This window comes from Armigeres subalbatus, chromosome 3 (genome assembly GCF_024139115.2).
Source record: "Armigeres subalbatus isolate Guangzhou_Male chromosome 3, GZ_Asu_2, whole genome shotgun sequence".
Classification (NCBI taxonomy): domain Eukaryota; kingdom Metazoa; phylum Arthropoda; class Insecta; order Diptera; family Culicidae; genus Armigeres; species Armigeres subalbatus.
The window spans coordinates 393,582,585-393,687,867 of record NC_085141.1 but is presented as its reverse complement, the minus strand read 5'-3'; the positions used below and the strand labels follow the sequence as shown (position 1 = coordinate 393,687,867).

At 38.2% G+C, this 105,283-nt stretch overlaps 2 protein-coding genes across 8 annotated transcripts; both read left to right on the top strand.

The window, feature by feature from the left end:
- The first annotated feature begins 10,463 nt into the window (after window positions 1-10,463).
- LOC134226810 (1-acylglycerol-3-phosphate O-acyltransferase Pnpla3-like) lies at window positions 10,464-72,648 on the top strand. 6 transcript variants are annotated; one of them, XM_062707813.1, is made up of 9 exons: window positions 10,464-10,877; window positions 24,661-25,198; window positions 59,213-59,445; window positions 60,029-60,678; window positions 60,939-61,205; window positions 61,545-61,650; window positions 61,720-62,067; window positions 62,164-62,284; window positions 71,338-72,648. In XM_062707813.1, exons 2-9 carry the CDS (start codon window positions 25,027-25,029, stop codon window positions 71,673-71,675), a joined length of 2,235 nt encoding a protein of 744 aa, XP_062563797.1. In that variant the 5' UTR covers window positions 10,464-10,877; window positions 24,661-25,026; the 3' UTR covers window positions 71,676-72,648. The 6 variants fall into 6 exon arrangements, with proteins under 6 accessions (XP_062563797.1, XP_062563795.1, XP_062563792.1 ...); XM_062707811.1 differs by lacking the exon at window positions 60,939-61,205 and having other exon boundaries at window positions 10,466-10,877; XM_062707808.1 differs by lacking the exon at window positions 60,939-61,205 and having other exon boundaries at window positions 10,466-10,877; window positions 61,545-62,067.
- Window positions 72,649-89,501: 16,853 nt separating this feature from the next.
- On the top strand, window positions 89,502-91,639 carry LOC134223944 (two pore potassium channel protein sup-9). 2 transcript variants are annotated; one of them, XM_062703169.1, is made up of 5 exons: window positions 89,502-89,924; window positions 89,993-90,186; window positions 90,356-90,638; window positions 90,697-91,075; window positions 91,141-91,639. In XM_062703169.1, exons 2-5 carry the CDS (start codon window positions 90,060-90,062, stop codon window positions 91,471-91,473), a joined length of 1,122 nt encoding a protein of 373 aa, XP_062559153.1. In that variant the 5' UTR covers window positions 89,502-89,924; window positions 89,993-90,059; the 3' UTR covers window positions 91,474-91,639. The 2 variants fall into 2 exon arrangements, with proteins under 2 accessions (XP_062559153.1, XP_062559154.1); XM_062703170.1 differs by lacking the exon at window positions 89,502-89,924 and adding an exon at window positions 90,270-90,292 and having other exon boundaries at window positions 90,052-90,186.
- Window positions 91,640-105,283: the final 13,644 nt, after the last annotated feature.

Below are 105,283 nucleotides of genomic sequence, written 5' to 3'. Positions count from 1 at the left end.
GGTTAAAAGTTCGAATGGATTTTCTTTGCATACTAGAATGATTTTCCCCAGGAATGTTCATTTAAAATTTGAAAGAATTTCCGCTTAAAATTAGACCAAATATTCGTTGGAGCTTCGAATCAACTTTCGTTGGAAGTTCAAATGAGTTTCCGTTTGAATTTCGAATGAATTTCCGTTGGAAATGGAATTAGAATGAATTGCCATCGGAAAAATCGAATGAATTTTCGTCGGAAATTTGAGTGAATTTCAATTGAATAAAAATAAATTTACGCTACTAAATGGGGCCCTTCTTAGCCGTGCGGTATGACGCGCAGCTACAAAGCAAGACCATGCTGAGGGTGGCTGGGTTCGATTCCCGGTGCCAGTCTAGGCAATTTTCGGATTGGAAATTGTCTCGACTTCCCTGGGCATAAAAGTATCATCGTGTTAGCCTCATGATATACGAATGCAAAAATGGTAACCTGGCTTAGAAACCTCGCAGTTAATAACTGTGGAAGTGCTTAATGAACACTAAGCTGCGAGGCGGCTCTGTCCCAGTGTTGGGATGTAATGCCAATAAGAAGAAGAAGAAGCCGCTACTAAATCGAATAAATTTTCTTTGTAAGGAAATTCGAAAGCAATTTCCGTTAAAATTTCAAATGATTTTCCGTTTGAATTTCGAATAAATTTACGTTTGAGATTTGAATCAATTTCCGTTTGATTTCATATAAATTTCTGTTCGAAGCTCGAATCGTTTTTTGTAGGAACTTTGAATGGTTTTCCCGAATGAATTTCTGTTTGAAATTCGAATAAATTTTCGGTTGGAAATTCGAATGAATTTTGACATTTGGAATCATATGAATATCCGTTAGAAACACGAATCAACGAAAGTTGGAAAATGGAATGAATTGCTATTTAAAGTTCGAAAAGATTTTCGTTGGATACAATGTGTTTCCGTTGGAAATACAAACAATTTTTTGTTGGAAATAGAAATGATCTGCCGTTAAAAACTTGAACAAATTTCCTCTTGAAATTCGACCAAATATTCGTTGGGAATTCGAATCTACTTTCGTTGGAACATTAAAATGAGTTTTCTTTAGAAAATCCAATGAGTTGCCATCGGAAAATCGAATGAAATTCCGCAGGAATGTTAATGAATTTCTATTGAATTTCAGCCGGAAATTCGAATGATTTAATGTTGGAAATTTGAAAGAATTTCTGGTGGAAATTCAAATGCAGTTTGGTTATAAATTCGAAAGAATTTCCGTTTGAAATTTGAAAGAATTTCCGTTTGGAATTTCTGATGAAAATTGGATCTGAGGGATATTTATAAATGAACTTCTGTTGTGAATTGGAATAAATTTCTGGTAGCTTGGTAGCTTCTGTTAGAAATCGAAAGAATTTCCATTAAAATTTTGAATTAATTTCCGTTTGAAGTTCGAAATAATTTCCGGTGGAATTCCAAATGAATTTCTGTTGGAGAATAGAAATTGTTTTCGTTGTAATTCCGAATGAGTTTCTGTGGGTTTTCCAAATGAACTTCCGTTGGAAATTTGAATGAATTACTGGTTGGAAATTCGAATAAATTTGGAAACTCGAATAGATTTCCGTTCGAAAGTTGAATGAATTTCCGTTACTTTGAAAATTCAAATGAATTTTCATAGTAAGTCCTTTCAAATTTCAAACTGAAATCTATCGAGTTTCCAAATTCATTCGAATTTCCAACGGAAATTCTTCCGATTGTCCAAAGGAAATTCTTCCAATTTCATATGGATCTTCATTTGAATGTCCAACGGAAGTTCTTTCGGAAAAAGTACAGCAATTTATTCGAAATTACAACGAAAACTAGTTCGAGCTTCCAGCAGAAATTTCTTTCGAATTTCAAAGGAAGTTTATTTCGATTTCCAAAGGAAATTCATTTGAATGTTGAATGTAAATTCGTTTAAATTATCAACAAAATGCAAAAGGGAGGCTCTCCTTGTTCACGCTTACTTTCGCTTGTAAATAAGCTTGTTTAGCATATTTTGCCACATTTTCACTTCAGAATGCTAGACAAAACTATAATCTTTAGATAATCTGAAGATATCTATTAGGGTGGTTCAAAAAATCGATTTTGCTCCACAGTGCTCATCTGATTCTTTACCATGTTTTGAGTGTCCTCCGAAAATTTGAGCTCATTTGGATTAAAACTGATTTAGCACAAGCTGTTTCCAGTTTGCATGCAAATTAGTATGGGTAAATTTATTTTTTCATTATACAGTTAATGACGTTTCCCCATTAAGCGCAGATTAAAAGAAAACCTACATAGCTAAAAGGGATACTCAGCAGCTTTCACCCAACGAAAACCGCATGTTGATTAATCGTCCCAATAATTAGTAATCGATTTTAAGACAGGTTGCGAATCTTTAGTCCTGATCGTTAAACTTCTTTGAGGGCATCACTGAAATGTGCAGTGCAACATAGTAGCCTGAATTTATGTGTGCTATCTTTCGCGCCACGAGCAGCAATGTTGCCTGTTCATGAGTTATGCAATTAGCTCCAGAAAACCACGGTATAGATTAAATTCGATTACTAATTATTGAAACGATTAATTGAGATGCGGTTTTCACTGAGTGAAAGCTGTTGAGTATTCCTTTTAGCTATGTAGGTTTTCTTTTAACATGCGCTTGATGGGGAAGCGTCATTAACAGTATAATGAGAAAATAAATTTCCCCTTACTAATTTGCATGCAAACTTGAAACGGCTTGTGCTAAATCAGTCTATCCAAGAAATCTGAAGAAAACTTTATTATAGATCTGTAATAATCGAAAGAGAATGGAAGCAAAGAGAGAATCTATTTTCAAAGCACTTCAGTTGTACTTTCAACGGAAACTCTTTCGTATCCAACGGAAATCCTTTCGAACTTTTGACAGAAATTAATTCCATTTTGCAACTTTAGTTGATTCGCGTTTCTAACGGATATTCCATCGAATATCAAATGTCAATATTCATTCAAAATTCCATTCGGAAATACATTCAAATTTCCAACCTGAAATAAATTTGGATTTCTAACAAATGTACATAGGAGCTACTTCTAACGGCGAATGTTTTAGATTTTTCCCGACGTTTCGACTCTATTTCGAGCCTTCTTCAAGGAAAGAATTCTACGAAATTGATTTACATTCAAGTTTCCAACGAAAAAAAAAACAGAAATTCATTCGGAATTTCAACAAAAATTGATTTGAGCTTCCAACAAAAATCATTTGGTATTGAATCGGAAATTAATTCGAATTTCAAACAGAAACTCATTCGAGTTTCCAACAAAAAATATTTCGAATGTTGAGCAGGAATTCATTCAAATTTCCAACGGAAATTCATTTCAATTTTCAAAATAAATTTATTCGAAATTCCAACGAAAATTCATTCGAATTTCTGAGGGAAATTCGTTTGGAATTCCAAATTTCTAACAGAAATTCATCCGAGTTTCCACTCAAATTTATTCGAATTTCCAACGCAAAATAATTCAAATTTTGAACAGATAAGTTGTAAATTGCAAAGAATTTCCGTTGGGAATTCGAATGAGTATTTCTTTATTTCTAACACAAATTCATTCGAGTTTCCAACAAAAATTCTTTCGAATTTTGTGCAGGAATTCATTCAAATTTCCAACACAAATTCATTCGAATATCCAACGGAAATTCATTTCAATTTCAAACGAAAATTCATTCCAACTCCAACGAAAATTCAATCAAGTTTCTAACGGAAATTTGTTTGGAATTCCAAATTTCTAACAGAAATTCATTCGAGTTTCCAAAAGAAATTCATTCTCATTTCAAACGGAAATTAATTCATATTTTGAACAGAAATTAATTCGCATTTCCAACAGAAATTCATTTCAATATCCAAAGGGAATTCATTTGAATCGCGGTTGTCACCAGAGGCTGATAGCAGCAGAAATTCGGGATCGGAAGTGGGGCTGGGTCGGCCACAGCCTACGTAGGGTCGGAGACGAAAACGAATCGAAACGAGACGGTGGAGTCTCAATGAAGAAATAATAGAAGTCGACCGAAATCTAACCTCATTTTACAACAGAAATCCCAGATTAATCCATCTAGCGTTGGTAGTGCCTTTCTGGCATTTATTTAAGACACCAACTTTACATGGGGTTTATATGGTCCAATGTACCATTTTCTTCATAACTTTGAAACGCAATGATCGATCGCTATAAAATTCAATAGTAATCAACAAGACTTTGTCTCCTGTCGAATGAAATTTGTTGCAAGAAAATCGGTTAAGGATTACTTTACGAAAAGTTGTTTATAGCTTTTGTGCACACACATAAACACATACACATACACACACACACACACACACATACACACACATACTGGCCCCCCTTTGAAGCATTACTTTCTGGTTGTACCGAAGGGACGATGGGCTTGGCGGCAATGGAAACGGTTTAGCTGGTCGGGGATGCAGTCCTGCCTCCCTCATTGGAGGTGGCCCCTAACCCAGCACTTCCTGGCCAACCCAGGATGTCTGTTGAGCAGATTCCCCCTCCATTGTTTAGGAAAAAAAAAAAACACACACACACACACATACATACACACGGACGACAGACATGTGTTCAGCTGGTCGGGCTGAGTCGATTGGTATATAATGCTATGGGTCTCAGAGGCTTCTATAAAAAAAATCGTTCTCAGAGTGAAATGATAGCCTTTCGGTACAACTTAGTTGTACGAGAAAGGCAAAAAAAATTCAATGTTTAAAGAAATTTTATTTGAATATCCACCATAAATTCTTTTCAAATTTTCAATGGATATTTATGCGAATTTCAATTGGAAATTCTTTCCAAATCTTCTTTCGAATCTACAAAGGATTTTTTTTCGAATTTATTACGAAATGTCTTTCAAATTTCCAACGGAAATTTATTGGAATTTCCAATAGAAATTAATTCTACATTTTTTCGAATTTCCAACGTAACTGTTTTCGAATTCCTTTCAACGAAAATTCATTCGATTTGCTAGCACAAGTTTATTGGAATTGTCAACGAAAATTTATTCAAAGGTCCAACAAAAATTGGTTTGAATTCACTGTGTGGCCCTAAATAGCCGGAACGAAGTTATGACAGCGACTCTACGTGTATGCGTGTGCACGCCGCGAAGGTCTGACTAGAAAAGGAAAATCATGGCTTGCTGCTCGCCGATTGACACACTGATGTGTGAATCTATTAACACACGCTGAAGGCACTTTACTCAAACCCCACATTTCCCTTCTTCTTTCATTAAAAACACACAAAAAAAATCTTCCAGCATAGGATGCAATGCTTGTTTTTATCCTAGGTTATTTAAATGAAACGAACGCAACCGGTTAACTAAATTGAAAACTACACACCAAAACAAACTTGACTCAACATCATGGTTTTAATACTAGAACAATGATTCAGAGTGTGGGTTCACAAACCGTGAGTCGCGAAAGATAAAACGTGATTCATACTTTCGTTGGTTGATTAGAGTACAACAAATTTACGAAGCCAATGGCCTTCGTTTGTTTGTTAAATACAATGACAATTTCTTCCAAAAATCTTTCCAAATCTTACCCAAATGCAATCCAAAACTAAGCGGTGTTGAACTTCATTACTAAGAAGATTTAAAAACAACATAATAAAGATGATGGCATGGCAAATGCTGGGTAAAGCGTACCATTGGTACTTCGCGTACCTGAAGGAATATAGACCCCATCTCGCGGTCCTTAGCCTCTTACCCAGCAACTCCTATCCCTACCTCCCCGCGGTGCTGACCGGGATACGAGCAACCTTAGGGAAGATCGGGTAACCAACCCCGGTGGGAACTATGGTCGTATGCTGACAGGGAAGAGGGGGTTTGCTCCTCTCCGGAGATGCAAATCTTATTGAGCGTCTGTTCTCCATGTCAGGATCGGCTCACAACAGCGTCTGTTCTCCATGTTAGGAGCGGCTGATCATCGTCCGAGTGAAACTGTGCACCATGGTCCACCGGAAATAAGGAGGAATGGTCCTCCGGAAATTTAGAAGGTTTGGTGTCAGGCCCTGCATGTCAGCAAAAAAAAACTCACGCAACGAACAATCAACAAGAGAGTACGGACCGGAACCATCGGCGAAGACCACTGCGACGAAAAGGGACTAGCGATTGGAAACTCGGTTCGTGGAACTGCAAATCTCTCAACTTCATCGGGAGCACACGCATACTCGCCGATGTGCTCAAGGACCGTGGATTCGGCATCGTAGCGCTGCAGGAGGTTTGTTGGAATGGATCAATAGTGCGAACGTTTAGAGGTAATCATACCATCTACCAGAGCTGCGGCAACACACACGAGCTGGGAACAGCTTTCATAGTGATGGGCGATATGCAAAGGAGCGTGATCGGGTGGTGGCCGATCAATGAAAGAATGTGCAGGTTGAGGATCAAAGGCCGGTTCTTCAACTTCAGCATAATCAACGTCCATAGCCCACACTCCGGAAGCACTGATGATGATAAGGACGCATTCTATGCGCAGCTGGAACGTGAGTACGACAGCTGCTCATGCCACGACGTCAAAATCATCATAGCAGATTTGAGCGCTCAGGTTGGCCAAGAGGAGGAGTTTAGACCGACTATTGGAAAGTTCAGCGCTCACCGGCTGATGAACGAAAACGGTCTACGACTAATTCATTTCGCCGCCTCCAAGAATATGGCCATTCGCAGCACCTACTTCCAACACAGCCTCCCGTATCGGTACACCTGGAGATCACCACTGCAGACAGAATCATAATTGACCACGTTCTGATTGATGGACGTCACTTCTCCGACATTATCGATGTCAGGTCATATCGTGGCGCTAACATCGACTCAGACCACTATCTGGTGATGGTTAAACTGCGCCCAAAACTATCCGTCATCAACAATGTTCGGTAAGGACGACCGCCGCGGTACGACCTAGAGCGACTGAAGCAACCTGATGTCGCCACTGCATACGCGCAGCATCTCGAGCAGCGTTGCCGGAAGAGGGTGAGCTCGATGGGGCCCCTCTTGAGGACTGCTGGAATACAGTCAAAGCAACCATTAACGACGCAGCGGAGAACAACGTCGGGTATATGGGACGAAGTGGACGGAACGATTGGTTCGACTACAGTGACTATAATAACAGTGTCGTCAAGTGTCAGAATTGGAACAGAATCGTCTGTCAGTTCCATACAAATGCGCGTTCCAAACGAGCAGGAGACCTGTCAAACGTGGCACATGACGTTACTCTTCTTATAGGACTCTAGGTTCGACGAAGAGTGCAGACAGATTCTGGAGGAGAAGGACGCAGCGCGGGTGGTCGCACTGCAGCAAGGTACCAGGCAGAACGTGGAACGTTATAGACGGAAGCGGAGACAGCAGACCCGCCTTTTTCAGGAGAAGAAACGCCGCCTGGAAGAAGCGGAGTGCGAGGAGATGGAACAGCTGTGCCGTTCTCAAGATACACGCAAGTTCTATCAGAAGCTCAACGCATCCCGCAAAGGCTTCGTGCCGTGAGCCGAAATGTGCCGGGATAAGGATGGGGGCATCTTGACGGACGAACGTGTGGTGATCGAAAGGTGGAAGCAGCACTACGAGGAACATCTGAATGCCGCTGAGAGTACAGGCAGTGAAAGTCAAGGCAGCGGAGAAGATGACTACGTCAGTTCAGCGGACGATGGAAGCCAACCAGCCCCCACCTTGAGGGAAGTTAAGGATGCCATTCAACAGCTAAAGACCAATAAAGCAGCTGGTAAAGATGGTATCGGAGCTAAGCTCATCAAGATGGCCCCGGAAAAGTTGGACACTTGCCTGCACAAACTGATAGTCAGAATCTGGGAAACCGAACAGCTACCGGAGGAGTGGAAGGAAGGGGTTATATGCCCCATCTACAAGAAAGGCGACAAACTGGAGTGTGAGAACTTTCGAGCGATCACCATCCTTAATGCCGCCTACAAAGTGATATCCCAGATCATCTTCCGTCGTCTGTCACCATTAGTGAACGAGTTCGTGGGAAGTTATCAAGCCGGCTTCGTTGACGGCCGCTCGACAACAGACCAGATCTTTACTGTTCGGCAAATCCTTCAAAAATGCCGTGAATACCAGGTCCCAACGCACCATCTGTTCGTTGATTTCAAGGCGGCATACGACAGTATAGACCGCGTAGAGCTATGGAAAATTATGGACGAGAACAGCTTCCCTGGGAAGCTTACCAGACTGATCAGAGCAACGGTGGATGGTGTGCAAAACTGTGTGAAGATTTCGGGCGAACACTCCAGTTCGTTCGAATCGCGCCGGGGACTAAGACAAGGTGATGGACTTTCGTGCCTGTTGTTCAACATTGCGCTAGAAGGTGTCATGCGGAGAGCCGGGTGTAACAGCCGGGGTACGATTTTCAACTGATCCAGTCAATTTATTTGCGTCGCGGATGACATGGACATTGTCGGCCGAACATTTGCAAAGGTGGCAGAACTGTACACCCGCCTGAAACGTGAAGCAACAAAAGTTGGACTGGAGGTGAATGCGTCAAAGACAAAGTACATGCTTGTGGGCGGAACCGAGCGCGACAGGGCCCGCCTGGGAAGTAGTGTTACGATAGACGGGGATACCTTCGAGGTGGTCGAGGAATTCGTCTACCTCGGATCCTTGCTAACGGCTGACAACAACGTTATTCGTGAAACACGAAGGCGCATCATCTGTGGAAGTCGGACCTACTACGGGCTCCAGAAGAAACTGCGGTCGAAAAAGATTCGCCACCGCGTACAAGACGCTTATAAGACCGGTTGTCCTCTACGGACATGAAACATGGACAATGCTCGAGGAGGACTTGCAAGCCCCACTCTACGGCGAACCCAGTATCCAGAAGGTAGCTAAAGCCGGAAGGGTACTATGGGCAGGACATGTTGCAATAATGCCGGACAGCAACCCTGCAAAGATGGTGTTCGCTTCCGATCCGGCAGGTACGAGACGGCGTGGAGCGCAGCGAGCGAGATGGGCAGACCAGGTGCAAAACGACTTGGCGAGCGTGGGGCGTATCCGAGGATGGAGAGATGCGGCCTCGAACCGTGTATTGTGGCGTCAAATTGTTGATTCAGTGTTATCTGTTTAGATGTTAACTAAATAAATGAATAATAAAGATGAGAAAATCCATGTTAATCCAAATTCAATCCAAATCAAATCCAACGCAAATTCAATCCAAATCTAATTCAAATTCAATCTAAATCCAATCCAATCTAATCCATTCCAAATCGAATTCAAATCCAATCCAAATCCAATCCAAATCCAATCAAAATCCAATCAAAATCCAATCCAAATCCAATTCAAATCCAATCCAAATCGAATCCAAATCCAATCCAAATCCAAGCCAAAGCCAATCCAAGTCCAGTCCAAATCGTAATCTAAATCCAATCCAATTCTAATGCAAATCCAAACCAAAATCCGATCCAATACAAATCCAATTCAAATCCATTCCAAATCCAATCCAAATCCGTACATTTTATCCAATTTTTAGTTCCGCAGTACACTATTAACCATTTGGCATCAAGTAGTATAGCAGTAGTATAGCATATCTCCAAACTAATCTTACGCATAATAAATTCGAACTTGCTTTGCGAATAGCTTTGCGGTGTAATGCAAATGAAGAAGAAGAAGAAGAATCGTCAACGCAGTTTCTTGAATTGATGCGACCTCAATCAACTGCAAGCAGCATTTCATTTAGCGCGTAGTAATCTGCTTTTTGGAAGTCATAACTGCTCGAATCATGCCTAGACTCAAAAGTTATTTGAGGGGGGTGTTACCCGAACTCGAACCATGGCCGGCCAAGTGTCCATAGACAGTGCTTTCATTTTGTTGTTCTTATTTACTCCGACTCCAAAGCTCAGAATAATTTTCTTAACAAATCTGATGAGCTTCCAAAACCTTACGTAGAACATATGGTAGGAGCTCCCACAATATTCGCTGCAGGTGCCACTATTTGATTTATCAAAGTGCTATTGATGGGTTATGGAGACGCATGGTACGTGGTACAAAAAATGCCTGTCTGACGTTTTATAGTACGTATTGAAACAAATGCAAATCAAATCTCGTTCTAAAAATTCGGATTGAAACAAATAAATCTCTGTACAACGGGTGGTACATATTAACCCGTACTTTAAAACGTTAGCATCACCCAGTCTGTATCCCGCTATATTCGATTGCAACCCCTTCATGCCTTCTAATAACTTCTGAAACTAATTTCAGGACACAAACCAGCAATTCTTTTACTACACCCGTCTAGTACTTCGCTCTCAAATTATGCTTCAAACTGTATCTCTCCCCTTCTCAATTCCGAAGCATACTCTGAAACATAAAACACGCCACCTTCCGATTGCACAGTATTGGTTAAACCAACACATTCGAGATGCAACACATCCATACAGCTTACAGTATTTCAAATGGGTAACAAACAACACGCGCTTCCCAACGTGAGTCGTTCACACCCGCGAGTTAGTTACATTCGAACCGTTCTACTCGCAGCAAGTAAACATTTCGAATCGGCGCTTTTATCCTCTCGAATAAATTGCGTACCTGAATGTGTAGAGCGTGATTGCGCCTATTAGCTACTGACCAATCGAAACGGAAAGGTCGAATCTCTGTTTTCCGAATTAGATTGACGCCTTTGATTATTGGCGAAGTGATTATAGTATTTCGCGCCGGCCGGTCAGTGTCGCACAATTTGCACCGTACATCAACCTCAATCATATAGGTTTCGAGTGAGACGAACAAGGTCAACAAGCAAAAGTGTGTACAAACGTACGAAAGAAAAATTCGGTGCCTGTGTAGATTTGTAGTCGCTAATTCGGTGTGGTGCGCGAAGTCGCTACTACCCGAGCGGGTTATTATTGGATTCTCAGCGCAAGGAAAGTACGTAGCTGTGGTGTCGATTATGATAATTTGATAATTCGATTGCTGTTTGTTTCGATAAGTAGAGCAACTGCAATTCCAGGGGTTCAAAACAAAGGAAAGTTGTTCAGTTGCCTCGCAATGGTGTGGATGTATCACAATAGTTTTGCGGTACATGAGTGTGGACTCGATAACGATGTAACCACAGACAAACAGATGTAACACTTTGAACTAATTTCAATTCAAATTTATCGTCTTTATGTAGATTAAGAATTCATCTGTTAAAGATATAGATTATGCGAGTGAACCGAAAAAAATGAGAACGATGAATTCATGAGGTTTATGTATGCTTGTCTGTGATATGACTATCCAGCGCGGCCTTTATGGTTTGTGACTCGAACGTGAAAAATGTTAAATGATTACATCTGTGTCGGCAGGGTTACCATGTGAGGATTCTGTTGATCACAGATACTATTTTTTTCCATAACGTGATACCTTTAGTGACGGTTACCGTTGATCAACAACACTATATTGGACGCGCCTTCGTTTGGCTAATATGTGTAGAGAATGTGCGAATGATCATACCCAGACGTTGCAGAGCTAATATCTAAAGATACACGAGCAGATGTAGGTAAACGTAGTCATCCAAAATAGTTAATGCTTCGCCTTAGCGTTGCCATGGTGTTGAAAAAGCACTTTGGCGGGTAGTAAACAACCGTTTTCTCCCCTCGTGCGTCGATAGCGATGTTTACATATGAAGTGCACTGTGCTATTTGTTGATATTCGTTGTTTATATGACCGGGACTTCTACCTATTAAGTGTAGTTTGATTACTTATGAAATAATGATAAGCAATGGTAGAAGCATGCATCCACAAATGTATATTCCAATGTAGTTGTCAATTTCTATCTAATAGCTTTATTATTTTAGATTAATTATCATTTTTATGAAAAGTTCCTTTCTGAAAAATCAAGGAGAAGTAATTAAGTTTTTATTTTTTACTGACTCAATCTGTTGTAAGTAAGAATGGAAGGACCCGCTGAAAATATAAAGTTTTGCTTATAAACAGATATTTTCACGAAGGAAGCAATTCTATGGAAAATGGGAGTGCGAAGAGTTTCTCACGAAAACTTACAAGAATTTCAGGTGATCGAAATGCAGGTTCTGTAGCATGTCGCTATCAGCCATATAACATTTTGGGCGAAACTATTTTCGGCCTAATAACCGTTTCGGTCAACAAATTAAATTTTTCTGGAACATTCTATCCTCGCAGCTGGAGTATGAATGGAATGCTCGAGAAGGTATTGAAAAATGGCTAGGATCATCCGTTATGAGGAGCATGTTACGATTGACGAATCTCTGTGTTTCCAGTAAGAAGGCTCGCTTGTCAAACGACAAGACAATTTAGTACTATCACATTTGTACAGATCTCTGAACAAAAAACGAGCACTATATTAAACTCAATTTACATCACGTAACATACATTAAACTTCATAATTCATTAAATTGAGCCTACAAAGTGAAAGTAAAAGCACTTCCGAATGTGATGAATATACACAGCTTATAATCAGTATTTTTGTAATCGGGACGGCTTCAATTTTTAGATTTTTTGGGGACGGGTGTAGGCGTTCAAGCAGGTCCCTTCTACAAATATTTTTTTGCGTTTTTTTTGGTGGGCAGTTATACATCGCACAGGAGAGAAACTAGAACGAATACGTGGCCAAAACCCAAACTATTTTTTTTTTCAACATTTATACATTGTTATATTTTATTAGATAATTAAAAAACATTCTGCCTGTGGCTAAATAAATCGGGACCTAAAATGCGATATTGAATCGAATTTCTTCTGCTTTATTTGGAAAGTATCAAGCATATCTGATTTTTTATTTTTACCAGAAATATTACTATCTCGCTATTGTTTGTACACAATAAATAAAATATAGTGTATTAAAATATACAGACATATTTTGCTTATTATTTTATTCAAATTTAAATTTAGTGATCCGAGTTACGACTACTTAAAACTACTATTTTTGCCATTTTTTCTAGTTTTTCATGAAAACTCGCCCGCAAACGTTCGCAACTTACAATTTATTCAATTTTAATGCGATTCGACTTTTAGCTATGAACTAAACATATCTTGAGCTTGAGCTTGAGCTTGATTGACTGCTCGTAGTTGCTACTCCATTATGACCAGATCAGCTGTTCTTGCACAGGGAACCAACAGATGTTTGCTTGGGACTAGCACACATCTTCAATGTACAAGTACTGGTGATCTCATTTGTTAGGTCATACTGGCGCCTGCCACGTCAGAATGCAAGTCAATGTAGGGAAGGGGGAGGAAATGATGATGCAATCACTCGCCCACTGCAAGCCGAATATACCTCTGCACTTGCCACGAGTTCATGCGGAATTTGTTGGAATTTATGGGTTAGGTTGGAGAGGCAGGGGTCCGTCTTGGTTAACGAGCTGCCAATGTGATAGATAGGAGAAGGTAACTGATGGAATTTCTAATTGGATGTAGGAAACGAGCTCTATAGTTCATTTCCAATTCTAGCAGATTACTGATAGAATACTCAAGTTGGAGGTATATGTAGGAATAGTAATGGAAACGGTATGGAAGTCCATTTCCAGTTCTAGCGATTGCTAGAACATGAGGAATAAAGAGAAAGATACAAAGTAGGAGAATGGAACGGACCTGGGATTTAACCCACGACCTCCTGCGTATGAGGCAGAAGCAGTAGCCATATGACTACCAAGCCCGCTAATTCGATTTTTAGCTATGAACTAAACATATCACATGAAAACTCGTCTGTAAACGTCCGTAAATTAAAATTTATTTAATTTAAATGCGATTCAACATTTTCAAAAAAAATCTTCCTATTTTTATATGAACAAGCACATAAAATGACTCAGAAGTGAAAAAGAAGATGTATTATGTTGCAATGATAGTTAACATATTATGACTTGGATAAATAATACGTCACTCATAAAGCACGTTGATATATTTATCAGAATCTTATTCTTAAACCACGTCCCCATAAATACTACATTAAATGCATAGAAATCAGTAACAGCCTAGATTTTGGTTGAACTCATCTTTATCGCTCTAGGTTTAAATAAGCATTCAACCAAATTCAACATCTTCTAGAAGATCAACAGACATGGTAGGATTGTTTTGGGAAATTCTTGATCACACGAATTGTTTCTCAATTCAGAGTTTTCATAGATCTACATCCATGACGTTAGCTTTTCTGTCACTTAAAGCTTCGATATGCATTCAATCCTATCGATTACATCTCCTGTAAGATAGGTTTGGGATACCCTGGGTCATCCAGACTGGCCTTGAGTTCATAACTCGCGGTTAAAAACTATGGCACTAGTTTTATTTCATTACTCGAAGCATTAAGCACCATCTGGGATACACGTAACTTTGTTAAGTTTTATAACGCTCTTGAAGACTATAATTTACTCTACAAGAGTGTTATGAAACCAGCATAAAACCAAAATGTTACTAAGGATACCCCTGGAGGTACCTTCGCTGGTCTCGCGGGGTACCTTAGACAAAGATTCGTGTTGGCGGATGTTGAATGATAATTGCAAGAAATCATTTTTTTTGATTGACTTCGAAATTCAGAACGACTGGTACTCCTTTATTCAGTCTTTTTTTTTCATTTGACTGCCAAAGAACGGATTTTTTTTTATTAAATTGAGGAAATTTGTCGTCTTGAATAACGACCACAATCTTATTGTCTGGGTTTTAGAGAGTTTCTAGAATCGCTGTTCAAAAGCCGATGGTCAATATGTACTACGCCCCTTTGGAAAAGGTCCATCAATTGATATATGTATTGAAAATTTAAAACGAAATAAGCATGCTTACTGAATCATAATTGCTACTTCGTAATTGGCAATAACTAGTTCTGCTCAGTAGAGTTTGAGACAGATTCTATAACATGCATCACGTCCTTATGACCAAAAAGAAATAGGTACGGGACTTCTTGTGACAAACCAGGCGACGATTTCAACAAACTGTTTTAGAGGATTGCAGCGCGAGTTTTCTTCAAAATTGAAACATTGTCACATTTGGCCACATGGATGACGGTTTTCAAAAAGTCCATAGTAGCCTGCATACTAAGTAAGAATTCTACTAGCCACATCGGTTCAAGAAGGCAAAACAATAAGCAATCGATGTACAGACAAAAAGGTTGATAATCTGATTTTGATGAAGTCTGGAATATTTGAACGCAGAAATTTCTCTATTCCGAATATTGGTATCAAAGTTCGTGGCTTTGCGAGAGGCTGATTACAGAAACATTTTCTAGAACGGGTTTTCGATCTGTAGCTACTGTTGGTCGAAGGTTAACGTCACAAGCAAGCAAAACAAAAATGCATTTTTAACATACCAGCGAAAAACCAGGAAAATCTCCAATGTTCGTAAATCAATAATTTGGATAAAGGATAGAAAACTAGAAGAATTTCTACGGCCGATGGTTTACTTTTAGTTACTTGACTTCCCTAGGCGAAATGACTAGCCAAACCGAGTCTAGTCTCGAAACCAGTCAGCTTCAGCATTATCTTCTTTGTAGCAATGTTTAGTTTTGTTGAGCTATGGAAGCCCCGCATGCACATCACAGCATTATAATCTCTGTTTTTCAATTGAAATTCCAAGAGGATCTTGGAATTTCAATTGAAAAACAGTTCTATCAAAAACATCTAGGTATCACATTTCTGAGAACAGGCAATCAAATTTCTCAACAGCTGACACCTAGTAATAACCTTTGATATTCTAGAATTTCCATCAGAATTTCAATGTTTCACTCAAAATCCCACATTTCATAAATATTTTAAAATAGGATTTAAATCTGGAACTAATGAAAAGGCATAATTTCAATATTTTTCCAGTATTTAATTTTTTTTATCTTCGTCAGCATTACTTCACTGATTGCGATGTTTCAAAGCCAAGTTATTATTGTTGGAAAGCTAGCACGATGAAACTCTTATGCCCAGGTAAAAATATAGACCGGACCGGGAATCGAACCCTATGGCACTGAATCGAACACCATGGTATTGCATCAGAAGACTAAAAGTTTCGGGAACTATTTTATTTCATTTTATTTCTATTTTATTTTATTTCAGCATTTTTATACTTTCATTGGTATTGTCTAAAATTTCGTTTTGTATTCGTAACGCATTCGTGTTATAATTAAACCTAAACAGTTTGAAGTTAACTCAATTTAATATGACAACTATTAGTGGTAGCAAAGTTTAAAATAGCGAACTCGTAGACCGGAGTGCATGAATTCTTCGGAAGCCCAAAATTATTTTTCAAAAATCCATTCGGTTTTGATAGGAGTTAGAATGGATTCAATTTTATTTTCCTATTCATTAAAAAAAAATTATTTTAGAATAGCTAAAGTTCTATTCTTTTACGGGTTTTTTGATATTCGGTGCAATTTAAACATTTTAAAACCATCACGTTTACGTTGGGAAAGCACGTGATTTTATTCAAAAACATTGTTTTGAGGTTTTTATTTGTTTTTACACTTTTATGTAAATAGGTTGCAGACAAATTGCATTTCACTCATAATTCTTTATTATAACTTCATCCTAGGTCACATCAGGCCTAAATAACTGCAAGAAATAAGAAAATTATGTTGAGCTTTTTAGTGGAATGTCTTCACTTGTCATAAGACGAGTTAATACAATCCCATTGAATTCCACCACTTAATTGTATCTTGACAGATACGTATTTCGACCTCAAATGTAAGACCGTCTTCAGTGTCTCGTACTTGACTCGACTTGTCGTAGTTTCGACTTGAGTAGTTTGTGCAACAAGTTGCAAAAAGATGATTTTTTCAGCACGAGTTGTACGTTTTTCCAACGAGGCTTGCCGAGTTGGATAAATACTACGAGTGCTGAAAAAATCAAGTTTTGCAACGAGTTGCACACGCTATTTTTTGCAATGACGGAAAATGGACTATAATTTGATAAATCTGTACCAAAATTGTACAGTCTAATTTACTCCACATGATCATTATTGCCAAAAAATTATGTTGCTGCTGAGAACAATCAGATTCCATGTTACCGTGCCACATTGTATAGTTCGATAAGCCGTGATGCGATATATGTGCTTGCCTTAGGAAATTTTTGATGTCATGTCCACCAAACTATTTATTTTATTACGGGGCGCATAGAATACACTATTTGAGCACTTACTCAAGCTAATTCAGTAAAATATAGTCATGTAACTACTGTCCTGAAGCTGGTTTTTTATTATAGCACCCAAATGAGTGTTATAATGAATATTATGCAACCCATTTGAGTTGCATAATGTTCATTAAAGCACCCAATTCGTTGGTATGGAAAAGTAGGCCGTTTTATCACTCAAAGACGAACTGTAAACCAGATTTAGGTCTTCCAAGAGTTTCCTGGATTTTTTTTGAAGAATTTCCACACGTAAACTAATATCTTCCGACTTATATATCAATATTCCTAGCGATACATGAATTAAATTGTGTTTCATTACGAGGTAACCCAAGAATTCCGTGGAATATAGACCTTAAGGTCTATACGGGTAATGAAAGACCTATTAGCTCCATTTTGAAATGAAACATGCTCTATTTGCTTCTTCTCAAAATGACTTCTCACTTCTTGTTAAATGACATTTGACTTCTTGTTGAAGGCTTATCCAATTTGGTTATATGGATCACATAGAGCATGAACCATTTTTGGAAAGATCTAACAGACATTGGGTACCAATGGAATGCATGGGAAAAATTTGACTATCGAATTTCAAAAACGGGTAGTGCTCAAAAGTATCATCTCCTCGACAAAAAAAGTCCCTATGCTAAATTTCAGCTCAATCGGACTTCGTTAAGTGTTTGACCAAAGCGTTCAAAGTTTGACTACAGATACAGGAAAAATCCGAAACCGATTTTTTTATGCCAAATGTCTTAGAAATGCATGAAAAGTCAAGATCTGGTGATATCCCGAAAAAAAAAATTTGGAGAGAATTGCCTTGTAGGAATTGGTAATTTTTCGAAATCGATTTTTTTATACCAAATGTCTTACAAATGCATGAAACGTCAAGTCAACACCAGATCTCGACGTTTCATGCATTCTGGCATAAAAAAATTTTGGCATAAAAAATCAATTTCAATTTTTTCCAAAAGATTTTTTTTCGAGATATCGCCAGATCTTGACGTTTCAAGCATTTTTGAGACATTTGGCATCAATTTTTTTTTAAATTTCGATTTTTCCTGTACACCCCCCCTTTTCCGTCAACCAAGGTATTCCTTTTTCTAAAATTCTCTTGAAATTTCTCCCTGATATTTTGGAGAAATTCTTTTTCAGAGGCTCTGGGATATTCAAATTTCAACAAAGTGTTCCATCTCTTTGATTTTAATCCATCGCCAGCTGCTCTACAACGACTTTTTGCAGCATACTTTCGAGGCACCAATCAACACAAAAACTGAAGATTGTTAAGTCCTGTTTTATTGTATTGATGTATTTCTTATGTATTCTGATTGCTGTATTATGAGTATATTTTATCCATGTTTGTATATTAATAAGATTTAGGGGGCATTTTTATCCTTATAGTTATTGTGACTTCAGATGTCAGATGACGGTTATTATTAATTGAATAAAAATAAATGAATAATTATTTCTTCTACAAGAATTCCTTCAATACAAATTCTCCGGAATACTCATTCAGGAACTTTAGGGAATTGTCTCTCCAAACGATCAGGCCAATTCCTCTAGAACGAATTTTGTGTAATCCCTCCTTCCGAAATTAAGATGAAATCTCCAACCGATTCAACACGGATTTTTTTTTTCGTCGTGTTTCAACATAAATTTTGGATATAAACCATAAAAAAGTAGAAACCCCGGGGGGGGGGGAATATTTTTTTTCAGATTGTTTAGGGCTTCCAAACCTTCATCGAGTTCAGATCTTGATGATCTACATAAACAACAAAGCGTTTTACGGGGCCTCAATCTTAATATGAAGTTGGCAATAGTACTTGAGACATAATTAAACTATTTTTTATCAAATCGCAGTGTTACCAGAACATCAACGGTACTCCAAACTATTTTTAAGTTCAGATCTTAGAGGTCTTCAACACCAATACGATTCTGAGCGTGTGTGTTAGTTGGAGCAACCTCATGGGACATCATTACACCAATATATACTAATCACAACATTCCCAGAGTTCCTGCGGTACTAAAAATCATTCTTTAGTTCAGATATTGAAGATCTTCAAGACCAACAGAGTGATTCATAGGTTTCCGAGCTTGTGTGTTAGTTGGTGCAGTCCCATTTCATATCAATACACCTGGTACATAATTTTTCCCAGAATATTCAGGGTATTCCAAATCATTTTCGAATTCAATAATTTGAGGATCTGAAAGACCAACAGATTGATTCAACGGCTATTTAGCTTATGTATCAGTTGCTAAAACCCCATGGGACATCAATACACCAGTATATGAAAATTATAACATTTCCAGAATATATTTGGTACTCCAAAGCATTCTTGAGTTATATATATTGGAGGTCTACAAGATCAACAGAGTAATCTAGTTGGTTGGTGAACATGGTGAACATCATTACACCAGTATGTACATAGTACAACATACCCAGAATATCTACAATACTTCAAAGCATTCTATCAACAGAGTAATCCATAGGTTCCCGAGCTTGTATGTTAGTTTGAGAAGCCCCATGGGACATCATTACAACACTGTAACTATCCGTTCCGTTCCGCTATGTAAACGGCTTAAGCGCCACCTTCCAAATTAAAATGACCGTTAACTGGTGTCCGAATTACCTGACATGAAACATCCTCTCAAGACAGGTTCTTATAATTAAAATAGAACCGATGTCGCACTCAGTTACCCAAACGACTCCGACAATTAAACCGAACTAAATTCAAATACGAAATAAAGAAAAATAATTCTTGAAAAATTAACCAACGGGAAAATGCTTAGTTACTAAATAGAAACCAAACCAATCTTAAAATAATAATATGTTTCGTGACGAAAGAAAAATAATGGAGTAGCCTAACTAAAATAGAAGTAAGTTTTATTTTAACTCAATTTTAATTCGAAGTTAATTATAGAAACAACTCAAATTTATCGAGTTCAAATTGATTGCCTTAAAAAACAATGATAGGAAAAAAAAAACAAATTAAGGCAGAACTAAATTCTCTAGGCGACGTCACGTTTTGATTCATAACGTTCTGATACACTAGTTTATTTTTCGGATTTTTCGGTCGTACAAGGGTATATGCGTCCCTTAGCAGTGGAGTGAGCTTTTAATGGCTTTGCTCATGCCTCACGACTTAATGGCTAGCGATCCGTCACGTTTGTGCACGCCTAACTAAAAGTAGCGACGCAGCCTCACGCCTCTCAGACTCGGAGTCGCTCCGAGGTAAACCTGCCGTTGAAGCGATCTTCTGATCAGCCCCAGATTATGCGTCCACGTTGCGTTGGTTGGGCTGATTTGGCTTATTTCACGCGGATAATACTTTATATCGGATTACTCATTATTTCATTAGGCTTACCTGAATTTGTATGTATAGTAATTTAAATACAACTTAGGCACTTATTTCAATAGATTCAATTCATCTCAACAAATTTGAAACCTAATCACATAAAACAATTTTATAGAAATCACAGCAAAAATATTTAAATATTTCCGGAACTTAATTCGAGTTTAGGTTTGATGATTCACACGGTTTAGAAAAGCTTTAGATAATTTGAAAATATCACTCTGATCGTAATGATCTTTTCACCAAGATTGGGTTGAACCTATTTTTCACGACGCAATTCCAGTAATGCGTAATTCAGGATTTTTGATAGTATTTTCACTAGGAATGGCAAACCCTCCCGGTCGAACTGTTAAAGAAATTCCAAGAAGAATTCCTGGAGAAATCATTGGATGAGATAGTAAAGAAATTCCTGGAGAAAATTTTAAAGGAATCCTAGGTAAATTTTCGCATTATATTCCTGAAGGATTACTCAACAGCATACAATATAAATTATGCACGAGGCATGCAAAAATAATTTAAAAAAAAGTTATGATTTGACAAAATGATAATTTTCAATCGCGCCGATCCGAAGCCGTTAGAAAATTGCGCTCACGCCGCCGCCGGTTCAAAGTGCAGCGGTGCACAGGTCTTTTCTACATCACCTTTTTATTATTACAAAACAAATCTTAATGAAATATAAAATACATTTAATCAAATTACGTTGTTGTTCAAATGTGATGCTTTTCAGATCTATTCTACCTTCCTCTGGCAGTTTAAGAAGTTCTACTCAGTGACTGTTTAACACCAGAAGGAAATCGTGTTTTTTTTTATTATTTTGTGTTGCGTTCATTTGTTTGTGACTTAAATATAGTACTGAAACATTCATTTGACCATTAGGTTTCTATCCACAATCAAACAAGCTCATTGCAAGCCAAAAAGTGATAAAATTTCATTAGTTTTGTAGAATATACATACATCGATATTATGTTCAAAAAATTGGCGCCAAACTCTATTGAAGCAACAGAATTTTTTTTCTTATGTTGTTATGACAACTATGTACTAATAAGATTCATAAATTTGGCCAAAATACCTCCTTATTTCTTATTGTGGCAGAGTCCAATACTAAGGTCACACTTTATAAGATCATTTTCGCACCAGGAAATATTTCAGATTTCAGCAGGTTTTACTTTTGTTCCAACGTTAACAGCCGAATCCGTTACAAAAACCCTGTGATTCTCCAAACATCTAGAATGTTCCAATTGTAAATTATCGACAATTTTTGTTATGCCTCATAATTTATCATGAATCAAAATTTCAAGGTCGTTATAGAATCTTCGAGAACCATCTAGCCCCATACTTATATAATAACCTCAATTGTTCTGGAACATTCCATCCCCGTAGCTAAAACACGAAGGGAACGTTCCAGAACGGTCGAATTCGTCATGCAGTTAACTGCCTATGATCGCATGTTTGTAACAATCGACAAAGGTAGACATGGGAGAAATGGAAAGATAAAGTTTGTGATACTATGTATGAGTATGGAAATCTATGTACATAGATGATCTTCAGATTTTTTCCAGTTGAATTCTTCGGTAGCAACATTTACAAGCAAATTTTAGAGATGACCAAATAAATTTCCAAGATTCGAATACGAGTTTGGACCACAGGAAAAATCAACATTGTGTTTGAACTTTTATTAACTAATGCATAAAATCAGTAGTGTCTAATACCTACCACTCCCAGCTGATTGAAAAACTGAACCATTGGGTGATCATTCGAGAATAGAATTTCATTCTCATAAAAAAAATCATAGAAAAAATGATTCTCAAAATTTCTAGAATCATTAGGAACTAATAAGAATTTAAGTAAAAGTGAAAGAAAAATAATCCAAATTGTCGATTTCCGTAGTACTACATTTTCTGAGGACAACTTCCAGTTATTCCAACTGAAGCCATTGAAAAATAAGAATAGAGATCAGATTTGAAATAGATTTGAGTTATAATGAATCGAAATACACACATGAGCTGATAAGATTTTGAAGCCAAAGTGCGTTAAACCTATTCGAGCTACCGATCCAATTGACACAATGCCACAAATTTCGTTGCTCGTAGATCATAATCTAAGGCGTTGGTAAGTCTATGAAAATTTTCACAAATTGTCTTACATAACACAATAATTGCAAAATATGCGCAAACTTTTTGCCACCCACTGGACAGTGGCAATGCACAAAATCACCATCGATGATTGGAATGAGTTTGTTTTCGATGCCACAACGATGCTGGGCGGTCTAGGCGATAGTTCTGATGATGTCAGCAATAACAATTACAATACACAGCTTCAATAAGCGGATGGTTTCGTAGCAGCTTCCCCGCACCACCACATCACGATGAAATAAAATTACCGACTGAAGTTATTGGGGAAAATGGTTTAATATGCACCCATCAGAATATTTTGATATTTTCATGAATCAATTATTATTTTCCATGTCTAATTTGAATAATTCTGTTCTTGCAAAAATAAATAATTGCTTCCATTTTATGAATACTGTTTCGCACTTCCAGCTATAGTAAAATCTATGTCACATTATTTTTTTCTTTACATGATTTTTGTGAAATATTCTTTTTTTATGTCAATCAGTTTAAGAATAATGAGTTAATACAACAATGGAAACATCGGTCTTTAGAATATTTTAGACCGCCATCCCTCCAAGCGCGATGGGATGTCGATGTTGGTAAAAATGATGGCGCGACGGCTGGAAAAGGCGATGACGGGGAAGGTGTGATACGCGCAATGTCTAATCAGCAGCGTGGTCGTCGTCGTCTTTGCCGTCAATGCAACCGTCATCGGGGTAATCCGTCCAGCTGTGACTGTGGCCTGTTCAGTGTGTTCTCCTCCGTTGTCGCTAACAAAAGCATCGAACGAGACCGCACAAGGCCCAGTACAAGACGACAGCTCCTAGCTAGCGGCAGCTTTTAGTTCAGTTCCAGCTGGTCAGACAGAGGCGATCGCAAGTTACTTTATTTTGCTCACATCAGTTGGGTGGTGTTTTTCCTTCGGATCTTTGTTTTGATTTGTTTTCCGGGCGCAAATAGTGAATGCAACACATTGTAAAATTGGGAACGCGCACGCAGTGTAGTGAGGCTGCTTGGAGGAACTAAAACCGCGAAGAAGCATCGATAGTTTGGTGATAAAAGGGACTCGGTTGAGACAAATAGTGTTCTTGTTTTATTTGGAACTCTTCTACTCGTGAATAAGTGATTAAAGCCAGTGCACAGTGCGAAGAAAAAAATTGATTGTTTGATATTTGAATCATAAGTCGAGTGCCTTTTCTTTCGAAGTAGGTATGTTGGGTTTATCAAAATGGGCCATTTAATGAAGTCATAAATATAGAAAGTGCTGGCAGCAAATTTATTCTGAATTATTAGTAAATTTGAATTGAAATATTCCGAGTATACAATTTAAATAATAAAGACAATTATTATTTAAATGTGAACTGATTATTAAATTTCAATTTACTCATTACAAATTTCTCACAAATGTTTTGGATAAACTTAAAATAATGGCCTTGCTTTATGCCTTTATCATGGACTTCTTTTTAGTTAAAAATCTTATATCATTACGTTTGAGTACGATGTTTTGTTTTCAAAAACTGAAATTAATATAGGTAAATCAATAAATTTAGTTTTAATACGATGTGATGTCTGCGAGTGTCAAAAAAAAATCCAATATTATCAACATTTTTGATTTATGTTCAATTACTTATTATAACATTACTCATTCTAAATGTATCGCATTAATGTTCCTCGTGGCACTGAAAAATTCATCATAGTTAAGATCTTCTATTCATTACTTGATGGTATTTATGATTGTGTTCGTTTTCTGTATTTAGGAGATAAATAAAAAATATAAACATATTTTTGCAAAGCTTGGTCAACAATAAGGCTTTATTTGAATTGATAAATCTCTAAATTTCTTTACCTCTGTAGCCATCTAAAATAGTCCTACTACAAGTATTGTATAATGGCCCTATTATAATGTCTGTTAAAACAAATTAAGTCCTTTTCTAAGAAATAATGTCTATCCTTTGACGTCTACACCTTCAAATTAGGTTTAAATTGAGCGTTAAATTGTATGTGCGTCAAGCTTTATATGGCTGGCGATCTTAAGAGCAGCCCAGTAGTTTTGTTTTTCCATTATCTTCTAATAAAACCCCCAATTAAATCCAGAATAGATTCACTAATGGTTTCTGTTTTTTCTACCTCCCATTCTGTATAGGAGAACCATGTAAACTGGACACCACTTGGAAGTGAGTGCTAGGAACATAACTCGGAGTGAATCAAATTGAGACAGTGGTGATCAGCGACCCTCAGTGAAAGCAAAGAGAAAACAGCAAACGATCTGTTAGTGATTGTGCATAAAACATTTCAAAATTTCTCGGGTGAAATCGCAGAACCTTTCAAGACACAAGAAGTGTGAGTGTTCGTTTGCCAAAAACAGATAAACAAGTCAGCGGAAAATTCCCATTCAACCGGAAGAACCACACAGAAGCGATTCTCGGAAGGCATTCCTTGTTGTTGCATTTGGAACTACTGACCCACAGAAAGACACCAGCAACGTTACTTTGTCCTCTAATTCCATTTAATGGATACCAAAATGAATCTATCGTTTGCCGGTTGTGGTTTTCTCGGAATCTATCACGTCGGAGTGGCCGTGTGCTTTAAAAAGTATGCACCCCATCTGCTGCTGCATCGAATCAGTGGAGCCTCGGCCGGCTCGCTGGCGGCGTGCTGCTTGCTCTGCGATATGCCTTTGGGTAAGTACCTTTTTCATTAGTAAAATGTTAAAATTTTCCAACCTGTTCTAGCGAGACAAAACAGACAAACGAAGACATGAGTAGAACAAATTCAAATCGTTCTGGTTGGATGATTTCGTTTTATTTTCTCAATTCGTCATGGATCAAATTCGGAGGCACAAAAAAGTGCAATATCGGCTCTTTGGCTTTCCGCATTCAGTTTCGATGATTACATATCACCATTGTCGATGTATGGGTGAAAGCCACAAACTTTAAACTTTGAAGGCAATAAATTTACCTGCGCGGTAAATCAAGAAAGAACAGGTTCTTACCTGTTCTCGGACATCAATTGAAAATGAGCACGTCTAACGCCCCCTTTCTTTTGAACTCGAACGGTAGTGCTAACAATTTTGTAGCCGAATGTTTTCTCGTCTTACGTATTATGGACAACTGGAAAGGGTAATTAAGATGGTGATAACCTTGGAACCGACTTATGTCTAATGCGGAATGGATGTGCGCCAGCATAATGTTATGTTATTTATATTGATCACTTGTTGTGAGCGAAATGCTGTGTCCTAATACGGAAAAGGCTGGATTGTCTTATCAATTTTTGTTTAACAATTTCTTCGTAATTATTCTCATTATTTTTTGTAGGTAATAAATAATATTTTTCAACACTTCTCCAACTTGAAATGCTTGGAACAAGTAGTTTAAAGAATTTGACCAGGCTTTGCCGGCCCAATTCATTGCCTATGAGACGAATAATCTAAAATCCATGTGGAAACTAGGAAAGAATGCTAACATTAGAAAAGAGGTCTAAATTATCTGGGTAACTGAAACTATATTAGATTTTTAATTTGTAATGATTTTATCTGAATATTATTTTGTTGAAACTGCGGCAGATTATTGTTCAATAATTCAAATATATTCTTCATGGACTTATACCGAGTTCCCTCAAAAGTTGTTTATTAAACTCCTTCAAAAAATATCATTTTGTTTCGATGAGACGATTCTTTTGAAATTCTTTTTTCGTTTCATCATTTCTACGCCTCACTCACTTTTCGCGAAAATTTTTGGTAATTAAAATTGCATAACCGCAACAAAACTCGAACCTAGAACATCAATAAAAATGGCGTTGAGATGCGCTCACCCAACCACATCATCTGCTATTAGGTTGTTTGTTCCATGAAGGTTACTTTTGTTGGCATTGGTGAAGAACACGAGCAAATTTTTTGCTTATCACTCATCGGAATTTTTTTTATTTCTCACAAAATGATTTTCCGGCGGAAAGCTGCGTTAGTGAACGAATTGACGAATAAGGAAACGAGTTCTATCAAATCAATGATCTAAAACAAAAGGAAAAAAAACAAGGTTATAGAAAAAAAATTCAGGCGCTTTCTAGAAAATTACTCGGAATTTGTTTTTTTACAGTGTCTCTTAGAATTAATTGGCCGGAAGGATGTGGCTTTTTCTATGTCGTGTCGATTTGGTTTATTTTTAGAGATTGCGTTCAGCAATGCGCAACAAAAATTTGTTGTGATCTTTTCAAACAGTGATTATTTGTATGTTCTAAAAGCAAAATGAGATTATTTTAAATGACGGCTATGTTTATATTTATACAATGACAATCAATATTTTTTTACCAGAAATCAAAAACCAGTTTCATTTCTAGACGCGGAGCAGATGATCACTACCATCTATTTCTGTTGCAGTTAGGGCTTTGACTTGTTGCGAGTTGTGTTTATCTTGACATGTACATGGGAGCAGTACCGTCGTGCGGGACTTCTTTTGACTCAGGGGGCTACTTTGGATTTTTGATTTTCTAAGAAAACTAAAAGTAAAAAATAAAAAATTTGAAACAGAAAGTTGCCATCCAACTATCAACAAGACATTCGAATGGTGATAATGGATGATTTGAGAGTAGTTTACGTTATAACTCTTGTTTCAAAATGTCCAAAGTAGCTCCCGATTCGCCAAAAGAAGCCCCGCACGACGGTATGCTGTTGTCAACATAGTCTTGCTTCTAATTCGCCCACAGATTTTTTTTTCTCAATAGATTCATTTGTTGCACTATAGAGCGAAACGACAGATCTTCTAGCTAAGTATATTCTTATTCTGTTTTACTGGTTGTGACTTTCAAAAAATTGAAAGTCTCCCTAATAAAGACACAAAAAAAACTTTAAAAAAATAATGACTTTATTCAGCAAAACTTTGTGGCAAATATCAAACACAAATGGCAAATTGACTTGGACTCCGAACAGTTTATTTCAAATTCCGAACAGCCGCAAGAAGCAAATTGAATGCAATTGAATAATTTCGATGATTTTTCGTTGATCCTAACAGTTCTAACGACCTCAAACAGAACCCGTAACATGTCCAGATTTAAATAATATAATTTTACTTGCTGATTGTAAAAAGAATATAAATATAAATGTAAATGATTTTTGTTCAGAAAAATATATTCGGAATGAAAGATTATTCAACACTGGCTGCCCCGTCGAACTTCGTCTCGCCCAAAATTAATTAGTCAGAACAAACATTTATTTTGTATAAAAAAATAAATTTCAACGTTTGCTCTGCGATTCTATTCCATTTGGCAGAGCAAACGTCACCACTTTTTTTTCACTTGCCAAATTGAATAGAACTTGCTTGATTAGTTTTCGAGTTATGCAGAAATGTGTGATTAATTTATATGGGAGCCCTTCCTTCTAGAGCGGAGAGGGGTCTTAAACCACGATAGACTCATTTCATGTCTTTGAAAACTTCCACATACCAAGTTATGCAAAAATCTGTGTTTCATTTATATGGAAACCCCCCCTTCTAGAGCGGGGAGGGTCTTGAAACATTTCTTGTCCTTAAAAGCCACCACATGCCAAATTTGGCTCCATTTGCTTGAATAGTTCCCGAGTTATGGAGAAACGTGTGTTTCATTTTATGGCCCCCCTTTCTGGAACGGGGAGGGATTTCTTAAGAACCTTCACCGGCCCCAAAAACCCCTGCATACAAATTTTCACGCTGATCGGTTCAGTAATTTCCTAGTCTATAAGGGTCAGACAGACAGAAATTCATTTTTTTATGTATATAGATTTGAATCCAAACGTTATTTTTTACCTCTTCCAAATCTTTTCGGAACCAAGATCAGTGTTTAAAAAGGTACAAACTTCTAACATTTTTTTTAAAATAATCTATAATAATCCATAAAATAAAATTTGCAATAAATAGTTTAAAAACAATTAGGGTTACTGCTTCTGGATTTCATCTCATAGCTCCAATATTCATCCCACGAAAAACGAAGCAATGAAAAGGTATTTGATTTGTTCCTTATTTTGTTTTTCGCATGTTACCAAAAAGAAGCGACGAAATTGGTGTCACATTTCTTTGTTTCGCGTTGAGGTGAATATATGTTCAGTGAGATGGAAAACGGAGCAGTTCCTCAAAAAGATTCTTTTCTTCCATTTACTTCCACTATGATGAATTGTATTGACAGATACGCAATTTTTTGTGAGGTGCGGTTCATTTTTAGGGTTCTGCGTCAGAAAAAATGTGCTATGTTCTGTTCTAAATTTATGGAAATGGAAGCAAAACCAGCGGATACATAAACAATTCTGTTTTTATTTCATATCTCACTATACGTTTAAAAAAAAAATGTTCTCAGACCTTCCTGTGAAAAGTGACTAGTGTGACTAGTGCGAAGTGAGAAAAGAGCAATGAGTAGTGAGATATGCACAGTGAAAAATGAGAAAAGAGATGCCTCACTTCTCACTATTCATATCTCGCTTCTCATTTCTTTTTTCTCACTACGCACTTCTCACTTTTTTCAGTGAGAAGTGTGAATTGATAATTGCGAAGTGAGAGGTTAGAAATGAGAAGTGAGAAATCAGAGATGAGAAATGAGGAATGAGAAGTGAGAAATGAGAAGAGAGAAATGAGAATTGAGAAATGAGAAGCGAGAAATGAGCTGCCTCACTTCTTACTTCTCACTTCTTATTTCTTACTTCTCACTATTCACTGTGGAAGTAAGAAGTGCGAAATGAGACGCCTTATTTCTCACTGCTTTCTTCTCAGTACTCACTTAATACAGTAAGAAGTGAGAAATAAGCGAAAAGTGATGCGTCTCACTTCCCACTTCTAGCTCCTCATTTCACTTTTCTCACTTTTTAAAGTGAAAAGTGCAAATTGATAAATAAGAAATGAGAAGTGCGAAGTGAGACGTCTCACTTCTCATTCCTCATTTAATACTTCTCAATTCGCACCTCTCATTGCTTACTTCTAACTACTCAATTATCGTTAATCACTATATAAGAAGTGTGAATCTCACATTCACGGTTTTTTCGGCTAAACGACATTTTCGGTCGTATCATCCGTTTAGCCAAATAACCTTTTCGGGCAAGTGGCTCTTGATGTCAAACGGCATTGCCGGGTACATGTGCTATTCGGTTAAACAACTTTTTTGGCCATATGACTTGTTCGGCTGAACGACATTTTCGACTGCATGAGCTGTTCGGTCAAATGACTCTTTCTGTCTAACTACTATTTCGGCCAATTGACCTGTTTGACAAAACGACTTTTCAGTCAAATTTCAGTCGAACGACATTTTCGGCCGTGCGCCAAGTACGTCATGGAGGAGGCTCCGTAATGCTTTCGTATGTATGTCGGCAGCTGGTGTTGGGAATTTGTATTTTATTGATCGCGATCATAGATCACTCTAAATATCTGCTTTTGCTGAGGAAATGTGAAGCTCTATCCTATTTTGGATATCCATAACATTGAGGTTCTACCAGTAAAACAATCCTATTCGATAAATAGAGCATTTTTTTAGAGAATCCTGGTTTATTGACTCGAGTTTTTCTTTATGTTGGCGCCCAACTGATGCATAGAATCTCGATAACATTGGAATTGGCAGGAACATTGGCAGGGATTTTCTTTACTTTTGGGCAGATCTGTTCAAGCCATGTCTTTGGTTGCCGCCGTATACAAAACCAAAGGCATGGCTTGAACAGAACTGTCCAAAACTAATGAAAATCCCTGCTCAAGCACCAGATGCCAATGTTATCAAGATTCTTTGCATCAGTTGGGTGCCAACATAAAAAAACTCGAGTTAATAAACCAGGATTCTCTAAAAAAAAATGCCCTATTTATCGAATGGGATAAGTTCACCTGCTTGCACTAAAAATGCATACGATCCATATCGATCCAATGGACTTCGTATAGGATGTTTTAGAACTAACTTCAACAGAAACAATGGACGATTTTCCCTGTGACTCACTGTAACATGAAAAAGCAACTAAAAATTCAAAACGATAGAAGTAAGACTTAATTCTCTCACAATCGTCAAGAAAAAAAACACGAATCGCAATATAGTGACGATTAAAAATTCAATTGAAAAACTTCGATTTATTCTGCTGTAAAATAGATGGATTACAGTTCTGCGTAGTGCAAAACTGATGTCCAACGCCATAAAGTGGAGTTTTGTCCCTATGCCTTGGTGGGACGTCCGCAAGACTACCAAATCACACATGATGTAATATAAGTTGGAGGCGATATACGTACACGCTGTATGGAAAAGTTCCTATATCGCCTCCAATTTAGGTTCTTATGTGATGTGTCATATACAATCTTGTGTTGACTGTGTAATAGTGTTAGTGTGGATCGCAGTGATCGCAATTTTGCGGGATGAGACGCCCGAATGCATTACCTTTGAATCGAGTGCAATAGTTTCTTTCTCTGCATGGGCTAGGCGCCCGCATGAGGAATGATCCCAACTTTGCATGGTGGGTGAGACACTCGCAAAAAAGAATCGTTGTATTATGGATACCAGTGATCAAAATTCGTGTGCAGTGGACACCCAGAATATAATATCGTTCGAATTGAGAAGCAGTTTTAGTTAGTTAAAGTGAAATAGGTAGAGGGTAGAGGATTGTTTTCGATACAGAGAAATAGAAGAGATTTGAAGAATATCAGAGTTTTTGAAACATTGCAAACTCCTTATGAAAATGTTTTCCATCCACTAAAAGCATTGCGTCTTTGATAAAGGGTATTTACAAAAATGAAAAAATTAAATAAAATAGAAAGGCTTTTTTTAAAAGAAATTCTAGAAATCATGGAAAAACCTTTTTAAAATTCTGAAGGATTTGCTAGATGAAGGAATTGCAACTCAATACTTGGCGGTAACTGCTTTTGCAATTGGTGTATCTGGCTCGTTCAGCTGCGTTGAGATGGGTGACCATGGACACAGGTGGTAGCTATATATTCGGTTTTTTTTTTCAACCCGAGAAAAATCTATACGGAATTCACGCAAAGATGGTTGTAGGTTGTTTTTTTGGGTGCATTTAAATCCGATTTCGGCAGTGATGCGTTCCAACAAGAACTGCTCTAAGATCAATGAACCATTAAGTACAATTAGTGCCATAATTAGGCTACTGGTAATTCCAGGTACATAGCAAGTCGCAATTGCTCAGTGCCTACTCCGATAATTTTTTTTTCGTCGTGGGCTGGCACTTACCCGACAGCCAGTGTCATAATATTTGTTTTGATTCAATCATTTGATTATGGCTCTGTTCAGAAGCAAAACTAGAAAAAGAATTGTTTTACAACTGTGCTCAACATTGCGTAACAACAACTTCAATATTTTTGACGTGAAAAGATCTTCAAAAAATGTAAATTGATTTGCCTTATAAAATCTCAATTGATATTTTTATTGAATATCTGCAGTCAGGGCCAGGGAAACACGATTTCATGTATTTTAAGTTGAACATGTAACTAATAAGCGATTAATTTATCTTTTAATCGGTTCCGAATATTGCTTCTGGACTGCAACAACAGGCCGCAGCTTCTATAATCTTCTCATCGTCGCCATGCTTCGACTATCCTTCATTCGGCTGCCGCAAAGCCCGTATTCAGCGAAGCAACAGCTCGCTGTTCGTCATACTTTGATAAGCGGTTTCAAATCTCGCTTGCATTGGAGTTTTCCGGCAGCCGTCTTTCGAATGGCCGCGTGCACGAACTCCAACGCCCGGGAGAAGAGAGGCCTTTCCGTGCCCACCCCGGAAGCTGCCGTGCGTTGGCTGTAGACCAGTAGCTTAGAAGGAAAAAAAAATAACTTGGGCCTTTTGGAGGCTCAAAAATGTGTTGCATTGTGTTTTTGTTTTTTTTTTACCTTCGAGATTACTTTTTGGCTCTGCGATTTAATGTTGACCTGACAGTTTCCCTGTTTTGGTCCAACATTTGACCAGTTCTTCTGCCAGAGTTCAAATTGTAACCCTTTTTTATATTTCGTTGTTTTTGATTTTTGAATTAGTTAGAGGTGTCAAAATGTTGATTCTTTGGGTGAATTGACCTTAAATAGCTCAAGGAAACCATAGAGATAATGAAACCCTATGAAATTTTCAATAAAAAAAAAGTCAATTACGATGCAGAAGTCCGCATCATTGGAAAGCAGGATGCTGTCCACGATCCGAGAAAGAAAGGTTTTACTTAGTGACACCTAAACCGTTACTTACAGACGTCCACAAGGATTCAGAAGTGTCTCCTCTTTTGAAATTCATCTGCATTGATTTATTATTCCATATTTGGTTGTGGAGAATAGCCCACTCTTCACTAGAGCTTAGTGGACTTTAGCAAATAGGTGGGAAGGGGGTGGTTTGTTCGTGCAGAATCCAGGCAGAATCCAACAAAAGAAGGAACGCTATGATCACTGGAATGTAAGGCTGATGATAAATACTAGCGCTGGAAATTTCTTTTCAAAAGTTTTGTCCTTGAAATCGCAAACCTTATCGGAGTTTTAGTAGCTTTTCTTTCCAAAAAACTTTTTTTTTCTTTATGCCCCACGACTTATTTCAGATGTCTTTGAAGTCCGGCGTTTCTCTTTGCAATTCTCATGAAATGTGTCTTTTTTTCGCATTCCAAATGTCCACAATTTGGGACCTGGCATTTTCCTAAAATCTTCATATTTTACTTTTATATTTATATGTTTTTTTTAATATTGCTTTACCGTTTTTATTCACGAACGCTTAAGCACATTTCTTAGAAGCGGTTTGTTCAAGAAAAATTCAAAAACGTTGATTCAAAGAGCGAAAATTTTGAAATTTTGATTGAAAAAGTTAGATTATTTTAGGTAAAAGATTTTAGTGAAATATTTTATATGTTCAAATCCCATAGAATTCAAGACAGATACGAACACACCAATACTGGATTTTTCTGAGATTTCGTAGTTTCATGCAAATGCTAATCTGAACGAAACTTCAGATTGTGATTTCTTTAAGGAAAGAAGAGACTGCTATGTCAACTCAAAGCATATTAAACGTTGTGTAGATTATTCTTGCAATTTGTTTGTATTTTCATTATTTTTGGTTTCAAACATTGTTGATAACGCATACGCTTGTTGCGATTAGTCCGTTGTCTTCAACTGCCCCTTTTTTCGAGCGATCTGCGATAACCAAATGACCTGAGTTGACGCATAAATTGACGCTCCTTCCAATAAAGACTACGATGGAACCAAGCAAACACTCCAATCTATAGTCACAATCCCAAACATTTAACTAGCTTATTTATTCATCCTAGCTGCAAGCGCTGGACCAACTCATTCAAGATTCAACCAACTGGAATGTCATGCTTCTGATTACATCAGCATCCCGATCGGATCCAAACCACATCCGTTCGTTGCATTTGTTCGGGAAATGTAAATTTGACCGCGGAGCAAACAAAATCGGTGTTCGAGTTTCGATGGAAAAAGGCGCGCACGTGTAACGGGCATCCTCGACCCAGGTGTTCATCCGGGCAGTCACGGTGTCACCAACCCGTCGAACCCAACATATTGGAACGTGGAATCCCTTCAAGTGTTCTCGTGTGCTTGCCGTGGCTACATACATATTTCATTGTCAATTAGTCAATCTAGTAGCACTTGGGAGTCCTTCTCCAAATAATGGAAAAAATGGGAAGGATTGATAACCAAAGTCAACAAAAATATATTAAAAATGACTTTGCCACTTTTTGATGGGGCTGCTAAAAGCAGGAAATCTCCTGTTTAATGTTTGTTATTGACCTTGTTTTCAATGTGAGCTGATTGTCCATTAGTCGACGTACTGGCTGGGAATGAACGAATGGGAAAATTTAGTGTCATTGCCATTGGAAGGCGTGTGCCGTGCCGCCGTCTGGTCAAAGTTCACGGATCACCTGTTTCATTAAATTCGCAGTCATCTTCTTCTACTTCTTTTTTGTAGTCGTTATATCCCCAACAGGAAAAATGCTGTCTGACAAATTAGTGGTTTCGAAGTCGAGTTGCCATTTCTGTATTCGTAAATCATGGAAACAGGAAGGAGAGAGAATTTCCAACCCGAAAATGTCTAGACCGAGAATCGAACCGCATGATCTTGTTCTGTTGTAGCTGCGCATCTTACCACTTAGCTAAGGGGGCCTCAGTCATCATCCATTAGTAAACATTCACTCACTAAACTCAAACGGGATGAAATTATTCCACCATGTCATTGGTCTGATCAAGGTTCACTTTTATAATCAGACTCGCAACGCCGTTTCAGCGGCCGAAACATAAAAGAATGTGGCGAAAAAAAAACTGTTTCTCCTCCATTAACATCCAGCCGGGCACTCAGTGCAGTTTGGAATTACTTGCATCGGACTTTGAACCTTTCGTGATTTCCACTAATCAAGCGGTGCATCGCTGTGGCGGCGGGTGATTGTTATTACTCCCGTATCGTCAGGTTACGGGTGGATGTGTTTGTAATGGGTGATTAATTGGTGCACCCGAATTCTACTGATTACAGCGATTTCGGGACAGCTCTTTGTTATAATTGTTTGCAGTTTGATGAACAATTAATCGGGCGTGACCATTAGTGGATTTAATAAACCGTGGGGATGATCCAACAACAGCTGGGTTTTGATAAATGCAAGGTATGACTAATCACCTGTGCTGAAAACCCATTTAATGGAGAGTAGAAAAAAATATTTTGAGTGTCGCAGAAGATAGCAAACCTGATAATCGATATTGAATTCATTGATGTGGGTATCAACATTTCTGACGTCTGTAACTGACCAAGTGTTGTATTTCATTTCTTTATATCACCTGTCACATCGAAGGAGATTATAAGTATGAAGATATTCAATGGAAATCTGCAAATGAAATGATAAGATTACTTTTTGGCTTGTCGTTCTTTTGAATGTAATGGAATACGTCTGACGATTAATCAGAAAAATGTTGTTCAAATTCACAATTATTCAAAAACTAGATGCGCTTTGTTACTCAGTTTATCTCCTAGCTATAAGGTTATTTGTATACTGTGTGCTTATTACACAGAGAATTGTATTTGCCATTCAAAATTCATTCGATTGATACGAAGCCATAATCAAAATGCTGTTCGTACATAAGAGGCTGAATCGGGAACTATGATTATTGAAATACTGTTTTCTAATCGTAGAAAAAGTGAAACCGTCTTCGGATAGAAAAAAATATATTGTTGACCTTGTGATGCTGTTTGTGCACTTGAGCCTATATAATAAACGAGAAAAAAACATATGTTGGTTTTGCACTTAACTCTGGGAAAATTAACTTTATTTCGAGATTCTAGTCATACTCTTATCATGTGTTTATTATTATCCACGGAAAATACAAACATCGTTGATTGGATATCCGCCGACAATCACCTGCTCACATAGCGCATTTTCACACGCACACCCAGCTCGTTACGTGTGACGCGCGGCGACGGGTGGCAGTGCCATATGGTCCGATCGGCGAAGTCACCCGCATGTCTACGGGCAAACGAATTTGGCCGTTGGATTTGGGTGTCTACTGTCGACCCAATCAAAACGCGTAGGTGATTATTAATAGTTCGAATTTAGGGAGTTGTTGTTCGACTCGAAAATCCGACGACACACTCGAACGATGATGGACGACCTTGCGATAACACTATGGGGCAGCAAACAACTTAACGCGAATACACGTCAGTAGTATCTACGGCTTCGACAATGTGCTGAGTACCCGTAACGAGCAAATGAATCAGGAAGCTGAACTTCAAAACACGTGACCTTAAAGAGTTGCTTTTCACATTTGCGATGGCGTGAGGAGGATTACGAGTTGAAGGTAGTTATAGCAACTATACTCACATGGGTTATAGCTCGAATAGCCACAGCCGCAGGGAACAGTCACAAAAAGAGTTAGAAGGAAAGCTTTACGCGCGTACTTGACCCTGTCGCTTCTAAGGTTGCCGCTTTGACGCAAGTCGTCTACGCCGATGGCAATTAAGATTTTTTCAATATAACAGTAGTACTCTAATCTATCTGGAAACGAGCATGCAAACACATCGGTCGGGACGTTCTCCCAGAAGGAGTTCTGTATCAGTACCGTGCGATGGAACGTTTTCGCATGGAAAATTGTGTTATTGAAAGGCGGTCACACGACCACGTCCCATCAAACCCGTACATAGTATAATCTATCTGTCTCTATAGCTAATGTTGTTTGTTATTGTTGTCCACGAGATAACTGGAACAGCCCACTTCGAGGCGGAGTAACTCAACCAAGAAGCAGAGCTTTGACGTAATAAGATCTCTTAGTATTTAACGAGGACGACGCACACCTTCTCGAACGAACGAGCGAAAGTAAAGTGCAGTACCTATGTACAATTGCGAGAGCTCTATTTTCCAAAAACATTTATTTATAGTCGAGAACCCTATCGAAGCCTAGTCATTCATCGGTGCCGTTGTTTGTTGTAGTTTAATCACCACGGTAACGATAACGACGAACCCTTTCCGTTCCTTTGTCGGTGGTGTCGAACAAAGGCAAACATGTGGCATCAGGGTGGTCGACTTTTGTGGATTAGCTTGGACTTTCTGGACTTTGTCAACCAGCTCCCACTCTCCCCGCAGTGAGATTTTCGCATGCGTTAATAAATTACTGAACACTTCCGTGTAAGTTCTTACATAATATGCCTATTTGGATCGTTTCATGGCATTTTAGATAGCTGGCTCTAGTTACTGTAGCACCAGGGGACCCCATTTCAGAGTGCGTGTTGTTTCACGTGCAGTCTGAGGTCACTTGCACTTCAACATATTTACAGCATACTGGACTTTTATGCTTCCATTATCAATTGGATAAGGCTTTCATAAATACATTTCCAAAAGAATAAGAAATATTATTCAAATATGGCGCACAATTGGTTTTTAAATTATAATTAAAAGATATGGAAACAGTCTTTTACTCATTTGCGGTTATAGCTGGGAATGGTTTTTCTTTAGTTTGTTATCACATATTTTCTTCAGTTTAACGAACGAACGAATTATTTAAGTGGAACATTTCTTTCCAGGATATCCCAGGAGTTGAAAATTTTCTTCTTTCGGTACAACGAACAATCCTTTCTTTAGCTTTATTTGAGTGTTTTTTTTAAATGGATTTTAAGTTCATCATTGTTCAAACAAACAATTCTTCACTCCAGGAACAATAATCAAAGCCAATGTTGTACATATATAAGCATCGATATAATCCATTTCAAATCACATGGAGGAAAAATAAACGCATGGATGTCTTAAACAAATCACAATAATAGTACGTTACGGTTTATTGGCAGGCCTAGTAGATGAGTTTATAGTAATAAGATTTCATTTCTCGCGCTTAGTATCATAGGGGTGTAATTTATTTTCATCAATGACGAAAACTCAACCTAGTTAGCAGTCGCTGACCATTCTGGAAAGAAATCGTGTTGTACAGGAGAGGTCTTTTTTTTCATTATTTGAAGAAAAACATTGTTCACGATTATTTCGAAAATGTTCGAGCAGGCGATAGCTCATATTAACTTGAAGTTAAGAATGCTGAAATCCAAATTCAAAAGAGTATCTCGGTGGCCTTGTCTACATGAGCTGGGAGGAGTGCAGTGTTCGAAACGGCTCTTTTGAAGAGCTGGTCAAAAATGACGCACTTTTCAGATTTATTTTCTGAAAGTCTCGATAATAAAGACAAAAAAAAAGATTTATTTTCAGCATTCTGGAGCGGTAGAACCATTCTTTTGCCAACCACGAGTGGTAAATGAGTAATATCGGCAACAATTAGCTCTTCCACTTCATCTGAAACACAGCATACAGGTAACAGTTTGTCGTTCATCAAAGTCAAATTGAAATTCCTGTTATTTATATTCTTTTTGGAATTGTAGGGGAACAAGGGGCAATATGGACACCCTAAGGTTTTAATCAATATTAGGTGATTTAAATTGAATATAATTCGAATATTTAGCAATTACATGATACTATTACTCGTTAACTACCAGTTCTGTTTTGAATCGTACTGAAAATGCGGCAATTTCAATCAAATAGAACGATTTTGTAATAGTTAATTTTTGTCTCTCTCGGGAAGGTAGCGGAGCAGATTGGACACCCCCATGGGGCAGTATGGACACTAGGGTGGCTCAAATTAGTATGGGAAAAACTTTTTTCAATTTTTTTGATGGGCCGCCCTCTTATTTGGTTCTATTTGATGCCCTGATGCTCTGGACAAAATTTCAGCCAAATCGGTCAACGTTTGGGCGGTGCTAAACTCGTTGGAAGTTTATATGCAAAAATGTATGCAGAAACATCCAAAAACAGTGAATTGCAGTTGGACGGCACAACTTAGGAAGAAGAACTATGATACTCATCCAGATCTTGAAGAATTTAATACAGAATGTTATGCAGAAAACCGCGAGAAGATTAGAGTTTGCCCGGCTAAGTTATTAGCATTTCTCTGTAGTGGGGTTTGAGCGAATTTCGTTTCCTTTACCTTTGAAAAGAAATAAATTCACCCCTACAACACTCCAGTAAAATGCTAATATCTTTGCCTAATAAACTCTAATCTTCTCGCGGTTTTCAGCATTACATTCTGTATTTAATTCTTCAAGACCTGAATGAGTATCATTGTTCTTTATCGTAAATTGTACCGTCCAACTGCAAATCACTGTTTTTGGATGTTTCTGCATACATTTTTCCATATAAACTTCCAACGAGTTTAGCACCGCCCAAACGTTGACCGATTTGGCTGAAATTTTGCCCAGAGCATCAGGGCATCAAATAGAACCAAATAAGAGGGCGGCCCATCAAAATTTTTGAAAAAGTGTTTTTTGAGCCACCCTAATGGACACCCTTATAAAATATGAATAAAATTATCTTACTCGTGATTATATGCCATCGTAATCTATTTTATGGACCATCCAACCAAAATATTACCCAATTGTTCATCTTCCTGTCATGTTTTTGTATGAGACACCTAAAATTGTGTTTGGATCATCAACATCCGAAAATCTATTTCCCTCGTCTTATGCGAGGTCATATATGGTCGTTTTCTATTTTAATTTCATGATGAATAGAAGAAGATTTGTTAAGTAACGCAAAAATTTGCCACTTTCAGCCGGCCTCATACATGTATGTCGAACTTTTTGTATGAAGCATATGATTGTTTTTATATGGATCCTCACACTTATTGCAAGACCCCTTCCCAATCGTCTCTCCTCTAAGCATTGCATAATCTATGCATGCTCTTATCCCCCCTACTGGCATCGCCAATCCTTCCAATGGATTGTACCGATCAACTTGCCAACGAGATTGCCAAATCTATACAAAACACTTCCTTTTTTGTTGCACTTTCAGCGACTTCTATGGTACATATGTCATGTACTGGAACTTTTATAGCGATTTATAATTCCGCACCATGATAATACGAAAATAACACGATATGAAAGCCCAGTTCGATGAGTTTGAGGTTTTGTTTTTATTTTTTAGGGTGTCAGTTCTACCCCCATATAGAGTGTTCAGTTTGCCCCAACAGCTGAACATATTTAAAAACTGTTGTAAATTTTATAAAAATCAAGGAAACTGGTCACAAATACATGCCAGAGCACTGTAAGGAACAGAATTTTGCAATGGGATGACTAATAATTGAGAAATCATCTTCTATGGTAAAGTAAAGCTTATTTTATGGAAGGTGAAACTTATAATTTTTAATCATTTGGAAGACATTCTAACTTTTATGTCAAATTTATGCGCTAAAAAGATAAACCAATGTCTTCTACGCTATAAATTAGTTGTTTGTGAAAGGATTATAGAGTTCGCTGCATTGAAAATAGAAAAATGATTGAATTAACAAGAATGTTGGGGGTGTCCAATCTGCCCCGGGTGTTCATAATGCCCCCTGGTCCCCTATTGTGTCAAATAATTAAAACCTTAGCAAGAGTCTTGAGCAACCAACATCTATATTGAAGCTACTAACCTCAGAGCGTGTCCACTGCATTTCTCTCCACTGAGATAGTTAAAGTTACTCAGAAAAAGAACAAAGTTGTTTTATTTGGGCCAAACTCGATGTTTTTGGAGACAAAGTGCCTTTGGACGAAAACCCGACGATTTTATTATAATACCCCAACATTGACAGCACAGTCACATAGCCATTTTTCTAATCCGTTCTGCACATCGTAAATCGTCACCGTAAATTTGTGTAGATATGCCTGCTAGTTTCAATTAGTACAATAGCGTCGTATCTCATATACAGGGGTTAGACAAAAAGGTTGAGATAGGTAAAATTATGTCGAAATTCAATTCATCATAGCTTTGCGTACAATAATCCGATTTTGATGAAATCAGGACCACCAGAACCGGACGCTTTTCTAGTATACAGCCCCCCTGCAAAATCAAAGATTGGTCCTTAGCCACCGTAGATGTTCCGGGTTTTCCGAAGGTATGTTCAAAATGCATTTTTTCCACTGCTTGTAATTTTATGTGACGTTTATTTTCATCATGTTTTATGCTTTCTCCTAAAACTAGAACTAATATGCCGGCCAACGAGGGCTGTAGATCGAGAATCCATCAAAACTACGCAGAGATATGGCCATTTCCGTAAAAACGGTTCCAAGGGCCTTCCAGGAGGGGCCGGTTTTGGCACCATCTGGAACTATTCATATATGGGTGTCAAAATTCATGTTTTTCCAAGACGATGAATATAGGATCTTTATTAAAGATACACTATGGTAACTGTAAGACTCTCTGACCAATTTGTAACAGGTTCTGGGTGTTCTGCGAAAGTGACATTTGTTCAGGGTGTATGGCCAATCCCGTACCGATTTTACAAAAATGGCCATATCTTTGCGTATACCAAACGAATTTTCGATCTGCAGCCAGCATTGGTCAGCTTATTACTTCTAGTTTTCAGGGAGAGTATAAAACATGATGGCAGAAAACGTCACATAAAACGTCAGTCTGAGATTTTGCATGGGGAGAGTATACTAGAAGAGTTTTCGCGTCCGAAGGTCCCGGTTTCATCGAAATCGGATCATTCTACGCAAAGTTATGCTGATTTGAACTTCGACAAAATTTTGCCTATCTTAACCTTTTTGTCTAACCCCTGTATGAAACTGCTACAAAGATCGAACTCGATTCTTGTGCTTGTTATCTTTTTTGTAATAAAGTAAGGCAGTGGAGCCAATGCTGTTAACAGGTTGCTGAAAGCTTCCAGCACAACAGAGGGACAACTAACAATGGAAACAATTCAGGACGCGACCAGAAAGCATTGAGAGTGTACCTGTCAGAAAATTTCTTTTGGGTGGCCCTCTTACCCTCTGGCTGGAGTGACTCAATTGTGATGATCGAATATGAACCTTCCATAAGACTTGTGGCAAACGTATGTCTCGGTGTTCGGTTGCTGGTAGTTTGGTCGAAATTCATTCGGTCATTCGGCCGATGGCCACTATTCCGAAAGTCATTAGGCCGAGAATGCCGTTCAACTGAACAGGTCATTTGGCCTAAAATGCTGTTTGGCCGCAATGGTCGTTTGGCAGAAAGGGTAATTTTACCAAAAATGCCATTTGGCTGAATGGGTCTATAGTGGCCGAACATGGAAAAAAATACTAAATACTCAACAAATAAGAATTATTTATGCCTGCATATTTGTTATTTCACGCTTTAAAAAGCATTAACGTGTGATTAAATATCTCAACGTCGCAGGACATATAATAGAAGGTAGATCTTATAAACTGTCCAAGTAACTGTCCAGTTTTCCAAGTAAAACAAAATTACTTGGAATTCCAGCATGCCTTCAATACTTGGTTTAATATTACATTCGTATTAAAACATTCTATTAATTTTTACTTCTTTAAGGTGTTTATGAAATATAAACTTGCTAGAAGTCTGGGGTATGCATTTGGATACTTTTTATAATTATGTTTCATAACACAAGGATACGCGCGTGCTACATCAGTGTGATATGATAATCATGCTGATGTATTATTTGTGCAAAGTTATTAGTTCCGGTAGGTCATTTTGTGATCCTCCGGAAGACCTGAACTTTTAGGAACCTCGTGAAAATGTGTATTAAGGAGTAAAACATGAGGTAAGCACCTCAAAGCCTTCTGAATGATCGTCTTGAAGCCGAGCGATCCATAACTTTATTAACGGATAAAATACAAAATGCACTAATTATGATAGATCTTTTTCTCACTTCCGCAATTTTTAACACCAACGGCTAGGAAAGAAATATGGAAAATAGCTGTGAAGGGTTTCCCCGCAGAGGCATAACACGGGAGCCTAGGATTCCAATATAGTAGTTTGTGCAACAAGTTGCAAAAAGATGATTTTTTCAGCACGAGTTGTACGTTTATTCAACGAGGCTTGCCGAGTTGGATAAATACTACGAGTGCTGAAAAAATCGAGTTTTGCAACGAGTTGCACACGCTATTTTTTGCAATGACGAAAATGGACTTTTTTGCAATTCCTGATCATAATACCTGGTTTACAGTTCGTCTTTGAATGCTAAAATGGCCTACTTTTCCATATCAACCGAATGGGTGCTTTAATGACCATTATGCAACTCAAATGGGTTGCATAATATCCATTATAGCACTCATTTGGGTGCTATAATGAAAAACCAACATGAGAACAGAAGTTACATGATTTCATTTTGCTGATTTTGCTTGGGTAAGTGTTCAAATAGTGTATTCTCTGCGTCGCGTCAAAATTAAATATTTTGATGGACATGAAATCATAATTTTCCAAATGGTATCATCTAAATGGTTCATCTATCATCCAAATGGTTCATCTATCGCTTCGTGGTTTGAAGAGCTTGAAGAGTTTGAAGCTAATCCAGCAAAATGTAGTCATGTAACTACTGTTCTGATGTTGGTTTTTCATTATAGCACCCAAATGAGTGTTATAATGAATATTATGCAACCCATTTGAGTTGCATAATGTTCATTAAAGCACCCATTTCGTTGGTATGGAAAAGTAGGCCGATTTATCACTCAAAGACAAACTGTAAACCAGATATTATGATCAGGAATTGCAAAAAATAATGTATAGCATCCCACATTTTTCGTAGAACAAAGGACGTTTGAAAATTACTGGTGTGGCATCGTTTATTTTTGCAACTCACGAGCTCTAAGGGCTTAATTTTTTATTGTTGAATCTAATAAAAGTATCATAACTGTCATTGTCATCGGGTAAAAACAACATAATCTTTTTTTTACTAAGTCATTTTGCCAACCATTTCATCGAATGGAATGCATGAAGAATAATTTAGTAATATTAATTATCAAATCTATACCAAAATTTCAAAACGACTTATCTGCTTTTGTGAACAAAAATTCAAACGTCGATTTGACGAATCTGATGGCACTCCCATGCCAACATACACCATTAACAGATAGCAGAAGCCTTCACCTACGTAAAGGCTGGTTTACAGTTCGGAAACCGTGTCCGCGGGATTTGTTACGGGATTCTGCTCCGGGTTTTGTCAGGGAAAATTTTCCGCCGATAAGTCTCCACTGTCAAAACATTTTCCGTGATTGTGTTTACACTTCAGGGTTTTTGCTTCGGGTTTTGAGAATCTGCGTACCCGCGCCCGTGCTTGAGTTTACAGTTCTGGGTTTTGGTTCGGATTTCTTTATACAAACACATACGAGCGACAAGAAGGAGATATAGCGAGAGAAAGGGAGAGAGTGAGTAAAGAGATTGAGTGCGAGAGTGAGAAAGAGAAAATGAGCGAGTGCGTGAGTGAGATTGAGTAAGTGAGTGACGGTGACTTAGTGAAAGAGTGAGTGAGTCAAAGTGGTAAGAGGGTAAGAGTTAGAGAGAGAGAGTAAGAGTGAATGAGTGAGTGAGTGAATTAGTAAGTGAGTGAGAATGAGTGTGTATGTGTGAGATTGAGTGGGTGTCAGATTGAGTGTGTGAGTGAGAGAGATTTTTTTATTTCTTGATAACGGTGTTTTTTAAATTCTAGATTAAGTTCAACACTGCGAGTGAGAGAGAGAGTGAGTAAGAGTTGGGAATGAGTGAGTGAGAGTGAGTGAGAAAGAGTGCGTCAGAATTAGTGATTGAGTGGGAGTGAGTGAAATTGAGTGAGTAAAATTGAGTGAGTGAAATTGAGTGAGTGAGTGAGTGAACGAATGAGTGAGAATGAGTATGCGTGTGAGATTGAGTGAGAGAGTGAATGAGTTAGAGAGAGTGAGTGAGAGTTAGCGAATGGGTGAAAGTGAGTGAGAGTGAGTAGGTGAGTGATAGTAAGTGAGTGAGTGAGTGAGTGAGAGTGATAGAGTGAGAATAAGTTAGAGCGAGTGAGTGAGTAAGCAAGTGAGTGGGAGAAAGAGTAAGTGAGAGAGGATGAGCGAGAGAAAGTGATGAATGAGAGAGAGCTGGCCGTCTTTCTACTGACTTTTTTTCTTTTCTTGTTCAAACTTCTCAATTTTCACTGCTCACGGTTCACTTCTCACTTCTTACTACTCATTTTTCACTTTTCTCTTCTCATTCTATATATTCTAGGCATTCTATACTTTTCATTTTCAATTCCCACTTCTCATTTCTCACTATTAATTTCTTTACTTATCATAACTTATTTCTTAATTCACATTTTTCACTTCTCATTAGTCTTTTCTCACTCCTCGTAACTCTTTTTTCACTACTCAGTTTTCATTTCTACACATGGGATTTTCAACCGTACACTTTTCCCGCGATTGGGTTTACACTTCGGGGAAGATCAGAACTATTTTTCATGGCTACCAGGATATTATAAACAGAGCCGTAGCGTGAATACTCGACGTCCTTGCCGAAATATTTTTTGGCGCCCCTCTTCTACTAAGGAAGAAATGCAACATTTTGCATTCAATCTTCGTTTTGAATCTCCCCTAAAAGAAAGATTAAAAAATTTGGTGGACTGAGGATGCTTCCAATAGTAAGCAGTGCTCGGCTGTTTTGAAATTTTGTGACATTTTTCTCAGTGTTGGAAAATATGTCTAAATATTTAAGTACGGAATCTTAAAGACGTCCCCAGAATGGGCTGGAAGATTATTAAAATGGCTGAATGCTCTTTACTTACAATTCCTTTCAGCTCATACTGTCCACAATAGCTATTTCTTGCACTCAATTGAGCTTTTCCGTAAAAAAATTGTATCTCATTTTATTGCCTCAGTCAATTATTTGACTCGTTCAAGGTTAGCTTTTCCAAAAAAGACATATTTTTTTAAGTTTCTGACTATTTAAAATACCGAAAACCGGCCTGAAAGATTGTCCTGATGTTTGTTCAAACCCTGACGAATGTTAGGCCAAGCTTAATTTATAGAAATTTATGGCTAGCGTAAAAAGCTGGATATTGTGACCGTCTCTAATTCTGCGCATTTTAGCAACATTTTATAAAATAATGAATTACGGCAATAAGCATCCATAAGCTATCAAAATGTAAAAAAAAATTGTTTGTTTAATTGAAGTCGACAATCAACGGAAAACAAATAAAAAAACATCTGGTGTATATGTAATAGAAAACAAAATTCAATTCATTCGTATTACATAAAGAAAAAGAAAAACTGTGTATGACATTTAGACACATCTTTATATCAGGAAAATCATATTTAGTCAATAAACAATAGAGTACAGTAAGAACGATCCAATTTTGTTAATGTTACATCTGACAATTGTTGAACAAATACCCATTCGACCAAAAGTCCCACCAGACGCTCTGCTGCAATTCACTTCCGAACCGACCACACGTCATTCGACTAAATATCTTACGACAAATTGTCCCAAAATGTCGTTTTTCAAACCGATAGTAACAGGAAAAATATTTAAATCTTACAGTATTGAACAAACATATGTAACAAATATCGAAAAATAGTTCCCGCTAGTCTTGGATTTTAAATGGGAGTGATATTTGTTGCTGATTTCCAAGAAGAATATCAACAAAAAAATATGTGACAGAATAGAAATCGACCAAACCAAATATAAAATGATCCTCACAAGCAACTTTTTTGGATACTTTTCTGTTCAGTGATAATCAAAGTTCAACATAATTAGAAGCGATAGGACAACTCGTATCCAAAGACCGATTAGCAGTGTTTGGATCTACCCCTGGGAGATAGCTAATCGTAGAATTAATCGTAATGCAGCCAGAAACAAGCATATCCGATTGAAATGCGATTCCAGAAATCCGCACTGAGAAAAGTGCGAAGTGAAAACAGAGAACACAACTAAGTGAAAAGTGAGAACATATCCAGCTGATAGTGAGTGGTGGAATATCATTTCGCAACATTTCTCAATTTCTCTCCCACTTTTTTCTGTTAGTCGACATTGAACAGTAGTAGAATGTTTTTGAATCATAAATATAATTTTTCATATTGAAATAGGATGTGCTTCTGCAATGCCAACAGACGCAAGGGCAGCGGTTGTCCGTTACATTCTCCTACTTTGTATCCTCAATCGCTAGAACTGGAAATGGACTTTCACACCGTTTCTAGCAGTAACTGCTACAATTGGAAAAGAACGAAAACGCTCACTTCTTACATACAATAAAAAATGCCATCAATTGACCTTTCCCGTCAAACATTTTTATTCGCTCAATCGATTCTTTGGCTTATTTAAGGTCAACATTCCCAAAGAACACATATTTTTTTACGCCTCTAAGTATTTTTAAAACTTAAAACAAAAAACTAAAAACTGCTGTTTTTTTGAAGATTGGCCTGTTTTTGAACGAACATCGGGAGAATTTTTCAGGCCGATTCACACGTGCAGCACTTTTTCTGTTTTTGTTTTCGATTTTAAAAATAGTTAGAGGCTTTAAAAAATATGGGTTCTTTGGGAAAGTTGACCTTAAATAAGCCAAAGAATCGACTGAGACAATAACACGAGATACATTTTTTGACGGGAAAGGTCAATTGCTTTCTCCTATCTATCACATTGGCAACTCGTTAACCAAGACGAACCTCTGCCCCCCAAACCTATCCCAAAAATTCCAATAAATTCATAAATGCATGAACTTTGTGATCAGTGCAGAGGTATATTCGGCTTGCAGTGGGCGAGTGATTGCGCCATCATTTCCTCCAGCTTCCCAACATTGACTTGCATTTTTAGTTCAAGCTCAAGCTTATCTATCGAAGAACATGTTTCGACTTCGCTGAAAATCATGAAGCGTGTGAACTTAGTTGACCGTGTTAAAATTTTCAAAAATGTCAACCACATGTAAACTGTTCGGTTTAGTTGATTCCCTGAAAATCAACCAATTCCCAGATCGAAACAGGCCCACCCTATGCTTCAATCCGTCACCCGATCGCCCCACTACATGGGGTTGTACTGGATGTGGCTGAATTGAGCTGAAGAATGTTTGCTTTTTTGCATCTCGCCAGTATGATGCGATCCTCGGGGGTCTCACCAAAGGTTATCGCCGCTTATCATCATCATAGTTCTTCGTCCCTTCGGTGCGGTTGTTTCATGCTGTCGGAGGAAGTAATTCAAACAAATGGAGCCGCTGCTGGGAGTGACAGCACGTTAGTGAACCAGTTGCGCAAAATGTATTCGCTAGCTGTTATTGCTGCGTTCATTCCGTCTACGTTTGTCGTACGATGTTACTCTTATCAGTTCAATAGTTCCCCGTATTTTTACATGTTTTTATGCAACAAGGACGAAGAAAAGCTTCAAGATTCATCCCAAATGGATTATCAAATTTTTGATTGCATAGAAGGAATGCACCATCGCCATTAGGTGGATTGATATGTTCTATTATAGTTGTGATGATGGTATAGTATGAACATTAAGTGGCCGAGATTGACTCATTCAATGAGCCACAATCTGAACAAAACATTCAATTGATGTAATGAATAGTTGATGATGCTACTCGTGCATTAGCCAATTGCTGATTTAACTGAAATTGTTATTGTTGATTTTTGCAATGCCTTTTCTATAATTATCATCACGCCACCTAATTAAGCTTTCTTCTGCCCGGGGAAATATGCTACTTATAAGGTTTATGTAACCAAAATGAGACTAATTAGTTTAAAATCAATAAAAACATTTAAAACGGATATTGCGAATATTTTATAAATGTCAAAAGAAATTTTGAACGGGTCATGTTTTTTTAGTCATAGGAAAATTAGCAATTAGCTTTAGAAAACTTTGGTTTATTTATGAAAAACTTGACCCAAGCAATTTCTGAACCTTCTCTAGAAAATTTCGAATTCTTTACGGAACGATCATTTTGCTGCCGATGACTATTCTGTTTGCACGAGTTTGCTTCAATTCTAATCAAGCGCAGTTGGTGGCAATGATAAGAGTGTCTGTGGAATGGCGTATAGTAGTTGCGTCATTTGTCGAAACATAAAAAAAATCCGTGCATAAAACAGTCACTTGCCGAGTGACCTTCGTTCGCATTTTGGCATGTGGTTCATTATCTAGCGTTTTATCAGCGCGAATCTAAGTCTAAATTTGTCTTGATTGATATGATTGCGCAGTGAATAGGCTCGGCTGATAGAAATTACTTTCCGGAATGAAAAGAAAACAAAATTAACCACGTCATTTTTCGTCAGATGTTCCAATCTTATCAAGAGAAAAAATCCCACACCTTATCAAAAAATAAATTGAAAATTATATTTGAAATCGATAGAAATAATCACTGCATAATCCATCTCGTCAAGATGTGAATTTTCTCGTTAACTGATTCTAGAGCGTGGCAAAAACATATTTCAACGAATTTACAAATTGTGTATGATTCAGCTCGTGGTTCTAAATAATTTCATGATTTTTAAATGTTAGGCCATTAAGCAAAAAGTAATAACACTATTTTGATAGAATGATGGATAATATTGCACGTTATGAGCAATTAGTCACAGCCTGATTATTGTGATGTGCTTCCGTTCGAAATTTTGTTTCTGTGAACGAGCGATTTTGCTTCAAAAACTCATGAGGTTTCCATCCAGAATGGCAAGTGAATTATGCATTAAATGGAATAGTAGGGGATTGTGTCTCGACCAATGACAAAAGCTGAACATTGTATTGCCTTTAATTTCCAATGAACATGGCAAATAGCTGTGATGCAAATTGCCTACACATGAACGATGACTATCTTGTTAAATAATGCTAACTGTAAATGATCTGCGAGTAAATTTCCAAGCAATTATCTTCTACCAGAACGACACAATCTTGACCACTACAGAAACCAAAACACCTGTCCGGTTTTGATGGCCAGAATCCGCATAAAACCAAGTTCAAGCAACGATGTTCTCATTGTCTTACCTGACCTACCTACCTATCACAGTTTTGCCATCATCACGCATGTTGCCAAGTTCGCTGAAACAGTTAAATACCACTAAGAAAGTAATTAAAGGGTAAGAACTGTCACAGCGAGCGGTGCCGGTAATGAATTCCAAATTAGCCTTTTCCAACGTATTACAGTGGAATTCAAAGGCAGCAGCTGATGTTGACGACAAAGACGAATGCCGTGGCGGCACAGTTCTGTTTTGACCGCCGTGTGGGCTTTCGCTTGCATAATGCTTCGCATATGGATGTGAAGGGTTGATGTGGTTCGGGGTAGTAGACTGTCTGCGTGGAACAGTTGTTGCAAGTCCACTTCGTTTCCTTCAATCGTAAGCGGTTTGGATGAAAACTGCATGAATGGACAAAGGAAAAATGAAAGTTACCAAGAAATACTTCGTTTGCAGTTTTATATGGAAGTCGAGTGTGCAAGCACATATGGAGGACGCAAATTCACGTGCCGATTGTGCAGTGCAATCTTTTTAAATCGAGTTCGAACTTCTGTGGGTCTCATTCGATCGTCAGCCTCTCATAGTATATCTGTGTCAAGCGCAATTAGACCTAAGCTATTTATGAGGCTGTAGTTCTCAGTCGATTCTGAGCATTAAAATCATGTTGTTATTTGAAATTTTCTACTGTTAACGACGAAAATCGATTTACCACGAATTGACTGTGGTAAAAGTATGCATAAGGAAAAGAAGGCAACAATTCCAACAGCTACTTCGGTAGCAATTTGTCGGTGGAATGCAATTCGGTGTTCGACGGCCACACACATGAGCTTGGTCGCATCGAAGATAACGGAGCGAACCTTGCGAATGCACGGGCAAGGTCAAAATCCGTATCAACACACATCGCATCGCCACTGGCTGAGGAAACGTCGCGTCGGCAGCGCGGCGCTGCAGAGAGGTCTGTAATTGTATACACGAGTGAATGAAAACAACGTGAAAAGTGCAATCGCAACTACGCGCAAAAAAGTAAACAAAAACAACACTCCTGTTTTGTATGCCTACCGCAAGATCGTTAACGTATGGCGTTGTGACTTTTCGGATCGATCGATCGGCGGGGAAGTAAACAGCAGTCAGTAACTGGATTTGCGTGCTCTTCGCGATTCGCGTTGGCAGAGGTAAACAACCGGGATCGATGATCGTTTCGGGAAAGGAAGCGGCTGATGTTTGGGGTTGGGATTTCCTACTGGGTCCGTCTTCTTGTCTATGTGATGGATATGGTCTTTCGTGTGGGTCTGAAAGAACTTGTAAATCTTGTTTTCACAGAAGTTCGTGGAATAATGCACGTAGATAGTTTGTTATATTTTCCACACCATATTTGGGATTTGTTCAAAACTTGTCAGTTGTTCAGCTTGCTTCATTGTAATTGGGTTATTATTCCGGTTTTTCATATAATAATTCCCGTAATAATTCTTTTAGAGTATTTAAGAAATAAATTTACAATTTGAGCACGAGATGATATGAATTTGGGAGTGAGGCATTCCTAGACTTAGCCTTGCGATTAGATGCGCGGTTACAAAGCAAAATCACTCAGAAAGATCGTTGTTGTTTGCCTACCACCGAGCTGGACAGGGCCAGGGGTTGAAAGTGTCATTAAAACTGATGAGCTTTGGTTTTTTGCAATCGAATTTTAGTTAAATGAAAAAATTTAGGTGAAAGTCTAAAATTTAAATAAAATGGTGGATCAAGGAACGTCTATAATTTATATTCAATTTCACGTCTATCTACCACATTCTACATGATGCTTTGATTTTGATAGCAAAAAAAGAGAATTCGAGTCTTTAAACTATCGAGTGATGTGAATATTGTTCTACTGCAGAGACTGCTACTTGTAGAGAATTCTAAATGCAATGAATTCCTCAATTACCATAACTTATTGCCTTAGCTCGAAAAATAGAGGGGATCGGTTCGGTAGATCCTACTCTGTAAAACACTACGCGAAAGTGATCTACCCAGCTTTACGGGATTAGTGTCTATACAACAATTCTAACCAACAATAATGTACCTTCATTTTTTGAAGATCCTCCGTGAAAAATTTTGTTGGAATTTTCCCATGAACTGGATAAAGTTTTCACAAGAACGAGAATTTTCCGTACAAATCCGCATGGTTTTCTACAAAAATTATAGAAGATATTTTTTACCCGAAAATCTTTCTTAGAATTTTCTGACAAAATTCTGCTTCAAACTTCTGGATTGCATACAACGAAACCTCAGGAACTATGTTAGATTTTGAGTGATTTCAACCTAAATTCGAATTCAAATGATTTTTATACAAAACGTAGATTCTTTTTATTACCTAATTTCAACGCGAATTTGTCTTGTGATCAATAATTACAACAAACTGTACAATTTATTGTCTCAGGACAAATTACAGCTTTGACCTTAACGCTTTGAGTTTATCAAAGCTTCTTGTGCCGAATTTCATAAAGTTTGATCAACAAAAACTCTACTGACAATGACGGAACAAATCATGCCAAAACCGTTATCTGCTCTATAAAGCGGTGCGTATAGAAATAGACTTTACTGCTTAGTTCTTTTTACTTAGCCTCAAACATTCTAGTAATGAAGTAGTGATTTGAGAAGGGTTTTTCTATTTGAAAATTCTTTGAGCTTTTCTATTTCTACATTTTGAGTTGCCTTGAGGGGGAATTTAGACAAGTTTTCAATTTAGTAGCTTAGAACCATATGAAAAATCAGTAATTTATCAGCGAAGAACTGGATTCCAAATAGAATATTTAATAGAGCGCACTTGAAGAGAAAACGTTCAGTAAATTGTGATAGCAAAAATTGATATTTCGCACAAATTTGGCAAGAACTTAGATCTGTGTCGAGCGGATTTAGCGCAGATTGGGTTTCATGCCGCGTGGAAGCGGCGTGGATTTTATTTTGGTCGGCACGGACTTGGCGTGGAAAATACTATAGGATCCCCGTAATAAGTCTGTACATGCAAAACTCGGAATAATAAAAAAATAAGATTTGTTTTGTATCTAATTTTGAAACATCGTCTCTGAGTATTTAAAAACTTTAAGTTATAACAAAATCGATGAACAGGATTCGCCATACCTAGCCATAGTAAGGTATCCATGAGAGCTACGATTCGTGCATTCGTATAACACATGCTTTAGTCATCTGGACTACAATTAAAAAAAACATCAGATGAAAATGTATAAAAGTCTTCCATGCACTGTACTTGATTTCCTTACTCATAGTGGCCTTAATTTTCTTAATGCTCCTAGAATCGTTCTATAACAAATACCCGCGAAGGAAGTACCCGAATGACAAACACCGTATAAACATTTACTCGAATGTAATATACACTTTGTCATAATATGGCAAAAGTTTGATGATTCTTAACATTATTTCTTACTTTATCACTTTTCAATATCCTTACCCACTTCACACTTTTAACATTCACTGTTCGGCTGAACAACATTTTTGGTCAAACGGTGCTTCCTGCCAAAGGACTATTTCAGCCAAACTGCCGTAATCTGAAAAAGTGACGTATATGCCATTTTACAAAACGGTGTTAACAAGTAGTATTCATCGAGCTCTTTAACAGAAAAATGAAAAACATGCATATTGTAATTTGGCGCTTACGCCACTTTCTCAGATTACGGCAGCAAATGTTATTTCGGCCAAACAACATTTTCGGCTATTTGACCCCCGTTTAGCAAACACATTTTCGTTCGTATTATTCATTTGGCCAAATTATATTTTCGGCTGAATGACCCTTTCAGTCAAATGTATTTTTCGGCCAAATCTCCAGTTTGGTTGAACAATATTTTCGGCAGATATACATTTCAAACAGGAAAACACGTAGAATCTAACGTTGTTTTTGCCTAGATCAGTGGTTCCCAACCTTTTCGGGTTCGCGACCCCCTTTACAATTAGTCAACTGGTCCCAAATCCAGAACAAACATATATTTTAAATAATTTTATTTCAATATTTTTATCATTGTGACATATTATTCTTCAGCAGTGATTCATTCAGTACGATATTTGTACTTACATTTGTGGTACCAGCTTCGATATACGAAATTGCGCGTCTAATGCATCGAATCTCAAATCGTCCTTAATGTTTAATCTGTTTCTTGCTTTGGTTTTTATCTGGAGATGTCTTGGAAATCCACTCTCGCAGAGTGAATCTTAAAAGTTTTAAACGTGACTTTGGGATACGCTTCGAATAATACGCATCAAAACTGGCTCAATTTTTTAACCGAGTTTACAAGTTAATCCAAATATTCATTTTGAATCCATTCAATTCATTCCCATCCATTCTGAATTTCATCTGGAAGGCTAGCCAATGTAAACGAAAACGAATTGCGAACTAATGAAGCATTTTCTTGAATAAGCTCAAAGAAATATCGATCAAATTATTGCTCAAGTAGTTAAGATGAGTCCTGAGATCCGCATCTAAGTTGATTCTTCCTCAATAAAACTGCACAGCGCGTAAATTCCAAAATTATATTCCCACCTTTGGGTTTCCGCGCGAGCACTCAGCGTCAGACTCGGCGACAAGGATATGGTTGTACAGTTGGTACCCCTGATTTTTGACTTCTAATGTCGATTGGTTGTGTGAGTGCCCAATGTCAAAAAATAGAGCTTTTAACCTCTTTTAACTGAAAATTTTATTGTCAAATGCAAATTTTGAAAGTATTTTAGATGTATGAGTGAATAAAATGTGCAAATGCTCTATCGCGGAAGCAATCGCTGTAGGCAAGTGTCAATGATTTCAGTGAGGAAACGAAAATTTTCAATACAAAAAGCAATATTGTCTATCCGGAACAAAGTTAGAGCGCTTTTTATACCGAAGTTGGATTTTTCTCCAGATACAGGCAACTTTCCCAACTTTGGAAGTAGTGCGCTGGATTCGCCTAAAGATGCGCTAAACAACGCATCAATTAGTTTGACAGATAAAACTTCGGAAGAAAGTTCGGTTCGGAAGTCCCGACTTCCGAATTCTAAGTTGGTGCTATGCCGACAATATCAAATATTGTAATTTTCCAAAATTAACTTAGAGTTGCCAGTTTTCAGATTGGTTTGCATTGCCTGTAACTGCGAATTCAGCAAGTTAAGTTGAATGTCTTCAATCATCAGTTAAATGTCTGATAGGTATGCGAGACATTTCTACCATCCTCTTCATTTAGATTCGCAAGCAAATAATTCCTTCTCTAGCTTTTCAAGAAAATTTTAATTCCTTCCCTCAATTCGCGGTTGAGAACATTGCCTTTTAATAACCACTGTATGGCAAAGTAGAAAAGAAGGACCTTATGATCTGCATACATTTCTCTGCAGAGTTCTTTCGACAAATGGGTATTCAGAGCTCCAGATTTGATATAGCTCACGATTATGAAACGGCTACTTAGTCTTAAATTTTGACATTGTTTTTTCATATTTACCCGACGTTTCAACACGGGAAATGTGTCTTTCAAGAGGAAAATTTTAAAAAAGACAGTGAGTAGCTTAAAATAAATGAAACGTACAGTCGATCCATAATCAGGAAAGTTCACGCTTTTTAAAGCTCACGATTCTCACGTAAAGTTCGATTCACTAATCTTCTCTAAAATCCTGATTTTATATGATTAATGTGCTTGGGCAGTACCAAGTCACCCAATTTTATCCTACTGCATGCCACCAGAACAGAAATTTATTTACACTGGTGGAAATAAGTATAAAGACAAGCTTGGTTTCCATACAAAATGGCCATGTTGGGAGGTCAATATCTCGAATTTTAGCGATTCGATTGGGCTGATTTTTTGCCAGCAGGCCCAAAATGACTTGCATTTTTATTCAATGATAGTTACATTCATGCATATAGCCTGCTTATACGCGTTTCTGTTAGAAATAATTATAAAGACAGTTCCGTTGTATGGAGTAGTTTCTTTATAATTATTTCCAGATTCTGAGGTCAAAATCAAAAAAAGATCGAAAGTTCAAGTTGGAAACAGGTGCCTAGTAAAATTTCAGCCAAATCGAATCGCTACGAATCGATATTTCGATCCTCAAACATGATGAAAATGTATGAAAATCATGCTTGTCTTTATACTTACTTCCGGCGGTATATTGTAGCTTTGATGTAGACGCTTTTGGTTGGAGTTTTCAAATCACTACACTAAAACACTTTAAAACTGCTGATATTGAGTAAGTCTGATAAAATGATATTTGTAAATTCACAAAAACTAATATAATTATAAGAAAAAATATGTTCATGATAGTTAAACCACAAAAAGCGTGCATTCTTTGCAAAGGTTCCACGGCCTCCTTAGTGTGGGCTCACGGCTCCCCAGGTTTGGAAACACTGGCCTAGATTTAAATTTAAGGAACCTTAGTCATCATGGTAGTTTTTGCTTGCGTACCAAGCACACTGAAATGTGTTCAGAGTTTATTATGAGTTTATTATGAGAGAGTTATTATGAGAGTTTATTATGATATTTAAAAAAATCTGCTGCCACAAGGTGGATGTAACGATGAATGTTTTGATACCACGTGCTATTTCTAGAACAACATTTAAAAATGGCGTAACAGCCAAAATTTATTCCTTTTGATTCTTCGTCTACATATATATGTGAATGAAGAATTAGAAGAAATAAATTGGCTGTTACGCCTTTTTCAAATGTTGGTCTAGATTTGTACTGCGGATAAATTTCTCACAAGTATGAGATCCTTGCAAAGCACAATAAAGCTAAAAAGTTTAAGGCACGCTGTGGGCCCATGTTCTGTTCAGAATGCATCTCTGATTTTCAGCCAAATGACATTTTAGACCTAATAACATTTTCAAAAGAATGGAATTGAACTAGAAGCCTTCGGCCTATCATGTTATTCGGCCCAGTGGCATTCGGCCAAATGGTCTTCGGCCTTCCTTCTTCTTTTAACAGCGTTTTAGTAACGACTTTAGTAGTTGGTTTCCAAGCCAATCATCATTTCGCTCAAAAGGCTTCCATAGGTTAGCGATGAAGATCGTTAAGGTGAAACTGTACAGAATCCAAATAAATTTTGCAATTTCAGAGGCACCAATCTCAACAAAGAAGCAACTGTATAACTGTCGTCTTAATATTTTAGCTTTGCTGCGTCACAGCAAGCGTAGAACAAAGAGATGACAGCTGCTCGTTGCCTCAGTGAGCTTCGTACATCAGAGTTGAATGCTTATCGCATACGCCACTGCAGATTATTAAGTAGGCATGGATTCATTTGATTCATTTGATTACATTTACTGAACTGATTGTTTCCATTGCCTGGAGCTAATTATCGCCTGTTTATTATTGAATAAACTTTTTTTACCCAAATAGCTTGTTTGTGAAAGTTACAGAAGCCCTAAAAATTTTCTATGAATAAATAAGATTACCTAAAGTTGCTAAAACGTATCCATAAATCTCCTTCTATATAATAAAAATGAAATGGTCTGTGTTTGTATCCGCTTAACACGAAAACGGCTGGATGGATTTTCTGCATTCCTTTAGGGTTTATATGATATTTCCCCATGTGGAATCACGAGTTAGGTTGAGTAAATCGTGAAAAATTAAAATCAAGAGTCGTATGGAATTTTCGTATGGGCAGTTCGCAACGCACATTTTCGCCTACTACGCAGGACAACGTCTGCCGGGTCGACTAGTTTAAAATAAATTCCATAGAAACGAAAGCCGTTCGGGAGACTCGACTAAAAAAGGTATAATATCGAACAAGTGCCGCTCTTAATTGTTTTTTAAATTTTTGAAATATTTATATAAGTAAGAAAATGGTTATTCTTTGGGAAAGTTGACAATAAATAATTGAAAGAATCGATTAAGCGAATTAGATTTTTTGACAGGAAAGGTCAATTCTGTTTATTCTTGAAGCCTTCATAATAGCCCGGAAAGTTCTTTGGGAAAAAATACGAGGTATAACATTCTGAAATTCCGAAAAGCTTCTCAAAGTTTTTTAAAATTTCTGGTAGTTTATAAGCATTTGGAGTTCAAAACAGATTATTGGTAGTCTGGACACATTGTCGAGTTAATTCTTTCCTAAAAGATTGTCTTAGTTAATAATTTATTTTGAATTTTCATATTTGTGATACATTTCCTCTTCTGTCAACATTCGTCTCACAATTGAAGTTTTACAGTTTCTGTTCCAGATATTTTATTTTCATGTCTTTTGAAGTTTTTGAACTTTAAAAATGGGGCTGACAATGCTAGAGCCTATACAAATAATTTATACATCCCCAGTGTCTTGTACATGCAAATAAATTTCGATTAGTCTACAATATAATATCTTTTTGCACAATCAGAGATAATACCCTGAGCTCAGATGATATCACAATTTCTGTATTCAGCCCCTATCTTAGCTCATATATTCTGAACTCTAATTGCTCATACTCTGATACAATCGTGGATTGCAGTTTTCGGCTCTAAGTATCACTGCCTGAAAAGTTACTTTAACTAGTTTGGGTTTGACAAATAAAATATTTTTGCTGCACATGTAAATTACAAAATTTTCGCAAAACTATTCTCCAAAATTGTTTTTCTGAATTGGAAATTCTATAAATTCATGAAGAATGTAATTCGTAACCGCACAGCTTGAGGGCAGAACACGGAAATGTCTCGCTTACTTCCGGCAGCTAGCAGACATCCAAGCCTTGCTTATCCGTTTCTCATGTTCCCAAACGAGCGCAAACAATTTTTTTCTGCCATCACATAAAGGGCTCGTCACCAATCGAAGCCAATTGTCGTTTGACCTCGAAACGTGCCCCCGCTCGCTCGAATAGTTTTGTTTGCGCATACTCCAAAACATTCTACGCATTTGTCTGATCGTTGCGTGTCGTTCGACTTATAAAAACGAAAACCAAAAACAAGACACTATTTCGATAATCTTTCCACTTCTCAGCCGAGTTTTGCCGAACGGCGAGACGTGCCTCCAAAAACGATTGGTGCGTAGTTGTGGGCCTTGTTTTTTCTTTCTAGAAACTTCAACGTATTTTTGTGGCTCGATCGCCCTCTGCACACTCTTCGTCTTCGCCTTCTTCGTCATCCCAGCCCTTTGTGCGTCGTTCGCTTTTGCCGCCGCCGTTGCTGAAATTTTGAGCATATGTATGCTCGTACTGCGATAACACCCTGCCTGTAGCATAAAGCATAGGAACATGTGACTTCCATCGTTACTGCGTAGATGCGTACAAGTGGCACTAATACTACCAAACCTCAACATCGTACGATGTTTGAAAAAGCGAAGTCATTCATGTTGAGAAATCGCATAGCCTATGCGCCCGGTCCCTTTTATTGGCCGATTCCTCCAACCACCACTTCTCGACCCACATTTGTACCAGCATGGATTGCAAACGGATTTTGGAGGCTCGTTTGCCTCGAGAAAAAGGTGTGTCGATGACGTCATCGTCGATGTTGTTGGCCTTTCGCTCCTTGCAGGGTTACATTGGTTTCTAGTTTCGATTTGTTCAATGAAAATCGCTTTCACCAAGCGTGTTACATCATCCACCCGCCAAACAAAAATTCCAACTAAAAAATACATTTTTGTACTTATTTTTCAATTCCAGGTGAAATGACCTCGGACTTCTTTCGGGTGGTGAATGAAGCGCGCAGCCACTCGCTGGGTCCGTTCAGCCCGCGGTTCAACATTCAAACGAGCCTGCTGGAGGGTCTGCAGAAGTTCTTGCCGCCGGATGCGCACGAGCGCGTCAACGGCAAGCTGCACGTTTCACTAACCCGGGTGTACGACGGCAAAAATGTGATCGTGTCACAGTTCAACAGCCGGGAGGATTTGCTACAGGTAAGCTATTTTTTCGTAATGCTTTTTTGTATGCTGTAACGGAAAATTTTGGTTAGCCAAGTCTCAAACCCTGAAGATTCTAGTACTGAATTTTTGGTTGATGCAGTGGCACGCTTGTATGAAATTGCAACGGTTTCACGCTGTTTGTATCACAGAGACGGAGCAATGCCGAGTAATAAATTGGTGGCTTAAACCATGAATGAATTAAAAAAGAGACTAGTAACATTTAATTTAAATTAGTAAAAAAAAAAGTTCATTTCACATTTTAAACATTAATGTGAATTTTGTATCAAATTTTCCTGACACATGAGCAAATTTGGAAAGATGTTATTGATAAAAACCATCTGGGAAAAATCCAAGCCTTATTCGAGATTATTTTAATCTTGCGAGTCCATTTTCTGCTCAGAACATATAAAATCCCTGGAAAAATAGATTTGTTTCGCAATTTTTAAATGTTTAGCCTGTACTGCGATATCCTCGCAGTAGAAATAACGAGTGAAAATTTCTTAGCAAAAGCTATTATTCTGTCAATACCACTCTTGAGATATCTGCCAATTCAGAATTTCCCAATTTCTCGTTCCAGGCCTTACTCTGCGCGTGCTTCATCCCGGTCTTCTCCGGGATCCTTCCGCCTCGCTTCCACGGCGTACGCTACATGGACGGGGCATTCTCCGACAATCTGCCAACCCTGGACGAAAACACCGTCACTGTCAGTCCGTTCTGCGGCGAGTCGGACATTTGCCCCCGCGACAACAGCTCCCAGATGTTCCACGTCAACTGGGCCAACACCAGCATCGAGCTGTCCAAACAGAACATGAACCGGTTCGGGCGCATCCTGTTCCCTCCGCGTCCGGAAATTCTGTCCTCATTCTGTCAGCAAGGGTTCGACGATGCACTGAACTTCCTCCATCGGAACAATCTGATCAGTTGCACCCGGTGCCTATCGGTGCAGTCGACCTTCTCGGTTATTGATCAGCCGAAACAGCTGGAGGAGAAGCTCCTGGAAGAGTACGATCCCGAGTGCAGTGAGTGCAAGGATTGTAATGAGCATCGACAGAATGCTCTCGATGGTAGCATGCCCGACACAGTGCTGACCGTGTTCCAAACGTACATCGAGGAAGCAAATAAGGGGCTAATGAACTGGGTGTTCCGACACCGGGGAGCCAGACTGCTGAAGGCATTGTCGCTGCCGGCCACATTGCCAGCGGACATCATGGTCGCTACCGTCACCAAGTGAGTATTGTTTAAAATTATAATGTGTATGCGTGTTCGTTACATTTGTCACATGTCATCGGTTCAAAAATAAGAGAATGAAAAAAAAAATCATTCGATTTAGGTTCCACGAATTTCTGAAAAAAAAAAAGAACGGTACTACCAGCTTGTAGATTTGTGGAATCGTTTCATTTTGTGAATGACAACTCGCGTCTATGTTCGTACGATGTAAATAAACCCCGTAGTTGCTTTTCCTTTTACTAACCACGACCCCTCGGCAGTGCCGTTGGCGAACGTGTTGAACGGCGCCAGTACCGGTACAAGGTTCTAGGAAACATAATCTGCCCCTCGACTGCTGCTGGTAGCAGTTCGGATGGTGTTAGTGTAGGTGGGCCGGTGAATCCCTGCTGCAGTAAATGCCGGACACGGCAGCAGCGAGCACTTGCACTTGTCGGCAGAGACGAAGTATCTACGGTTAACATCCACACCGCCAGAATGGTGCCAGAAATGGATCCGATGCTCCAGGCACTAGAGATACGGTTGAGACGGTAAGGGTGCTCTGTGATGTGTTCGAGGGTTCGCCGAAAAGCGAACCGTCTCTCTCTGTGTGTGCTGTTCAGCGTTTGTGCGAGAAGGTCCTTCTCTTGGTGTTCCGGTGGAAGGCGGTTTTACTAATTGGTGGTGGGATGACAATGATTTCACCCACATTTAGAATGGAATACATTGGTGTTGTGATACATGTCCAGTTGAACTAAACCACATGAATCGATTTTCGGCAGCATTATTAGAAACAACACATAACCAACAAAATTCTTCATTATTGGGTCTCATAACATTCGCAAACCAACAAATTAATGATTGATGGCAATTTACCGATTTCATTTCAGACTCCTGGTAGCGACTCCCAGCATAGGCAGTCAGCTCTGGTCGGTCAGTAAATTTGCCCTCAAAACCCTGAACGTTATCCTCCAGCGAGTTCGCCGGGAGCAGCAGGTATTCAGTGACTCATTGCTATTGTTAGTTAAGAGCTTATTGCAAAATTGGGAACTTCATTCGGTACAGATGACAGCCAGTTTGGAGTGTCAGGTGGCCTACACAGAGTACTTCGGTAGCGGAGGAAAACTGGTCAGTACTCACACAAAACGGCTAAGTAACCGTGCCTCCGTGGGGTCTCTGATGGACGTGCGGGTGGATAATGGAAACGAGTTAGTTGCCATTCCTGGTGTCGGTGGCCCCGTGGGTAATGGAGAAAACGATCAAATTGATCATCACAAGTACGGTCGGGGTAGGGCGGACCAGGAAGCCGGTGAAGACGTTCATCCAGACTACGACACTTTCGATCACATTCTACAGGCGACCACCCACCATGACGCCATGTACGCTTACTGCTACATGGGCGAGGACAACAAGGTGAGTTCGACTCTCGACCCTTAGGTCTCATTCTTGGCGAGCTGATCAACGAGGGGTGGGGCAATCGATTTTGGTTCTAATACGAATTCATCGCAGGTGAAGGTAACGGAGATATTCGACATTACGGACGATTGCAACCCGGCGCTGCAGACGGTACAGGAGCGGGAGGTGAACCAACAGCTGGAGTTCGATAGCGAGTGGGAAACGACACAGCCAGGTACGGCCCGGTCCCCAGATGTATCGTCACATAAGATCCCTAGATGGGCGTCATCGATGAGTCAGTGTGTACGTCTTCATTGTCATCCAGGTTCATTTTCATAGTTGCGAGTTGAGTAGTTTGGTAGCTGGCTTAGTTGGTTTACTTTATTGAGTTTTTATTTCGGACAAAGTGTTGGTATAGGTTTTTACATATAAATAAATCAATAATTTTCCCGTTTTTTAACGTCACCTTCACGAATTACGCAAAATATATAAGTACTCATTACAGCTAAGGAAAATCCCGATGGAATCCAAATTCAAAGTTACTTGGAGAGTTCAGAAGCAAAAATTCCAAGAAGGAGGGAAGAAATAAAAACAAAAACCATAATTGTTGAGTGATTGGTCCTTTTTTTGAATTCTGTTCTGATTAGGGATTGAATCCAAAAGAGAATGAGAAAGTCTCTCACTTATCATCTCTCTATACATAGCGGGACCAATTTGCGATTTTGTAAACAAACATTGTTTCATATATTCCGAAGAATGCAAATGCTTTTCTCCAAAACTAATTCCCTTACCTGATAAAGGAAAGCTCATTCTGTCGGATACATATCGTGGTTTTCCCGGGAAATGCTCGTTACAGCAGGAATTTGCCTTCCAATGTTTGTTTGCAATATAAGTTATGCCCAAATCGCAAATCAGTCCCGATATACGATATGTAGCATACTGTGAGAAACTTTTTTTTTTCGTGAGCTGTCATGATAAAGAACTGATTCGGGACGCTATACCTTATGATAAATTTCTTTTAAAAAGCTCCAAATGCGGGGAGCACTGGTTCTGATGATGCATTTTAACTTGTTTTACAAAGCACAAAATAAGCGAGAACAAAGCGAAAATCATCACTTCTCTGAGGGGCTGCTTATCCGATTCTTTTTTTTTTCGCACTTGTATACAAGTTTGATAAATTTGTTACCGTGTGGGACCGAAATCCGTACAGCACTGAAATCCGTCCACTTCGTGAGATATCAGTAAATTAAAGGGGGTTTGAGGGAATTAATTTATGAATCATTTATCTCATCCTTATCTTATACTTGACAGTAAGCTTTCTGGCCATTGAAATAGTAAGTAGGCTCTGAAATTGAAATAAATTGCAAATCGCAATTAATAGAGTGAGATCAGCAGCATAAATAACAAATGGGTCGCTTCTCAAGGTGCGTATTGCGCTATTTACACTGTTGGTCTGCTTTAATTTAAATATTTTGTTAGAAAAAATCTGTACGGATTATGATCCTATGATTCGAAATCCGTCCATGGTGGACGGATTTCGATTCAGGAGGGGTTGATTTTGTTCGTAATTTAATCATGTTTTTCATTGCTTTTAATGCAATACAGTGGAGCACACAAGAAATAGAAGCTCTCGTGCAGTTAGATCAATGACGAACGTTCTGTTTGCATTTGATTTGTATTTTCTAGAGAATTTTTCGTATACTGAAGTGCCTAAATGTACGGGTTTCGATGCACCACGGTATCATGGCTTGTTATGATTCGGACCAGTTGTTGTCTTTCTTTTATCTCTGTTCGTTATCTATTGAGAGCGGTTTCTACAAACCCTGGCTCTGATTGTCACTTAAAGCGACATTTTTGAATTATATTGAAAACAACAGGGAAAGTAAATTTTCTTCTAAAGCAAATATTTATTACTAAATGAGATTTTCTCGAAAAGATGTATGAAACAACTTATGGGATAAATGCAATGGTTTGGGTCGGCAAATACGGATTATACTAAGAATGCAGTTTTTTTTACAATCCCATAAAAATGCTTTAGTGTTACAGTTTGGTTACGCACCAACCAAGTTTGTTTAATATTGATTTAATCTTATCTAATATTAAGTTGATCTTATTTGATAGATTATTATTAATTTAACGGGCTTGATGGCCATATGGCTACCACTTCTGCCTCATACGCAGGAGGTCGTGGGTTCAATCCCAGGCCCGTTCCATAACTCTTCTACTTTGTATCTTTCCATATATTTCTCTCTGGAACAGTTTCCATCTTCTATCCTAAATGAACAACTTGACTAGTTCTAACAGTTCACTGTTAAAATTAGAAATGAGCAATCTTCAGCAACCATGGCCCGAGTTTTTACAAACATCGCATAATTATTCAAAACATAGAATGACTGACTCAGTTTTTCTCTTCATATATTTACTTATATGATTTCTACTGCGAATTATCACTATGTTCGTAAAGAAACACAATTTGTCTTGATATGACTTTTGGCGCTAATAGTGCCTTTCTATTGAACGTGATTGTATATTGGGATTTATGTGGGTAATTGTTTAAATAACCAAAAATGGGTCCAGTTTTACAGAAATTTATTAGTTTACAACATCCAAATAAATACTCATTCGTAAAAAATCGAAAATTTTCCATAAATGGACGAAAATGACTCACAATTGACCGGACGTGTCCAGAAGTAGACGGAAATTATCCACCAGAAACCGTTAGTAATCTAGAATGGCCGAAAGTGATATACAAGTATTAGGAATTGATTCATAGAACCCATGTATATATAACTTTTGAATGGTCAGAAAAGAATCGTAATTGAAGCGTAAACAACTCTGAGGGGATAGAAAATATCTCATCAATAAACGGAAACGGCACACAAGTAATCAGACACCAAGCGTAACTCATAAATATTCGAAAAAGACTAATAAATTTTTGGAAGTGAACCACAAGTGTCCAAAAAATTATCCGTTAATGACCCACAAGTGACCGGTCGTGACCAACAAGTGACCGGGAATTATACACAAGTAGGAATTGTGAATCAAAGGGGACTGGAAGTGACACACGAGCCACGGATATTTGTTCATACATAAGATACTATTCGCCTCGTGAATGATTGGGAAGTTACCGAAAGTAGTGACCGAAAAATGACCGGAAACGATCTCGAAGTGACAGAACGGGTCCATAAGGGAGAACTTGGCCGCCACTTTGCTAAACAACATGTTAGGTCGAAAGGAATTCGGCTAGATGCAATTTCATTCGGCCGAATTGAACGTTTGCCCGAGACGATTATAAGGCCGAAAACGGTTTGGGTTTGGCCGAAAATGCCATACGGCCGAAACATCGTAAATGTCGTTTACTAAGCTGGCCATATTGATACGTCACTGTTAAAAGAGAAATATGATAAGTAAGAAATAAAAAGGGAGAAGTGAGACGTATTTATTAACGAGACTTGTAGCCTATGGCGGGATCATCTCGTGAGTTCACATTTCGTACTCCTTATTTATCCCTTCTCAATTATCCAGGTATTCGCTTTTTCCGGATTTTCCTTCAGGAATTCAGTGGAAAATTACTTCAAAAAGAATTCGAAAAAAAAAAAGAATTCGCAATCCTTCTAAAATTTCTGCAGGTATTTATTTGGAAACACATTCCAAATGTACTTTAAAAATCCATTCGCAAAGTCATTTCTAAAAGAACCCAAAGTAAATCCTAAAAGGATTTTCTAAATTAATTTTCGATGAAATTTAGGATTTATTTCAGAACGAATTCCCGAAGGTGTTTTAGAATGAAATCCTGATAAATTGCCTGGAATAATTTCCAAATAAATTTCCGAAATAATTTCTGGATGTATTTCCTAAAGAATGGACTTTTGAATAGAAAATGTTCCAAGAGAAGAAATCCAAAGAATTCTCGTAGGCTTTCGTAGTTAAGTAATATTTAAAATTGCCTAAAATGAGCCTAGAAAAAAATTAAGCATTCAATGTTATTAAATCTTCATAGTTTCAGAATTAATGGCAGTCATCTTAAGTGAACACAACGTTTTTGCTGGTTATTCTCTTTTTTGATTAACCTGATTTTATAATGGCAACCACTTCTATAATTATAGATTTCCTATTTACCCTTCATATGTATTAAAATTTTATTTCAAAAATAATAAAATCATCTGCAACATGTGTATTATAAAACCGCGAAACCTGCTTCGAAATGTTATGTGTACTTAATTCGGCTTAGACGGTTGAATACATTCCACTAAAAGAGCCTAATATATTTTTCTGTGTTATGTGTTTATTAAACGTATTTTTTATAATCCTGGAAATTTAACGAAAACACTGGAAAAATCAGCGAATCTTTATTTTGAAAATAAGTCGACACCCTGAACAAGTAGACAGTGAGAAATGAGATAAGAGAAGTGAGGAGTGAGACGTCTGAAATCTCACTCCTCATTTTTTTTTCGCTTTTCACAGAGAAGTGAGAAATGCGGATTGAGATGTGAGAATTGAGTCTGATCTAGGCACTTTCGCTCATATAACCCAGCCGGCCAAATACAATTGTCGGTCAAATTATCCATTTGGCCAAATGGCTCTTTCTGTCAACTGACCCTTCAGCCAAACGACTTTTTCAGTCAAATAATCTTCATGGCCAAATGGCATATGATTTTATATTCCTCGTTCGCTCAAAAAACAATTTCAGTCTTATGGTCAGTTTGACAGAAGCAGCTATTTGACAGAAAATATCATTTGGCCAAACTGACCAAAAGACCGAAAATGTTTTTGGGTGAACGAGGCATATACGAAAATTACATACCACTTGAAAGGGTCGTTTGACAGGGAGAGCCATTTGGCCAAAAACATAATTTGGCCAAACGGGTAATATGACCGAAAATATTATTTGGCGGGGCCGAAAGTGCCATAAGCAGTCTCAATTCAAAAGGGCCGTTTGATCGAAAATGTAACTTGGTTCAACGTAATATACGACCGTATATGGAGTTTTCTGAACCGAGAAATAGTTAACTTGAAAACTGTGAAATGATTAAAGTTATTTGAAAAATGAGATGTGCGTCGAATAACGTTTCTATTCGCGCATCTCATTTCACATAAAACCCGAGCAGCGCAAGTCAGACAAACATGGCTGCTGCAACTTGATTGTGACTGAATCGGGTCACATATCAGTCGCAGTAATCTATGTGAAACATGTATGCTACTAGGAAAGTGAAAAGTGATTTGTGAGTAATGAAGGGAGATGTGAGGCGCCTCACTTCTAACTTCTAACTCCTCATTTCTCTCTTCCCACGTGACAAAAGTGACAAATGCGATCTGAGAAGTGATAAATGAGAAAAGAGAAATGAGAGTGAGGAATGAGGAAGGAGAAGAGAGAAAAGACAAATGAAACGTCGTGTTTCTCCTTTCTCATAAGTGAAAATTGGGTTGTCTTCTTTGTAACTAATCACATCTCATTTCTCATGTCTTAATTCTCACTTGTCACTTCTTATTTCTCATTTCCCATTATCACTGTTCACTATAAGAAGTGGAAAGTAACATGTGAGAAGTAAGGAATCAGATTTAGGACGTCTCATTTTTAATTTTTTTTTTCTGTTTACTTCTCTTTTTTCACTTCTTTTTTCTTACTTTACTCAGTTTGTAGCAGTAAGTGAGAAGTGAACTCCCAACCTCTCATTTCTTACTTTTTACAGATAGAAGCCACACTTTTCATATGATATTCTCGGCCAAATGAACTATTCGATCAAATGACTTTCGCAGAAAAATGACCTATGTGGTCGAACGATATGACATTTTCGTCCATATGTCTCGTTTGTCCTATGCAAATTTTTGACCTTATGGCCCGTTTACTGTCAAATGATTTTTTTCTGCCAAACAGCATTTTTTTGCTAAATGCGCAATTCTCTGTGAAATCGAAGGTCGAATTATATTTGTATTTTTTGATTGCCCTGACATTTTGAATATACATCCTTAATGGCCAAAAACCATTATCTGCATCATTGGTTTTCCATTTTAACTCTGGTGTAACTTTTGACAAGGGCCTAAGCAAAGACACCTTGAACACTTTCAAAAAAATTTAACTTGAAAACGGCTTGTCCGACCATTCTGGTGTCTTTGGCAAAGTTTTAGGTAATCAATGGAGTTATGTGAAAAAATGTGAAAAAAAAGGTCAAACACTGAAAATGAAACTTAAAAATCGATTTTCTCAAAAAGGAATTTTTCAAAAAAAAATATTTTTTGATATGTTGTAGCAGATAATATTGGGCACTGCACGGACGATTCTCTTTCTCTTTCGTTCTTCATAAATTTTAACGTTTACTGGCCTTGTTTTCTAATTTCTTTGCAGCGAGAAAAAGACGTAGCAGACCGTGCAGTGCCCTATATGTATTACTTTGCACTATGGGTCATGATGGAGAAATTATGGACAAAAAAGTTATATTTTTTAAAAATAGGTTAGTTTTTCAAAAATGGTTGAAATATTATTTTTAAGTTTTTATCAATTCGATTTTATGAAAGTACGTTGAATTTTCAATGGAAAAGGTACACGTCAATTTTTTTCTAAGTACAGCCGTTTCTGAGATACAACAGTTTAAAAATAAAATACAACGTTTTTTTCAAATTTCCGGTCTTTTTCGAATGTTTTTCGAATCTATTTAACATAGAATCAAATTTTACTGAAATCATCGAAATTTATTGATTAAAATGTAACTATTGGAGCAGTGGTTGGTCACTTGCATGGTGTCATTATATGTAAAAAAAAATTTTTTTGAAAACTAAATGTTTTGTTTTTTGAAACACACACTTTTTATGAAAGAATGAGTCAACCATACTCATATATATGTTATAGCGGAAGATGAATATTAATCTCTGCACAGTGAGTCAATATGAGCAAAAAAAAAATAAAAAATAGTAAAAGGCAGGTAATTCTAGGAAAACAAAGAAATTGATTCCAGATAATGATATGTAATATTTTAACCAAACATTAATATTCGTGCAATGATCGCGTGTTATAGTTAGCTAGTAGCATAGAAGCAGTGTTGGGAAATGTACAGTAAAACACTGTGATTATGCGAATGTTTACATTTTATCCGGTCAAATTTCACGCCCCGCACAAACCGAAATGGTTTTCCAAAAAAAATGTACGCCTCATTGTGACATTTTTTTGTCGATGAGGCAAACTGTTTTTTTGCTACTGCGTGATAGTCGAGCCGTCGGTGCGGTCAACATTTGCATGAGATTTTTTTGTTTCGGTTCGTGCGCAGCGCGAACAGAACAACATCGAGTTTAATTGCCTGTGGTGCAAAGTCTAGAAAGAATGCTAGCCGTTGGTACTAATTCATTAGTTCTAGTCTCTAAAACGACCATGGAATAATGAAATTATCATTTACCACCTAAAACAGTTATACGTCGTGAAATGAGCGTACAGAAATATTAATTATGGGGAGAGAAAATAATAAAATCATGTGCTGACTGTCGTCTGCTTGGTCGTGGCTGCTGCTGCGGCTGCCGTGGTTTTGTTTTTCTGTGACTGCGTGGCAGAATGAATGATAAAAAGAAATGTCAACCGTTCCCGTCCCTGCATAGAAGAGGAAGGGAATGATTAACTGTTCCAAAAAACTCCAGTACTACTGAAAATGTTGTAAGCTAAGGGGTGATTCAAGTATGACGTCTACTACTTTTCAAATTTTACAACCCCCATTTCCCCTCTGTCACTATTTTTGTTATACCTAATGTACACACTGTCACAAAATGTTAGACCCCTGCCCCTTAAACTTTAGACGTCATTGTTGAATGACCTCTAGTGTTGAATTCAAAAGATAGAATTAAGAAATACAAAATCGGCTGAAGTTTTCAACAAAGTTCACTGTTAACTTAACAATTTCAACTCCTGACTATATTTCTTAATTCATGTAAGCTCAAAACATAGTAAATACAAGTTTACACACTGCAACCAATACCAAAAGGTTGAAAAATGCAAACGTGTCCTCTACTATTGGTACAAGGATTTTTGAATTTATTTTCAATATTTGTCCATCCTGATGTGCAATATTGAATAAAAGCCTTCCGCTGTAACATATTTCAAATATTAGTATGGTTGAAAGATTCTTTCCCAAAATAGTTGACCCTGAAGTTGTGATTGTATTTCGGAGAATAAATTATTAAATATTCTCTCCCACAACCCTATAACCTGAAAATGATCAACCACTGACTGCCCCATTACTAGCATCTTGGACAATAAATATCGATGATTTCAGTAAAATTTGATTCTATGTTAAATAGATTGTATCTCAGAAACGGCTGCACTTATTAAAAAAATGACGTATATCTTTTCCATTGGAAATTTAACGTACTTGTGAACCAAATCTTTTGGTTGTTGTCTTGGCGAAATGGAAGAAAGACAGTACCACTAGTAGGTGGTTACATTTTTTCAGCTTTATGCAAATTTGTTATTTTTGAACATTAGTTAGTGAGATCCTAGAGTTAGTAACGTCCATCTATTTCCAGAGTCCTTGGAACTGTTGGAGCTTACTAAACACATAAAAAGATACAAAACAAAAACAAGTAGAGGCTTGCTACATATGCGGCAGAAACGGTGTTAGATAATAAACTTTTCTTACATTGATGTATCTGCGATGCAGTTACATTGCACTCGATTTTTAGGTGAAATGTTTATTATTGAGAATATTTAATTTCGAAATGATCAAAAGTTGGCTTAATTATACCGCACCGTGACTTTATTGGCTGTTATTTGTATTTTCATGGATATCAAACATTATAATATCTGACACTCTAAATAAAAATGAAAACAAACAATAGTTTTCAAAAACGCAGCTTGAAAGCAATAGCTATAGTTTATAAGCACCTACCCTTTCAATTGGGTAGAACTAGTTTTATATGTGCAAAGAGTCGAGTCAAGTACGAGACACTGAAGACGACCTTACAGCTGAGGTCGAAATACGTATATGTAAAAGTAATACGAGGTGGTGGAATCAAAGGGAATTGTACTAAACTCGTCAACTAAAAAAGAGCTAAATAATTTTCTTGGATGTGCAAAGAGACTACATCGTTTTCCGGTGCTCAGTTTTCCATTTTTGCAGAATGTAAAATACAGTCATTGGCTCGAAGTATTTAAGCCCCTACCATTTGAATTAGGTTCCAGCCATTCATGCCAGCAACAGCTACCAACAGCCGATTGTGTGTGTCGAACCGTTGCATGTGCTAATGTACCTACAAAGTAATGAATTCAAAATTTCACTAACATCCCATCTACTCCCCGATCTCAATCCGCAGATTTCATCTACACCCCTTCGTACGATCGAGACAATCTGATCGATGTCGATGAGCTGATGGAACCGTGCCTGTATCCGAACCAGCACCCGCACGCGCATCACTACCGCCACGAGTACACCCACAAGCAAAGTCATCCCGCCGATGAGAACAACCCGTCCGGAACGCCTCCGCTGCAGTGGCAGCAGCTCCAGATCGAAGAACTGCCCGGCGACGGCGATGGCAGTGACGCCTATCTGCAACCGGAAGCGGACCAGCAGCAGGCCCTGCTGTCGGAAGCTACCGCGCTTCTGCTCAGTCAACCGCCCAGCTCATCGGTCTATTCGATCGTCGAAATGTGATCCGCACGCACGCTGGAACAGCGTCCTCCGCCACTACTGACGTACACCATGTTGATATTAGTCCATTAACGGAATCCATACAGTTACCATAACAAACAATACCTAAAACAGGGATGCAACGTGAGAGAATCTTTGCTTACAATGTATGTGTGTGTGCAGTTTGTGTGTCGAAGAGTGTGTTGAGTTGTTCACCCACAACTGCAAGTTGATGCGTGTTTTATAATCGAATCTTATGCTTGAGGATGAGTACGAAGGACGACGTGCCAGTAGCGGAACTAATAGGCAGGAACCTATAAGTTTCTAGACAGAATCAAAGTCCCAACCGTCCCTAAAATGACAATGAAGAACAATACTAAAGTTAATGCAATGAAGCGAGTGTGAGAGTGATTATCATTCTTCATCAGTGTATTTTATCATGTCGAGTATCCGAACCAAATCGTATTTTGCCTTGTTTTTAATTTTAATAAACTGAAAACTAGAATGTGATCTTCAAGAATGTTACAATACTGGAAGCTATCCAAAGGCTGTGCAATCGGGAGAGTTTCCTTTGTCAGATCCCGTAAATAGTGATCGTAACTGAGAAAACGATGCTAGATATAGAGAAATACTAATCAAACGAAACCATTGTACCTTAGCAGTAGCCAAGTGAATAGCTCATATCGAGAGAAAACATTCAACTAAAGTAAGATGAAACATGAAGTTTTATTGCGTAGTAGTTATTTTATTTTCTTGAATACTTTTGTCAAATATATTTTAGCCATTTGAAATTATGTCTCGTATTGTATGGTTTGTAATAGAGGCCAATGGCAAACATTGCATTCACTGTTCGATAGATAATATTTTATTTGATTTTTTACTATAATTTATATTCATGCAGCATGCGAAGTAATATAGTCCGGTCGGTGATGTAACTGCAGATCCATTATTTATATTATATGTGATTATTTACGATGAAATAAAAGTTTTCAAACAATTCCTTGTGTAGTATGAATTATTTCTAGAGAAACTCATTGTGGTTGAAAATTGTATATCAGTGTAGTATCTAATGTTGCTAAATTTCTTACTTATTTATTTGTTCATTTTTAAACCAAATGCCTGTTCAGAGAACAGCTTCCCTGGGAAGCTTACCAGACTGATCAAAGCAACGGTGGATGGTGTGCAAAACTGTGTCAAGATTTCGGGCGAACACTCCAGTTCGTTCGAATCGCGCCGGGGACTAAGACAAGGTGATGGACTTTCGTGCCTGTTGTTCAACATTGCGCTAGAAGGTGTCATGCGGAGAGCCGGGTGTAACAGCCGGGTACGATTTTCAACAGATCCAGTCAATTTATTTGCTTCGCGGATGACATGGACATTGTCGGCCGAACATTTGCAAAGGTGGCAGAACTGTACACCCGCCTGAAACGTGAAGCAACAAAAGTTGGACTGGTGGTAAATGCGTCAAAGACAAAGTACATGCTTGTGGGCGGAACCGAGCGCGACAGGGCCCGCCTGGGAAGCAGTGTTACGATAGACGGGGATACCTTCGAGGTGGTCGAGGAATTCGTCTACCTCGGATCCTTGCTAACGGCTGACAACAACGTTAGTCGTGAAATACGAAGGCGCATCATCTGTGGAAGTCGGGCCTACTACGGGCTCCAGAAGAAATTGCGGTCGAAAAAGATTCGCCACCGCACCAAATGTGTCATGTACAAGACGCTTATAAGACCGGTTGTCCTCTACGGACATGAAACACGGACAATGCTCGAGGAGGACTTGCAAGTACTCGGAGTATTCGAGAGACGGGTGCTTAGGACCATCTTTGGCTGTGTGCAAGAAGACGGTGTGTGGCAGCGAAGAATGAGCCATGAGCTCGCCCAACTCTACGGCGAACCCAGTATCCAGAAGGTAGCTAAAGCCGGAAGGGTACGATGGGCAGGACATGTTGCAAGAATGCCGGACAGCAACCCTGCAAAGATGGTGTTTGCTTCCGATCCGGCAGGTACGAGACGGCGTGGAGCGCAGCGAGCGAGATGGGCAGACCAGGTGCAAAACGACTTGGCGAGCGTGGGGCGTATCCGAGGATGGAGAGATGCGGCCTCGAACCGTGTATTGTGGCGTCAAATTGTTGATTCAGTGTTATCTGTTTAGATGTAAACTAAATAAATGAAATGAAATGAATGAATGAATGCCTGTTCAGATCACGATCTGATATCATGTAAGTTGAAAAAAAGGATGTATGAACTTTGACAAAAAGATACTATTTATCATGTGATAAAGCTCATATTATGCATAGGCGGGAAGACAACTTGCTCGATGCGTGCCTTTCCTTCTTGTACGAGTCGGATATCTTTTGCGAATCATTTTCACTAAATTGGTAAGTGCTCGATCCACGTCGATCGCCTGATTATCATGTTTTGGATTTCCATGCCATTCATCTTCTCTTATCAGCTCTGCACCGCAACATTGAAGATATGGCATGGATGTACTACATGAGTTATGCTTGTTATGAGTTATGTTCTATCAAATTTCACTAACAATACTGATGCAATAAGGGACAATAAACTCTTTCTCGGTAAAACGAGAGTAAAGTAAGAGGTGTTTTCAAGGGATCGTGATGTGATTTAAATGCAGGCCAAATAATCGAAGAAGAAATTAGTGTCAACCTTGTAGCCTATTCAAATTACGCCATTTATTAAAATAATTATCGAGTTAAATATTAGAAAGAAAATTGAATGTATGGAGATTAGCATCAAGTTACTCTTTATCATTATATTTATTATTATAAATGGTAAATAATATTATTATTTACGTGTAATCTGAATAAGCTACATGTAAATTTAATGTTATTTATTATTAAGATTTCTAATACTTTTTTGCCAAAGTAGGCGCCTAATGATATGTATAAGAAAAAAAAACATATTGCATTAGGCACATACATTCCAAAACTTATACTTCTGGAAGCTTTTTGGTATGGGATCATTTATTAGGTGGCATAATGAAATGTATTGATATTTTCGAAAAGGTTTTTGCCATAACTTATAGGTTTTTTCTTTAATATATTACGGATTCTACAAAAGATTTATGAACGAAACCAAGTAGAAAACCACCATTTTCTGCGAAACTCTCTAACGCAATGACCGCAACTTGTTGCGTGAAAATCGGTTACTATATGAAAAATTGGCTGATGTTTTGTTTGCTGTTCACGCACATACCTACCTACACATGGATAGACAGGCATTTAATCGACGCTAGACTCGACGGAGTGAGGGAGGTTCATGTGGGGTTTAAGTTGGTTAACACGTTGCAAGAAAAATTTGAATTACTGTAAAATCCAATCCGCATTGAACGGATATTTTCCTGGTCAATGATCATAGACACCTTTGCCGAACTATGGTTACAATATTTACTTTCAATCTGTCATTTGTGCTTATTATGCGTCTTGAATGACTCGAGAATAGCCGAATTCGACACGTCTACAGAATAGGGGTGATAATCCTCCAATATGTTACGTTAATTCGGTAGACATATGTCCTATCGCCCTAGGAATAGGAATTACGAGCTTAATTACAAGCTCCAATTTCCGAAAGCTTTTTGAACTACACACCAAACCTGCTAGGAACAACTGAACAATTACATGTGCTCAACTGCAGAACAAGCCAACCAAACGTGTCTAACATATAGTTACGCGTGAACCTTTCCGATCAACCAGCAAGGTCAGCATAACCGCCCTTGCTAAGACATCATCGCGCCACCGAGTCACCACGCCACCAAGTCACCGTTGTTACCAAGTGTAGTCAGCAGTTTTGGAGGAGTTCGACCCCGTTGGCCAGGTATTGCAGCGTAGACAGATTTAATTAATAAATAGGGTTCGATCAGAAAACGGACGGTTAGTCTTTATTCAGAGTAGGAAGTGTTAGTTACAATTAGATCTTAAGTAGTGAAACCATATTAATGTAATTAAAAGTGAATAAAGTTATTTTTTTTATAATAAACAGTCTGTGAGACTTATAATTGGCGCAGCCGTACGGAACTGGCTGGAGTGAATCATTGTGATAAAAAAGTGGAATAGTTACGATTAATAACCGTGATTGAAGTGATTCCGTGGAAAGTATTCCAAAATACTTGAAACATCCGAAGCACCACAGGGAAGCTTATCATCAAAAGTGAACCGCTTAGGACTTGAGGACCCCCCCGCAGTGAACACTTGGAGAACCAACACCGTCCAGCCGGGACTACGCACAACGACAGCATAAAATCGTGAGTAATTTTATTTAATTATCCTCATTCAGTGCAACTCAACCGCAAAGCGGGCATCAGTGTGTGATATTTTTATAAACATTCACGTCGTTAGTTTGTACTACCAGATAGGCAAACTAAGAGAGAAGCGAATCAACACTTTACGTGGGCTTCTTGGCAAGTAAGAGAGAAGCGAATCAACACTTTTAGTGGTCTTCTTAAATACTTCACACACAGAGATTTTTCTTTGTCCCCTTACATACGCATTCGACTGTGGTTTTCAGTGGTTTAATTTGATGCCAAAACCAAGTCAGCGTTAAAAGAAGCTCGAGCGCTGCTCAAAAAGGTACAAATTAAAATTACCGACAGTAGCTCAGACTCAGAAGCTTCCAGTTTAGATTCTGGTGAATTCTCTCATATCCCAGTTGAAGAGACCCCAGATATCTGCTCTCTAACTTTAGAAAACATTACGATGGAACAGATTTCCGCCCAGATGAGTAGCCTTACTCAAATGATGCAACAGTTAATGGAACGGCAAGATCAGCAACAACTGGCTATTAACTCATTATCATTGAACCAGCCAAACGTCGCTGCAACGCCGCAACAAAATAGAGGAACGATGGAAGACTTTTTTAAGCTTCCTGATCCAATTAAAGTCATCCCAAAATTCGATGGTAGCCGAAAGCAGTTGACTGCTTGGCTCACAACGGTCGAAAACACTTTAGAAATTTTAAACCCCTAGTAACACCAAATCAGTTTGCCATCTATGTGTCTGCTGTAATACACAAAATAGAAGGCAAAGCTAAAGACATAATTTGTCTTGCGGGAAACCCTCAGACATTCGAGGAAATTCAAGAAATTTTAACCAACGCTCTTGGCGACAGGCAGGAGCTAACATTTTACAAGAGCCAACTTTGGCAAAACAAAATGATGGACACTATGTCCATCCATAAATACTATTCAAGGTGTAAGGAGATTACGCAAAATATCAAAACTTTGGCTAAGCAGAAACAGAAGTACAAGGATAACTGGGATGCGATCAACGCATTTATTGAGGAAGATGCCCTAGCCGCATTTCTCGCCGGGTTGAAAGAGCCGTACTTTGGTTACGCTCAGGCCGCTTGCCCAGAGGATATGGAGGCAGCCTATGCTTTTGTTTGTAAATTTAGATCGAAAGAGGCAACCGCTTCCAATATGGAACAACTTCCAACAAGAAATAGACAGAAACATAAGAACTTCAGAAACGATGAGAAAAAAGAACAGACAGAAAATTTGAAAATAAGGAATCAACTCAACCTATGGATATAGGTTCAACAAGATCGAAATTGACTCTTAATAGGAAACAATTATATAACACTGAAATCGCGGAACCAGATAAATCCTCAGAATCAGAATCAGAAGACGAAAACATTGACCTAAATTTTTGCTGGACTCAGCAAAAAGTAAGAGAAACTTGAACTACCTACCTTACTTGACCAGTAAAAACTCACAAACAGGACAGACCATTAGACTTTTAATAGATACAGGGGCCAATAAAAATGTTATACGTCCCGGTATAATCACAAACATAACCACGACGAAAGACACCAGAATAAAGAATATTTCAGGAAACCACAGAATTAATAAGAAAGGAAAGGCAAACCTAATTGACAGAAACGTTACCCCACAAACATACTACGAATTGAACTTTCATGATTATTTCGATGGTATTATCGGTTCTGAATTTTGGCAAAATGTAAAGCTACAATCGATTACAATAAGGAAATCCTTATCATCAATAACCAAAAGATACAGTTTGACAAGTATTTCCCCGCTAGAAGATTATATTCACACACCCTCGAAATTAATACATCAAAAGATGGAGATTGGATTGTCCCTACCTTTCAGAAACTGCACAGATCGATAGTAATTGAACCAGGACTTTATAATTCCACCAACAAAAAATCCATAGTTAAAGTAATTAGTAACAAAAACTCAGTTGATCCATTAGTGAACGGATATTTTGACCTTAAAGTAAATAATTTTGAAACGATAACACCCGTTGATTTAGAACCATGCTCTTCAATTGACAAAGACACACTATCTAAAATAATACGTACCGAACACTTATCACCACTTGAAAAGGATAGACTCTTCGAAACGATTCTGAAAAATCAAAGCGTACTTTTTGAAACCAAAGGAAAAATTGACTGCAACATCTATTATAAAACATCAAATCGCTACCACTGATAATGCCCCGTCTATACAAAATCTTATCGATATCCACATGCTTACAAAAAGACGTCGAAGAACAGATACAGGAACTTTTGGAAAATGGTATAATTCGTCATAGTACTAGTCCATACTCATCTCCTATTTGGGTAGTCCCAAAGAAGAAAGATGCCTCCGGAAAACAGAAAATTAGAGTCGTCATCGACTACAGAAAGCTGAATGATAAAACGATTAGTGATAAATTTCCAATACCACAAATTGAGGAAATATTAGACAGCCTAGGAAAGTCCATCTACTTTACCACATTAGATCTGAAATCAGGTTTCCACCAGATTGAAATGGATCCAGCACACCAACCTAAAACAGCATTTTCCACCAGTTTAGGTCATTTTGAATTTACTAGGATGCCGTTTGGCTTAAAGAATGCACCCGCCACTTTTCAGCGGGCAATGAATAACATACTTTGCGAATACATAGGAACTATCTGTTTCGTATATCTAGATGACATTATAATTATCGGAAAAGACTTGAAAACCCACTTGGAAAATCTTTCAAAATTCTTAATAGACTAGCATCATTCAATTTGAAAATCCAATTGGATAAATGCGAGTTCATGCGCAGAGAAACTAAATTTCTAGGTCACGTTATCTCTGAGGACGGTATTAAGCCTGATCCAGAAAAAATACAAAAGATTTTAGATTGGAAACTTCCTCAAACACCAAAACAAATTAAGCAATTTTTAGGGTTATCAGGATATTACAGACGGTTCGTCAAAGATTATTCAAAGCTCACTAAGCCTATGACAAAGTTTTTAAAAAAGAATCAGACTGTTAACACTGATGACACTGATTACCAAACTTCTTTTGAAAAATTGAAAAACATTATTGCGTCCGACCAAATCATGGCGTACCCGGACTTTAAATTGCCCTTTATTCTAACAACAGACGCTAGTAATTATGCTATTGGCGCTGTCTTATCCCAAATTCAAGAAAATGTGGAAAGACCAATCGCTTTCACAAGCAGAACTCTAACCAAAAGTGAAATCAACTACAGCACTATTGAAAAAGAAGCACTTGCCATCGTATGGGGAGTGAACAAGTTCAACGCATTTCTTCATGGCAATCAGTTCACTCTTTTCACGGACCATAAACCTTTGCAGTACATCAAAAACTGCAACAAAAATTCTAGGATTCTGAACTGGAGAATGGCATTAGAAAACTATGACTATACTATCAAATACAAACAAGGTAAAACAAACGTCGTCACCGACGCTTTGAGCAGAAAATTAGAAGACAATTTAGAAATGAATTTCAATAACACACTTCCCCCCAAGATGAATACACAGCTAGGTGTTTCAATCTGCCCAATTTATGGACAAGAAGAAGGCGGGGGTGAAAAAATCATTTTCGGTGCAAAACATAAACAAACCGGCTGGCTCTCCCATACTAAAATCCAAGATGGCTGAATCGTGAATTTGGCAGATTGGAACACCTAGTGGTGTATTCATCTTGCTTCCCCCCATTCCAGAAGATGAACCACAGGATAACCAAAGCAACCCATCCAACTCGGAAGAAGATGATGTTGATACTATCCATTCAGCGGAAACATCAGATGACTACTTCATCCACTGCACGGAGCGGCCTATAAACTACTATAGAAATCAAATTATTTTCAGGATCTCCCGAATCTGTACTGACATTACTGAAACCCCTTTTGAACATTTTCGACGAATAATAATATGCAGACAAAACTTCGACGAAAATACCATTACAGATATTCTAAAGAAATACCATAATGGAAAGCAATCTGCTATCCTTGCACCCGAGAATCTACTACCAACAATTCAGGAATCTTACAGGAAAAACTTTAACGAGACCGGACACTTCGTAATTACACAATTACAAGTTGAAGACGTTACAAACAAAGAACGACAAGACGCCATAATCAATAAAGAACACGAACGTGCTCATCGTGGTGTGAACGAAGTAGAAAACCAAATTAAACGTAGTTTTTTTTCCCTAAAATGACCTCGAAAATCAAAATAGTAACTAAAACTTGTAAAATTTGCAACACCCACAAGTATGAAAGGAAGCCTTATAACATAAAGCTTTCTCCGAGACCAATTTGCGACAGACCCTTCGATAGAATACATATGGACATTTTCCAAATAGACAAACACAATTTCCTATCCTTTGTAGACTCATTTTCCAAACACGCTCAAATGATCCCAATGCAGACGAAAAACTTGATCGACGTTAAGAACGCCCTTGCACAATATTTTACATCGTTCGGCATACCCAGACAAATCATTACGGATCACGAAACTACTTTCAGATCCATTGATCTCAAAAACTATTTAGACCATTTGCACATAGAATTGAAATACGCGTCATGCTCTGAATCAAACGGACAAGTAGAGAAAACCCACTCAACGATTATTGAAATAGTAAACACCAACAAATACAAATTTCCAGATCTTAGTACTACAGCTATCGTTCTGTTAGCCATTTCCCTTTATAACTCTTCAGTTCACTCAGTTACTAAGTTTACCCCAAATGAAATAATATTCAATAATAACAATATTGGAGAGCCAAATTCAATTCGCAATAATTCAGAAGAACTATTTGAAAAAGTTAAGGCTAACTTAGAGAAAGGTAAACAAGTTCAGGTTAATAGGAACCAGAATAGGGAAGATCCTCCAGAAATTCCAGAAAACCAAGATGTATTTTTGATTCCAAATATTAGAAAGAAGTTGGATCCTAGAGCAAAAGCCACGACAGCACACGATATAAAGGAAAAAACTTTTAAAAATAACAGAAACGTGAAAAGACATAAAAGTAAAATCAAACGTATTAGGAAATAAAACTCATAATCCGATTCTTCTTTTTCTGATTTCGTTACAGCATTCGAGCGTTAGTCACCTCTAATTATTCAGAAGACACAAAGTAAAATGTACACGAAGTTAATACTATTTTCGATTATTTTGAATGCAAATTGTCAGCACTTGGAAATCAAAATTTAAATCATGATCCTCTTTTATTGCTACATGTTCGAAATTGTTATATTCAAACAGGCATTGTTAAAGTGATACATCCGATAAATTTGACTGTGTTAGAAAACGTAAATTTATTTTTAGATATCTCAGGGAAAATTGATAGAACCCTTTCAATGTCGAATTTAATTGCGCGGAAAAGTAGGCAACTGTTAAACAACTTATATCAGCTAAAACCCATGCAGAAAACTCACAGACAGAAGGGATGGGACTCCGCCGGGACAGCTTGGAAGTGGATCGCAGGTAGTCCAGACGCAGAGGACTTGCGAATCATTAACAACACCTTCAACGAGTTAATCAACGAGACCAACAAGCAGATACAGATCAACCATGTTATAAACGAAAGGATTACGAAAATCTCGGACACAGTGAATACATTGATCGATCATCATACAACTTTGAACACCATACTACTGAAGGATATAGACGCAATAATCTTACTTCTATCCATGGACGCAACAAACAATATTCTCGAAGACATCGAAGACGCCATTCTACGAGCCCGAGTTTCATTACCGAACAGCAAGCTACTAACAATCAAGGAAATTTTTTTGATAGAATCTATTCTCAACAAACAAGGAATTGCGACAAGGCTTCCTGAAGACGCACTTAACTATGCCACCCCGAAAATAGCCAGTACCAATGAGATGATGCTCTACATTCTAGAACTTCCACAGACGAATGGAGATTGTAAGATTTTCGAAATTTTACCATTGATCACAAATAACACGGTTCTAACGAACACCCCAACTACGTGATCAAGTCTAACAAGAAGCTTTTACAACAAACCATCCAGAAAACACCGTTCAGCAACTACACGAAGCAAAACCATTCATCGACTCTTGTGTATACCCGATAATTATGGGAATGGTAAGCCATTGCAACGCAACAACTACAAATCAAACGAATCTTCAACTCTTATCAGGAAATAGAGTACTCGTAAACAACGCAGTGAACCTGAATTTAACCACGAATTGCGGACCGCATGATAGAGCATTAACAGGAAATTATCTTATAGTTTTCATCAATTGCACCATCAAAATTGACAACCAGACATTCATCTCCAAAGAGATAACCATACAAACAAATCATTTGGAAGGAATACTCCCAGGATTGCTTATCAACAAGACTATCATCAGTCAATCAAACTTTTCAACGTTAACTTGGCAAACGTTGAGCAACAGAAAACGGATTGATCACGTACAACTCAAACAATTCGAGCATAGAAGATGGCTTTTTGGAATTTTCGGCGGTTTTTCAACCACCACTGTTTTAATATTGGCAATAGCAATTATCTGTCTTTACAGGAAACGAGTCGTCTTTAAGATTCATTACCCTCACACCAACGACAAAACAACCAGAATTGAGAAAACTTCTAAGAATTCTACAAAATTGTCCGAGGACGTCCAATCTTACCCCCCGGAGGAGTTACGCGTGAACCTTTCCGATCAACCAGCAAGGTCAGCATAACCGCCCTTGCTAAGACATCATCGCGCCACCGAGTCACCACGCCACCAAGTCACCGTTGTTACCAAGTGTAGTCAGCAGTTTTGGAGGAGTTCGACCCCGTTGGCCAGGTATTGCAGCGTAGACAGATTTAATTAATAAATAGGGTTCGATCAGAAAACGGACGGTTAGTCTTTATTCAGAGTAGGAAGTGTTAGTTACAATTAGATCTTAAGTAGTGAAACCATATTAATGTAATTAAAAGTGAATAAAGTTATTTTTTTTATAATAAACAGTCTGTGAGACTTATAATTATATGTATGTATTTTCTAAACAAGAATATTGAAATCAACGCATTCTTTGTCACAGTTCTTCCTTGCAGGGATTGCTCATTGTGCGTTATTTCCGCGACGCCATCTAAATTTCTCTTTTTCTCCGTAATACTTTCAGTGTGTCAATTAGTGAGCAGCAAGCCATGACTCGGCCTCCTCTAGTCAGATCTTGGTAGCGTGCACATGCACCCACGGAGAGCTGCTGTCATAACATTCCGCTCCGGCCAGCTGAGGCCACACATTTTGGCGATCATGCCAAGTTATTTTTGGATCCTGACGCTGACTTTGGGGCCTTCCTTAGCCGTGCGGTAAGACGAGAGTGGCTGGGTTCGATTCCCGGTGCCGGTCTAGACAATTTTCGGATTGGAAATTGTCTCGACTTCCCTGGGCATAAAAGTATCATCGTGTTTGCCTCATGATATACGAATGCAAAAATGGTAACTTGGCTTAGAAACCTCGCAGTTCATAACTATGGAAGTGCTTAATGAACACTAAGCTGTGAGGCGGCTCTGTCCCAGTGTGGGGATGTAATGCCAATAAGAAGAAGACGCTGACTTTAAAAGGTGAGTTGTATTCAAGGGGTTAATGTGCTAATTATTAAAATATTCTATTTTGGTTTAAAAAAATCACAAGTCTGGAATACCGCTGGAAATAGAATTGTGGTTTGAAAAATCACTAAGCGCGTCTGAAAGTCCGGTGAAAAACGGATTGTGGTTAGGAAAATCACAAATCGTGTCTGAAAGACCGCTGGAAAACGGATTGTGGTTTAGAAAATCACAAAGCGTGGCGGGACGTCCGCTGGAAAACGGATTGTGGTTTGAAAAATCACACAGTGTGTCTTGAAGACCGCTGGAAAACGGATTGGGGTTTGGAAAATCACCAAACGAAAAAAAATACAAAAAAGACAGAATCACCGTCTTTAGACCAGATGTCGCACAGACTGAACACTTAACACCTAGCATCAGACGACAAACAGGACATTTACACAACACCCAATGGACCAGTGAAGAATTTTCCGCTTTACGAAAAGTTTTCTCCTTACTAGGGTGAGAGACGAACCCACAATCCACAACCTACATCGCTAGCCGCACGGCTACGAAGCCCACAAAGTGCGTCTGGAAGACCGTTGGAAAACGAATTGTGGTTTGGTAAATCACAAAGCGCGTCGGGATGACCACTGGAAAACGGATTGTGGTTTGGAAAATCACAAAGCGTGTCTGGAAGACCGCTAGGAAATGGATTGTGATGTGGAAATCACAAAGCGTGCTTGAAAGGTCGCTGAAAATTGATTGGAATACCATAAATAGGGTAGAGCTTGGCGAGCTCGTGGTTCATTCTTCGCCGCCACACACCGTCTTATTGCACACCGCCAAATATAGTCCTAAGCACCCGTCTCTTGAATACTCCGAGTGCTTGCAAGTCCTCCTCGAGCATTGTCCATGTTTCATGTCCGTAAAGGACAACCGCTCTTATTAGCGTCTTGTACATGACACATTTGGTGCGGTGGCGAATCTTTTTTGACCGCAGTTTCTTCTGGAGCCCGTAGTAGGCCCTACTTCCACAGATGATACGCCTTCGTATTTCACGACTAACATTGTTATCAGCCGTTAGCAAGGATCGGAGGTAGACGAATTCCTCTACCACCTCGGAAAATGTTCAAGCCGGAAAACCATGTTCAAGCATAATTTGCCATAATTCATTCCGTTTCACTGAATCGTACGCCGCCTTGAAATCAATAAATAGATGATGTGTCTGCAAGTTGTACTCCCGGAATTTATAAAGGATTTGTCTCAGGGTGAACATTTGATCCGTCGTTGATCGGCCCTCACAAAAACCTGCTTGGTATTCGCAGACGAAGGACTCTTCAAGCGGTCTCAATCTGTTGAACAGAATACGGGACATAAATTTGTTCGCCGAATTAAGGAGGGTTATTCCTTGGTAATTGGCGCACTCCAGTCTGTGCCCTTTCTTAAAGAGAGGACAAATGAGGCCGTCCAACCAGCTAGCAGGCATTTCCTCGTTTCCCATATTTTCGACCCTCCTTAGCCGTGCGGTAAGACGCGCGGCTACAAAGCAAGACCATGCTGAGGGTGGCTGGGTTCGATTCCCGGTGCCGGTCTAGGCAATTTTCGGATTGGAAATTTTCTCGACTTCCCTGGGCATAAAAGTATCATCGTGTTAGCCTCATGATACGAATGCAAAAATGGTAACCTGGCTTAGAAACCTCGCAGTTAATAACTGTGGAAGTGCTTAATGAACACTAAGCTGCGAGGCGGCTCTGTCCCAGTGTGGGGATGTAATGCCAATAAGAAGAAGAAGAAGGAGATATAATATGGTGCAGAACTTCATAAAGCTGTTCACTGCCATGTTTGAGAAGTTCAGCCGGGAGCTGGTCCTTCCCCGCACCCTTATTGTTTTTCAGCTCTTTAACAGCTTTGTTAACCTCATCTAGTGTTGGCGACTCCACAGCTAGTCCATCGTCGCTAATATTTATTCTATTCACCGATGCACCGTCACTTCCACTATTCAACAAAGTCTCGAAGTGTTGCTTCCACCTGGCAGCCACTTCGGTTTTATCTGTCCGCAAATTCGCTTGTTGGTCGTTGCACATGACGGGAGAAGGCGCTTTCTTTCTCCGGACGCCATTGACAGACTCATAGACTCCGCATTTCGTTCTGCTCCATTTTTTCCTGCGCCTTGCCAATCACTTCTTCTTCATATTCTTTCTTCTTTCTGCGGTGGATTCGTTTTTCGGCTGCTCTTGCTTCCTTGTACCGATCTCTATTCGATCGGGTACCCGACACCAACATCCGGCTTCTGGGATCTTCTCGTCTGTCACTCTCTGACACTCCACATCGAACCAACCCGTCCTGGGTCGCCTCTGTGTAGTGCCTACCACTTCTCGTGCTGTTGTGCTCACTGCTCCATGGATCGACACTCATAGATCGTTGGTATTGTCGCTAACGTTGATTGCACTTATACGTTCGTCGAGCTTCTGGTGGTACTCAGCCGATACTTCTTCCGCCGACAATCGCTGGATATTGTAACGCATCGTTCGCTGTGATCTTTCGTTCGATACAGTTGACAACCATGATCGAATTTTACTGACAACGAGGTAGTGATCAGAGTCAATGTTCGGACCTTTGAATGTCCGCACATCGGTAAAAAACGGGAAATGGCGCCCCTTTAGCAGAACATGGTCTATCTGGTTGCAAGTTTCACCATTTGGGTGTCTCCAGGTGTGCTTTCGGATGTTCTTTCGTGCGAAGTAGGTGCTACTGATGGCCATCCCTCTGGCAGCAGCAAAATTTACTAAGGTACACCGGGGCAAGTTGAAACGGTTTTTGTAAAGTTGAACTTTGAAGTGCTGTAAAAAAATCACCCTTTGATAAATTTTGAATCCGTTTGCGGTTTTTGCTAGTTCGGGCCAAAGATTATACATAAAAAATAATCAACCTTACCAAACTTTTTTATAAATATTTTGCATACTAAAATTATGTTTTTGTATGCTTCGTTTCAACTTGCCCCGCATATCGGGGTAAGTTGAAACACTGCGCTGTATATAGACATAAGCTAACTGTACCGTATCAAAAACAAAATATATGTACTCAGTGTGACTCAAGATGCACGAGGTTGTAAAGGTGACTATACCGCCAAGATTCGCATAAAAGTCCTATGTTTATTTTTGACGATTTTGCTTGAATTAGCTTAAAATTGTCTCCTAAAACCCTGATAAAATATTAGGCTTTGTTCTAGAAATTTGAAAATCAAATCCCACTTGTCTCATCTTGATATTTACTCGCATAAAAGTCACATTCCAGATTTTGATACTCTATACTCTTTTATTTGATTAATTCGGCTTTGACTTCTTCCTAAATTCACATTAATTAGCCAGCGTATCTCTCATAGACTCTCGATTGGATAAAGGGGGGCTGGGGAAGTCAAAGGTGGAGTTAACGAAATGTTTACATGCTCTATGATTTATTTTTTGAGAGCCAGTGCTCACAGCAAGGCAAAGTAGATTAAGAATCTCAAAACTAAACCGTGCAGCTTAAACATGGCCCCTTTTTATTCTATTCTTCAGTGGAGATTGTAGGAGGGTTGCATTCACGACGGAATGGGCAGAAATTTATTAAAAAAATTTTCAAAATCCAAGGTTCAAATTTCTATTAATTTTTGTTTTCCGAATGCATTTACGGTCCATGTAGAATTCTGGAAATTTTAATTGCGAGGGTGACGTTTTGAATCGTTGTTTCAACTTGCCCCGCACCACGCATTTCTATTTGCCCCCATGGGTTGAAAATTCGGAGCAATATCAAAATACCAACATACAAAAATGAAAACGTACCTTCCATCGATTTTTCATAATCATTATGTTTATTCAACATTGAATGCTTACCTGCCGAGAAAATTTGATGAAAAAACACTTCCAAATATCATTTTGGGACTTGTTTCATTGGCACGTCAAAAAGTTGTTTCGAATTTTGCAAAGGGCGAAAAATAAACAATAGCAGGGATTGCTTTTAGTAGCTGCAATCTTCCGGGAATAGCAGTCAGAAGGTGCGTTTAGGGGAGTAATTTGTTGAAAAAAATAATCAGGGCATTTGGTCATTGCTGATCTAAATTACAGCTTCCGTTTCAACTTACCCCGCATTTCAACTTGCCCCGGTGTACCTTAGCCGTAGGCAGGGTAGAAATATTTCACAGTCAATGCAGTGAAAAACATGGATCTCAGTATAATCTGCAGTCGCCTTCTTCGCCGCCGTGGTGAGTGCGACTGGGTGCAGCCGAAAAATCATTTCCAACACCGACTTTTCAATTTCGCATTCAGCCACTCACAAGTCACTCTGACATGCTGCTCAGGTGATTTTTTTCAATTTGCTGGGTGAATATGTACATTTTGCTGTGGTAGATTTCATTTTCGCGGCGCAGTGGGTGATGTGAGTTCTGTGGTTTACTTTTCTGCCTCTCCGGGAATGTGAGGTTGATTTCAAAGCAGGAAGAAAATAAAAACATGATATAAAAAAACATCACCTTCATCCAGTGCTGCCGAAAATTTACAACCCTGGCCGTAGGTCGTTGTCATTGGTAGCGGAGTGAAGGTTCTCTCTACCGATTATGGGACGGAAACAGCCCTCTCTACCGACCTGAGCGTTAGCGTCTCCGATAACAATTTTCACGTCATGCTTTGGGCACTCTCCATAGGCTTTATCAAGACATTCATAAAACGTGTCCTTCACGTCGTCAGATTTATCGTTTGTCGGTGCGTAAACGTTGATTAGGCTGTAATTGAAGAATTTGCCCCGTATCCCCAACACACAGATTCGTTCGCTAATGGGTTTTCACTGCATCACTCGCTTCATCTGTTTGCCCATCACTACGAAACCAACTACATGCTCTGCTTTTTCACCGCCGCTGTGATAGATGTTATACTTGAATGCAGTGTTGGTCGTGGGGTCCACGGCTCGGAATTCACGTTCTCCGGATCTTGGCCATCGGACTTCTTGAATAGCGGCCACGTTCACTGCAACCTTCTGCAGATCACGAGCCAGAAGGCTCACTCGTCCAGGTTCATTTAGGGTCCTGACATTCCAGGTACCGAGTTTCCAATCATAGTCCTTATTTCGTTGCCGGGTTTTTCGTTGATCAGCCGCTGGGTACCAGGCAGACGCTGTTTGAGCCGCACCTCCTGGTGAGCAGACCCTCGAGGCGTACCTTCTCACTCTAGCTGATGTCAGAAGGAAGCAATCATTTTGGAGAGTGTTTTCAGCATCTAAAAGAATTTCGTCATATTTCATAAATACATTGGCATTATGATGGATCGGGTTTATTTGGATTTTATTATCAACTAGCAGGCCCGACGAACTTCGTTTCGCCTAAAATTAATTTATTCTCTGATTAGTTCTCGAGTTATGCATAAATTTATGTTTCATTTGTATGGTAGCCCTCTCTTCCAAAGGGAGAACCATCTTAAGGACCTTCTCCGGTTCCAAAAACCTCTGCATACAATTTTTTCTCGTCGATTGGTCCAGTAGTTACCGAGTCTATAAAGGTCAGACAGACAGGAATTCATTTCTATGTATATAGATGTATACAGATATACAACATCATTATAAAATTCCATGCAAATTGTACAAAAAACTATATCATCGAAAAAATTGAGGATTGTTTTACATAGTATTCAATTTTCTTCATAACACTTTTCCTCGTGAATAGAAGAAGAATGAAAACGAATATAAATTTGCAAAAATTGAGCTCTTTATTCTTAAGTGATGTGCATCGTAAAAAAGACAACTTTGTTATATATATATATATAGATAACGAATGTTGTAGGATCAAGTACAAGGTGTTTCAAGTTTTTGTAGAAATACATGTTTCTTTTTTTCATTGAAAGGGCATGTGGCGGTCTACGAATAGGCACAATTAGTTTCATCAGAACAAAGTTATTTAATAGTCAATATTGTGGTCATTAGGAATAGCCCAGAATAGTATTCATCAACCGGGGCCATATGATTGTGGCACAGAAGGCACATGGCTCGTCCGGCACATGCGCACACCTCGAGGCAGAATCTCGCGCCAAACCAGTATTCTCGCATTACTGCATATCCCGACCACGAACCACCGGAAAACGTCAAACCGATGACGTTTTCATCCTTCGGGAATGTCCTTTCTGTCAGAAGATGAAAAAACGGGGACGAAAAAAATCGATCGAAAATTTATCATCGAGGAAGTAGTGTGGTGGCCCAGCGACGTCCACTCGTGTGCCAAATCTGTGTCCCCTGGTGGTGCCAAATCTGGTCCTCTGGTGTCCCCAATAGCAATCTGCCAAAATGCCTAGCTAAAACCGGAACCATCTTAGCCCGGAAGAACGCCGCGAAGGATATTGAATGCAAGGAATTTGCCTTCGTTTTCTAGCGAGTACCTACGAGCACCTGCCATTTAATATCACTAACTTCGAGTTTGTTTAGCATCATCGCTCTTTTTTTTTACGTAAGAAATTTTCGTGTTTTTGGAAAAGAAGTATTTGAAAGGAAACATGTTTTTTGTTTGTTTTCCAGACCTAATCCATTTCCATAAACTGTCGAAGCCTGCTCTGCAATTAATAGCTGTTAGATAGCGTAAGCAATGAAGAAGCAAAATGTCCGGACCATTTCACTGATTGTGTGTACCTTCACCTATTTGCTAATTGGCGCTGCCGTGTTTGATGCCCTCGAGTCGGAAACGGAGAAGAAGCGGTGGAAGGCCCTCAGTGGTAACACCTAATTGTGCTAATTCTCTTTTGATTATTTGTTATTTTTGCATGACTCTCTTTCTATGTTCATTTTTTTTTCTTAGTTCCATCAGTTTACAGATCGCATGTAAGTGTATCGATGTCGAACACCGTGTTATAGTGTTCTAACTATATATTACGTAAATTTCAGCAATAGAGAATGTACTTATTTCACGGTACAACATATCGGCGGAGGACTTCAAAGTGATTGAAACCGTCATCATGAAGTCGGAGCCTCACAAAGCTGGTCAACAGTGGAAGTTCTCCGGCGCCTTCTACTATGCTACCACTGTATTGACAACCATCGGTTATGGCCATTCGACCCCGTCGACAGTCAGTGGGAAAATTTTCACCATGTGCTACGCTGCCATAGGGATTCCGCTGGGGCTTGTCATGTTCCAGAGCATAGGTGAACGCGTCAACAGGTTAAGCAGGTCTGTATTTTTTCCAAGCGCAAATGTTGTACGAAATATTAACAACAAATTGTTTCAGCGTGATCGTCCATGCGGTGAAGACTTCGTTCAACTGCAAGAAGGCGATTGCATCTGAAGTCGATTTGATATTGGTGGTCACCACCTTGAGTTCTTTAACCATAGCAGGAGGAGCTGCGGCTTTCAGCAAGTTCGAGAACTGGTCTTATTTTGACTCCGTGTACTATTGCTTCATTACCCTAACAACTATTGGTTTTGGGGACATGGTAGCCCTCCAGAAGGACAACGCTCTCAACCAGAAACCGGAGTACGTTGCGTTTGCGTTGATTTTCATTCTGTTTGGTCTTGCAGTGGTCGCTGCCTCATTGAATTTATTGGTGCTTCGCTTTGTCACCATGAACACAGAGGATGAGAAACGGGATGAGGCACAGGCCATTCAGGTAATCACATCAAATTTAATCATTTATTGCAAATCGATCCTTCACATAAAACATTCTTTTTTCAGGCTCTACAAATAGCCGTGAAACTGGACGGGGACATAATAACTGGCAACTCGAGTGACACGGATCGCCGGTGCTACGAACGAATATCCGTGTCGGGACCAAGTCGACCCAACTGCGGAACATGTCCACGGAAGTTCGACAATCCGGATACGAGCATCGGATACATTATGGATGCCAGTTATCGTTATCCTCTGGTGGACTGTGAAATGGCCGAACTTCGATCGCCTAATACGCCGGGGTACAACGTGTACGAACTGGAAACCGATGACGAGGGAGGATTGATTGCACCGCTGCGTTATGATTTCCAACCCAGCCGGGGAAGAGCTTCTGTTTAGTCAAGGTTGACAGTGGCTGAAATGCGTTAGAAATGCCAAATCTTTTGTAGATTTAACTACTGTAAGTTATGTCATTTTCGGGGTCTAAATTTTTAAATTTAATACAAATGTCGGATTTTAGGATAAGATTGGGAGCAATCGGGTAATAATGACAACTTGAAACAAATATGATTTTTTATTAAAAACCGTAAATAGAATAGTGTGAATATATCACATTTTGCATCGACGCTGATGATGAGTAGCGTTCTGCAATGTCACTTAGTGTCAATTTTTTCACTCTTAAGCGGTGTTTACCCATTCGCCTAAACATGGTTTAAGCACAGACAAACAGACGTAACAGCAAGAACATTTTTCTGAAAAGTCCATCGCCCAACTTCTCTACCACCATTTGCGTGCATGTTACACGAAACAATGTTTCGTATGACATTGTCACCAGAAGGCGCTGGATCAAATTCAAACCGATCGTTGAAGTCAAGGTCGGTGGTAATTTCTCTAGTGTTACGTCTGTTTGTCTGTGGTTTAAGGCTTAAGCGGAAGTGAAGAAATCGACCCTCAAGACCTACAATGCAGAGACATTTCCCAGGATTTTTTTTGTAAAGTGATCCCGTGTTGAACCGCATTTAGAGACGGGGTCAGTGGCCAGTATTTTAAAATGGAAAGGTATTCCAAAAAAGGTTCAATCAGAAAATTAGTGCGAGATCCCCCAGCGCCGGACACCTCCCAATACCGACACTTGCAGAAGTCCCTCCACCATCTTATATAGTACAAAAGAAAGCTAATGAAAAGTCTTTATGTCCATAGAATATCAGATCCTTGTTTTGTAATTTTGGACAAAATTTTAAATTTAACAAAAAATCCAAAACCGCCTTATTTTAGAATTTTTAAATTAAAGCACATAAGGCGAAATACGAAAGGCAGTTTGATCTGGTGGTTCAAAATGTCCGCCTAAGTTAAAACAGCCCAATGCAAATCTGTCTTTCGTGACTCTCCTTTCGCTATAATAAGATATCATTTGGCCGTTGATCGGCCAGATGCATGCTTTCTTGTTGTTTAGTGGAAAGACCTTCCGTAGCTCAGCGATAAGGCATCTGGCTTTGTACGAAGCATACCATGCTGAAGGTGACTGATATCGAATCTCTATACGGTTTGAAAAGTTTTTAGGTGAGAAATTTACTCGCCCTTCCGAAGCATGGAACGTACACTTAATAGCTCTTAATTTGCTTAATAGATTCTGAGCTAAGAGGCTGTTAGTGTTTCAGTTGTAAGATGAGATTTCAATAGATAGGAAGAAGACAAATATACGGAGGGACACTTTTACTTTTAAAGAAGGAATCACATCCTCCTTCAACTAAGACCGGGCAGATGCGTGCTTTCAAAGAATAAAATATTCGAATTCGTGAACCAGCAAAAATACACCGTGATTTAATTCATAGATTCGGGAACACCAGAACCAGAACACCAAACCAGAACGTTCCAGAAAACGTGACTGTTGTTCCCGAATCCATGGCAGTTGTTTCCGAAAAATACACCGTGAAGTTGTTAGTCATGAACGCTTTTTTTGCGTGTGTGTAAACTAAGAAATGACAGAGTTCTGCCTTTTGAAATTTCGCCGTTAGTATTTCCGTCTTTTGTAATTACGCTTTATGATAAATTCTGCCTTTTGTTAGAGTCCCATTTAAATCATTCAAATGCATTCTGATTGTCTGGAGATGATCAATATTATGCATATTTTAAATAACGATCATTATTACTCTGGTTCAAAATCCATTTCTGTATCCAGTAGCTGTCCCCCGGGACCAGGCAGTGAGAGCCATTCTTAACACCTGTTTTGTCAAACTATCTTTAACTCAATTGTTTCTTCATGCTAAGGTATCAAAAAGCTCAAGAAATAAGCAGAAACAAAAATTGAAGATGTCATTGGGAAAGGTGGGAATTTATAGTAGGATGTAAGATATTTAGCTGGAGAGGCAAATAAGCTCTACCAACACATTTTAATATCTACAACTCAAAGCCAGCAAAAATATAACTATTCCCAATGATGTCTTTACTCATTAAAGAAGAACTTGGTCTTATTTGAATACGATGAAATAGTGTCCAGTACCTGGAGACACTTTTCTGAGCCGTAAAATTTTTCACATACATACATTCAAAAATACTTCATCGGAAAAAGTTTTCAAAAGATCAAAAATAGTTTGTATGAATCATCAATGATCATATTTTGTGTATATGGTTTACAAATGAACATAGTCCGGATTATTAAAGAGTTTTTTCGTTAAATGATTATTTAATCAGATTTACAGGGGCGTAACTACATTGATGGATTTCTCTTCGTCGATGTTTTCTTTTCATTATTGTGACAAATTGCGGCAATTTAATAAGATTTAATCATTTGGTTTGATGAAGGTTGATTGCATCTTGCACCAGAATTAATACTCCCGGTTTTGTTTTTTATCTAACGTTTATTTGGGAGGCTCATTTGCCGTGAAGCGCTACGGAGCCGAAATCATACAGTTTTTCATGATTCTTATACACTAATGTTAGTATTGGGGAACCGAAAGACTCGCGGTTTGGTCGAGGTTAGGGAATATAATAATACAGTAGGAAAGGAAGGGAATTTAGGGTGCTTAAGTAATTACGATGCTGATGTTCACATAGTTGACATTCTTGGCGATGTTTCGCATCTGTAACGGGACAAGCAAACTTTTTCTTGGGAGATAACAACGAGAGGAAGACATACAAAAGGGTTTAAGGGGCCGTCCGGAAACCACGTGGTCATATATGGGGGGAGGGGGGGGTTTGGAAAATGACCACGATAAGCCACATGGGGGGAGGGGGGGTGTTGCTCTCGAACCACGTGGTTTTTTTTTTGCACGAAAAACTTTTGGTGAATAACAATAACGGTGTAAAATATACAAATAATTGAAATTTAATGATTTAATCATTAAACGCAAAGGGCATCTAAGGGCCGATGCCTACGTAGCGTCTTTTCAACTCAGCGTTAAAAAGACGTAGGTGTGCATCGAGAAAAATCGATAACGCAGCGTCGGTCGCATCGCCGTTGCATATCTGCATTATTTGACCGTCTTAGCCTAAGATCCTATATCCATACAAAAATAAACGAAAAACAGGTTGCGATTCAGTTTCAATTTCCACAAAAAAATTTAGAAAGGAAAAATGGAAAAAAAAAATTCCGCCGCAGATGGTTTTTGGCATCACGCCGCCGACACTTTTGCATCAGCGGACTGCAGCTCTACAATTTTGATGTTCTTGTTTTTACAATAATCCAAGAAAAAATCTTAAGAAGAAAAATTCAAAAGAATTCAGGAAATATCAAGTAAAGAAATTTCCTGTGAAAACTTTGATCCTGATAAAGTGCTGGCATCCAGATTTTTTTTTGAACAATTCCCTCTGAAAAAATTTTCTTGGAAATTTTGCTACAAATTGATAATGAAAAAAAAAACAAAACATCTCCAGTTTAAATTCCGAAAATTTTTCCTTAAAACTCCGAAAAAAATTCCATGTGAATTCTGTCTGAAAATTAAAAACAGTCCCGTGGGAAATACATATAATTTTCGGTGGCAAACATTTTAATAAATTTCTTCGACAAGTTCTTCCGAATCTTCGCCAGAAATTCTTCTTCATTTACAAAAGAAGTTTTTCGAACATTTTAAGGAGTGCACTTCAAAATGTTCAGTCTCCAGTTAGCCTTGCGAGCAAAGGCGTAGGATTGCCAATCCGGAGATGACGAGCTCGATTCTCGTTCCTGTCTAGGATGTTTTCGGGTGGGAAACATTCTCGACACCCTAGGTATAATGTATCCATCGTACTTGCTACACAAAATATATAATCGTGCAATGGCTGGCATATAAAAGCTTTCAATTTATAACTGAGGAAATGCTAATAGAACATACTAAGTTGAAAAGCAGACCAACTTCCAGTTGGAATATGGAGCCAATGCCACATGAAACACTTTGATATTTCCGTTGATTTTTTTTTTTTCAATTTTGGAATTTTGAAATGAAAATTTTTCAGAATACTTTGTTACGCTATTTATTAATTCTATGACATTTTTTTAAATTTTCCAAGTATTTTTTTATTCGAGGCATTATTTAGAATTTCCACGGAAGAGTCTATGGATTATCTTAAAAAAATTCTTTGGATTTTCAAAGAATAAATCTTTAGAATTCTCAAGGTTCATGTTCATGAACCAGAAATCATTTCAAAATATTATCAGGAATTCATTCTTCTTCGGGATGTCATTTTGATTTTTTTGTAGGTTCAGCTTAACATTGCTTTAAATCTTTATCATGCAAAGATGCACAGGAAATGATTTAAAAATTTTAAGGAATTTTCACATCAGAATATCTACAAAATTTTGATTTAATTTTTTAAGGAATTCCTACTGGAAATGCTTTAAAAGTACAACCTTTACAAGTACTACAGAAGTACAATTTTTTCATATTTTCACTTGTAAAAACATCGGAATTTTCTCGGGAAATTCATTATTGGTGTTTCAGATAAACTTTTTTCGATTTTCTACTGGAAAATCTTGAGAATTTCCATCGGAAATATTTTGGCATAGGGGAACTGTACCGGTTTTGGCCATGTTCCTAATTTGGCCAATTTTGCGAACAACTCCGAAAATAAAGCAATTCGCGAGAGTTTTATTAGTTCCAACAAAAGATATATCCCTTACGGTTCAACGCTGCTTTCAACTGATCGATTATTTTGGAAAAATATGTATTTTCCAGGGTTGGCCAAATTAGGCACTAAGTTGGCCAAAACCGGTGCACTTCCCCTATTCCGAATAATTTCTTTTGGAAATTAAAAAACCGCTGAAAATTTCTAAGAATTTATTTTGGAAAACGAAAAAAAAATCCATTGGAAACTTATAAGAATTTCCTTTGAAGATTCAATAAATGTAGGCAATAATTTAGGCTTAAGAAGCCTAGTTTTTATGATATTGAATAATTAGGATAATTGATCGAAAAAATTAATAATGCACCTAAATGTTCTAAATACACAAAATTCTAGTAGTGCGTATGGAAAAGGTTATGACACAGAGAAGCTTGCATTTAAAAAATCAACATGAAATTCTAAGTAAAATGCTTTTTAAATTCATAAAAGGGTCTCAGAACTAAGGAGATTCCAGCGGTATGAAAAAAGTGGCATTGTTCTAGAAAAAACACTCCAATTTCTAAAACAATCTAGGTTAAAAAATAGTGTTATAATAACGACAACAACAAAACAAAACAACCCTCAACAACCCTTTCAGGAATGATGAGTCATATATGCCCAGCGTTTTAGATTGTCTATAAAATCACAAAAGAGGACTAGGCCACCATTTTCTTCAGTAAAATTGTTCATCTAGATATTGGCTTTACAGAAAAAATATGGGAGCTCAAATTTGACTGACCATGAAAACTCAGATATCCGAAACCTTGGGAAGATTTCGATTCTAAGAGCATGTAAATAAAGTTTAAATGTTTGAATCATTCTGAACACTCAGATAAGATGGGTTATCCTGAACGTTAAGCCAGTAATATTCAGGAATACGAGATGCTCAAGGTACTTCAAAATACTCTCAAGTTCAGCCCACGAATCTACCAGATCAATCAAGACGTTTTCCTTGGAAAATTATTCCAAAGAACCGTCAGAGTGACCGAGAAAATATTTTCAATATGGCATCATTGGCTTCCACGAGTCGATATCAAAATAAAATTTCAATGAAGAATTAGAAATTTTGAGAGATGAGCCAGCTCTGGATTGAAAATCTCTTTAGCAGAGCAAAAAATAGAAATTTTCCATAATAAAATAGGAAATTGCCATTAAAGAACAATAATACACACAATAATAGTAAATTAGCACTTGTAGTAGCAAAAATTGCAATTATGAAATAAAAATTTTCCATAAAGAAATCAAAATGTTCAACGAAAAAATGCAAAAGTTTCATGAATAAATCAATGTTAGCAATGAACAATTCAAAAAAATATTTTATAATTATTTATTTCTAATATTGATGATTCTGAAAACAATACTGAAATTTCTACAAGAATGCTACTCAAAAGAAACAACAGTAGGAGGTTTTATTTGCATCTCTAAGATTAAGTTTGTGATTCTCTGATAAACTTTTCGTTGTACGAGTTCAGTTCAGATGCTTCGCTGAGGTTAATATCTAAAAAAATATTAAAAATAAAACACTAATAAAAAAATAAAAAATAAATTAAAAATATAGGGATATTTTGGAAAATTTCTAAACCATTATAAATTTTTCTCGAAATTTTTATAAGATATTCGCGAGTCCAAATTTTTTTATATCCTCCTGCTACAGTAAAGGTGTTCGAGTTCTAGATTTCCTAATACCTGATACACATTACAACATGATAACATCATCAAAATTTTCGACTTCATGAAAATTTATAATTTCCATCTTCAAAATTGATCGGATTAACCATATGTTTTAGTTACACAAGGTTTTTTTTAATTTTTGTACTTGAAAAAAACCACGTGGTCATAGGGGGGGGGAGAGGGGGGTCTGTCAAATGACCACGATAAGCCACATGGGGGGAGGGGGGGTTGAAAATCTTCAAAAATATGACCACGTGGTTTCTGGATGGCCCCAATAAATAATATTGCTTTTATAGTCATTGAGCACGATTTGCTTGTTTATAAATTAACTGCCAATTCATGCCCTGAAGGATGCCTTTCCAACAGGCAACATGCTACACGCAGATGAAATTACTCTTATTCTCTTTGTTTACTCACATTCGCAATGCGCTGAAGGTTGTCTCTCCAGCGGGCGGCATAATAAACACGGAGACAGTTATCTCTTATTCTCTCTGTTTACATTTCGTTTGACAGAACATACTCGATTGAGCTAGTACAGCACCATTCGAAATCTTGTACTGCGACTGAATGAAGTCGAACGAAATACATAATGCCGCAATTTTTTCGAAACGAATGCAAAAACGTACGAATCGAGAGATTCGATTCGAGATGCGCAATGTCACCCCTGGTTCGTTGTCGAGCGGCCGTCAACGAAGACGGCTTGATAACTTCCCACGAACTCATGCTCTCGTATGTTGCTAAATTCCTAAATGTGAAATTAAATTCAACTCCATTATTATTGACGACGATCTTCAGCTACTGATCCGTCTTAAAAATGTGAGGTGAAGGCAATATAAAAGAACTCGCGATCCCACGTTGAAAGTTTTTTGGCGAGATTTGCAAAATGGACTTAAAAAACGTTTCGCTATTCTGAGAAATACCAACTTTAAAAATAATGTCTCAAAATTGGATCCCAGTTCGAAGCCCATTTGGAAACTAACGAAAACTCTTTAAAAAAACTTCAAAAGCCAATTTCAGCGCATAAAGAGAGAAATAAAATTTTATTAACAAAAGGCGGAAAGGCTCAAAGACATGCTCAGCAGTTCGAGAGTGCCCATAATTTTAGTCTAGGTCTCACTAGTCCAATTGAGGATCAGGTTACACGGAGCTTCGAAGACTTTCTCAATCAAGAGTATGTTTTTGACAGCTGAGGCTTCTAATTATCGTCCAATCAGTTTGCTTCCTTCAATAAGCAAACTGTTTGAAAAGATTATTTTATATAGAATGATGGTTCATATTAATGACAATTCTATTTTTGCTGATGAGCAATTTGGTTTTCGCCATGGGCATTCAACCCATCATCAGTTATCAAGAGTTACGAATTTAATTCGGCTCAACAAATCTGAAGGATATTCGACTGGAGTTGCTCTTCTTGATATAGAGAAAGCATTTGACAGCGTTTGGCATGAATTGTTTTGGCATTTGATTGTAAAATTGATGAATTTTAATTTTCCTCTGTACATTATTGAACCGATCCCAAACTATTTTCAGATCGCTCACTGCAGGTAAACTATCAGAATTTTAAATCTAATTCTAAAAGGGCGAAGCTTTCGTGTCTTTTGTAGTAGATTGCAAAAAAGTTTGGATATTTTCTCCACTTACTAGCAAAAATGGAAAACTTCCCCGAATGCTTCCAAAACTCAGCTTATAATTTTCCCACATAAGCCGAGAGCTTCTTATTTGAAACCTTCTAGCAGACATATTGTCACCATGAATGGGGTTCCAATTAATTGGTCTAGCGAAGCTAAATATTTAGGACTTCTGCTAGATCAAAAATTAACTTTTAAAAATCACATTGAAGGCATTCAAGCCAAATGTAACAAATATATTAAGTGTCTATATCCACTTATAAACAGAAAATCAAAACTTTGTCTTAAGAACAAACTTTTGATTTACAAACAAATTTTTAGACCTGCCATGTTGTATGCTGTGCCAATATGGACTAGTTGCTGCAATACCAGAAAGAAGGCAACCCAGAGGATTCAAAATAAAATTTTGAAAATGATTCTGAAGTTGCCTTCGTTTTATAGTACCAACGAACTTCACAGAATTTCTAATATTGAGACATCGCAACAAATGTCGAACAAAGTAATTTCCAGTTTTAGACAAAAATCGTTGCAATCTTCAATTACAATTATTAGTTCCTTGTAACCTTAGTATAAATTAAGTTAAGTTTAGTTTAACTTGTCAATATTTACAGTCGTTCCGGATTATCCGGAAGGCCATCTGGTGGCTACATGCGGTCATAGCAGAGTAATAAATGTGTATTAACACTGTGTGTTAACTGTGTATTAACACAGTCAGAAATTGCTTGGAAAAAAATTGCGCTTCTGTAGGACGAACTTCCCAAAATTACCATTTTTAGGAACGTTCCGGGTTTTCCGGAAGGCGTCTGGTGGCCACCTGCGGTTAGGTGAGTGAGAACTGCGAATTAACTCCAAGGTTATTGTCAGAAACGATACTGAAAAATGGCGCTACTTTAGGAAGAAGTTTTAAAGAAATAAATTAATCATTCATTACTGGTGACTTTTACCAGTGCACCTGAGCCTATATTTAACCAGTGCACGAGCATTCTATCAAATCACTTTTATTATCTTCTCAACTGATGAAGAACTAATTTAAATTCAGAAGGAACGTCAGAATGAATTTATAAAGGAATTTTTGGAAGAGTTCCAGGATGAAGTGCTGAAGAAATTCCTAGAAGACATTTTGAATAAATTCGAATTCTATTTCTTTGTAGAGTTTTGGAATCGTTTTCTTGAGGAATAACTGAAGGAAATTCTTTGACCAAATCCTAAAATAATCCTTAAAATCCAAATCCTTAAAAAATTGGAAGAGTTTCAATTTAATTTCCGCATGAATTCCTAAAGCGATTTCCAAAAGAATTCATAAAAAAATCACAAAAGGAATTCTCCTGAAGGAATTTCGGGAAGTTTTCCTGAAACAATTTCCGTAGGTATTCTTAAAGAAATTTTTCGAAGGGTTTGCCGTAAGAACTCAAACAGATTTCCAGAGGAACTTACTAAGGAAGGAGTTCTTGAAGAAATTCTTAAAATGGAATTTCTATAGGAATACCTTTGGAAATTCAGATGTGGTGATTTTTTTCGAAATATAATTCAGGAATTCTTTCAGTAATTTCTCAAGAAATCCCCTCGGCAGTGGCGTAGTTTAAAAAAAAATGCCCAAAACCACCCCCGTGGCTACGCCACTGCCCCTCGGATTTGGAATTCTTTCGAAATTCCCCTAAGGAGTTTCTTCAGAACTACCTCAAAGAGTTCTTTCGAAAAATATTTCAAGAATTCTTTCCGTCTTTTTTCTGTATAACTTTTTGTTTAACTTTTTCAGAATTTATTTATCTAGTCTCCTGCCGAATTTTTCTGAAAAATCTGTTCAGAAAATTATTTACAAACTCTTTTAAGAATTGTTCGGAGGTTGGCTTTCTCAGCCTGAAGTATCAAAACGATGGTTTATTTACTTGCCCGACGTATCGGCCGATGGGTTGTGGCCTTTTTCAAGGGTCGTATAGTCTATCGTCTACCGAACAGTACATCCCATCCAGTCGAAAAACACCCTTCCAATTCTTTTAAGAATCTTTTTTGGGAATTCCTTCGAGAATAGCCTAACAAATTTCGTTCGAAATTCTTTCGAAATTTTTATTTTATCCAAACATTACAGATTTATAATGGAATGATTTATAAAGTAATACAGTCTTAGTTTTGCCTTGATCTACACTGAATATGAAATCACAGAACTTTCTCAGATTCTTGAGCTCAAACTACTCACTTTTAAATAAAAAAAATGTAAAGTGAATTGAGGAATTTCATACAAAAGATTTCTTCTTCATCTCTACCTAGTACGAATTTGATTAACGCTGCAAATATGTCACTTTGAGAAATAAATGGTCCATTCAGCTAGGTTAGGACTATTATTTTTGTTTATCTATCATTAATTATTCCAAGAGACACTAGCGATAAAAAATGATATTAATGGCGATGCTAAAAGTTCTCATTACCATCTCCATTGCTTTGCTCATTAGTCGACATAAAACATACAATGACCTTGAAAGCAACTGCACAGGCAAGAAGCGAGATACGAACAAAATTTATTAACACTCTTCCACAGTTTGCTCATCTATAATGAACCGAACATGTTTCTGAAAGTTATTCAAAATTGCATTTGCTATCTCGGCATACGGCATGTGTAGTAAATCTAACTCCGGCAAATGACATTGGCACGCATTTAGGTACCTTTCGGTATCGCAACAATCTTCTCCTTCGTCGGAACGCCTTTTACAGCAATACATTGAATGTACCAAAGGCATAATTCAATTTCTAAATTTATGCTGCTTCTGTATCTTGCCAGCTCGCTTGGATAGATGCAGGAAAGGATTTCGCTCTGGAAGCCTGAGCGATAATTCGTTTTCCCTAACCGAAGAATAAGTGAGAAATAGTGCCTCATAAATACTTCCTCGCAGCATCATCCACGTGGCGTTGGCAGGACTGCCGACAGCACCAAAGTGCAATGAGTAATGCGAATTTCGCACCAGGCTCCTCCGAGAAAGAAAGCTTTTCCCCCTGCCATCGCCGTACGGTTCCGTACAAGGATAATTTTAGCCTCAGCAAGAAGCAACCCCGAAAATCTGCTCCAGATAGGTCCCGCCGTCGAAGGCGGAAAAATTTGCATCCTAAGGTTCTGCGGCTACCTTCTTCGCCGTTCGGTGGAGGGCCTCTCATCATCTTAACGAAACAGCCACTTCTCGTTTCGTTCTCATATTTATGTCTGCATAGAAAAATATGTAAATTGGATACTTGTGAACGATAGCAAAGTGAATTCTCGCTTCCACTAGTGAGGGCCGGTGACCTTGCTGCTGCATCTATTCAGAATTTTCGAAGCGCCAAGTTCTCTGGAAGAACCATCGAAATTCCAGCTTATTGCTGCTTGCATTGGAAGGGTTCAACGCCATAAGTGTGTTAAGGTTGATTTTTTTTGCATTGTACAACAGGAATATTTTTTTAAAATCTAAATTTATTTATAATTCTCATTTCCAATTTTTGATCCAAATTGTTCCACAACCAATTTCATTATCGTTTTCATATTTTTGTATTGCTCAGATTCCATCCTGGAAGGACGTTGTAGTTAATTTGCTCAAATTTTAACCCTCCCTAGCTACAACGTTGGTATCTTGAAAAAACTTCTGCAGCAAGTATGCTGCTTACGCAAATATTGCACCCTCTCTATGCTAATAGTGAAAAGTGTTGCCCAAAAAAAATATATCTGGTGCTCGGAAGGCGGTTCTGAACTGCAAAAGTTGTTTCCTTACAGTATACAACTTGCTCTCTTCTGTTGGTGGCGTTGTTAATGAATAAATAAGCATAATAATTCATCTTTCGAACGAAAGCTTTGAGTGGTGGGGAAGGATGCAACAATACGAATGGAGGTACTGTCAAGATTGAATGTAAGAAATGAGACTAAGTGGAAACAGAACTATTGTTGCGAATTGTCGAAAGTTAATTTAGTTTCATGAAATCAGCTGAGCTCTTAGTGAAATACTAAAAGCGCGAGAAGAGGGATGACGATGGAAACTTTGGAAATTAAAACTACCAACAACTGTTTTGTGCTTGCGTTGGGCAGTAGGAGGAAAAGTAGCCAAGAAGTTTGAATTAACGACTCTCATGAAACAAGTTTGGCTTTATTTGGAGCTGTGATTTTCAATGCATTATTTTTACCGATGTTTCGCTCCTGGTTGAACTTTAGGAACGAGTTGTGGACGAAAACTTTGCCATTAATTTCCATCAGGACGAAACAACGGAACAGAATGGTCAGAGTTGATAAGTGTACCATACATGTAGGTCTCGTCAGCCGAGTTGGTCTTGTGTCAACAAGTGGGACGAGAATCCGGTTGCAGTGTTTCTCAAACACCTTTTGATTTTTAAATTTTTTTGTTAATTTGTTAAACTTATTAAGAAGCAGAAATAAAAACACCTTTCGGATTTGATAAAGGATGTAATGTATTACGGAAAAGCCCTTCAGTGGGCTAGAAGAATAAATAAACAAGCTGGAATAATTTCAAAAAATGTGTATACGTTTTTATCTACACTGAATTCAACCATATTTATGAGGAATCAACTAATTTTAGGGCCACGTGGACTATGCCCAAGAGCTTTATGACCGCAAAGTCCTAGATATTTTTGTTCAATTCGCTAAGATTAAGAAACAACCATGCGTTCACCATTATCTCATATGCAATTGAGTCATTTTACATTACCATTCGGGTGCTTTGCCCTAGAGATTTAAAAAAGCCGTTAGAAAGCCAAACAACTTTCTTGCAATGTGAAACGTAGCTAATTTTATAAGTTTTGCATCTGCACGTTAAAATGGTTTGGTATTCTTGTTAATATTGATTATTGATATTAAAATATCGAAAAAGCATATTGGACTGTTTACTATGAAATGAAAGGTCGCGGGGTTCGATGGCCCTTCGCCGAGATAAGTTGGCGTAGGCTCTATATGATGCCTGTGAAACCATCTACATATAACGAACATCGTAAAAGAAAAGACCAAATTCAATTCTCAGTACCGATCTTCAGTTCGTCTCAACTTATGGAATCTCCAAACTGTACTTTGTAAATAAAATTCCAGTCTCAAGATCGAATATCTATATTTCGTTTTTAATATGATCGGGGTTCTGACAAAACGCACCATTGACTGACTTGATATTTTGATCGTAAAAGTAAAACGTATAACATTTAATATCAATTCATTCACACATTTGTTGTAGGATATCCTTAGTTATCCAATACGGTTTTCAAACAATTAAATTTGTTAAGCGAAAGCTTGGGCAGAAAAATGGGGTAATTTTTTGTTGGCACTTGGTGCGATTTGGCAGAACCCCGGCCATATTTCAATAAATTTTTTGAAACAACATCCAATTATGTACATTGCTATGGAAATGCTAATATCATCGTCCATACTTAGACGTTTGGGGGCAGCAGGGACTATGTCCAAGGGCTTGACGATCCCTCCCCAGGCCATCTGCGAGTTGGGGGGCTTGCCTAGGATGTGGTGGGGTTTGACAGTGGGCCCTGTTAAACCTCTATAAAAAGCTGCATGTATCCGCAAGTAGGCCCCACCAAAGCGACCGTGTGTCGCTCAAAGCGCACAAGCCCAAGTCCTGGTGTTAGGTGGGCCGCTAAACAGCCCTGACACGACGGCCCTCCGACGAGACAGGAGGTTTGCGCAGGCCCAATAAGTCGCCTAGAAAACCAATCATTACGAACAATATAAGAGATAATGCGACTCGATATAATCGGCAAAGACCTAGGCGACGAATACAGGATCATGATTGGAAGCTTGGAACATGGAATTGCAAGTCGCTAGGTTTCGCAGGTTGCGATAGGATGATCTAAGATGAATTACATCCCCG

What these genes read in the sequence shown, in the direction of transcription:
- LOC134226810 (XM_062707813.1), top strand. Translation starts at nt 25,027, where the DNA reads ATGGATACCAAAATGAATCTATCGTTTGCCGGTTGTGGTTTTCTCGGA. An exon ending in GCTCTGCGATATGCCTTTGG is followed by an intron (nt 25,199 to 59,212) that starts GTAAGTACCTTT and finishes TTTCAATTCCAG; the next exon opens with GTGAAATGACCTCGGACTTC. An exon ending in GCCGGGAGGATTTGCTACAG is followed by an intron (nt 59,446 to 60,028) that starts GTAAGCTATTTT and finishes TTCTCGTTCCAG; the next exon opens with GCCTTACTCTGCGCGTGCTT.
- LOC134223944 (XM_062703169.1), top strand. Translation starts at nt 90,060, where the DNA reads ATGAAGAAGCAAAATGTCCGGACCATTTCACTGATTGTGTGTACCTTC. An exon ending in GCGGTGGAAGGCCCTCAGTG is followed by an intron (nt 90,187 to 90,355) that starts GTAACACCTAAT and finishes CGTAAATTTCAG; the next exon opens with CAATAGAGAATGTACTTATT. An exon ending in ATGAGGCACAGGCCATTCAG is followed by an intron (nt 91,076 to 91,140) that starts GTAATCACATCA and finishes TTCTTTTTTCAG; the next exon opens with GCTCTACAAATAGCCGTGAA.